The 144179-nt window shown below is 37.1% G+C and overlaps 8 protein-coding genes across 12 annotated transcripts in view; 3 read left to right on the top strand and 5 right to left on the bottom strand.

The window, feature by feature from the left end:
- The first annotated feature begins 8047 nt into the window (after positions 1-8047).
- LOC121323260 (polypeptide N-acetylgalactosaminyltransferase 5-like) lies at positions 8048-15683 on the top strand. Its single transcript, XM_041264215.1, has 11 exons — positions 8048-8454; positions 8641-10035; positions 10147-10313; positions 10776-10895; positions 11517-11652; positions 12129-12248; positions 12391-12508; positions 13443-13772; positions 14047-14127; positions 14809-14964; positions 15442-15683. Exons 2-11 carry the CDS (start codon positions 8786-8788, stop codon positions 15580-15582), a joined length of 2619 nt encoding a protein of 872 aa, XP_041120149.1. The 5' UTR covers positions 8048-8454; positions 8641-8785; the 3' UTR covers positions 15583-15683.
- Positions 15684-16667: 984 nt separating this feature from the next.
- LOC121323261 (ermin-like) lies at positions 16668-20152 on the bottom strand. Its single transcript, XM_041264216.1, has 3 exons — positions 19572-20152; positions 19307-19402; positions 16668-18250 (listed from the first exon to the last, which is right to left on the bottom strand). The coding sequence occupies exons 1-3, from the start codon at positions 19876-19878 to the stop codon at positions 17838-17840; spliced, it is 816 nt and encodes a 271-aa protein (XP_041120150.1). The 5' UTR covers positions 19879-20152; the 3' UTR covers positions 16668-17837.
- A 10282-nt stretch (positions 20153-30434) lies between these two features.
- On the bottom strand, positions 30435-35142 carry LOC121323573 (cytohesin-interacting protein-like). The gene is made up of 8 exons (XM_041264708.1): positions 34877-35142; positions 33952-34001; positions 33748-33802; positions 33435-33537; positions 33206-33299; positions 32600-32666; positions 32040-32106; positions 30435-31094 (listed from the first exon to the last, which is right to left on the bottom strand). The coding sequence occupies exons 1-8, from the start codon at positions 35042-35044 to the stop codon at positions 30622-30624; spliced, it is 1077 nt and encodes a 358-aa protein (XP_041120642.1). The 5' UTR covers positions 35045-35142; the 3' UTR covers positions 30435-30621.
- Positions 35143-39119: 3977 nt separating this feature from the next.
- On the bottom strand, positions 39120-77219 carry LOC121323389 (activin receptor type-1C-like). 2 transcript variants are annotated; one of them, XM_041264425.1, is made up of 10 exons: positions 76619-77219; positions 70420-70644; positions 58942-59187; positions 58457-58687; positions 57604-57771; positions 50602-50640; positions 41962-42118; positions 41165-41289; positions 40576-40706; positions 39120-39990 (listed from the first exon to the last, which is right to left on the bottom strand). In XM_041264425.1, exons 1-10 carry the CDS (start codon positions 76695-76697, stop codon positions 39865-39867), a joined length of 1527 nt encoding a protein of 508 aa, XP_041120359.1. In that variant the 5' UTR covers positions 76698-77219; the 3' UTR covers positions 39120-39864. The 2 variants fall into 2 exon arrangements, with proteins under 2 accessions (XP_041120359.1, XP_041120360.1); XM_041264426.1 differs by lacking the exon at positions 50602-50640 and having other exon boundaries at positions 76619-77218.
- A 4324-nt stretch (positions 77220-81543) lies between these two features.
- Positions 81544-121051, bottom strand: LOC121322884 (activin receptor type-1-like). Of its 2 annotated transcripts, none has more exons than XM_041263390.1 (10): positions 120545-121051; positions 102565-102638; positions 100844-101107; positions 98818-99035; positions 97998-98097; positions 95253-95399; positions 94538-94813; positions 91146-91343; positions 84020-84150; positions 81544-83639 (listed from the first exon to the last, which is right to left on the bottom strand). In XM_041263390.1, exons 2-10 carry the CDS (start codon positions 102632-102634, stop codon positions 83505-83507), a joined length of 1539 nt encoding a protein of 512 aa, XP_041119324.1. In that variant the 5' UTR covers positions 102635-102638; positions 120545-121051; the 3' UTR covers positions 81544-83504. The 2 variants fall into 2 exon arrangements, with proteins under 2 accessions (XP_041119324.1, XP_041119323.1); XM_041263389.1 differs by lacking the exon at positions 120545-121051 and adding an exon at positions 113497-114901.
- Positions 121052-125252: 4201 nt separating this feature from the next.
- LOC121323504 (uncharacterized protein C7orf57-like) lies at positions 125253-138742 on the top strand. Of its 2 annotated transcripts, XM_041264599.1 has the most exons (9): positions 125253-125450; positions 125757-125804; positions 126164-126328; positions 128066-128165; positions 128872-129028; positions 129208-129296; positions 134052-134161; positions 134467-134644; positions 135455-138742. In XM_041264599.1, exons 1-9 carry the CDS (start codon positions 125357-125359, stop codon positions 135513-135515), a joined length of 1002 nt encoding a protein of 333 aa, XP_041120533.1. In that variant the 5' UTR covers positions 125253-125356; the 3' UTR covers positions 135516-138742. The 2 variants fall into 2 exon arrangements, with proteins under 2 accessions (XP_041120533.1, XP_041120534.1); XM_041264600.1 differs by lacking the exon at positions 134467-134644 and having other exon boundaries at positions 125268-125450.
- On the top strand, positions 138657-141284 carry LOC121323503 (uridine phosphorylase 2-like). Of its 2 annotated transcripts, none has more exons than XM_041264597.1 (8): positions 138657-138698; positions 138841-138901; positions 139124-139241; positions 139327-139485; positions 139584-139698; positions 139862-140071; positions 140481-140627; positions 140931-141284. In XM_041264597.1, the coding sequence occupies exons 2-8, from the start codon at positions 138852-138854 to the stop codon at positions 141071-141073; spliced, it is 942 nt and encodes a 313-aa protein (XP_041120531.1). In that variant the 5' UTR covers positions 138657-138698; positions 138841-138851; the 3' UTR covers positions 141074-141284. The 2 variants fall into 2 exon arrangements, with proteins under 2 accessions (XP_041120531.1, XP_041120532.1); XM_041264598.1 differs by having other exon boundaries at positions 138667-138748.
- A 2503-nt stretch (positions 141285-143787) lies between these two features.
- The window catches only part of LOC121323505 (coiled-coil domain-containing protein 148-like), a 4629-nt gene continuing 4237 nt past the window's right edge, over positions 143788-144179 (bottom strand). Inside the window, exons 3-4 of the mRNA XM_041264601.1 lie at positions 144122-144179; positions 143788-143930 (exon numbers count right to left, since the gene is read on the bottom strand). The exon at positions 144122-144179 is cut by the window's right edge and continues 35 nt beyond it. Of these exons, the coding sequence (XP_041120535.1) occupies positions 143814-143930; positions 144122-144179 (175 nt within the window). The 3' untranslated portion in view covers positions 143788-143813. The remainder of the gene's footprint in view (positions 143931-144121) is intronic.

A 144179-nucleotide genomic window follows, 5' to 3' on the forward strand; every position in this document is an offset into this window, starting at 1 on the left:
AACTATGGGGGATGGGGGGGGGGGCAGTCCTGCAGACAAACCATTTTTAACGTTTGCTTAAAATGTTTTGGAGAGAATAATATGGATGTGCACATCCCTTACAACAATGAAGGCATGTTTTCTTTGATAGATCCGTATACAGTATAATTATAATTAAAACAGGGCATGAAAATGTTCTTAACACACACATTTTGTGCAAGCAATCAGCTGCCAACCGCATTAAGAAACAGTGAATAGATCTTTCAAGCTCACCCAAAAACTGAATTCCTTCAGAGTTGATGGTATGGCCAACAGCAGCCAAAACTTTAGCACAATACTTCTGGCAATTGTAATGAACAATATCAAAAGAGCGACAGCTTGTCTACTAGCAAGAAAAGCCTCCTAAAAAGTAAACCTATTCAGGTCTTTTCTGTGATAGTCACCAGCTGATAATTCAATTATTATGGAAAATTATTTTAAACAGTGTAAAATGTAGGAAGTTCATATTTTTTTCTTCTGTTTCTGCCACTATCACTCCAGCTATTGATAAGATGTCTAAATTTATTGCAGAATAATTCTGCAGGAAAAGAGATAAAAGGTTGCTGAATAAAATATGAGGCGAAGGCTGTAAATTGTAGCAATGCATATCATTTCATTCAAATGTAGGAGGCAATTACCATCTGCTATACTCATCAGTTCCATCCTTTATGACTTAATTATATGTTTAATGCTATCAGATCAAGGAAAGGGCACAATAGATGAATGAGAGAGAGAAACAGAAAAGATTCCGCAACAAGACAAAAGGCAGATGAAAAGTAACATAAAGAATAGAATTGGTTTCATTTGTTGAAAAAAAAAAGTTAATTTAAATACTATATTCATCCATCCCCTTTGCAATTGTGAGATAATAAAAACCATGTGCTTGCCAATGAGCTTCATACAATTCTCACAAAAGCAGCTAAGCTTCTGAAAAGTGGAAGTCTTTTTTCTCATATTTTTTTACTAGCTGTGTAACATTTCAAGAATGATCACTGATGGAAACTTCAGTTGGTCACCTTGTTTATATTAAAGAAGTTATGAATGCAAAAACTTGTAATCATAAAGGCTGTAAAAAATGTCAATAAAAGAGCCAGCTGACAGCAACTTACTGCCTACATTCTGCATTAAAATCAATCGCTGCTTTGTGCAAAGGAACATTTTATACCAAATAAGTAACATTTATAAGTATAATTGATCCAACTTGACTTCATGCAGGATCAATTTTAAAATGTGCTTTATCCTTTGGTAAATTGGTTAGTTATAGCATATTAGAAATACTGCATATATGTTATCCTTCAAGTGTTTGTATAATGAGTACATGGTATGTATTTAGCCAGGTATAAATCCTGTTGCGTCTTCTGGACCTCTGCCTGAAGTATGATAGTGCATGATTTAGAGCTGACAGACTCGCAACCCAAAATATCTTTTTGGTTCGAAAATTTGTGAGAAATCTAAATTACATTTCCCATCATCCTCCTGCTCACATATGTAGCTGAGATGGATTTACCAGTGAGAAGGATGGTGATGGGAAATGTAGTCCTGAGAGGTCCATGCAGGTACATGGTAAGCCATCTTGAGGCAGGGAATGCAGTTTAAAAGTTTAAAAAAGTGGTTAAAATGTAAAAATTAAAATTAAAACAATACACATACCTTAAGTAAACAGTTGTAGCAACACATGGGAACATGTAACACAATAAAATAAAAGGTCCTTATGTACCCTTTAAGTGCCATGTAATCATGTGATCATACTGTATCAACTATGTCATATTACTATGGAAACTACAAGATTGAAAAGAAGAACATGATTTGTGTTTTGTTTGGCTTTGAAGATCGAAAAGGTGGAAATCAGCTCTTATTAAGCTGGCACCAGCAGTGTCTTCTTTGAAGGGTTGTTTACTTGCAGGCAATAGCTATGTAGTACAATTTAAAACAAACCTCTGAAAATGATGGGAAAATAACCATGATGTTTGAAGTTTATATCATTCAGAGTGGTTATTCTAATAACGCAAACATTATGGGTTATTTTTTTTTCCACTAAGATGCTCTGATCTGAGTTCAGAAGCTGCTCTTCGGTTTTTCAGTAGTTGCCAGCCATAAATAAAGCAACACAAACAAGATGCTGAAGCGTCTTTATATTAGTAAGCACCATTGCAATCTAATGAACAGCTACTGTGGATCAGGTTACCTTTTATATAGCACTGGCTCTTACTGCAATACAGACATGTTGTGTGTGTTACTTATACATGTGACTGGAAGTTAAAAGAGAACAGCAGCTCCTGAACTCAAGTCGAAGCTCTTTAACACAGAATTTAAAAGAAAAACTGCATTTGAGTAAAATGAAAAGGATCTGGTACAGTAAAGTACACACACATTTCAGTTCTTTGCACAATTTGGTTTTGAGACTGTAGTGCATATAGGCTATAGTGTTCAATATGTCACTCCCACAGAACATAATCTGATGATATGCTACTTTAGCAGCACTTAGCACCGATAGACAGATAAGAAACGTGAAACTCTAAACAAAAACACTAGACTTGCCCTTTCTTATCTCAATGACCTGCTTTTAGTTTACATGCCCAACCATACCCTGCATTAACAAGCAGGCATGTTGTAGGTGGTTATGGGCCAGAAGTCTCTCACACACAGACATGCCTTTTGTTATTAACAATATCTTAATCATAAAAGTCAAGTAGACAAACGCATTTACAATAAAGTTCTGGATTTTCTTATAATTTGTGGAATTTAGAATATCTTTATAAATCCATCAGACATTCCAAGACTTCCACATCTTCACCGTTATTAAAACCCTCTGTATTTAGCTACCATTTCCTTCATTTGGTGGTCATTGCCAAACAAAAGCCCGTAGAGGGAAGTGTTTGCCTGGTTATACAGCGCCCCTGTCAGGCTGTATTCAGGTTTTATTGTTTTTAATGTATTATTTAATATTTAAAATTATTAATGTTGTTGTTGTCGACATTGGTCTTTCTTGACCGAAACAAATATAGATATTCTAATCAATCCATGTTTGTCTTCTAGAACTGACTGCAGCTAATCCCTGTTCACAACCTATATTTCATAATCCTATTTTATAAAAACAGGTAATATTTATGAAATAGTTTTTCAGCTACAAGGACATTAATTCTAAACTTTTAACACATACAGTAAATATTCACGTTGCCAAATCAAATTGTGTTTAAAGATCTACTTCAAACAAGTTCAAAAGCACCATCTTGTGGCTAAACCTGGGCATCTGTCTTATTACTTACACTCAGCGTACATTACTAGGAGATTCTGGTAATCCGGTTTTAAATATTACTGAATCGCCCCATTTTGTACCTTTATGTTCAATCACCAGTAGGTTTGGTGATTCAACATGGGATCCAAATCAAGATGTGCATTATACTGACAAATATGAAGGAATTAAAACCAGTCTAATAAATGATAGAAAACCATGTTAACCGTTATAAAACTTTATTAATTTTATGTTCAAGCTCAGTTGTATCATTCTCAACACAGGTGCCAAAACACAAAACAGTCTGAGAGACCAGAAACTATTTGGCTGATGCAGTTTTGCACAATGCACAATTACATAAGTGACAGACAGATGCTCGCAAATTAGCATTCTGGGTTTCTCCGAATTAATCTGTAATGATAAGAACTCAAAAGGGACCTTGCTGACTTCTCTCTGGGTTATATAGCAGGGGCCGTGTGCCCTTTCCATTTATTAATGGATATCATTACAAAGTGAAGACATTCTGTACCTCATGCCATTGTCATGCACTGAATTCTGACACACTGGACATTTATAATCATCTTAACTAGCTAGTGAGCTGGTAGTATTCATTACAAATGACTGAATTTCAAACCCATGATGTAGTTTACTTACTTTTTTTTATCTTCCTGACTGATTTCTCATAACTTATTTATTACATTTCATGGTCCATTTAATACATTTTTGCAATAGATAAATGGCAAACTGTTCATCCATATTTTGCTGACTAATCCCCAGAATGCTGTAACAAAAAAATAAACATAAATAAATGAATAGGCTTCTGATCTGTACTCTGACGTTAAAACTTGAAATGGCCTTATCTTTTTTTATTACTGTACTTACAATATTCCTGTGCTCAGACAGCAATTCATAAAGCCTACTGCTTATCAAGGTTGACTAGTTCCTAAATACATTTTGTTGTCCATTAGGCACTATAATTGTAGAGCAAATTGTGCATAATTCCTTTCTAGTAAAAGAGCAGACACAAATATTACAATTGTATTTAAAAAAAAATAATAAAAATCAGGTAATTGCTTTTAAATGACTTGTGCAAAGGTCTTGTTTCATTGATGAGTACCATCTGTCCAAGTAGCAGAAGCAGATTCACTGCCTTTACCACTTTAATAGTGATTAATTAAACTGCTAATAAGTTACATACATCACGGTTAACACACACAAAAAAAAAAAAATTACCGGGGGGAAATGTTATGTAACAAATTAGGTTTAACAATGATAGAAAATTACTTTGCATAACTAAATATTACACCCATTTCCGTTCGCCATATTTTTTAATGAATTCTCTAATTAATTTAATTCACACGTTGTGCATAATTTGGAATTTAAAATGTCACTGGGTCAGATTCTACCGTAGTCTTTTGCAGGCTGTCTGTTTCGACAAGAGACATATTAGCAAAACATGACCTCCATGCAAATTACACAGACCAACTGTTGTTTAATTCCAATCCCTGATTAGCATGCTCGTAAGATGTCTGTAATACAATTTTTTTATACAATGTTATGTGCACGCTGTGTCATTTCCTTCTAGAAAACGGTTTTCACTAAGATTGCCATGTATGTTTTGGTACAGTACTTACAATAAACATGATTAATAAACACATTATCTTGGCTACAGGGATACTTCAATAAGTAACAGTAAAATAAATAAAAGAAAACATGCTGAATTCTAATTATGTAGGCAATACTAACAAGCAAAAAGTTACTTTCTTGTATTAAGATATACTGACTTTGCAATTTTCAAAAACTGTTGGAAGGTGCTTATATGAATGGGTAGAAGAGAAACATTATGGTTAATGGTGGATTAAACTATGTCATTTTCCATTTGCAAACAATGACGTGGTTTGTATTTCACCAATTTCACAAGATAAATTAATTTCCATCTCAAATGATCAAGTCTTTCAGGTATAAGTTGTTAAAAAGTCATTTATGAACAGACAGTAAAAGAACCTCCAAACTCTTATTAGCAGCCCATCAAGGTAGCAATTTAGTTGGCACCCAGATGTAGCCCTGTCTCTAGGCTCCCACAGACACTGTATGTATACGCCTATCAGTATGCCCCCACCCCCTACACCAGATGATGTTTGTAAAAAGAGCAATCTAGCTGCCGGCAAATAAAAAAAAAAACACACACACATACTTTCAACTGGAGCTGGAGGGGGTTCCTGAGGGCAATCATTTAGCAAACATTATAATAAAGCTGGGGGTTCTTATTCCAATGCCAGCCACCAAGGGATGCAAATCCGTCCCAGGTTAATCTGAGTGTGATTTTTTTCTCCTAAAATTAATGACATTGAGGAGAAGTGGCAGATGCAGCAGAAGGTGCTCTAGGGATGCTGCTGTGTATGGTTACAAACTTGAACTGAGGCAATCCAAACTGAAGGCTTCTGAGGTCTCTACCCCCACCTAATGGCCATACTGAAACATTACCATTACAGTTTGACAATGTTCGCGACAGTGAATTGTGGACTAAAGGAAGAATTACAAAACTAGAGACTACAAAATAGAACTCCTGTTTCTGTATTTCTAGGAGCTTGGCCCACTGATGAACTCCACCAGAACAGACAGAACCACCCATTCTATTAATCTGTCCTCTCCAACAACATGAGTTCTGAATGTATGTAGTACTAAAATTTGCTGTGATCAAAAAAGGAATAGAGAAAGGCACTGGTTATACCAACTGTATTATTCTGCATCAGTGTCTGAAAACTTCATTACCACAGCCTTGGAAATAATTTGGTTTTGTACAGCAGGAATATACAACATATTGGTTAATCTAGCAAAGTCATATAGTGTTATTTCAGCAGTAACAAATGTTAGGTTACTTACAGTAACCCTGGTTCCCTGAAAGAGAAGATGACCACTGCTTCAAAAGGGGCTGTCCTAGGGTCCATATACTGTGACAGAAAAAGAGTTGGTCAGAATGACAAAGAGCTCTTGTCCTTTCCATGTAACACCTCATCGAGGTAGTTCAATACTCTGATCCCTTGAAACTGCAAGGGGCCAGGATAGTGTCTGCGCACTTTGAAAACATACGCAGAGCTAATGAGAGGCCGAATGGCAGCACAGCAAACTCGTAAACGCTTCCCTGAAAGGCGAAGCGGAGGTACTTCCTCTGCTCAGGATGAATAGCAAAGTGAAAGTACGCATCTCGTAAGTCCACATGGTAAACCAATCTCCCAGCTGGATCAGAGTGAGTCAGCAGTGGAACCTCGTCTCCTTCAAAAACTCACTGAGGAGTCTCAGGTCTAGGATGGGGCGGGAGCTGCTGTTCTTCTTAATTACCAGAAACTTCAGTAGAACCCCTCTCTGTAGGAGGTGAGGTCTACAAGACGAATGGCTCGCTTGTACAGCTGGCCCTAAAATATCGCCTCGTCTAATAACACAAAACAAAAAACAAAAGAAAGATTGAAAAAACAGAAAACACTGACTGAACAAACAAAACGGCTCATTGGCCCAAGTAAATAGACAGACAAACAAAGTGGACGAACCAAACAAGTATCGTGCGAGTCCTCTCACACGAGTAGCATTTGTTATCTTTTAACTTTTAAATCTCTCCTCTCCGCACCCGTTCTCCACTTACGAACACACAACCCCCAGTGAGTGAAAACATGCTGCTTTTATGCAGCTGTACCGAGACTTGATTGCTAATCAATCATTTAATTGGAGTCTCGGTACAACTGCACGTGAATTAATTAAGTGCAATTTCCCGTGCTCACATATTATTACACAGACCTGTTTATATCCTGTGTACCAATGACTATATATAAACACCAACAATAACACACTATATACAACATAAAACACTAATAAACACAAAGGGACGGGACATTCCACCATAGGGTAATGGTAACCTACTTATTAATGCATTTTGGCTATATCTTCAGAGCTAGTCACCTCAGTTTCATGCACATCTGGCATGTTTCAGCATACAGCATATGCAGGTCAAGGTACATGACAATAGCAGGCTTATATGTTTTACCAGTATCCTCAGCACTGCCCCTTGAACTGTGTTAAAAGTTGGTATCACAGTTATAACAAATTCTCAGAATCTAGCTCATGGTTAAGATGTATGCATAATTTAGGGATTGATAATTAGTTACATTAAGAAGGGGCAGTTTGTTTGAATTTGACCAATATTTACACAAACATTTTCTTATAAAAAGTCATACATCAATTTTAAAAAATTTTCCCCGACGACCCTTTCAACATTACGAGAAAATGATTTGATCGAACAGGTTTACTGTGTTTTTCGGGTTATGTTTTTGTAAGACCCACCCCAAGGTGTGGCTACCTTGTCAGAGTACCAGGCAGTAGGCCAACTAATTACGAAATAAAAACGTTAACGTACAGTACATTTATATGTATGTAATTAGATGATTCACCTGAAATGAAAATATGATGACATACATATGGAAATTGATTTAGTTGTCAAAATAAGTGTTGTGTTAATGAATTACCGTTTAAAAAATAGCTCAGTTTAAAAAATAATTATTAAAATCTATAGTTGCTATTTTTGGATGACTATGTTTACACGATGTGGTATCTCAGTTGTGGATCAAGAATATAGGTTTAAATTAATTTTAAAAGGTGTAAATTTACTTACCTGTTTAAGGACCCCACCTGATCGACATATCATAATAAGCCAGTGAAAGGTATAGGTGGGTGTCATGTTGCCTGCAACACGCGGTTGGTTTTTTGTTTTGTTTTGTTTTGTTTTTTGTGGCAAAATAAATGGGATCACCAAAAACATTACGTCTTTCGTAAGCATGTGATTCCTTTTTTGCCAATTACTAGTGTAAATTAAGTCAAACAGAAACCTATAGTGTGTAAGAAGTTCTCAGAAACAAAACAAAACAAAAAAAAGCATGCGCGTATTGTAAAATAACAAGGCTACAAGTGTTCCATTGATTGATAGGCAGCTACTATCTGCAAAACAAGCTTTCTTCTTACTGCAGGCATTAAAGCAAATGCAGCTCGGGGAGTGTCAGGTATTTTCATCAGAGGAGCACCGGTCAGGAAAAGAAGTGCTGGACTATTTCCTCTGGCTCTGTTGAGACACGAAAAGTAATAATATTAAAATGGAAACACCTGCTTTACACGAGATAACGTGGTTTGATGGGGGGAGATTCAATACGGTCCTTTGTCTGGTAAGACGTTTTTTTGTTCCAGTAAAAATGTGGGCATTTGTTTGGGTATTTTAAACGTGAAATAACTAATAATTATTCGTTATTATTAGTTATAATAATTTAATCATTACGTTACTGCTTCTTATAATACACGCTTTAAAAGCAGTTTTCTAAAGTTTTTTTTTTTGTTTGTTTTTTGCCACGCAGGCAGTCGTGTGTGTGTGTTGGCTTAACTCCACAGCACAAGGATAAGGATACTGTACGACTGGGAGCTGACGTTCTGGATTCACACCAGGTACAAGCGGATGCGTTACGTCCAGAGTACTTATAACGTTTATTTAATATTAAGGATATGAAAAAAATAAGCATGATGAGGATACGAAAATATTTTAGAGGCAGTGGAAGAGCACTTGCATTTATTTTCACAGCCTCTGTTATTTGGTTACTTTTTGACATGGCAGCACTCAGGATTTCATTCAGTGATGTAAACAGCAGGCTTCTAAAAAATGAGATTATACGAAAGGAAAGGGGGAAATATAAACCAAGAGAAGTCATGAGCAATGCCTCTAACCCGAACAAAAAAGAACATAGGTTCCCATTGAAACAAAATGAAAGAAACGGAATACACGAACCCAAAATGCAAAATGAAGTCAATAAGGAAACATTTTCTGAAACAAACAGAAATCGGGATAGGAAACGGAAATCTGACAAACATGTTTTGCAACCTGGACTAAAAGTTGATACACCGAAGGAAGGTGTTTTCGAAAAACAGTTTGAACAAAAACATACCACGTTTAAAGTAAAACGTAAAAGCAATGACGTAAATGCGTTCAACCTTACCACAGGCGTTCCAAAAAAGACGAGCATGTACCGCAGTGTAGACCAGCTGGGTTTGCACAACAAAGACACAAAAATCAAGTTAAAACAAGACGCACACAATGAGGAAAATGCTACTGTAAAAATAATTCGAGAAAACAATGCTGTTGGCAAAGTAGTCGTAGACCTTGTAAACGATTTAACAAAGGTTCCCCCTGTTGGACAGAAACAAGAATTGCATTTAAATCGACCTGACAAGAAACTTGTTCTTGTGGCCAGCAATGTTCAATCGAATAAAGCAGATGAAAAACGTGCCTTGGAAAAAGTTGGAATATCTTCAAAAAACAATACAGATGATAACAGTGTTGAGTTTGGACACGACCACGGGGGCAGTGATGTCATTCCTCCAAAAGAACAGGTTCCCCTTAATAACACGCGCATTAAGCCCAACGCCAAAAACATTTCAAAGGCAATGGGAAATGTAACTAACCTCAATGGCAAGCACTTTAAATCCACTTTTCTAAACGCAATGACGAAAGCGGAGACTCTGAATGTACATTTTACAATCCCAGTACATCATGATGTTGGAACTCACAAAGTGTTACAAATGGATGCAACACAAAGCCCCAGAAATCCGAATGCCCCGGGCCAGTTTGGTGAGCCTGGTGTTGTTCCAAAGGACAAAGAAATGGTGGCGAAAAATAAATGGAAAGAAGGATATTTTAATGTGTATCTCAGCGACATGATCCCATTTGACAGAGCTATTCCTGACACTAGGCCTTCTGGGTAAGTACTTTGTATTTTTGCATCCTTTTATTAACCTTAATATATAAAAAAGTCAATGTTTTGATTGACATAAAGTATAACCTTTTTTTTTTATCCTGTATACATTTGTAGGTGTGCTGAGAGAAGAGTACACAATGACCTCCCCACCACCAGTGTGATCATGTGTTTCGTGGATGAGGTGTGGTCCACCCTTCTAAGATCTGTTCACAGTGTTCTAAATCGTTCTCCGCCCCACCTCATCAAAGAGGTCATCCTAGTTGATGACTTCAGTACTAAAGGTAGGCAAAGACTGTTCAGCAGGTGTCATGTAAGATTCGTAGAGGTTTGCACAGCTGCACTCTAAATACATTATTACTGCCTAGTTATATATAAAATCAGATTTTGTAGCGATCTTGGTTAACGCAGGCAGGCGCATCACACAGACTGAGGACGGGCGCGAACCCAGGACCTCTTGCACCAAGGCATAGTGCCAATAACACAGTATATCAGACTAATGTCTTTGTGTGTGATTACGTCACCTACCAGCCCTGCTGCTGCCTTCCCCCATGCACGCTACAATTATATATATATATATATAATATGAAATGTACCAAGTTCAGCAGGATCAAGCTCCAGATTAGTTCCACACTACAAACCTCTGCAAAACCTGTACTTTAATATGTAGTGGTGGAAAAAATGTTTACCAATTAAAGTACGCACCTATCTGTTTTATCAATAATTTCAAGTTTTCTTTGTTCTAGAATTCCTGAAAGATCATTTAGACAAGTATATGTCCCAGTATCCAAAGGTCCGCATCCTTCGCCTAAAGGAGAGACAAGGTTTAATCAGAGCTAGGCTTGAAGGAGCAGCCATCGCTACAGGTAAGTCAATCTTTTGCCGCTACTGTGTTTACATATTTTTTCACTTAATGTTTTATTTTTGTGGCAATTGCTAGTGAGTAAATAATTTAGTTAACGCCTAGATGTTAGATAGAACATTCACTGATATTCACATATTTTATGCCTGATAACTTATGAATGAGAATTAAGACATTTTCTTAGCCTTCAGTTTGTGTTACCAACTTGCCCTCTTTATGATTGTGTTGTTTTTATTTGTTTGTTTCTCATACTTTTCACATGAAAAGTCTACAAGGACACAGAGCAGCGTGTTCCTCTTGCACAGTAAGTGACTGGTGAATGAAACAGCAATGAAGTACACTATTGTGTACCAACATGGAAGGAAAGGCTGATTTCATGTAGTGCTTTTATGGATGGTTCAATGTTAAGGAAACATTAGAAATGGAAAGTTGAATATATGAAAGGTTAAAGTGAAGGGGCAGTGACAAGGGTACAGTACTAAGATTTAAATAAGAGTATACAAATGAATTTTTCAAGATGCCATTTATTACTGTAGTTTTATTTAATAATGAAAGTAGGTTGGTGGATGTTAATGTTTCAGTTGGAGCATTTAACTAGTTTATTATACAACTGATTTTATTGCAGGTGAAGTTTTGACATTTCTGGACTCGCACATTGAATGTAACGTGGGCTGGTTAGAGCCACTTCTGGAAAGGGTGCACATGGACAGAAAAAAGGTTGCATGTCCAGTAATTGAAGTTATAAATGACAAGGATATGAGGTAATAACTATGAAGTTTAACTAAATCATTAAGTGTACATGTCGTCTGACCTGTATTATGTATTGTGAACAGTTGGAAAAATGATTTAGATATTCCTTGCAAATAGTATAATGGATGCTGACATTAAGTGCTCAGATTTGGTGGATATCCATTATGTTGGGGCTCATTGATAATTCTGAAGTGGTTTGAAGAACTCCAGAATTATCATTTCCGTTAAAATTCATTCAGTATGTTCTTTAAATCAGTTTTCGAATGTGAGTGTGCAGGCCACTGCCTTATCTGTTAATACAAGAATCTTAGTTGTCCTTGTATGCAAAAAAAGGTAGTCCTGAAAAAAAAAAAGCATATTCCATTGTTTTATTATAAAAAAAATAAATATCTGCTACCTAATAATAGCAGCAACTGTTCTAAAATAAGAATAATGTTTGTTGACTAGAAACTGTGGGATTCATATGTGTTATTTTCTTTTCTTGTAGTTACATGATAGTTGACAACTTTCAAAGAGGCATATTCAAATGGCCCTTGGTATTTGGATGGATGGGGATCCCTGATGAAGAAATTAAGAGAAACAACATAAAGGATTCAGACCCAATAAGGTAGGAAGTAAAGAGCTTTCTCATAAAATAAACCAGGGATTTGCTTACTTGAAGCTGTTTGCCATGCAAGTGATATGGAAGTACATGTGTTTTCAGTATGTTGCCGTCATCACCTGTACCTGTGCTTGTATTTGTTCTTCAGGTGTCCTGTTATGGCTGGAGGTCTGTTTTCTATAGATAAAACATATTTCTACGAACTCGGCACGTATGACCCTGGACTTGATGTGTGGGGTGGAGAAAACATGGAGATTTCTTTTAAGGTATTAAAGGTTTCCTTTTAAGCCACATTCTGTTAGTTTTAAACAAAACTAGACTTGAAACACGAACAGTGAAATTCTATTTTATAATGGATACTGCTTTGAGATGGTGTTCAATATGATATTTTAAATCAATAAATAACCTTATCAAGTGATTACAAAACTTTCACCCTCTGTTATTAAAGTATATACAGTATAGCTAACAAAATCAGTCTGATCTAGCACGTATTACCATTAGAGGTCCCATTTTCCTACTGTATTTGAAAGAGGCACACATTATGTTGAATGTGTATTTTATTTACTTATTTATTTATTGCACATATAAACAGTTAAACTGGTGAACATCTCTTATGCTCTTTTCCATGCTGTACTTCCCACTGAAGGAACGTTTCTGGCATGCAGGTTGCTTCTGGGAGTTTGAGTCCCTAGAAAAACAATTCTAAACTTATTGTGCTTTTTGTTTTTTTAGACAGTGACACTTCTTAAGCATTTTAATGTGTATTTCTCCAGAACTTTTTTTTAAAATAAAATTAAACATTCTAAATGTTTTCCGTGTAATTTTTCTTTTCAAAGAACTCAAGCTCTCGGAAGCTGGAGGCACTGTCTCGCATTTGAGTCCAATCGCTGGTTTTACAATGACTGATGTGTTTTCAATTGTGACTTCATTCGACTGTAGGAAGTTGACTGGAAGTACAGAAATGACAAACCTGCAAAGAGCATCTTCTCCCAACAGCTTCTAATAAATTACCATTGAAAAATTGAATTCACCTTTTATCATGATTTCATATAAGAAAAACGGATTTCAGTGAAATATATTAATCAAGATTTACTGGAATTATTTTGTTGGCACCATCTTTTCTGTAGCAGTCGCTTTCATATAGAAGACATCTGTCCAGTGATAAATCTATCAACAAGCCTGTTTTGTTTATTGCCCTAGATCTGGATGTGCGGAGGAGAAATAGAGATAATTCCATGCTCCAGGGTGGGCCATATTTTTAGGGGTGACAATCCCTATAAATTTCCTAAAGATAGAGTCAAAACAGTTGAGAGAAATCTGGCCCGAGTAGCTGAGGTGTGGCTGGATGATTACAAAGAGCTGTTCTATGGGCATGGCTACCACCATCTGCTCGATAAGAAACGTATGGATATTGGAGACCTGACGCAACAGAAAGAACTCCGGAAACATCTCAAGTGTAAAGACTTTAAATGGTACCTGGACAATGTCTACCCAGACTTGGATGCACCCTTAGTGAGATCTGATGATTTGGTAAGTTTACAGCTGCTTAATTGGTATGCTTTTAAGAATAATTTAATGACAGCAATGGATGGCTATGAAAAAAGGTTGATACATGGATTCATAGGTCCTTTTTTGTGTGTTATTTGGCTGATTTGATAAACCATGATCAATGGGAACAGGGACATTTTCAGATAAGAATAACATGTCCTGTTAGATCAGCTGTTGTATTTATTTATAGTCCTTTATATATGTTAATTATGCTTTATCATTTGTATCTATTATAAAATGTTTATTTTAATTCTAGCTTTTCAATCTTGGAGTAAGAAAATGTCTTTCAATTGAGAATAACACCCTGTCGTTCCAAGCATGTGATCTCAACGAGAAGGTAAAATATGAAAACCTTCACTTGCTGTTGTAAACTCCTTGTGTTTTTCCCTATCCTAACTTTAATATAATTCAGTATTCAGGTGAGGGTACATTGTGCAGAAAGACTGACAAATTTGATGTATTGCTGTATGTAGAATACTTTCCATATCTATCCATGCAGTCCAGTAACTAAGCTAATACTGTCTTGAATATATCCCAAGTGAGATCATCTCTATCAAAAAGAGCTGATCTTTTTTACACTCATAAGGAAGCCTTGATAACAAATATATAAAGTAGTTCAATACACTACACTGCAATGGATTAAACCACAGATAATAGAGTAGTAATCCATTTAATATTAAGGTTTGCATGAGGGAATACACTATGCAAAAATTAAAAAGCTGTAAAATAACTTGCTAGGGTTATATTTATAAAACATTTGACTACCAGTAACATGATGCACAGAATTAAAAGTTTGAATCTGTTTCTTTCTAAAAGACGTGTGACTATCTTAGCACAGCCCTATTATAGTTGTCAAAGTTTCTAAATTGTCATTTTATAAGTAGGGTATTGTGTAAGTTGATAGACTTTGCTGCATTTAATGTAATGTATGTTTGCCAGATTTGTAAAATGAAATACTGAACATGTTTTATCAACACACCAATGTTATGAAGCAGGGATGTTTGTGTTTCTCCCCCAGAACCAGCATTTTAACCACACCTGGTTGAGACTGATCCGTCAGCAAAACTCGTGTGTGACTGCAATAGATAAAGGCACAGTGAGCCTAGAGCAGTGTGACAATGCAAAACATCATCTAAGGTGGTTGCACAAATCACTTATATTGGACCCACCATTTGTAAGTAAAACACCTTTCTATATAAGCTTGTAGAAGAGCAAATCTGTTAGTTTATTATTGTTATTATTATTATTATTATTATTTTAGAAGACTCCTTTATCCAAAGTGACTAGCAACAATAGTTAAAACTTCACCCAAACTGTTGTCACAAGAAAAACTGAAAAGATTTTACTTGTTACAGTACTGATACAAGGTGCTTATAGAGCTCTGACTTAAAGATAAAAATAAATAAATACATACATACATAAATAATGTCTTCACTGAAGACTGAGAAATTATTGTAAAAGCCGTTTTAAAAACATTTATGTACAGGTATTGATGAATGTCATTTTGAGTTTGTTTCTTGCTAGCTGATGGTGTTGTATCCCTCATTTTAAAAAAAGTTGGTGCTAACTTTCCATTCAATTTTTGGTTAAAATTGTGATAAGGTAACACGTTGATTTTCCTTAATACTATTATATCCCCTCCCCCCTCTAGATGGACCACCTCATTTTAGAGCATCTGCAGCAGCCGTTCTGTCTTGAAGGCAGTCCCTCAGGCAATACCATTAAGATGGCAGTGTGTAATTCAAGCAGTCCATTTCAGAAGTGGAAATTCACAAACTACTATGCCCAATAAACAGAACCATCGGAACTCCGGAGACTGAAAAAAACACAAATGCCTTTTCAAGTCCTCATGGTTTACAATTAAATTTTTTTGTTTAAAAACAGCTTCTGAAATCCTTTGTCGAGTCACCTGCTGTGATGTGCTGTCTGTGATTTTTCTTTTCATGAGTGTTTTTTTTTTTTTTTTTTTTTTTTTTTTTTTTACACAAGATCCGTATTTTCTTGTTTCATGTTTGGAGCAATCATACAGTATAGCATGGTGTAGCCAGTTCTCCCCAGTCATACTAATTTCTCTAGTTTCAGTTGTTCAGTCTTGATCTGTTTAAGGTAAGGCATTTGGTTTTAAAAATATAAATACATGTGATCTTAAGTTATGAGAGGTAAAAGTTTGTAGATAAACATTTTCTATAAAATAAGACAGAACATCATTTCTTGAACAGAAATAATGCCAAAAAGTTTTATGTACTGAATTCTATTAAATTCATAATAATCTATGTTTTTTTTCTTCTATCACATAAAAATTAAAGCACATATTTACAGTGACGTAACTTGAGTTTTTGATATTTAACATAATGGTGCTATGTATTAAGCTTATTGGTTTTGCAGAGCTGTAATCATTTGACGTGATTTTATGTTATTAATTGTTCAGGGAAATTAGGTTCAATGAATCTGCTTCTGCATTTTTTCTCTCTCAGGCTGACGATGTTCTTATGGACTTGATTTACATCTGTATTTATGTATGTCTTCCGTTGACCACCAGAGGTCACTATTGACTTAAAATTCTTGTGTGTAATCACCATTGTAAGATCAAGTAAACAGATCAGTGACAAAACAGTATACTGTATTGTCCAAAGTTGTGTATATTTTATCATCTGTTTCTAGTGTTTATAAATTAATAAATCAGTGCCTTTTATTACAGCTTTATGTTAAAGTATTTTAATTAGTTCTTTGCTCTTTTGTTAATATTCATATTGAACTCAAATTTCCAGATATCTATCAAACTTAATTTAAGATCAAGGGAGCACTTCACGAATAATATGTTACTTTTAGTACATTTGTTAGAAGAGACATTATTTTAAACTCAATAACATGCACAGATGAAATAAAATGAGCTTTATTTCTCATAATCCCCTTGATAGGCATCTAAAAAAGTTTTTTTTCCATTGGTTAGCTTTAACAAAATTCACTTAAATTACAGTGTCAGATTTAAATGACTGCAGTAAAGCTTCAGTAACAGCATTCTGTAAAAAAATATACAGGAATACAAGATACAAGTCTAGACTAATATGATGTGTTTCAAACTTTGTTACATGTTCAAACTGAAAGCTGTCTATAATCATTATGTCATTAAAAAGGGCATCTTTGTTTCCTCCATGGCTTGTTCAGAGACAATAGCACTCTACGTGGGCTAGATAAGCCACAGCATGTGTTGGGATCCATATGAGATAATACTATTCTTGCGGTTCAAATGAAACTTCAAAAGCTTCTGACGACTACATTCTATTACATTACTAATTTTACTGTGCTGTAAACCAGACATAAAAGCTACCTCATAATGCAGTCATCATTTATTTTATTATATTATATAGCAGTGTTGTTAATCTACCTACAATCGCCACCTGTTGCATTCTCAGAATGAACCTTTCTAAGGTAAAAGTAGTCTGGATAGGAAGGCAATTGATCTAAGCTGCCCGTTTGTTAAATCAGGAATATTACTCAATGAGGCACAGGTGATATATGATATGATATACCAGTTTTACTGTTGTCAATGAATACAAATGGAAAACTTTATAGAATTAACGTTGCATAAATGTTTATTTTCACCTCTCTTTGCTAAACAAATAGAACTACTATACTACCACAAGGCAAGTGATGCCTCCCTTACCAGTTCATGTTCCTGGTTTCCACAACAAAGTCTCGTAGGTTTTTGTTACAATGGGTCCCATTCACAAATGTTAACATGATTTATCACTTGTGCTTTACAACATTCAAGAACAAGTTCATGAATGTCAAACTATAAAATGTTTTATTCATTAAAAAAAAAAACACGTGGAATGAAATAAGTTATCTTAAAAACTTTGTGAATAGGACTGACCTTGAATTTGAAGGCATGCAATCAAAAAGATGAGTAATTGTGAAAATAAAATACAATATACTAGCTTCTACTTGTAAACACAACATTATAGCATACAGCATGGGTGGTAGCATGCTTGATCAAGTTTGTATATCCCAGCTAGTGATAAGACCAGAACCAGATGATGTGTTAGTTTATGCATGCATCATTGACTCAAACTCATCAATTCTTTGCTTGGTGTTTCCTCTTCTGATTTTGCGATAGGACACAGTGTTGTACTTTGAAGAGCTGTGTTTGTTGATGTCTGGCTTCTTCCCTCCCCCTGATATTTCTCCGGAAGACTGGGAACCAGGGATCGAACTAGTAGACTGAGAATCCTGAGAGCCGTTTTCATGCTTTGTTCCATCCCAAGAGACCACCTCGTCATTGTCATCTTGACTCCCTTCCAAAAGTTCCTCTTGACAGAGGTCCTCTGTTTGCTCTCCCATGGCCTCCTCCCAGCCAGCGCTGTCGGCCTCTGGAGATTCCTCTGCAGCCATTGCCTCCTCATCCTTGTTAACCTGGCTCACCTCTTTCACTGGCTCGGGGATGGCTTGCTCCACATGCTCTGTATTTCAAAGGCCATGTTAGCTTGGGAATACATACAGACTGCAGAGTAAAGCTGGACAAACTGACCTTTTACTATAGAAGAGTTCTCAAATATTTTAATTCACTTAACGTTAACTGTTCAATATCTAAGTGATGTAATAGAGCACCTTTCATTTATAATTCTTGTTTACCGAAAAGTTAAATGGCATTTTGATAGTATAATAGAGAGCCTTTAAGGGGTGACAGCTATTGATATTCATGTACAGTGTTAGTCAGCAGTTACACACCATCCATCATTCCCTTTTGTATATCTTTAGGCAAACAAAAGCTGAATGTGTGACGATTATTCTCAACATCTTATGTAATACCCTTGTCCAAAGCAAATGGACATGTGCCAACAACAGAGCAGTGTTTGATTCAAACAGCTGCTGCATTGACATGGGATTCCTATGGAGCACAGCTTCTAACTCAGCTCTTATCGTAATCTACCTTTCAAACACCTCCATCTTTAATCTTGTGCTATTCAGTCTGTAGGAAAACATCCAAGACGGCCGATGTTTGGCACTATTCTAATGTCTGGAAAGCAAGCCCATGTACTGTAACACTGAGGTAACACCGAACGACATTTTCAAACCTTCCTGGTTTATTGAAAACATCCCAATTTGACAAAACCTGTTTAAACCATACACATGTTATCTGTATTACACTTGTAGGTATATAAAAAAATAGACATGTATATCAGTGTTGCAGCATATAAATTATACAAAGCACATGCTTCCAAACTTGCTCAGTTAGTAGAAAATGTGATGTAAATTAAATCTGATTTATTAATAAGCCTCTATATTTACAATTTGACAGTTTGGTAAATCTAATTAACGCGTGCAGATTAGAGAACCATTTTTCGGTTCAGCACCTCCTAATTTTTAGCACCAGAAGAAAACTATTCACTAAGACTTCTCATTGAATAAACATTTATAGTGCATTTTATTATTTCATTATTCTAAATAAAAAAATGAGGACAAATTCCCCCATGCTAAGAGATGATAGTCCCTCCTAAAGAAGGATAGTTTCTTACCTTCTTCCTGCTTCTTGTGTGTTTCTGAAGGCAAGGGCTCAGGAATAGAAGTGTCCTCTACTACTGCAGCTTTTTCGTCATGCTTTGAGAAAGGAGCTTGAAACACAGTGACAAAGCAAGCATGAAACTCTGAGAATAGTATGAAAATGCTCTATATAAGGGCCCTGAAATATGTGTACATGCTATTTAAATTAAATTGGTATGGAAAAATTGGTATGGTAAAATGTTTTTCTAAACAGTTAATGAAACTGTGGTGGTTCCTTACCTTGCTTTCTATTTTGCTCAACCACTGTCTGCGGTTGAGATTCAGAAGGAGCAGTTTCGGTCCTAGTGTTTTTCTCTTGTTCATCATCAACAGAAACATGTGCAATAACATCCTTATCAGTTGCAGGTGTACTTGTATCAGCATCAGATAGGGTTGTGTTGATGTCCACTTCTGCATTTTCAGGTTGAACAACCTTGATTGCATCCCCCATTCCACCGATAATTTCAGCCACTTGTGAGTGGAATTCTGTAATTGTATTCCCTTCCAGCTCAGTTGTGTTAGCTATGTCGGTTGCTTCTGCTGCCATTTCCTTTAGCAGATCCCAGATGGTTTTTGAAGAAGAAAAAAATGGTGGTCTTTTTATATTTTTATATTGAATGAATTTCAGATATGAAGTGCTTTTTCTTAGAGAGAAATTGATTTAATTCTTTAGTTGTATCCCATTCACTGGTAAGGACTGTTCAACATAAGGACTGATTGGTAGAAGGCTCAGTAAATGTTTCTCTACCCTGCTCGATCTATCTTTCATCCAGCTGTCCAATCAAAACCCATTTAATTGGTTACAATTATGCAGTTGGATAATAAGGGAAGGCACCATCTTGCATTTTAATAAACAAATAATGCGAGGCAGTCAGGCTTTTGTGCTGGTGCGCGATGTAATTCTTTAAGCATGTTTGGCCAATGATAAACAGTGGTTTTCTGTGTAGCAATAAATGGCCCTTTGTCCACTGGCCTCAACAAGAGAACCGATTGTCCTAATTTTTTAATCTTTTCTGAGTGACCACCTTCACTCTTAACCACTTTTTGTTGAAAGATTAGCATTCCCAAAGAGTTTAACTGGTCATGTTCGAGTAAAGTCGCATTAGCAGATCACCTCTGTCTGTGACGTGCCCACGATATTTCTGCACATGCCGTGCCACGTGTGTTGTATAGTGTGATTTCTCACACCTTTATACTCACTATTAACTTTTATTTTAGCCAGAATAAGAGAAACAACACTTTTTTAAAAAAATAAATAGATCACATTTTCACCTCTTATTTAAAAGAAACATGCTTGTGTGACTCAGAGACCAGAAAGCTGCAGTTTAAGCATTCTTGCATTTTAATAACAAAGCAAAACACCATACGAAATAACACAACACAACACAGCACATCATTAATCCTAACACCCACAATCACCCTTTTTATACACCTGTGGCTCATTTATTCATGAATCATTTCTTTACGGCTCCAGCCTCATTCCCACGTGTTTCTGCAGGGAGGAATTTAACCCCGTCCCTGCCACCCAATATCCCCCCACAGTCCTCTAATGTACAGTGCTGGTATGAAGTATCCACTGATGCTGCGTTTTCTCTAGCTGACGTAGAGTACAAGCACAGAATGTGGCTTCAGCCATATCACCAAGGATAGTTAATTAATCATGGCATATATTCATATTGCATCATTGTGTTCCCCATACATCAGCACTTTGCCTCAGCTATACATTCACCAGAGAACGCACAGTGTTATGGGTGATCAGATTTAGGCCTATGTAAGTTAGTATATCAGACATAATATCTGCTAATTATTATACAGTATACTGTATATTTTCTAAATTGTTATTTATTTTCTCCTCAAACAGTATTTATTGCTACTTTACATTTTACTGATATATCACAAAGAAAACAAAATACTGAAGGAACCTGTTAATACGTGAATTTAAACATATATGAAGACAAAACTACAATGACCACCTTAACCATTGATCTCTTATAATCCAAACTGATTAATCTGAACAATGTGTTATTGAACATATGAGATAAGTATGCCTCTGGTCTCTTTGATTAAAGAAATGTGTGACTAAATATAGATATGTTATGTACAGTACCTCACCCCTTGAAGCTCTTATTTCCTCATTTAACTTCCCCCATCATTTCTTTGCTGATGACATCCAGATTTTCTTTTCATTGCCCTCCTTTACCCTTGACAATGCCGCCAGTATATCAGCTTGTTTGGTGTCTTTTGGATGGCGCATCAATATCTCCTCATCAACCCATGAAAAACTGAAATCCTTTTCTTCCCTTCCCCCCTTCTCCCGCCAATCCTGCCCCACCATCTCATTCCCTCCCATGCCCCTCGTTCTATCCCTCTCTGCTCGTAACCTTGGCATCATCTTCAACTCTACCCTCTCCCTTTCTGACCATATCTCGGCCATAACACGCACCTGCTGTTTCCACCTAATCAACATCCGCAAAATACACCCCTCCGTTTCCTTTTCTGCTACTAAACTCCTGGTTTGGCTGCCCTGATCGTCTGCTATGTTCCCTCATGTCCCTTACACTCCCAATCCCTATTGTCCCTCTCTGTCCCACCCTTGCCCTGCGCCCAATCCTGTTTTCGTTCCTTTTCTCTTCTTGCTCCCCTTCATTGGAATAAACTCCCATTTGACATAAAACAGTCACCTAAACTACATAGTTTCTGTTCCTCCCTCAAAACTCATCTCTTCTCCCCAGCCCATTCCACTGATACTCCTGGTCCCTAACTTCCTGTTATGACCCTGCTTGCCCTGACCCTGACTTAGCCTTTGGCCCTCTGCTCTCCTATAACAACAAATGTGTATCTCACCACCCTAGCTCAATAAACTTACCCTCTTTTTTTACCCACTTTTCTTTATTGTACCATTTTGTTATAATTTTGTGAAGTGCCTTGGCCAAAGGCGCTGTGAAAAAGTTAATAAATGTAAAAGATTTCTCTCAGATTCTGTCAACATCACAAACAAAATGAATTAAACAGCACACCAAAGATGACCCGATAAGGAAGTATGTGTTGTATCCTGTGTTTATTTTAGCACCCTCTCTTACCAGCAGAAAATAAATCTTTATCAGAATGAGGGATCAGTATTGTTTTGTCATTACCATTTTAACCCCTTGAGGTAGACAAGAAATTTGAGCGGTTGCTCAAACTGTTTCTTCTTAAAATACATTTGAGTGATTCAAGTGTCTCAAAGAAACTGATAATTTGGATGACCAGATCCAACCTGTCAGTACATTTTAAACCATGTTTCATGCACCTCATTGTAAAAAAAAAAAAAAAAAAAAGGGTTATATAATTTTATTTGTGGAATATACCATGTAGGTTTAAGACAAAGATTTGACAACACTGGATACAAAGGACAAAGGACTTAAAAATGCTACTTAATTTTCTTCTCTTTTTTTTTTTGTAGAGAAACTGTTTCAGAAAAGTATTACAGTGCTAAACAAATGAAATAATGAAGGACCTTGTTGGAAGGTCCTTGCTTGGAATGGACTGAGAACCGTAGATACATACCGTAGATACATATCGTAGATACATAAGACCAGTTATAGTTACTTGTTACTGTCCAGAACTGTAACTATCTTTAAGTGTCATAGCTACAATGCAGCACAAAATTGTATGCCTTTCTATGTAGCTTGACATTAGCCTGAACTTCTAAATCCTCTAATTGCCTTTTTAAAAAAAAATCTATTATCCCAAGATATTTGATCTCTGTATTACTCTGACTTAAGGACTGTTAACAACACAATGTATTCTCTATTCTCCATATAAAATGTAAACCTAGATACATCTCAGTACCACTACTGGATAAATGTTGCTACACAGCTATAGATATATTACAATGTCATGTATAAATAGTTTATTAACTCGTTTTAGATGGTTGATTGAAGCAAGATAATTAATTCACTAAGCATTATGGAACATATTTTATAAATACATAAAAAATAATGCAAAATAATGTTCTAAATATTAGAAGTTTCCCACCACTATTCCGTGTTTACTTTAAATATTATTCGTGCTCTGCACTTAAGAGTGAACATCCTGTCGTGATGCTTGAAGAATGATTTATTTATGTAAACTGTGCTCGTATCTGGGCTTGTGGTTTCACACTGTAGTATTACACTGAAGGAAGTGCCTTGCAAACCTGTAGCAGATGAACAGTTCGGGAGAGTTGAAATGGGTAGAGACAGGAGCCTGTTTGTGAGAATTGTAAAAGGTGCTTTCTGCTATCCTCCAGACACACCTCTGGTGAAGGGAGCGACTAGGTGTTGTACATCTACAGTCCTGTAGTCACAGTGCTATGGGATACTGTTTTCATTCTAAGTTTCCCCTCTCTTTAACTCTGTTTGGGCTAATCCTCCTGCATCAAATATGAATCAGTGTTTGACAAATCTCAGCAAGTTTTTGTCATTTGTTCAGCAACATACATTTTAATTTAAAGTGGATTATTTTTCAGTGTGTCAAAGTGAATTCATTAGTCATAGAAGCACATTCTTTTGCATCAGTAAAAAAAAAAAAAAAAAATTCTATAGAGAAAATACATTATTTTAAACCTCTTAAACAACTGATGGACTGAACATTTTTATAATGTTGTTGCATTACAGCTCTCGCGGGTCACAGATCTTATCAGATGTGTATTCCTTTGTTTCCATTCATTTCAGCTTCTTGTTGTTTTTACATAATGAGACAGAGCTCTGTCTGTACCCTGTACGGTTTCACAGCCCATGACCCTCTGGAACAAACCACCGCGTACGTTCTCTAGCTTGCAAACTCAGGGAGTATACTGACACCAGTCTGGATTTACCATGACAGGAAAGGTTCCAGGTTTGATATTGTAAAATGTAGAAACTATAAAGCAGAATTCAATTACAGAACAGGAGTGAATTGCAGTTCAGACAAATATTAACTGTGTAGAGAGAAACGTTTTTTTTTTTTTCTCCATAGGGTTACCAACACCGTTTTGAATTTCCACATGAGATTAATATGCAAAAATTTGAGTACTGTATTTTAATGGTAAGATAACAATAAAATGCGACAGATTTATTTCCTTCTATAGCTACAGTACCATTAGCACTGTTTGAGTTAGAACATTTTTTTAAAACTCTTTCAACATTGCAAACCTATATACTGGCCTAGGAAAGACTGTAGACCACTTTAGATACACTTCATAATGGCAACAGATGACCTAACCAATATTAAATATGAATATGCATTAATAGTTTCTTTTAGTTTTACTATTGTTATTTATTTTTTAACATAAGAGACTGAAACTATTTCATTGGTTGTCCTATAATATATCCTTTTCGTAGTTATTTAGTGCTGAAAGACACATACAATTCTAATCAAATTCAACGTTCAGGGTGTTTTAAAATATTTTTGTTTTTTAGTGTACAAAAGTGGCAACAGTAATATCCTTTATAACTGCTACTAACAGGAACATTTAGAAAACTGATGTTACAATTTGGATGCCTAAAATGTTGGATGAAAATAGTGCTATAAAACCAAGTACCACATATATCATTAAAGTATACATACTGCAGCATCCTTAAAAGGCAAGGTGGGGTGATTATATTGCATTATTGTATTTACTGTAGTGAAACATTTTCTGATAAAAGTCTTAACAGGTGAAACATTAAAAAAAAAATGAAAAAGCTTTTAGTCTCAATAGTAAGAACATCAGGGCTATTTCTTTGTTTCTTAAAGTATACTTTATACAATTAAGTTTAACCATTTCAGAAGTTCAGGCATTACAGTCTATCAGTTGAAATACCCAAATGATTGTTTTTTCCAGTCTCCTGGCAGCAGTAGCTATGGCACTCTGAAAAGTTAATGAGATGATTAAATTCCATATTTGCCTGCAAAACAAGCACTTCCATTAAAGCTTTTTGTCTTACATGTTCTGCTCATAGAGCTCTTAAAGGGGTAAACAGCTTTACACCCATACATTCTGCTCTGTGTTCTGTTGTATAAAGCAATGGAAACTGTTGGTACTATTTCTGTGTAATTTAGAACGGTTGATACAATGATCTGGTTGGCTTAAAATGAGGTTGTATTTACAGTGATCTTGCAGGTATAGCAGAGAAGCTTGTTTTTATTGTTGAAGCTAGTTGCATTCATATTTTTGGTTTGCATTGTGTCATATATATATATATATATATATATATATATATATATATTATATATATATATATATATATATATAATACTGCGACTGGGGGAAGAAGAGGAAAACAAAGTAGTCCAGGTGGGGTTAGAAAAGACTACATTCCCCCAGAATGCCACAGGAGAGAGCCAGGATAAGAGGATCACCTGGCTCCAATGTGTAATAATTATCACCTGCCTGCAATTAGCCAGCAGGTGATAATCAAACCAGGAGAAGTGCTTGTTTGGGGCAGTCTCCAGTCTGTGTGAAGTGATGCTGTCATGAAGGAGAAACCTGTGTGAAAAGGTAAAGTGAAGACCTTTCTGTTGTGTGTGTAGTTTGGGAAAAGGGTGTGTTAAAGTGTTGTTTTGACTGGTAAATAGCTTCGCTGTCCAGTGGTTAGCAAGGAAAAAGAAAAAAAGTGTTTAGTAAGCGCTCCAAAACTCCCAAAATTTTGATTTTAAAATTCTGGGTCTGGTTCTGCATTAAAAGTACAGTACGAATCCAAGTGAAGTAACATCTTTAATATATATATATATATATATATATATATATATATATATATATATATATATATATATATATATATGCATAAACGTTTATTCAATGTTAGTCTTAATACTTGAATTGTTATTTATATTTTTACATCTCAGTCTATACATTTTTTATCATATGTTTTATCAATAATACAGTTACTTTTCTGTGATATCTGTAGTTAGTGCAATAGTACTGTACAGTAGTGACTTCACATCAAGCCATTACCACAGTTGCAGCCTAACAGTTAATGAGAGGCTTGACACTGGACAGACAGATATTCTTAATTACCTGCTTCACATCCTACAAAACAGACAATGGTCTCATTTGTAAGAGTTCTAGTCAAGTTTATTCATACTGAATACTTCCTCTATTTTATGGGACAATGCAATAACACTTAAAGGCACAGAAGGAGACCCCCTGAGCATACCACTACACAAGCAGAAGCATAAAAAAATGTGTGTTTACCTTCACTAATCACTTAATTAACCTAAAAGTTTAGACTGAATATTCTTCAGAGAACAGGGAAATAATACAGCTTCTGTATTGTTTGGTTTGAATCGCTCCAGTGTGATCAGGTTTAGCCCTGTATCCTTGTGAGTCCAAAGAAGAGTGACCAGACTTTATCCAGGACTTAAAATACTAAGATACTAAGAAAGTATGAAAGAATCAGGAGGAGCATGAGTAAAGTCTTGAAAATCTTAAAGAAGTTGACATGTTTATCCCAAACCATTACTTTAAGTGCAGCACAGAAACCAGGACCAGTGGTCAGGGTATGGGATGACATACCTTGTAATGTTTTTGAGGCAGAAACACTTGTGTCCTTCAAGACCCAACTTGATAAAGTTCTGAGATCAATCAGCTACTAGGAACCAGCCGAGCTTAAATGGGCCAAATGGCCTCCTCTCGTTCATAAACATTCTTATGAAGGTTGAGCCTAAGCCTTTGTATTAACATACACAGTGCTTGAGACGTGCTCACCAGTACCCAGTAAAGACACTCTTATATTCCAAAAGGTACTGCCACTTGTTATGAACAGAAAGGGCCTGTTTAAAAAAAATCCTAATGGTAAAAGCTGAAAAGTTTAATATAGATAAGTATTTGAAAAATCCCTCCAGCTACATTTTTCTTGGTACATGCCTATTCATTTCACCAGCAATGCAAAGTGATGTGCCGGTAAGTCTTGCAGAGAAAAACCACACAGATGTAAAAATTAACCGTTTCAGATTTCCTGAATGATTACAAGCATTTCAGGGTAGAGGACTGATTTTGTTTCACATCTGACTCATTTTCTAATTCACAGTTGATATCCTTTTACCAAAAACACTGCATTGCTGTTTCCATTCATAATACTCTGGCCTTGTCAGGAGCTATAACTTGACCTTGAAAACAAATGTCAATGCAGAAGAGATGACCTCAGAATAAACAAAACACATTTACACTATTTACATGTTGTAATACTACTATTAATTATCTGCAATTACTCCTCAATGTAATTAATTTCAGTTAGCATAAAGTGTTACCAAGTTTTTAATGCTGGCCCTGGCAACAGTTTACCATGTGCTTACAGTTTGCACCACCAGATTTTTTTTTTCTATAAAATTTACATAATTGTTTATATCATAATTATTTGTGGTAACTGAAATTAAATTAAAAAATGCATAGCACATTTACTGTTTTACAGATGAATACCTAGGACACAAGTATACGTGCTAGACGACAGTTTACATTATAAAATACACATTTAAAGACTGTTAAAGACACTATTTGGTTTCTGGAAAAAAAAAAATTATATGAAACTCTGTATGCAACTTAAACACCCACATCCTGTTTTTAATCAGCTCACATATGCATGCTTCAGGACCTTGATCATTTGTTTGTGGTTACACTCATTAAAGCAGTCAAGGTGATGTTTTCTATTCTAGTTGTTAAAGTATAAAACTGTATATTTTAATAAACCAGTAAATGCTGCCCTTTACAATGGGCATTTGAGGTAACTTTTTACATGACGTGTCTCTTTATTAAACTATAATATCATAGTATTTACACACTTGGCTATGTGGTTTACAGCATAACTACCTGTTTATTACAAAATATATGCAGATATTTGCAGGCAGATATTGTGTAATTACACTGTATTAACATATGTGGTTGTGCAATTACCAGATGTGCAATAACTGTTTAATTTCAATGCAATTAGACACATAATGCAAAATGTTACTGGATTTCAAAACCTATCCATAAAGAAAAACTTAATTAGCTTTTCATTTTTTTAACATACAAACTACAGAAATGTACTGCCTCCCTTAATTTAGAACCTTTAAATGCTTCTGTTTTTTTTTTTTTTAATTAGCAGCTGTTGGAAAAGCAGTAAGAAATACATTTTTCTGGCTTTTTTTTTTTTTTTTTCCAGAGAACATTCTAGGTGTAGTAATGTAATTGTCTGCAATGTTTAACAGCACAAGAAAACAGCATACAGTACAGAATACAAACATCAATAGCACACATTTTAAACTAAACGAAATCCTTGTGGAAATAAAAGCATGCTTTGCTTAAAAATATGCTGTTGCTGATGTGCTACAATGCTAGTCTATTAATGGAGATATGCTACATTTCCCTTCCTGTGTGAATTATATTATCTGATCACACTGGCTGACATCTGACTACATTATTCTCCAAGCGTGTGCCCTTCCATTCAACTTGTATTGTCCCAGACACCACAACATTGGAATCTTTTTACATAATCTTGATAATCTCTTTCACCTGTCAGATTAAACTACCTATAATTTGTATTGCAAGCTCCCAGACAATGACAATCTTCAGTCTTTAAACCCCATATATCAGAAGACAAATGATCAATGTGTCATGACTCAAATGTCATGTTAGGAATTACTATAACTTTCATTCAAAATGCTCCAAAAGTTGAAGTAATAAGTAGAAACAGAATTTAATGCATTAAAAAGTAATTTCCTGACTCTTTTACTCAGGTTAAATGCACAGTGAGGGACACCCTATCAGGCTCTATAACTGCAACATTGGTTAATTGAAGACATTTATTTTGTTTTTGCAAGCCAAGCCTTCAAAGCAGAAATATTTGCTTTCCTTTTCATTCCAAAGTATTTAAATCACATGCTTTGCATATTTTTGACACTGAATGTTATCAGATCTTCAACCAAACTCTAATATTAGATAAAAGTGACCCTGAGTGAACAAATAACACAACATTGTGATACTTATCATTTATTTATTAAAGAAAGTTATGCAATACCCAATGCCCCTGTGTGAAAAAGTAATCACCCCCTTAGACTAACTGGTTACGCCACCTTTAGCAGCAATAACTGTAACCAAACGCTTCCTGTAGTTATTGATCAGTCTCTCACAGAGCCGTGGAAGAATTTTGGCCCACTCCTTCATGCAGAACTGCTTCAACTAAGTGACATTTGTGGGGTTTTGAGCATGAACTGCTCGTTTCAGATCCTGCCACAACATCTCAATGATGGCAAATCATCCAGCTCCTGATGCAGCAAAGCATCCACAAATCATGACACTACCACCACCATGCTTGACCGTTGGTATGAGGTTCTTACTGTGGAATCCAGTATTTGGTTTTCGCCAGACATAACGGGGCCTATGTTGGCCAAAAAGTTCCACTTTTGACTCATCTGTCCATAGAACATTGTTCCAGAGCTCTTGAGGATCATCCAGGTGCTTTTTGGCAAACTTGAGACGAGCATTCATGTTCTTCTTAGTGAGCAGTGGTTTCCGCCTTGCTACTCTGCCATGAATCTCATTTTTGCCCAGTGTCTTTCTGATGGTGGAGTCATGAACACTGACCTTAGCCGTGGCGAGAGAGGTCTGCAGATCCCTAGATTTTGTTCTAGGGTTCTTTGTGACTTCCTGGATGATTTTACGCCTTGCTCTTGGAGAGATTTTGGCATTCACTATTGTACCAAACTTTCTCCATTTGGACAATATGGCTCTGACTGTGGTTTGGTGGAGCCGCAGAGCCTTAGAAATGGTTTTGTAACCCTTTCCAGAGTGATAGGCATCAACAACTTTTTTTCCGGAAGTCTTCAGGAATTTCTTTTGATTGTGGCATGATGTGCCTCTAGAACTTGTGTGCTGACAACTTCACTCTGATGGTAAGGGCCAAAGTTAGTCAGATTTATATTGGGCAGGGCTGGCCCAAATCAGGCCTGATTGTTATCCAAAGTATTCAGACAGCTGACCCTAATCATCCCTTTAACTGGGTTGAGTTAACTGGGGGGGGCAATAACTTTTTCACACCTGAAGATTGCATGTTTGATTGCCTTGCACACCAAACAAATGAAAGAAGCACCAAACTTTGGCGTCATTTTTTCTCTCATACTCCCTCTATATACTACTACAACCCACAAAAAGATCTGACCAAATTCACTGTGAAAAATGCAAAAAATCAGACAAGGGGCAAATACTTTTTCACGGTACTGCATTGTAATATAATAGGACATATACATATTAAACAAACGTTTCCTTTTAATGCTCTTGTCCCTAATGCTTCATGTGCTTCTACTGTTGCACTAAAAAAAACTTACTGTAACATTAATGGGTTTCTTCCTCCTCCACTGAGTGGTTCAAACCTGGGATGAACTTCAAAAGATGTTTCCTGACACTTCCTCGTTTCGTTTTCCTTGGAAGAGTCCCAAACAAACCTACATTACCCGGCATGTCCAATGAAGGAGACCCAGACCCGTTGTTACTACTTGCCAGGCTAACACTCCTGGTTCTGGCCACTGAAGCCTTCACCCCCATTGCATTACTGTCCCTGGGAAAGAAGCATTCATCATCCAAGCTTGCACGCCTACAGGGGCTTGCTGCCAAGTCCTCAAACACATGTTGCTGGTCATCACTGTCATCTGTCATGACACTCAGCTGGCTCTTACAGCTGCTGTCACTTGAAAACCTGTGCTTGAATCGCAGAGCCGGGGAGAATGTACCACTGCCAGCACCAATGCTCGGTGTGGGAGATGAAAGGGAATCCAGTGCATCTTGGGGATTGCATTCATTTAGGTTTCCTACAAAGTCGATAAAGAAAATTAGTTAGAGTCTTTCTTTGGATGTAAAAACAAGCAACGTGGGTTGATGTTTAACTGTTAAAATTCAATGTCCAAACAAAACCACAAGGATTAACCAGCTGGCATCCTAAGGCAGCAATAAGTTCTTTCTGGCCCAAGAACTTTAGCGTGTCACACTTGCTTTTGCTAATTAATACATTCCTAAGTTGTTCAAGACCAAAAATTTTTGTTAAACTTTGTGTAAAACTAGAGAGCAAAAATGTTTTTCCTACTTTTTCTCATAAACATCAAAATCTAACTTAGTCCATTCTGGATGTTAACATGTCTTATTCAGTTGAATTCTTGTCTGAAGTTCACCACGTCACCTAAGACCCAGATATAAAGTGTGGGATTCCTTATATCAGTTTTTACCCAAATCTTTTCAGGTCATTTAACTTTCAATCGTTTAAAATGGTTTCTTCTAAATATTCATATTCATTAGTCATCAGTTACATTTTGGACCACTAATTTGCACTGGAATAAGAATAAGAAAGCTGCAGTACGGAAGGCCTGCTCATTTAAGCCACACTACAGTATCTCTGAAGACTCTACTGTAATTAATACACACTTAATAAACAGTCAAGTAAGGCGCTTTTTATTTTATTTTAGGCAGACCTAAAAATAATTTCTGATTGTGTAATTGAATAATATTTGAGGTTACTCTTATAATAGTAAACAGAAGCGAGGGGAGCTGCAAAACGGGTTTGGTTAATAGTGCCAAGTTCAGAGTGAGAGGAGCTTCCAGTTAGCAAAACTCATGGAGTTCTGTCCTTCTCAGAATACGTTACCTATTTTCTTTGCATTACTTATATACATGCATTAGCACTTTTACTTCTTTTATCAGATACAAGTCATACTGACGAGTCAGGATGTGTTCTGTGGGTTCACAGAAGAAATACACCTTACCCTGAACAAGGCGTTGTTCTTGTAACAGCAATTTTCGGAACTCCATCCATTTCTCTCGTAAGGTTTGCTATGTGCAAAAGGTTAGCTGAGTTAATCATTTTGTCAATGTACTGGCCTCATGATAAACTTTTCTTTTCTTGTGCATTTCTTTAATGAATCAAAAGCTTTAGTTTATTAAAGAGTAAGCCTCACCTATGTTCTGTCTAAATCTAAGTAAAGTACATAGTTTGGGCTGGCAGAGTTGAAAGTTCATACTGTCACATGATTTTAATGAAATGAGGAGAAGTGATCAGTCAAGGCACAAAGGGTTTCCCAGACAACCTCAAAACCAGATAAAGGCAGATGATGAGACAAAGTTATACAGGTAAATATAAACAAAATACACAACTCTGAATAAGCTTCTTTTTTCAACTAAAGTTTATTGTTACAACATGAATAAACCATACTGTATCACTAAATAAAATGTATAGCATAATCTGTCTCCATTTTCTTTCTTGAGGGGTCATTTCAAGATTTAACAAAATCAAATGTTAAAATCAAGTTAAATAAAAGGCAGATACCTGTAAGAACTGCAGCTTGGCTTCAAGTGCAGTCCTTTTGAAAGTTGTTCCATTAATGGTCTCCAACCTGAAAACGGCACACAAGCATGCTGACTGTAATAGGGAACCACAGATGAGGAGACATGCATTGGTAATTATCATAGTGCACAGTGTTATCTTCTAATTTGCATGTTCATATGCGTCTAATCATAAATGGTGGTCATTTCTGTACCTATAGATCTTTTACAATGTTTCCAACATATGCACCCTGTGCATACAGTGAGTATGTGACCCAGTTCCTCAGCAGGAACCCACATCACATACATGTGGTCTCAAGGGGCTCTTTCTTAAAGCAGCTGAGAAATATGAGAAAATAAACATTGCATTGGTTATCCTTTGAAAGAGGGATAACCAATGCTTTAAAATATATATCCCTTACCTGTTATTAGCATACAGTAAGTGTGTTGAAGATACTTTTGTTTGCTGCCTTGTTTTTTTCTTTTTTAAAAATTAGAATATGGAGATTTTTATACAATTTAGAAAGCAGGCCATTCTGTATGGATGGAGCGAATGTTTCATATTTCATTGTTTTACCCACTGAGATGTTTTTTTTTAAGGGATACATACCTTAAACAGTTACTAGAGGCTTTTATCAGGTCCACAGTGTGCTGGTGAGAGAACCCTTCCGATCTGATGCCGTTGATGCTTACTATAATGTCACCTACCGAACAGAGTGGGGGAGAGTGAGCTGTGGCTACAGAGGCTGCTTTCTGAAACAGCTTGTGTGGGCAACAGAGTGCATGAGAAAAGCAACACAAGGCCAAGGTGAAAGAGGAAGTATAAATGGGTTAGTTACCAGTTATCAGCCCTGCAGCCTCAGCTGGGCTGTCTTCCTGTACTTTACAAATGAAGGTACACATTTCCAGAGAATTGCTGTTCTGATGCTGTAAACCATACGTCTGCAGAAAGAAACATATGACATTAGTAACAGAATCTCAATTCTGTGAAATTATTATTAACAGGTACTATTACGACTATGACTACTACTACTAGACTAATAATAATAATAATAATAATAAAACAAAATATAGACTATTGTACTGTCAGAAGCAGGCCTACAATAAGAAAAAATCAATATTATTTATCAGTTTGTTAGGAAATGTCCTTACCTGAATTTCAAATCCAAACGTTTCATTGTCTTGTTTTTCTAAAACAATGGTTGTCCTGTGAAACAAAAAGAAACACAAATGAGCTATAGGTGAAAGAAATGCTCCCCAACTCCTCTTATCCCACTTGTTTTCAGAGTTAACATTAGTTCAATACATGTCATAAACTGATTACTGCATCCATAGAAAGGAATAGTTTTTATTTACCTTGGAGAGTCAGTGTAATCCACCAGTGAGTTTGATTGACATCGAGTCAGCTGAAAGGAAACCAGTTTAATTAGGTGCTCAGTTTAACTGGAGTGGTGCAGGTTAACACAGGGCCTGCCTGTTAATGTGCTACTGTTAGCAGTAACAAGATACACATTAAATGTCCACATGTTTTATTTATACTTTGGAAACATTACAGAAATTATAAGAGAGCAAAACAAATTAAATCAATATATTTCTAATGCACGCTTTTAACAAGCTGAAGCGTTTTTATAAATTTTTCATGAAAAATAAGAAAATTAAATTAATAGAACTTAAACATAACTCTTGCACAGCAGATTTTAAAAACAGCTTAATAATAAATATTTTAAGGTGTAAAGTTTATTTTAGTATATCAAAATTAAACGTATATTATCAAACAATCAGTAAAAAAAAAAAAAAACTAGAGTATAATCTGTAGAATAAAACATTTGATTTTACAATGTAACAAGAAGATACTTGAATATTTATGCAGTTATCCCTACTTCTTCACTATAACCTACTACATGTTCACGAAGCACTAGTTAACTGGCAGCTGTATAATGTAAGCGTGTGCATGTTTGAAAAAACAATGTATTCAAAACAAATATAAACAATCACATCATAATTTAAACCTCTAACAAATTAGGTGAACTTGCTACTATCAAAGATGGGTAAAAAAAATCCCAATAGTTCTACATTCTGTTTAATTTTTGTTTTTAAAAATGTTATACAACATGTGTACAATTTAAAAAGCTAATCTTATATCCTATAATTGGATATTTTCTGGGTTTTTCTTTATTATTATTATTATTATTATTATTATTATTATTATTATTATTATTATTATAGCGCTGTAGATTAGTAATTACGCTAGTTCACTTTTTTGGAGGAGTAAAACTCTTACCTGTTTGAGCCCCCTTGGCAACGTCCCAAGTGTTGTTACAAGCGTCTGAGGTTGTTTATTGTCCGTTTCGCTATTGACTGATAATGCCGGATACCGACTACTTTTACGCCTGTCTTCCAAAATATAATTGTCGTTGCTGTTTTGTTTAATTAGCCTTCTGAAACTCATTTTTGGGGAAGTAGTGGATACCTAATCAGCATCACTGGTGAGCGTTATAGACTTGTAAAACCATACCTTGCTTTGCATGCAGACAAAATGTGTCAATACGGAAATCCAAGCCATGTGATTTTTGTGGGTTTCACTGTTACTGCGCTGTGCAGATCAGTAGGGTTTAAACTTTTAGTTAAGGTTTTCGTCTGATTTGTCAAGGAAAAGGAATCTGCGTATGTTTCTTTTTTTTTTTAGATGAGACATTCTCTTTGTACAGACTTTGCTTTATGGTCTGTCAGAAAGCAGAACACAAAGTAGATTTAAATTAGGTCATTTTTTAAATAATTTCATGAAATAATATCTTACACAGAAAAAGTCACAAAATACCCATTTACCGATCTGCAGTGTTGAAAGAGCTCGATTATGAACTATTATAAACTGTGTTTTTGGTATATAATGCGTCAGTATTTTTTGATGGGTACCCTATCACGTGCATTTCCTTTAAAAATTGTATCTGAATGTCACACAGTAAAAGCATAGGAGTGCAGTAAAACATAATAAAAGCACGGTGAACACACAAAGCACAGGAAGACATGATAAAACAGATGAGTAGAGTATAACAATGGTAATCTTGTATGAGGCTCAGCACAGCTTTGCTGGCAAGGTCATTTAACATCTACCCATATCATGACTGTAGTAGCAGTAGTCAGAGAGGGAAACTATATAAATGTCTTTTTATATATAAATTACTTGGACATCTGATTCAGAACTATAATGTCCTCTGCTCATATTGTATTTGGTACACACACTATTAGAAAAAAACTATGTGATGTGAATAATGCTATACACTAACAATCCAGACTTGCACAGGTTTTCTGTTTTGCTCTGCATTTGTTTATTTGTTTTGCTAGAACACATCTTCCCACAGCTTTAATCTTCAAAGATGAATTTGGAATATATCTTAATAATCCTGACAGTTTCCTGTTAACATTTAGGTGACCATAAAAAATATAAATGTCAAATATACTGGACTGAAAAGGTGCAACAAAAATCGAAACAAATAAATACTTCAAAAATACTTTATTTAAAATACAATGCGCACAAACATCTCATACAATAAACATTACAAGAAAAATCAAAAGAATGATATGTAACATAGCAAAATATATTGTAATATCTTTTTTCTTTTAGTGATAGATTTCATAGTATAATAACACACTGTTGACACAAACATGAAATAAGCTATAAAACTGAAGCACTTTGTTTAGCAGCAAATACAGATTCCACCCTTTAATATAATAAAAAATATATACTTTTATATATATCAGATAATTTAAACAATACATATTACATGGTATAACCCTTTTCTATCAAATATATTTATTAACTGCAGTATTTCAGGTCCACACTAGACAGAACCTGTGCTTAATATCCCATTTTTATATCTATTGTAACACTTCCCCCATTTCAAAAGTAAAATGAAAGAATATACAGCAATACAATTTCTTTACTTCATTAAAACACTTTTGACAAGTTTGTCATTTTTTGTTGTATCATCATATACCTGTGTTAAACAGAAATTAGCAATGGTGAAAGTCAATGCAAATAAAACATGGCAACCTTCTTATATATAATATATAATAATTAATTTGGTACTTGTTCATCTTCTCTTTGCTAACCCTAACCCTAACCCTAACCCTGTCAAGGTCTGATCTATATATACTGAGCATAAAAAGAAACGTATCACTTATATCTGAGCATCGAAAGAAACGTATCACTTATATTTGAGCATCAAAAGACACTTATTTATATTTGGATAAAATTCACTAGATGTGATCGAAAAAAACTCTGAGCAGATGCAGTGACTTTTTATTGTGCTGATTAACAATTGACATCACGAAGATGCTGCAAAATGATTTGTCGATCTTGGGCTGTTGTTGTGACTTTTGGTCTCCCAGTTAGTGCCTGTCATTGAAAGAGTGTGCCTGGTTATACCATCTAGTCAGGTTTGAGATTGCGGGCAGTGAGCACCCAAGACGGTGAGCCACAGTACACTGCTCTAGTCCAGCCTCCAACATGCCGATTGCATGAAGGCATTGCTCTCTTGACAGACATGGCATATTGTTATGTTTTTTTTCCTGTGGTTTTCTTTATTGCTTTTATTCAAGCTTGCAATTCAACAGCTGAAATACTCCATATCCAGTGTCCAATCAACTGTCTCACTAATTAGGTGATTAAGTGCACGTGCTTGAGTCATAGTCACTGCCGGGTGGCTGCATGGTGAATGGAGTGTAAAGAAGCGGGCGGCTGACGGCACACGCTTCGGAGGACAGCGTGTGTTCATCTTCGCCGCTCCCGAGTCAGTGCAGGGGTGGTAGTGGTGAGCTGAGCCTAAATAATAACTGGGCATTTCAAATTGGGAGAAAAATAACAAAAAATAATTGGCAATGACTGAATTTTAAAAAAAAGAAACCAAAAAATGATTCAGTTATAATAGTGATAAGTTTCTTTTGATGCTCGGTATATAACATTAACATTTATTTTAGAAGTGATACTATGTCTTTAATTTTTTTTTTTTTTTATAAAAAAATTCTCTTTAAGGGGCAATTCAAACTGGAATGCAAGGGTTAAATACAGGAGGGTGTACATTTTCTTGCACAATGGGGTAAACTTTACAGAAAACTGAAGCTAATCAAATACATCTGAAGGTCACTGATGTGATGCCATTATCCAATTCCATAACCGACATGACTTTTTGAGCTTTTCTGTTCACACTGGGGACGACACAGATGAACAATATTTCATTACAACTGCACATTACAGACATATTATACAATAAAGTACTGACAGGTAAAAACAACATGACAAGGAACTGAACATGACATAGAACTTTCTAAATCAGTAAATACTGCTTGGACAATCTCAAGCCATAGGTAGTTGGATTACAATCATTTAGTCACATCATTTTCATTCTTCATACTATCTTAAATAGTGCAAAAGCCTTTGGAATGAAATATCAATTACAGTTTCAAACAACAGAAACACGGTCAAGCGGCAAGCACTGCTCTTATCCTAAAGTCTAGGAAGGATGAATGCTTAGCAAAGCAAAGGCCTAGTTTTATCATCATATTTCCAGTCACAAGAATAGTTAATGTGATGGATCCAGTTAAAAACACCAGAATAAATCTTATTTTCTTACATGATGTATTTACATTGAAGATCATTTACACTTTTGCACATTGCAATGGCAGTTAAACAATAACAATAATATTTTAAAAAAATCTGTGAACTAGTGATCATTTTAACTTAGGATGTGTCAATCAAGGTTAGAAAGCCTTAACTTATTATACATAAAAATACAATCATCTTAGATGTTCTCAATGAATATCAGACTATTAAATTTCTCCAACAATCTGTGTCATTTGCGTAACATAGGGTTCTATATAAATATATATATATATATATATAATCTATATATATATATATTATTATATATATATGTATATATATAGATATACTGTATATTCTTCTAAGTAAAAATGTCACTTCAACATAGCGTACTGTAAACTCTTTTATATCCCCAGCTTATTTTTTTATACAAATGTAGATGGACAAACATAAAACTGCTGCATTGAATACAGTGCCTTGCATAATTACCAGACATTTATCACACAGCTATTAGCTGCATTAATAGCTATTAAACTATTAAATGGACATTCTAAAATTAGCTAAAATGAATGCAGCACAAATAAATGGGTGTACAGTATATTACAATAAACATGTTTGTAATCATACTGCAATGATTGTTTGACATAGGATGCTAATTTGGGGGGTTAAATAAACACACCTTTCTATTGTCCCCAACTATAATCAATTTCAACATTAACAAGTCAAACACACTAAACTAAATTACTGAGAGTTGTGAACGTGTTGTGCCTTATCATTTTCATTTCATTAAATTGTGCAGTTGAAGTGTTTTGATCTGTGTAACACAGAACAAGGAGCAAAACCATTAATGTTAAAACTCAAGTGTTGGGTTTGATTCCTGGTCTTGTCTTTGACTATGTAAATGAGATTCACTGAAAGCTCTGTGTTTATTATTATGGCTAGTGTTTTGTAAAGGTGAGATTAATTGGGTAAAAACTATTGCTGGACGAGGTACACTTTAGTGAGTTAGGAGGCAAACTGTTTGATTTAGGTCAACATGGTGGAAATGGCTTGGCCAGCAATTTGTTGTCCTTAATTACAATGCAAAACTGTTCTGAGTTCTTGATTTATCATGCTGTGTGAGTGCCGGGAGTGTGCAAATGACTCTTTTTTAAATCCCTGTAGACCTGTACATTTTTACATCAAAAAATATATCCAACTATGTTTAACAAGGGTAAATAAACCGTACTACTTGTCAATTTTAAAACTATTTAGTATGATGGCAAGGTGTTTTAAACCAGTCTGATATTGGTCCTTGAGGCCTCATTCTACCGGAATTTGATTTATTTCCTTTTTTTGTTTAAAGGAGATGCTTAAAGGAGTGCAGTTCTTCCAAACAACTAATGATAAAATTCTAAATTGCCACGATAACAAGTTTCTACACATCCTTACAAAAAGATGTTTAATCAGTATAAATGGCGATTTTTAATTCCTCCATTAGACACTGTTTCGATCTTTGTGAACAACCTAATCACGCCATCAGGCTTGCCAGTGAGTTACTTAGTAACATTGCAATCGAACTGCCACGTTGCCAAGTATTGAAGCAAAGGCAGTTTTTAAAAGTGTTCAGCTTTGGGCACTTAAATATACTTGAGGTAGCACAAATGTTGACTACACAGTCAGACGCATGTCTACACTTTGAAATCCCTAGTTACAGTAAGCTGAGAGAGGGTTTTCTTGATGCGCAGCGCTGTCAGGCGAGCGGCTCCATTGGCATACCAACACTCACGCATTATTTTACCCATCACACGGAGTGCCTATCAAGCAAAAAACAAAAAAAAGATTACGGATGAAAAAAGCATACATTGCAAGCACAAGTGAACAGACAGACATTTATAAGAAATCACATTACAAACAGAACAGGCAGTAAACAAACAACTTTACAATAACAGGCCTATTAAACCCTACTTATCATTTGTCAAAGTGTGATTTCCTGCACCCTATAATGTGATATGCATCGACTATGAGGCACTGGTTAGGCAATAATGATTAAACTTCTTACAGACTAAAATTAGCTAATTAGATTGCCAGGGGCATGCCTCAGTTTTCCTGAGAAAAGCAATCCTGGTTAGCATACTTTATTAGAGGTGATGGTGAAACACTTTTACCATCATCGATAAGGTTTACGATATTGCTTACGTTTGAAGTTTTTCATGCTAGTATCACACTATCAAGACTTTGTGAGACAGAATTGATCAATTCAATCATATTTAAGATACGGTATTATGTAAAAAAAATTTTTTTTAAAAATGGACATATTATTTCAGTTCTCCCTGACTAATATTATACAGCCAGGAACCTTGGGTTTTTATAGTTATTTCTAAATAAAATGATTGAATTACTTCACAGCTTTGCCACTGGTTGGGAATGTTGGGTCTCAGTTTCTGGTCACAGACAACCTTTCTCATGTCTTCTATAGAAGGGTCAGAAGGCACCATATCATAGTAAGGCAACTGATAATCATCATGGATTCCTTGAAAAAACACATATGATCATTATGTGAGTTATGCAAGATAACTGCATCACATTCAACTTCAAAAATGCTTTCGTCCAATGTTTATAAATCAGTCTGAAGTAATAATACATTATATATTCTGCTTGTCATTCAAAATACAAATGGATATCTCCGATATCTGACCTCTTGACCTCTGTTTCAGTGAAGATGGGCTGCGACACTTTGGATCATATATTAAAGATATTCTGCAGTTACTTAAAGCATCACTAATCTGCAAATGTTAATGTTATAGAAATGTGTTATACTTTCTGCAACACAGTCTCATTATTTACAAAGATTTAACGCTAAAATCTGTTGGAGGCTAAAACTAAAACTCCCCTCATGGGAATAACTAAAGAATCAAATCTCATTTAACCAGCCTGCAGAGGCTATTGCTTATCGTATTGAGTTCATTTGATGATGTCTTTCTGAATTACCTCTGATGGAGCATCGTCGCACCAATTCCCAGAACACAAGCCCCAGGGAGTAGATGTCGGCACGTTTAAATGATTCAAAGTTGTTCATATTAATTTTATCATCAAGTATTTCTGGAGCCATATACCTAAATAAATAAACTCATTATTCAATACAATCAGTACACTTGGCAAGATGGTAAACAATGACACATCCTTTTGGAAAGCCTTCTGCACTCAAGCACTTAAAGCATATATCATTTTGCAATCCAAAGTTCAGAAACTAAATAAAATGTAAAACTTGAATACAAAGGTTTAGCTTTATTACTGCCAACATTCCTTTGCTCTTTTCTATATTTATATTTTTAAAGTGCTGAGTGTGAATATCTACTGGATCTGCTCTTATCCAATTCTCAGTTCTTATCACTTGAGAAAGTTGAAGGAATGTCAACATTGACTCCAAAAGATAATTTACAGTATATGACATGCTAATTACTGCTATGGCCAACAGTTTTGCATCACCCTATAAATCCAACAATTTTTGCTTCATAAAGTCGAGAGAATATAATGCATGTTAAAGTCTGCTGGATTTGTGGGTTGATATGGTTCATAGGAATAAATTTGTAAATCACGTGGTATACTATTGAGTAAAGTAGACTTTTGTCTAAAGGAGAAACAATATCATAAAATGGTATTCTTCTGTTGCACAGGCTATGAAGATAAACCCACTCCTTAATACAAACATGAACATAGGTAAGACACATAAACAACTATTATGCTTTAAGGAACATACTGTTTCAGAATGTATTGATTACACTCACCTCTTTGTTCCTACTCTGTGATTTGAAGGTCTATCAATCATGTTTGTAACTGAGTCATGTTTCACAGCAAGGCCTAAATCAGCAATAGCACAAGTTCCATTCTTTTTCACCAAGATATTTTTCGACTTTAAGTCTCTGTGTGCAATAGCAGGTTTTCCTATTAAGTAAAGAAAGAGGGAATTATTTCTGTAAACATTTTAGTTTGTCTGTAACTTCATTCTCAGTAGAATGATATGAGTCGTTCAATCTGTTCATATCCAAATCTAAAATCTGAAAACCAAACTGTAAAGACTTAGCAGACTTGATCAGAGATGATAGAGATTTGGAGGAATGGAGAATTGTTCTAGTCTGCTCTCATTACACATGTGTAAAAGAGATTACACTGTACATACAGTCAGGGCCGGCGTAAGCATATAGGCAGAACGGGCGGCCGCCTAGGGCGGCAAATTGAAGGGGCCGCAAAAACGGTACATAATTACATTTTATACTTCACATTTCTTTAATTGTAAAATGTTCAATATCTTAGATCACAGTTTTTTGTTCTGCAAAACGTATTGCTGATGTTACAGAACCATATCATGAGCAGTGGTGTAGTCCTAAAAATGGAAGTACGGAAACGCTGGGGGGGCGGGGTGAACACGCCGGTGCGAAATCTGGTCTCCCCTGGGAACAGGCTTGTGGCTGCTGAGCCAGTTGCTAAGCAAAGCACGCATTAAAGTTCCTTGAGTATTCAAATGGGGCGGGGCATTATTGGATTTAATTTTATTACTCCAACAATTGTTCTTATAAAAGGATGTTGCTAATGCAGGATAATCGAAATGCTTTGTAGATTTGTAGCTATTTGCTTTTGACAACAAAGCCCTTAAAGTCACTAGATTTGGCGAGAAATTAGTTAATTGGCCACACTGTTTGAAGCCACAGGAAAAAAAAAATTGATTTACCCACAGCTTACTACAGATTATTGCCTTGACACAACAAGGAAAACCGGTTCACCGGTGCCCAGGCACTGAAATTAGAGCGGTTGTTGCCATTTAAGCATGTTCATAACACCTTGGTAAAGATTCTTTAATTCTTTAAAGTTAATTCTTAAGTCAAGGAGCTGCCTATAGAAAAAAGTACCGGAGGATTTGCTAAGCACGATTATATGATCACTAACCTACACGTTAGATACCAGTTTTATAGTAGTTAAGGAACGCAATACTGTACTGTACAAATAAGGTACAATGAAAATACAGTGTGTTTGAAGTAACCTGTGTATCCTGTATCAATTGTTATTTATAACTCTAAGTTACATGCATGGTGGTAGAATCCATTGATCATAAATATTTTCATTATAAAACTGACAGTGTATGTCACTTCCGCTTGTAAGCAGAGTGATGATTGTATATAGTTGTATATAGTTTTGTGACGAGGTAAAAAAAAAAAAAAGAAAACAAAATGTGATGAACAATAATTTGTTTATATGTTGATATAATGATTATTGTTTGATTTCCATTATATGAGAGTAGATGTTGAACTTCATGCTGATTTGAACTCCGCACTCGCCAAGATAAGCACCAACTAAGACGTAGCTTTGCAGTAAACTAATGTGATCCATCTCCATCCATTTGCGTTGTTTTCCATCTGATGATGTAGATATCCTTCTGTCTGGTGTTGATTGCTGAAGTCTAATGCTGGCTCCAGGAATCAGCTCATTTTGCCTCCCCAGTGCATCAGCACACACAACGGCTGCAAAGCTGGATCCGGGGATCAACCCAGTACGGTCTCCCCAGCGCACCAGCATGACAACCGTCTCGATTGAGCTAAGTAGGGAACATCTCTGGGGTCTTCAAGTGGGCACCTTCCATCCTCTGTGTTTCGTTGACTAGCCCACGACACCTCAAGAGGGCTTGACAGTGATTCTGGCATCCCAGCATCACCTCCCTCCATCCCCCACTCAGCTCAGCCCAGCTTACTTACCTGTACATCCGCGTTGCTTTCTATTGTGCTTGAGATCCCCATCCTGAATCTTTCCGTCTCAACCACAGCCAGTTGCTGCTCATTTCTGCCGCTTCAGATAAGTTCTTCACTGTGTGACGCAACTCTTGGCCACTGAACCCGACGTCTCTGAGAAACCGGGTTGTAGAGTGTGCCACAAATATATAAATGCCATAAATATATTAATGACGCTGGCGATGGCATCGTCTTGGGCCATTGTAATTGTCTTGTGTGTCTTGTTTGTTGTGTCTCGTTTAGTGTTCTGTGTATTGTAAGGGTACAGGGCATGGCATTAGTGTGTGTGTGTGTGTGTGTGTGTGCGCACATGCGTATGGAGCATGTGGTGGGCGGACCCTCCCTCCTCCGAGGCTATAAGTAGGGGGCAGGGGGGTGGGGGCCAAGCTGCGAGTGGAATGACACATGTAGACTCGACTGGAGTGAGGCTGTGAGGAATAGAGCTAAATGCTCAGAGTTATTTTTATTTATGGATTTGGTGTGAACCCTGGCCCAAATAGGGATTCCATGTTATTTTATTTTATTTAGTGCAGTAATTAAAAGCAGCAAGTATGGAATCCCATCTGGTCTCCTTTAGTCTTGTTTATATAAAAATGAGTGAAAAGGGAGTGTGTCAAAATTTTGTTTGCCTAGGGTGTTAAAAATCCTTGCGCTGGCCCTGCATACAGTAATACAACATACAATTGACACCAAAGAGCACTACTGGTGCAAAAAACATTTACTAGTATTTTACAGTTGGACTTTCAGAGGTTTACATGCCTAAGTTATACTTAGTTTAGGTTTTCAAAGTATTAACAAACATTGCTGCTTTGCTTTTAGTTGAAACCCTAACAAGATTACGTTTAAAATGCATGGTCTATGCATAGTAATGCAAAATGGTAATACTTCTCATCAGTGTTTGGTGAGTAAACAGCTATTTGTTACAGGCATACATAGCTTTGGGCTCCACCACTAGCTTTAAAGAGACTAGGCACAGGTTGCATTTCTTGTACAGGCCTTAATTAATTATTGCTGGTAGAAACACATAGCAAATATGTTAAACCATGCGTGAAGGTGTTGCATCCATCCCATGAGAACGGTGTGTTAAATAACTCGGGAAATAAATCTCAGCCTAAATGGACATGGACTGTGAAAAAACAAAAAACAAACCCAACGTCTATAAGAAAAAATGAATACCATTGTTGAAGCATGGACTGCATTATCTCACTCTGCAATGCTGCAGTGTACGTTATTTTATTTTATTATATTTTTTAACTGTTTGTTTAATCTTAAATGTGGGCTAATGCGATTTAATTTTCTAGCAAACTGACAGGTGCACATTTTTCTGTTTGTTATGTGATCGACATTAGCACACCAAAGATTTAAATAAATGTGTACTTGCACAGACTATTCTGCCTTTAGTTGCATTAGAGATTATTGCATGATATAAAAATTACATTAAATGTTTTGTTAGTAAAAACAAAATAAGGAAAAGAGTAAAGTACTTACCACTCGGCCTAATGTTGGATATCAACAGCGCCATTTTGTGGGCGGAGACTAATATAACCTCGTATCACCCCCAAAATGAGGTCATGAGAGCATGCAGTGAATACTTACCATATTGTTGCAAATAGCAGGAGCCGTGGGTGCATCCAACTATAGGAGGGGAATTATAAATTAAATACTCTAAACAAATTGTAATTCTAGTTATGATTTGGTGCCATAATGTTCATAGTCCTGGAAGTTTAATGTTTAGACTACTTTTTGATATTGATAATACAATATATTTTTGTAATAACTTATGAATAGGTTTAAGTCACCTGGGTTGAGTCCCAGGGGAGGAGTTATTCATGGGTGGCTCTATAAAAAGAGTGAGTCTGAGAATAGGAGGAGAGGTGGTAGTAGTTACAGCTTATCATGCTGGAGGTAACAATGGCGGTTTCAACCTGATCAAATGATTTTTTAATGTTTATTTTCTTTGTTTAAACTTTCTTTGTTTAAAGAAAACTAAGTTGTATATTTTTCCTTTGGGAAGATTTATTTTTGTTGGTTGGCTGATTTTGTCTGTGCTGCACTGGACTGCTGCCCAAAATAAATTCTTGAAAAAAAAAAAAAAAGAAAATTAAAATCCAGCTCAGTGTCTGTCTGCCTATCTGCCTACTGCACTACACCACAAAGATCACTCGGTACCCTTCAAATGGTGGCAAAGTGGGATATTCCAGTGATTAGCAGCAGGAAGCTTACAGCATTAAAAAGACAGAAGGCAAGCTGAAGTTGGAGAGCGACAGAGTCAACAGAATGCCAGCGAAACGGTGCCAACTAGAAGAGACAGCAAAGGAGTGTGAAGGGGCAGAAATGGCTGACAGCCCAATGACAGCCAAGCTGAGCACAGAGTCCGAAGACCCAATGATAGCTTGCTCTACTAGTAGACAGCCAGGGATGGCAGAGCTTGCTGGAATGTTTAAATCATACCTTCAGGCTCAAGAGAGGAATGACTCGAAAAAGGAGCAAGACAAAAACAAAGATAGAAGACCATGCAGCATTAGTTTGGGCAGCTGCAAGAGGAGGTGACAAGAGGCCTGCAAAGGGAGTATGATGAAACAGGAAGCAGAGCCAGTACTTCAAGAGATTCTGAGCAGAGAGCAGAGTCATGTGGAGGTCCAAAGCATGGCTGGAGAGAACCAAAATTACAGAAATTGGAAGATAAAGATGACCTTGAGCAGTTTCTGACCACTTTTTAAAGAGTAGCTACAGCTTGTTCGTGGGATAGAGGACACTGGGCTATACGTTTAGTTGCCCTGCTAACAGGAAAGGCTCATAGTACTTTTGTAGTCATGCATTCTGAAGACATCACTGACTATGATAAAGTGAAAGAGGCAATCTTAAAAAAATATGAGATTAACTCTGACACTTACCGACAGCGGTTCCGATCCACTGAAGTATTGAAAGGAGAAACACCAAAGGAGCTTTATGTGCGATTGGAAGAGCAGTATAAAAAGTGGACACAGCCGGAGAAACACACCAAGGAAGAAATAGGAGAGCCCATAAACTTGGGGCAGTTTTTACAAATGATCAATACAGAAGTGAGAATTTGGATCAAAGAATGTGATCCGGCAACAGCTCTGGAGGCAGCACGGTTAGCAGAGGTGTTTGTATCTGTTTGGAGGGGATATAAGATCTACTGCTACACCCAAGGGTCGAGCTCTGTAGGACTGGGTAAGTCTGAGGGGCTGGAAACTGGTGTTGGTCTATTTCATAAAAATAACACATATCCCATGCAATCTGGTAAAGTTGAAAAGAAAGTAATATGTTATAGTTGTGGAAAAGAAGGACATATTAAGCTGAGTTGTCCGTTAATCAAAGAAAAAGACTTCAAATGTTAGTTATGTGCCCAAACCTAGGAAAGAGGGAGCGAAAATAATGAAGAGTTGGGGGAGGGCAGTACTAGGCTACATAAGAGCAGACACAGCGTCAAACTGAAAAATTAAAATATACCCTGAACAGGCAGTCTGAGTTGCCTAATGAGTTTTAGGCCGTGGATAATTTTGAAGTACCAACTAATGTGGGAGAGTAGCAGAGAGCAGATAGTACATTACAGCATCTCTTTGATAGAGTGGAGAGCAGTGGGCAACAGGAAAGGTATTTGGCGGGGGAATGGGACATACCATTCCATGGGCAGGCCATTTGAGTACACAAAAACATTAGCTTGAATTGCACGTAGATTCTTTTGGCCAGGCTTTTACATTGATGTGGGAGAGTACATACACTCATGACCAGAATGTCAGGTAGCTTGCAGAGGGGCAAAAACAAGTAAAGCGCCACTGATATCCCTACCGGTAATTGAGGTTCCATTCAAAAGGGTGGCTATGGATGTTGTCGGGCCTTTAGAAAGGAGTCGATCTGGTAACAGGGTCATTATTGTGATATGTGATTATCTGACACGTTACCCAGAGGCTTTCCCTTTAAGGAATGTGAAGGCAAGACAGGTTGCATCTGTATTGTTACAGCTGTTTTCCAGGGTGGGCATACCACAAGAAATATTTATGGATCAGGGCACAAATTTCTAGATCTAATTTACTAAAACAAGTTTACCAGTTGCTGGGAATCAAGGCAATTAAGACCAACCCTTACAACCCCCAGACCGATGGCCTGGTGGAGTGGTTAAATCGAACCCTAAAGAGCATGTTGAGAAAATTTGTGAAAGATACTGAGTCCAATTGGGATCAATGGTTACCATACTCAGTATTTGCTTATAGTGAAGTCCCACAGGCATCTACGAGTTTCTCACTTTTTGAGTTGCTGTTTGGCAGGCAGGTGAGGGGTCCTCTGGACGTCTTGAGAGAGGAATGGAAGTCTCCCCAAGACAACTGTCTGAATATTGCCTCTTATGTTCTGAAGATGAGGGATTGTCTGGAAAAGATGTCCGCCCTGGCTGCAGAAAATTTAAAAGGAGGCACAGAGAAGATAAAAGACCTAGTATGTTAAAATTCCCCATTAAGATCTTTTGTTCCTGGACAACAGGTTTTGCTTTTGTTGCCAACAAAGGAGAGCAAACTGCTAGCTCAATGGCAGGGACCATTTACAATGCTGGAGAAGAGGGCCCAGTCAACTATCTAAAGAACTTACCAGATCGTCGGAAGAAGAAACAAGTGTTCCATCTAAACTTGTTAAAAGAGTGGTTTCCCAGGAATGAAGGGGGTTTGAACCTTTTCATTAGAGTGGTGGAGGATGAGGTAGAGGAGGAAGAGATGTATTTTCCCCACAGGCAAGCTGAACACGAGTTGGGATTTGAATCATTTGACCCCAAAGCAGCAAGAAGAGATCCAGTCTTGTCTAACCTCAGAGGTTTTCCGAATGAAACCGGACATCGCTGGTGCAACATCAGATCCAACTGAAGGAGGTGGAGCCAACTCGGCAGTGGCACTGTCGAGTACCAGAGAAGTTTCTGTCAGTACTGAAAAGTGAAATAAAGATCATGTTGTCCTTGGGAGTCATTGAGGAATCATCTAGTGAGTGGAGCAGCACCATTGTCTTGGTTCCAAAAAAGGATGGCAGTATGTATTGATTTCAGAAAGATCAATGCCAGTACCAAATTTGATCCTTATCCCATGCCAAGGATAGATGAAATGGTGGAGAAGACTGGTAAGGCAACATACACCAGCACACTAGATCTCTGTAAAGGCTATTGGCAGGTTCCCATGGCATCAGAATCAAAAGATTACTGCTTTTCGAAAAGTGATGCCATTTGGTTTATAGGGTGCTCCCGCCACAATACAGCGGCTTATGAATTTGGTACTAAAGGGAGATGACAGTTTTGCCACGGCTTATCTGGATATCATTATCTACAGCCAGTCATAGGAAGAACATCTACAACACCTCACCATTGTGATATAAAAACTCTATCAAGTGGGACTGACCGCCAACCCTCAAAAGTGAGTTTTGCCAGGCAGACCACCAAGTACCTGGATTACTATCTAGGAAATAGCAAGATTCGACCACAGGTGCAGAAGGTAGAGTCCATTCTACAGTGTTCTCCACCCAAAACCAAGAGGCAAGTGCGCTCTTTCTTGGGTTTCATCGGATGGTATCGACGGTTTATTCCTAACTTTTCATCGAAAGCTGCAGCTTTAACTGAGCTGATTAAGAAAACCAGTCCAAATAAAGTAAAGTGGACCAAAGACTGTGAAGAGGCTTTCCGGCACCAAAAAGAAGCTTTGTGCAAAGATCCTGTGCTGCAGAGCCCAGATTTTAAAGAGCCATTTCTTGTCCAAATGGATACATCTGGGTTGGGCCTGGGGACAGTTCTTTTACAGGGTGAGGGGGAAACATGAAAGCATGTTCTATATATTAGTAGCAAGCTGTTTCCCAGGGAAATTAACTACCCCACTGTAGAAAAGGAGTGTTTGGGAATTAAGTGGGCCTTAGATTCGCTGAGGTACTATTTGTTGGGACGCCATTCTCAAACAGAGATTGATCATCATGCATTACAGTGGCTTGGACGGACTCAAATGCCCGAATCACATTCTCGTCTGATGTGATTTACAAAGCTTGAAAACAGAGTGTCCCTGCTGATATCCTTTCTCTTTCCAGAGAAACCTGAGAAAGCTTACAGGGGGTGGATATGTGACGGGGCTGCATCCGTCCCATGAGAACGGTGTTAAATAATACCGGGACTCGGAAATAAATATCTCAGCCTAAACGGACATAAACGAAAAAAAAAACAAACACAACGTCAAAAAAATAAATGAATACCATTGTTGAAGCATGGACTGCGTTATCTCACTCTGCAATGCTGCACTGTGTGGTGTTGTTTTAAAAAAAAAAAAAAAAAGTTTGTTTAATCTTAAATGTGGGCTAATGTGATTTAATTTTCTAGCAAGCTATGAGGTGCACATTTTTCTGTTTGTTATGTGATCGACATTAGCGCACCAAAGATTTAAATAAATGTATACTGCACAGACTATTCTGCCTTTAGTTGCATTAGAGATTCTTGCATATCATAAAAATTACATTAAATGTTTTGTTAGTAAAAATAGAATAAGGAAAAGAGTACAGTACTTACCATTTGACCTAGTGTTGGATATCAACAGTGCCATTTTGTGGGCGGAGACTAATATAACTTCGGGTTACCCCGAAATGAGGCAATGCGAGGACTGAGTGAATACTTACCATATTGTTGCAAACAGCAGTACCCTTGGGTGCATCCAACTATAGGAGGGGGAAGTATAAATTAAATAAATCTAAAAAAATTGTAATTCTAGTTATGATTTGGTGCCATAAAGTTCATAGTCCTGGAAGTTTAATGTTTAGACTACTTTTTGATATTAATAATACAATATATTTTTGTAATAACTTATGAATGGGTTTAAGGAACCTTGTAACGATCACTCTGCACAACTGAAAAGCAGTTGTACTGTCCTCCCTAAGGAGATACTACTGGCCCAATATCTATAACTAACTAAGTCAGCAAGAGTGACAGACAGCAAAAGCAGGGATGTCAGAGGTGTCAATTTCACGAACAAACGGTTTATTGTTGTGAACTATAATGTAATAAATGAAATATAAGGGCAACAACTTATGGCAGAGAACATTTAGTTAGGTGGAAGGTACAGCTGAGTATGAAAGTAAAGTGAACTAAACAAACATCCAAACAAACTAACACTAAAGCGAAATGAATGTGTTGTCCGATTGGCCTCCAATAAACCCCCACACACACAAACACCACACCAACACAAAACCAACACAACGACAGGCAAAAAAGACAAAGGTGAATGAATAATTATATGGGAAACCAATTACAAAGGCAGTCTTGATGGCAATGGATGACAATGGTTACACTCTAATTAAGTAATATGCTGTTTGTAAAATGGATTCCTCAAGGGAAAAACTAGCCAGCCAGTTTTAATACCGATTTTGGCTTCCAAGGAGCTCTGAGATTGGAGGAGTGGATATCTGAATGAGCCAATGGGGGGAGAGGATGAACAGAGGGTGATAGCAAGGAACTATGGGAATTTGAGTTTTAACCTGGCCAGGCTACTGACCCTAATAAAAGGGACAGGTGGGTTACAGAAACTTACACCCACTTTATGGAGCAAGTGAATTGTTACATATCACCCCCCCCCCCACACACACACACACACTGGAGGTGCAAGGGACGAACGCCATAATAGCGTTTTAGATTAACAATATTGACTTTAATAGAATCAGGCTCCCCCACTTGACTTTGTAGTTGTTGGGTCCAAGTCTCTTGGTTACAAGAGGTGGCCCAAACCATTTAGGGGCAAGTTTAGCAGAAAACTTTCCAGAGGCATCAGATGAGGGGTGAGATATTATCCAGACTAACTCACTTTCTTCATACTGACAGTGTGCTCCGGGCTCCGGACGTTATAGGGTGAAGATTTCCTGCGTCAAAATGTTCACAATCTTGGTGGTCTTACTGTCCGGCAATGGAAACAGCTCAACCCACTTTGAAATAATCGACAATTACCAAGATGTAAGTGTTACCTTTTTTACTTCTCAGCAAAGGTGCCATTAGGTCCAGACCCAACATCTCTCCGGGCTCCTTCACAGTAGTGGACTGGAGTTGACCTGCGGGTTTGGTGTTGGAAGGTTTGTACCTCTGGCAGGTTTGACACACCTTTATGTGGCGCCACGTATCTTTATGAATGGACAGCCAACATGCAACCTCCAATATGCGCAACAAGGTCTTCATCCTGCCCAGGTGACCTCACAAAGGGTTGTCATGGTAATGTAGGAGGAAGGAATCCATCAGCTGTTCCGGAATAACCAGCTGGTATCGGAATCCTTGTTTAGGGATGGGCACCCAGCAATACACCAGTCCTCGCTGTTGGATGAAGTTGATGCGATTATTACTGTCGGTCTTTGAACCAATGTTACGGATGATATCAGAGATAGTTCGGTGTTTGGACTGAGCGGCTGCAATCTAGTCCATGGTGGTAGGAAGATCCATGTTACTCGCAGAGGCATTGCTGGCACACACTGCTGCAGAGGGAGTTGAAGGAGGTACAAGAGGAGCTCGGGAGAGTGCATCAGGTACCAGGTTAAGACTACCTTTCCTGTAAATAACGGTAAAAGTGAATTGTTGTAGGCGAAGAGACAAGCGGGTCAGTCTGGAAAAGGTTTTTGGGTTATTGAATGCCCAGGAGAGTGCAGCGTGGTCTGTGACTACCTCAAACTCCACCCCCTCCAGATAATGCCACCATTTCTCTACTGCCCTCACAACAGCGAGACACTCCTTTTCAGAAGTGGAATAGTTCTTTTTGGCAGAATTCAGTAATTTTGAGGCATAGGCTATTACATAAGAACATAAGAACATAAGAAAGTTTACAAACGAGAGGAGGCCATTCGGCCCATCTTGCTCGTTTGGTTGTTAATAGCTTATTGATCCCAAAATCTCATCAAGCAGCTTCTTGAAGGATCCCAGGGTGTCAGCTTCAACAACATTACTGGGGAGTTGATTCCAGACCCTCACAATTCTCTGTGTAAAAAAGTGTCTCCTATTTTCTGTTCTGAATGCCCCTTTTTCTAAACTCCATTTGTGACCCCTGGTCCTTGTTTCTTTTTTCAGGCTGAAAAAGTCCCTTGGGTCGACACTGTCAATACCTTTTAGAATTTTGAATGCTTGAATTAGGTCGCCACGTAGTCTTCTTTGTTCAAGACTGAACAGATTCAATTCTTTTAGCCTGTCTGCATATGACATGCCTTTTAAGCCCGGAATAATTCTGGTCGCTCTTCTTTGCACTCTTTCTAGAGCAGCAATATCTTTTTTATAGCGAGGTGACCAGAACTGCACACAATATTCAAGATGAGGTCTTACAAGTGCATTGTACAGTTTTAACATTACTTCCCTTGATTTAAATTCAACACTTTTCACAATGTATCCGAGCATCTTGTTAGCCTTTTTTATAGCTTCCCCCACATTGCCTAGATGAATTATTACTTTCTCATCCTCTCCTTCTAGCTGGGTCAGAACTGCTCCTAGTCCTATATCGCTGGCATTAGTGAAGTCTCGGAACATCTTGTTGATGTCTGGGTGAGCAAGGACTGGAGGACTGATCAAAGCTTTTTGTAGGAGTTTGGAACTTTTCTGGCACTCTCCTGTCCATTTCCAGGGGACATCCTTCTTTTTCAAGTTGTTTAGGGGTGCAGTCATATCCGCAAACCTGGGGATGTACTTGTGGTTCCACCCACCAAACCTAGGAACCGTTGAACCTCTTTCAAGTTAGTAGGTATGGGGTATTCCTGGATGGCTTGGAGCTTGTGGGGATCAGCAGCTACACCCTTACCTGAAACCACATGACCGAGGAAATTAACTGTGTGTTTGAAGAAGTGGCATTTTTTGAGACTGAGAGTCAGATGGGCAAGATGAAGTTTGTGGAAGACAGTTTCAAGGTCTTGAAGGTGCTGTGCTAGGACTGACAAATAGACAATTACGTCATCGATGTAGACAAAACAGATCTTCCCTCGAAGGTCTCCTAACACCCTCTCCATCAGCCATTGAAAAGTGGCTGCTGCATTTTTTAACCCAAATGGTATTACTTTAGACTGATAGAAACCAAAGGGTGTGGTAAATGTTGTCTTCGCTCTTCTTCCTTGGTCCGTCGCCACCTGCCAGTAACCTGATCATAGATCAAGGGAGCTTAATACTGTGGCACCACTCAGGGACTCCAGGATGTCATGAATGAGGGGCATGGGGTATGCGTCAAAGATGGTCTTGGCATTCAGTTTCCTGTAGTCCACACAGAACCTGTATCCTCCGTCTTTCTTCTATGTAAGCACCACCAGAGAGGACCATGGGGAGGTAGATGGTTCGATAACTCTGTCCAGAAGCATGTCTTGGACATGTTCCTTGATCAAAGCCTTTTTCAGTGGCGACACTCGATATGGTCGACCTCGGACAGGGACTTCGTCCTCCGTGGGGATGGAATAACGGGTGACTGTGGTCATTCCTAGATGATCACTGCAGACCAATGAGCACTTCTTCTGGAGCTTCTGGAGTTGTAGCTCGACAAGAGATGGTTCAGATGAAGTGATGGTCATGGTCACCTTCGGCGGTTGGGTTGGCTTAGGACGAGAGGTGGTAGGTGGCTGGCCAGCCGTATGGAAGTAGAGACAGACCCTCGGTGAAGATCTGTGCCACGAAGATTCCCACTCGTACTGTGGCAAAAAAGGATGGTAGGAGAAATCCTTCTGGTGTTTGACACCATACTGCCTATTGACAATGTCAATCTGGGTATGAGTTTTCCCCAGGCAATCCAGGCCTAGAAAAAGAGGGAATGTTAGATGACGATCCTCCAAGACATAGGTGCCTATAAACCATACCTCTCCTTGTAGAAGGTAAGTGAGACGAACTTGACCTTTGGCCTGGTCCTATGCATACTCCAGCTCTTCCCCTGGCTGAGCTATCTTCCTTCAGAGACTCTCAGAGTGAAAGTGCTCCCAGTGTCCAGGACTGCAGGTCCTTGGAGCTCTCGAATGCCTACCTCCACGATCAGCAGAGTCAGGCTTGCAGCAGGAGCTATATGCTTCTTCTCCTGGCTTCTCACCATGCTGACCTCGGCCAGCTTCTTGGTAGCTCCTTCATTGCATTTCTTATTCTGGACAGCTTTGTTTATGTTTGCCTTGACCCAGTACTCCCGCTGGGCAGCGATGTCTCTCTCCACCTTTGTCCCGATGCGCACCAGTTCTTTCACGGTCTTCACCATTCCCCTCAGACAGCTTGCCAGTTTGGGATTACAGCTGTTGAGAATCCATCAAACCACTTCAGCCTCCTCCAAGTCTGGCTTCCAGTGCAGACATAGGGCACGATAGTCATAGGCGAAGTCAAGGATTTGCTCGTCAGGCAGCTGGACTCTGGAGCGGAGTCGGTCTTCCACTTCGGTCTGGAAGTCGGACGGCAGAAAGGCTTGACAGAAGACGGTCTTGAAGTGTTCCTAGGACTGGATTGCCTTGCGTTCTGCTACCCATCAGCTCTTTGCTGAGCCTTTCAGCACACTGGACATGGTTGCCATGATCTCATTTGGTGTCATGGGCCGTAGCGCAAGGAATTCATCGCATTTGTCCAGGAAGTCAAGGACATTGCAGCTGGCCTTTCCGCCAAACTCCGGGAAGTTGATCTTAATTGGTAGCTTTGCTTGGTGAAGACTTCCTTCATTTCTGGAGTCACGGTAATCAGTCAACCCACCCTCAAAGGAGAATTGTTGCAGGGCAGACTGCCTTCCAGAGGAGAGGTATGGTTTAGCAAGTGGCAGATGAGGGGTGCTGGTCTTCTTGAAGAGTTTCTTCAGCTCTTCTTCCCACAGCACATCGCAGCGTTTAAGACACTTCACCACTTCCAGATCAATTTCATCTATGGCCTCTTGTCTTCGCCTCTCCATATCGGCAAAGCGTCCTTCGATGTAATCTCGCAGGACTTGTTCACGGTTAATGCTGCTCTCCTAGAACTCAGACAGTTCTGTTTCCAGTTGCTCAACCCGCTCGGCGAAATGGGAACAGTGCTCAGTCAATTGCCCTACTGCCTCACTGTCAGTAAGGTTACCTTCACCATCAAAGCCTCCAAAAAGCTCCGCCCCTTCTTGGGTAATGTACAGATCACTAAGGCGGGTAATTATCTCTGTGACAGGCTCTCTGATAGTCACATGGGGTCTATCTCCAATCTCAGAGAAGTTTAGTGAAGACAAGGTCTGATTTTCCATTTCTGACATCAGGTTTCCAACAATTTAAACCGATTAATTTGAATATGAATTTAATGAGACACAAAGGGTCCCCGTACGGGCCACCAATTCTGTAACGATCACTCTGCACAACTGAGAAGCAGTTGTACTGTCCTCCCTAAGGAGATACTACTGGCCCAATATCTATAACTAACTAAGTCAGCAAGAGTGACAGACAGCAAAAGCAGGGACGTCAGAGGTGTCAATTTCACGAACAAACGGTTTATTGTTGTGAACTATAATGTAATAAATGAAATATAAGGGCAACAACTTATGGCAGAGAACATTTAGTTAGGTGGAAGGTACAGCTGAGTATGAAAGTAAAGTGAACTAAACAAACATCCAAACAAACTAACACTAAAGCGAAATGAATGTGTTGTCCGATTGGCCTCCAATAAACCCCCACACACACAAACACCACACCAACACAAAACCAACACACCGACAGGCAAAAAAGACAAAGGTGAATGAATAATTATATGGGGAAACCAATTACAAAGACAGTTTTGATGGCAATGGATGACAAATGAAATTTAGGCCTAACAAGTCCAGTGAAGCAATGCACATGTAATCCAAAGTAACAAAAGAACAAAACCAAAATTACAGGAACCAAAGTATCAAAGTAAAGTAGAAAAAACCCCAGCAAACAGAAAAGGAATAATTTCACCAACAATAATGAAGTCCCAAATAGAGTCCTGTACTGATGATGATGGATGAAGGTTTGGTGAAAAAAAATAGCGATCGTAGAAAATGATGAGTCTGTCGAGTAGTACCGGGTGAACAGCCGTTTGGAAAATATCAGGAGGATCAGGAACAAAATGGAGACTGAACACACTAACAAGAACAACCTAGCCAGCCAGCTTTAATACCGGTTTTGGCTTCCAAGGAGCTCTGAGATTGGAGGAGTGGATATCTGAATGAGCCAATGGGGGCAGAGGATGAACAGAGGGTGATAGTAAGGAACTATGGGAATTTGAGTTTTAACGTGGTCAGGCTGCTGACCCTAATAAAAGGGACAGGTGGATGAAACTTACACCCACTTTATGGAGCAAGTGAATTGCTACAACCTTGATTGAGTCCCAGGGGAGGAGTTATTCATGGGTGGCTCTATAAAAAGAGTGAGTCTGAGAATAGGAGGAGAGGTGGTAGTAGTTACAGCTTATCATGCTGGAGGTAACAATGGCGGTTTCAACCTGATCAACTGTTTTTTTTTCTTGAAAAAAAAAGAAAATTAAAATCCAGCTCAGTATCTGTCTGCCTATCTGCCTACTGCACTACACCACAAAGATCACTCGGTACCCTTCACTATGATTCTCCACTGAAGGAAATACAATGCAGGCGTTAAAACATGTATGCCAAAGAAAGACAGACTTAAATATTTGACATATTACTTTAAAACAGTAGAAAGTATAATTGTACTAGAAGTACTGGAACTCACCTTGGGTACCAATTATCTCCATATGAAGATGCACAAGACCACTAGCAATGGAAAGCGCCAATATTATTACTCCGTCCACAGACACAGTGTGGCAGTTTAAATAATCAAACAATGAGCCATGTTCGTGGTATTCAGATACAAGCCACAGCTGGGTCCATGTTCCATTATCTAAAAGATAGAAGTTCACAATGGTTAGTGATTTTAACACCACTTGGCACAAAATTACTTCAGCTCTTATTTCAATTTGCAGAGTAACACATTGTCCACTAATTATATTGCAGTATCTATGTTTTATACCAATTCTGGCTTCTTTGTAGTCATATTTTCTTCATTGTATTGGTAAATTAATTAATATACATGTTTCAGAGTGGTTTAAGTTGTAACACTGTTGTGTGAGTAAGAGTTTTTGTGTAAAATTAAAAAATGCAGTAACAAAGTGTTAACAATACAAAAAGATGTGTAAAAACTACCCTTACTCCAAAATTGTATACAAATAGCTTAATCATAAACTGCATTAAAAAGACGAATATCTTATCAACCATACAGTAACTTTCAACGCTTCAAACTGTCTTTAGTAATTTTAAAATAAACATAGCTAAGTTAGACAACTTTCGAAAATGTATTTAGCGGTATTTTCTTTCATTCTTTCAATCGATTTTATGAAACAAAATGTATGTACAATGCATCACAGAGTGCTATACTGCACGGTGAAAAAAAACTTAGACACAAAACAGGACACATAACAAATAAAGTAACCAACTCATAAAGGGATACTTCTGTAAAAGACCTGTACCGGAAAGGTTTGTATCCGAACACAAACACACAACTTCAGGGAGTGCACTCCAGTTTGTACCTTTGTTATCAGCAGCAATAAACCCCAGGATATGTTCATGTCGTAGCATTATAGTTTGGTAGATTTCAGCCTCTCTGAACCAAGACCTTTCATCACGAGAGGAGAAGATTTTAACAGCCACATCCTCTCCGCTCCACTTCCCTCGCCAAACCTCCCCAAACCGTCCTTTTCCAATTATTTCATGGAGAACAATCGATCTCGCAATCGTCCGCTGAACAAGCAGAGGTAACCCTAAGAAAATGAAGTTGGGGGTCAATATAAAACACCAGTGTTAGAACGTTTAACATACAATTACAGATGGATAACATGTCAGAAATGTATGTAAATTTAAGTTTTGGCTAATGCCATCATCAGTGTATGGATGAAGGTGTATATATGTTAATATAACAGATTTCCTACAGGTTATCATTTGTGTACAATTGGTTTTACTAGCTTATTAGTAAAATGAAAATAATCTAAATAAGTGACACTTGTACTTTACGTACCAGATCCAGATCCTGATGTGGTCAAATCAAATATCAAATCTTTTATAGACTTCCCAGATGACAGTAAGCTGTGATCAGATAAAGGCTCCTCGACATCATGCCTTTTAGTCTTATTATAATGGCATTGCTGGCCACGGAGAGTGCAGACTGCCAGAATAGCAGCCAAACACAATAAACCAACCGGTATGACTATGACTACAGCCAGCTTCAAAGGTCCCCAGCTTGGTGTACTAGACACATTTCCAACTGAAAAGAAAAAAAAAAACATTAAATGTTCAAAGAATTTCTTCAGCAGCTGGTATCTGTCCAATCACAGCAAAACACATTTATTCGATCCATTACAGGGATGCCAATATCATTTACACTTCACTCATATTTAATATCCTAGTATGTGTGTTCTGGATGATCTTCTAGCATTGTTTCTGTTTAGATCATTAATAGGCAGGCATATTAATTATTCCAGCAAAAATGTCTAGGACAAATACGGAATGTAGGTGTCATTTGTTGACACCTAATATAGATGATGAGGAATAATAAAGAGTGATTTACCATGAATGATAGACCTGTAACCAATATTGACAGGCTGGTCAATAATACAGTTCACTGATCAATAAAATGATTAATTGAGTAGTTCAGTTGCATAGCCTCTAAATGCTGTATTAATTGCAACCTATCAATGTGCAGAGATTACAAGATTCTTCAACAAACACAAGTGCTGAACAATAAACAAACTGAAACTATAATGCTCACAAATGTCTAAAAATCTCTTAACAAGATATAGTAAATACTGTCTGCGGTATGTTATTTGTCATGAGAATGTTGTGCCATCTAGTGGTTGACTTTCTCTCATGTTTATATTATATCTGTGTATCAGTAAAATACAGTACCTTCCAAAGAAATCTGCAACACTGGGGGGGGGGGGGTTGTGGAGTAGTACTTGAACTAGGTTAAATAGCAAGCTGACTGAGAAAGCCCATATTCCTGCCCCCTAAACCACTCCCCTGTCACAACTGAACTCTATACACATCAAATGGTGCTATCCAGAACAGTTAACCAGTAGGGAAATAGAAACAAACTGTCAAAGTTCCAGACAACTTGTTTTGTAAAAGTTTCTCAACCTTGAACTATGGTCATTACTTTTTTCATTTTGATTTCATCAATATGAGTCTTGTGCCATCTAAAAAGAGAGTAGTTGGTATTAGATAAATATTTTACTGGGGGGTTTTTGTGTTTTTTTTTTTTTTTTTTAACACACAAAACCCTCTTGAATTTTACAAAAGGAAATTCTCTATTTTACTGTATATCCATGCTAATTTCATCGAAATCAGATCAAATTATTCACAACACTGAAAACCCTGAAAACATGCATCCATATAAAATAAATTACATACTTTATATCACTTTCCAGCTTCACTGTTATGATGTCCATTATTAATACCGTGTGCAATAATAATCTGGCCTATTTAAACCTGGTGGCTATTAGAGCAGAACACTGACCAAGTTTTCCTTCTGTTATAATTGTTTTAATGAGTTTGAAACAGACTTCTTGTACTTTGATATATTTACTCTAAGTAACATCTTGACTTCAATTTATTAGGCATGGAACACCATCTGCTGAGAACAGAAAATGTCAGGAATGTTGAAACAAACTGCTTCAGGTCTTTCGAAATGTTTTTTTGCTTTTGCACTTTTGCCTAAATGTGCATTAAAATGCCTTCAGCCAGCTGGAGAAGACAGGCTGCCTCAACAGAACAGTTTGTTGATCTGCATGCATTAGGTCACGAGTGCACTACCACCAGGACCTGGATTACAGACTGAATGTGCATGTCCTTTATAATTATGATTAATTATGATTGAGGTATACGAATGCTCACTATGAATAAAGGGAAGCCAGAGACATTTATGTATGTACTTCCCTTACACTTACTGAACCCGCCCAGGGAGATGATATTGACATGTACTGCTCACGATGGATTTGAACATACAGCCTTGTGATAGAGAGAGAAAGGATCGATTCTGTAAATCTCCCTCCCGATTAGAAAGGGCGCTGTGTAAGGGGGAAGGTAAACTGCCTCCTAGAGCTGCCACCTCTGTGGTAGGTGGAAACCGGAAGGTGACCACATTAGGAGGGGCGTGTAGCTGCAAGTACTCAGGACGATTCCATTGCAGTCAGCTGTGGGGCAGCCCTCTATTAGGGAAACCATGGCAACATGGAGACTGCGGGGAGGAGTTTGCTGGGTACAAAGGGGAGCAGCTACGTCACAACCTCCCCTTACGCTGATAATGAAAATAGACAGCCGGAGCCTGTATTGCTTTGTTTTTGGGATTACGTGTGTTTTGTGTTGCAGAGGAGGAGCGAGCCGCGGACCGGTAAAACACAGAGCACGTCCCTGTACTGCACAGCACAGCACAGCACAGCATCGCACCGCACCACTCAAGGTACAACGCTTGTCAGCACCAAGAGCACTGCGTGCACGGAGAACGTGGGGTCGGACAAAGTCCCGTTTTTGTTTACTTTTTATTTTCAACTAAGAAGAGCTACTGCGTACCCCCCAATACCATTGCTGGTACAGGGGTGGACTTATTTGTGTTGTTGTTTTGTTATTATTTTTGTTATCATTAAAACAAGCACTGTTTTGGGAGAAAGATTGTGTGGACCTGCTTCATTCACTGCACCTGACCACAAGCCTGAATGTTGCTTTTAGTTTTTTGTTTTACTGTGGTAGTATTTAATTAATTCAACATGTATAATACAACATGTATAATAGTCTCAGATTGAATCGGGATCCTGCATGCATTACACGGCTTCTTCACCACCCTGGAGAGCAGCCAGGAAGAATAGACTGAGCTCCAAATCTGGTGATGAATCTCATTTTCATAGTGTTTTAGGGATAGATACAGCACACCCTTCTAGGGTTGGTATGAGTTTCATGTAATTTATCTGAAGTTCATATTTTAAAAATTTAGGGGTGGTGGGAAGACAAATGACACACACTGGATTAAGACAAAAGTGGCACCAGTGCATTGAACAAGATCTATGTTCTATGTATTATGTCACGGTGTGGTATAGTATGATCATGTGACATTACCAAAGGTCAAAGAACACTCTCTTGCACAGTTCCAGAACCACTCACTGGTGGACGACTGAGTGGAATAGCAAATATATTTAAGACAAAACTGCCGGCTAGCTAAAAGAGGAGAGACTTAATAGGAAGCTTTTAAAAAGGTAACTGCCTCAATCCCACCAGCACATTGAAAGAGGTTAAACAGATTAGCTACAAGGACTGCTTAGCTGCATGCTCAAGGTCAGCTAACAGATTACTCTGAATAGCACAAAGGATTTATCATTCTCATTCATTTAATATCTAGATTTTACAGTAATTACAGTATTGCTATAAACAATACAGCCTTGAAATATATTAAACAGAAATAACACAAACACATGGTTTTCTTTTATTTTTATTGCACACTGAAAAATCAATACCAACAAAAAATTACTAGAAAGCTTCCATAAAAATAAACTCTCCAATTGTAGGTTTCACCTTTGACGCACATATATACACACACACACACACACACACACACACACACACACACACAACACACACACACTGAACAAAACTATAAAAGCAACATGTAACAATGTCAAAGATTTTACTGAGTTACAGTTCATACAAGGAAATCAGTCAATTGAAATAAATTCATTAGGCCCTAATCTATGGATTTCACATGACTGGGAATACAGATATACATCTGTTGGTCACAGATACCATAACAAAAAAGGTAGTGGCGTGGATCAGAAAACCAGTCAGTACTTGTGTGACCACCACTTGCCTCATGCAGCGCGACACATCTCCTTCACATAGAGTTGATCAGGCTGTTGATTGTGGCCTGTGGAATGTTGTCCCACTCCTCCTCAATGGCTGTGCGAAGTTGCTAGAAATTGAAAGGTACTGGAACACGCTGCCGTACACTTCCATCCAGAGCATCCCAAACACACTCAATAGGTGACATGTCTGGTGAGTATGCAGGCCATGGAAGAACTGGGACATTTTCAGCTTCCAGGAATTGTGTACAGATCCTTGCGACATGGGGCCATGCATTATCATGCTGAAACATGAGGTGATGGTGGCGGATGAATGGCACGACAATGGGCCTCAGTATCTCGTCACGGTATCTCTGTGCATTCAAATTACCACCGATAAAATGCAATTGTGTTTGTTGTCCGTAGCTTATGCCTGCCCATACCATAACCCCACCGCCACCACGGGACACTCTGTTCACAACGTTGATATCATTAAACCACTCGTCCACACAATGCCATACACGCTATCTGCCATCTGCCCGGTACAGTTAAAGCCGGGATTCATCCTTGAAGAGCACACTTCTCCAGCATGCCAGTGGCCATCGAAGGTGAGCATTTGCCCACTGAAGTCGGTTACGACACCAAACTGCAGTCAGGTCAAGACCCTAGTGAGGATGACGAGCACGCAGATGAGCTTCCCTGAGACGGTTTCTGACAGTTTCATCAGCTGTCCGGGTGGCTGGTCTCAGGTAATCCCCCAGGTGAAGAAGCCGGATGTGGAGGTCCTAGGCTGGCATGGTTACACGTGGTCTGCAGTTGTGAGGCCGGTTGGACGTACTGCCAAATTCTCTAAAACGGCGTTGGAGGCGGCTTATGGTAGAGAAATTAACATTCAATTCTCTGGCAACAGCTCTGGTGGACATTCCTGCAGTCAGCGTGCCAATTGCATGCTCCCTCAAAACTTGAGACATCTGTGGCATTGTGTTGTGTGACAAAACTGCACACTTTATTGTCCCCAGCACAAGGTGCACCTGTGTAATTATCATGCTGTTTAATCAGCTTCTTGATATGCCACACCTGCCAGGTGGATGGATTATCTTGGCAAAGGAGAAATGCTCACTAACAGGGATGTAAACACATTTGTGCACAAAATTTGAGAGAAATAAGCTTTATCTGCATATGGAAAATTTCTGGGATCTTTTATTTCAGCTCATGAAACATGGGACCAACACTTTACATGTTGCGTTTATATTTTTGTTCAGTGTATATACACAGTGAAACTTTGATACAACGTACTGCCATGGGACCGTAAAAACAGTATGTTATAACCAAGGTATGTAATAACCAGATACATGCACGTAGCTGCCAAATCAGCAAACAAATCTAACCCTAGTACAGTAGTATTTGATTTATTCTTGTCACATACCATTGGTACAGTCAGATATGTTAATATACCGTAGTACATAAAACTTAAAATATGTCCAAAACACTTTTTAAATTATCTTAGATCACATCGTATATTAGCAAGATAAAGGTCTTTATTTTGACTTTTAATTAAAGTAACAAATGTCTTATCCACCACAGATTTTCCCTTTGTGCAAATGCCCATCTAATTTATTTACTATAGCATTGGCATGGGCATGGGCATGGGCATGGGCAATCCCCTCCCCCCCATACGAATTGTTCCAGTTTTGATTACTTAGGCACTTTCTCGTAGCTCATCCGCTCTGCTACCATGTTCAATGAAAATAAACAACAACATTTACTGGGGGGGGAACGTGTCTACACTACAGAGGTTTCTGGGATACAGTCATCCAAAGCAATGTTTTTTCAACAACAGCTGGGTTAAACTAACCCGGTCTCATTACGGCAGTCAGGACGTTCAACACTGTTGGGCTAGGGTTCAGGTAAATCGGTTTTGAATTCGGTTGTCGATTTTTTTCTCTAATGTGGACACTTAGACAACTGCCTCGACAACTGCTGCTTTTTAAACTTGAGCTCTTTGACAACATAATTCTGACTGCTTTCGTCCCTTTAAGATTTCTCCAATAATGTACAGTTTGTCCTTAAGTGAAACTTATGATCGTTTAGCGCTGGCCATGATAAAACGGCACTAATTTGAGTAATCGAGAGCAAGGTCAAGTTCAAACAGCAAGAAGGCGGCCTATGAGTACGCAACATGCGCAGCACAGACCGCTGCGTGCCCTCGCGGTGCGTGCGTAATAACAGGTAGGTAGTAAAAGGAGAATTTAAACATGATTTAATACGATTTTATTTGGTTCCAAGATACTGGTTCTTTATATCAGTGTGTACGTTATATCCCAGGTACGTTGTAAATGGGTTTGACTGTATTACTAAGATTTGCTATAGTTTTTTTTTTTTAAAGTAATGTTTTTAACATATAATTTTTATTAGAGACACAGAACATAACGTACTTTAAATTTCAAACAAAAGTTTAATGACGTTGTTCGTTTTTGTGAGTGGCTATAATAATATGAATGCAAGCATTGTATAAATAACTGTGAGTAGGACATGTAATAAGTTATATAATCTAATCATATTGCAGCTGATATATGGTGATTCGGGAAGCATGATGAAATATGAGGTTATTTATCACCATTTTCATGATTGAGTTTGGTGGTTTTCACGATAAGATTTTTAGAGGTTACAAGCACAGTAAACTAACATGTAAATCAAATGGTTACAACCACGACACTGTAAAAGAGAGGCAGTTCATTTAAAATCTGTTACATATTTTAAGTATCTCTCCATGATTTGAGAACAAAAACTATCACACTTCAGCTACTGAAGTGCACTTGTATTAATTGAAGCAAAAAAAAAACAGAAACCACATTTTTATTAAAACTGCACAAATTCAAATTCTTCCTTCCAACTTAAAAAAACAACAACATAATTATCCTAGCCTAAAGTATCTCTTTCTTGAAGAATTGATGTTTGTCAATTAAAAAATATGTAATCATCAAATAAATGTAATCAAGTAATAATCCCTTATAGAAAACATACATTTGCTGTAGAGCAGAAGCACATTATTTCCAGTATTAAACCATATTACCTTGTTGCCCATCAAAAAAAAAAAATAAATAATAAGCCATCTGAGGATTATTGTGTCACTTAGCATGTTTAGTAATCAATAACAATTAAGCCAACAGCTAGAAAACAACTTTTGGTAGTTGGTACATTACCAGATGTCAATGTTAGTAACAGAAGCCAACCTATATATTATTAAATGCCTGCTCCTTGGCAACATCATTCCATTGCTGCATCAGATTTCAATGTTATGCCAAATATATCGCTCCTTTAGCTCACCCCAAACAGCTTCTGCTGCTCCTGGTGCTTACTAAGTCCCAGATGCGAAGCTAGCAGGTAAAAAAAAGGAAAGGAAATGCTTTGATTGTGTAAACACCTTCTTAACAATTCTACACAGACGTCATGTTGCCCACTGTTTGAAATCTTTGGTGTTATTTAGTTTTGACAAGTGAAACAAAACCGTTTTTACTCTACCACACCTTTCTTGTGTCCTGCTGGTGGACATGTCTACCGCTTAGGGAATTCTCTATTGTTTACTTTTCACAAGTGATTTATTTATAAGACATCAGTTAATAATTTAACAAGGGTGACACTTCTGCTAGCTCATGAGTTAATAAAACAAACAGTTAATAATGATGAGCTTAAGAAAACTCTGCAGCATTCCTAGTTCTTATGAGGCACACTGCACTTCTGTTTTAAAACACACCATTTAATATCAGGCAGATTAAAAAAAAAAAACAAAGAGGAAGAAAAAACATATCGCTACTTGCTTCTCCTGATTTATGAATTTGAAGGCGAACTAGGAAAAATAAAATACTTCACTCTAGTGCTGTCAACTATTTTAAGCCTTTGCACCACATTACGAGATTTTTTTTTTTTTTTAAATTATCATAAAAAAACACACTTATAATTAATACACTACTATTTAACTACATCCTGATCATTTTTCAGTTATAACAAATCCGCCTGAAGCACAAGTACACTGTGACCTAGTGAAGGGACCCTCCAGGGTACAGAATGAGTTGCACAACAGACTAACGAATATTGAGTAAAAAATAACATATGTCAGAACTGGACATTCTTTGGACATTTAGCATTCACAAGATGAAAAAATACATAAACAAAGTATAATATACCTGTTATCTACTATGTTTTCTAGCGTTACCATTGACCAATTATCAGAAATCCTTTGGTAATCTGTATCTATACGATGTAAAATGTGTTCTGAGAATTGCTTTTTCTCTTAGCAACATCATAAAATGTTATAACATGAGAATGAATAACCACTGGTAAAAAGAATCTAAGTCCTGTAATGTCTGAGTTAACTTGACGCTGCGTTTATTTTGTTTATAACCATAGAGACTAACTATTCACTATATATGCAAAGTGGAGGACTCTGACAGAGCCATGCTTTTTGAAAAATATAATCTTTTGTGGACCTTTCTAAAACACATACTTTTTGACTGTCGTTTTTTTTATTAAAATAAATGTGTCAGAATCATGATTGCAGGCTTTAAACAGCAGTTTTTTTTTTGTTGTTTTTTTTAAATTATTGAATGCCTTAGCTGTTTTAAAATCATTGGTGCTTTATGCATGACTAATTACAGTCAATTCAGTAACTAGGGAAACAATACATTTTGTTCTAGGGAGAGCTCACTGCTGAAACTTTAACTTGATCCCAGATGCACCCAAAAGTCTTTGGTGAGAACACATAACAAAGACCTTGTAATTAAAATAATTACAATCATTTTGCAAGATTAAGTATAGGTCAGGTTCAACTATTTTCACACTACTACCAAAAAAACAATCAGCGAATTGTGATTCAGTAAAACTGGATACGTTTGGAGGATTTAGTTAAAAAAATGAAAGTCTGACTATGTACATAACTAAATACTGGTCTCTCCCCTATATACTTGTCACTGACAACAAACTCATATCTTACAATAGCTACTAACAATAATACTGGAAATCACTTCTCACTCATCTATATGTTACACTATATTATCCAAATCGCATACCATGTATTGGCTGGCATTGATGCCATCAGCTCAGTCTCTGGTAGAACATGGTTTGCTGACTTTGCCATGACCATCTGAGACTTCAAGGTCTCTTTTTATATGGGTATCAGGTCACTGCTGCCAGTCCTCCATTCTCAGGTTTCCTCATGACCAATTAAAACTCTCTGCTCTACTAAATGTCTTCTGTCGGATATGGCATGTTAGACCACGATATTGTGGTGCTGCTCCTTTTTTATATTTTGCTGTTTTTGATTTCTAAATATTTTCCATTAATTCAGCTGTAAAGACAAAACAGCCATCTTGAGATGGTATAAAAAGTGGTTGTTTGGAATGCATTACAAGGTATACGGTACCTGCCAGCTATTTAAAATGCATTTGCCTCTCTTCTTGACTTATCTGTTGTATATGTGTAGTACTGTACACCATAAAGGTGGATTTCAAACAGTGTTTTGCTTGTGCTGTAGTGGGTGTCCTTTGAATAAAAATGTAAAAAAAAAAAAAAAAAAAAAAAAAGAAAAGTTAATCTGGACAGCAGTTAGGGAATCTGAGACTAATTATTAAAGCAATGAAAAGAAAGAAAATGTAGTTTTTAAAGGTTACCAAGAATATCTTCTACCAGTTTGATGCTGTGTAAATGAAGATGCAACCCATTTGTACGTGCACAGTGTTAGAACTGTACGCTTTAACTATATAATGGAATGTGCTCTAGCCCTATCAGATTCAGATAACCTCTGTAAATTCTTAGCTCTTCCTGTAATCCAAGGCTGTTAGTAAGACCAAGCAAACAACCAGCTAAACACACTATCAAAGTCAGGAATACTAAGATCTTTGGGTCAAGAGAACTGTGAAAATTGGAGGTTTCTTCAAACATTATGAGCAGTCTGAAAATGTAGATTAAAAGCAGAAAATTATTTGTGTTGATTTGACATTTCCTTTAAAACATGTCCATTTGGCACCATGTGCTCAGTACAATAAAAATAGGTGGATCCCGTAATGCATCCCATATCTGGATAGGTGCAAACAGCAGATCTCTGACATACTGATAACAAGTGATAACGATAAGAAGACCTTATGCTCACGCAATGTCAAAACTGGTCTGTTATTCTGCAGGACTAATTACAATTATTAAGATGAAGTATTGAAAATGAGTGTCATGCAAAATGTAATTATTAAAGCATTCTGTTCTGCCTGTTGTATAATTTCTTTCCTTTCAGGAAGGAGTTAATATCAGGACTCTACCCATCAGTGCAGAGACCCAAACAGAAACTTCAAACAGCTCCCACTGAGGTGAACTCTACTCACACACCTAATCATGGGGACCACAATATTTTGTCAAAGGAGTGTGCTACTGTGGTACAGGAGTTCTCAGCTCCAGTCTTCAGAGATCCCTAGCAGGATTTTGTTTCAACCATTGCTTTTATTTCCAGTGTGTATTGTACTCTGGTGAAATAAACTGAAACACAAATCTGGACTGTAGAGATCCCCAAGCACAGTTGAGAACCATATATTATTCAAGATGCACAGTGTTCCACTGGGGCATTATCTGTTTACCAAGTGAGAAGCCATATATAACAACAGGAAATGCTAGCCTAAATATAATGGAGTCTATGACGTAATTCCCTCGTCAGAGCTGGGAAGTGACTCACTAATACCTTGTTTTTTTGCTTTAACATTTATTAACTAAAGTATAAAAAAACATGTATGACTGTAGTTTGATGACTAAATAATCACAAAGAATAAAATGAATTTAAATTAATTACTGAGTACCACTGGTACGATAATGGCAAAAAACAGTAAACTGTTTAACAATAAAAGAAAGAAGGCTAGAAGACTTTTTAGACCTCAGAGTTTTTTTACATTTATCAACCCATTTTGGGTGGTATCATGATCCAGCATTAAATGTTTAAAAGTACAACTGTGGTACCTGGTACAGTAGTTCACACATCTTCATCTTCTTCACAAGACAATAAGTATATTAGTGCATAAAAACAAGTTTATCTTCAGCGTCCAGCCTAAAATAGCAGAATTTGCAGTGTTTGCATTATAGTCTATCCCTCAAATGCAAATGTGTCTGTTAATCATCTTATACTGTACATATCCATAGACGTCAAAGCCCTTACCAACAAAGCACCAAGAAACTTCTGCCTTTTTGCCTATTTAAATCTGAACAGCACTAAAACAGCCATGTTATACTATGTACCATTGACTTACACTGTTTATACTTTACTGGGTGTTGTAAAACACCTCCATGCAAAAACAGAGAAGCTTGGTACAAGGGGGCTCCAGCTGTCCTGTGGATGAACTGTATGAATGTATTTTTACATAGTTACTGACAGTACAACACCAATGCTGTGGGTGCATTAAACCAACATTATTACATAACTAAGCAGACATGAACAGTGCCAGCAGCATCAGTGGCAGAGGCTGCATATACTGCAGTCTACTGGAAAGAACAGCCTACTAAAGGAAGGGATTAGAGATTTAAAAAATAGAAGAAAATACTGTCTGAAACAATACAATGATTTAAAATGCAGTGACTAATGAATAAGAGGGCAGTACTAAGATTATTATTTTTTACAGTATTGAAAATTGAAGAAAAATTATTACCTTTGGGCAGGTGCAGTGTTACATTGTTACAGAAATCAGTAAAACAGCATTCTCTTCTTAAAATACTACTGGAACTGGGGCAGAAGATTTGCCCTTTCATTTGATGAGGAGATACACAAGACTTCAAAGCTTCTTCCTTTCCATTACGCAGCATCACTGAGTTCCAACAGGCCCCCTCAGTTTCACAAATATGATTGGTACACACCAGGCATATGCACTTCAGACCTGGAAAACAAGACAAGAAATTAGAAATATTACCTGACAGCTTGTTTCCTCAAAATGTAAAACATGCATTTCCACAAATGACTGCTCTTGAAGGAACAAAAAAGGGCATTTGTTTTAAATACATGTCCCTGAAGCAGAATGAATTAAATAAACAACATTTAAAAAAAGCTAATAAATAACATCTTGCAAGTACCTTATTTGATATTTTGAGACTTTACTGTCATTATAATATATTGAAGCCCTCTTATTCTCCAAACATACTGTAGATAAAAAAAAAAAATTGAAAAAATGTAGTTTGACTTACCAAGGAAACCTTTATAAATGTAACAAAACTAGACAGAGAAGCTCCGCTGATAGATTCATACTTACATCAGATGTCTTTGCAGATGTGTAAACTCTCACTGTATTAACTCTCTTCGCTATATCAATGCTGAATAGCCCTGTAGTCTTCTAATGCAAAGGTGTATACAATTACATAACTCAGCCCTGTTACTGTATTTGGTTAAGAGTAAAGCTGTATAATGCAGCTTAGGTTAACACATAGATCAACCTCCAACACATCTACACTTCTTCCCTGGTTTGTTAAAGCCATTGTGGCAGTTTTTGCGACTCTTCAAACAGTTCATAGTCAGACAAAACCCATGAGAAGTCAGATGCTTCAGATTACACACTGTGCAGACTATGATATGCAGATGACAGGTGCAGACTGAGTGACAGAGGCTAGGAATAGTGCTACTGTTGTAGACAACGCAGAAACAGTGCTAATCCATTCAAGTCAAACTAAAGAATTAAGTTTGAGATCAAGAGTTAAGCCCAGCATCACTGGTGCGCTTCAAGTTTGTGGATCCCGACCTAAAGTGTGCAGAGGTCCTTGCAGGAAGCTACTGGTACTCAAATTAAGTGCATGCAGGCCAACAATTTGTTTTTTACAAGCCATTACACTATGTAACACAATTTTTTTTCCTGGGTAGTAAGTGTTATTTCCTAATTGCTTATGCCTCAAAAGTATAGAAAATGGCTATTATTCCCCACAAACTTTGCTTTTGTGACCAGGACAGTGATATTTTGAAAAGTACCTATTCCCAATGAGAAAACGGTCTTCTCGTTCACATAAAGTCAGCAAAAAACAACATATGAATCCAAATTAACATGTATTTATACTAAAGTAATACAAAAATGACTACAAAAGATTTAGAAGTGAGTATTTTTTCGGTACTTATGATTATACTGTAAATCACTTTCACGAATCAGCCCCCAAATGTAGTTTCCCATCATGTTCTCATTATACTGTCCTTGGTAGCAGCGTTCAAAGTCCAGTATATCCTGGTGGAAGCGCTCGCCTTGATCCTCCAAGTACGCTCCCATGTTCTCCTTGAATTTATCAAGATGAGCATCAAGGATATGGACTTTGAGGGACATCCTACAGCCCATTGTGCCGTAGTTCTTCACCTCTCAACCAGCTCCACATAGTTTTCAGCCTTGTGATTGCCCAGGAAGCCCCGAACCACAGCGACAAAGCTGTTCCAAGCCGCTTTCTCCTTACTAGTGAGCTTCTTGGGGAATTCATTGCACTCCAACGATCTTTATCTGTGGTCTGACAAAGACACCGGCTTTGACCTTTGCCTCAGACAGCTTAGGGAAGAAGTCTTGAAGGTACTTGAAGGCTGCCGACTCCTTATCTAGAGCTCTGACAAATTATTTCATAAGGCCCAATTTGATGTGCAGTGGTGGCATCAGCACCTTCCGGGGGTCCACCAGTGGCTCCCACTTGACGTTGTTCCTCCCCACAGAGAACTCGGTCCGCTGTGGCCAGTCCCGCCTGTGGTAGTGCGCCTTGGTGTCCCTGCTGTCCCAAAGGCAAAGATAGCAGGGAAACTTGGTAAAACCGCCTTGGAGACCCATCAGAAATGCCACCATTGCAGCCTCTTGATGCCATCTCAGAAAAATGCAGATATGTATCCACTTAGGCAGCTGGAAATAAACTGAACTGGTGGGCTTAAGGCCCCTGTATTTATACTACTATTTATATTACTGGAAAGTTCTAGAAAGTTCTAGAAGTTACTCCAAGTTTACTCAGCACTGAATCTATCTGGAATGTTCTGGAAAATAGGTAAATTTAGGAGTGTAACATACTGTACAAGGGACACTGTGAATGGACTGCAGCACAGAAAGCAAGCAACCAAACATTTGTTTACATTTAAAATATATAGCGGGACAAAAGTATTACATAAACCCGCCTAACTTAGGCTATTTGTTTTATATAATTTATATTTCATACGAAAAGTTTAGAAATACAACATTGCATAATAATCAGTTCATGTAATTAAAAAATGAAGTCATATTTATTTTTGGAAATATTTGATTTCTACATTTTGATATTTACTGTTGCAAAATGATAATATAGTAAATTGTAGTTACTGTCTGCAAAACTATCTGTGAGTAGCTGAGGCTAAACTTTCGTTGCTCTATGACTTATTATTAAAGTGCCTTTAAAATAAACAATCAATAATATCATGCTGATATGATAACATTATAGTTTGAACACTGAGGCATTTGAGAATGAAAGATTCTGCAATACCCGTGGCAAGCAGTGCAGATGGACTGATTAGTGATCAATGCGTTTACAATGGAGCAAATCCAAGCATGTTTTTTTACCTACTGATAAAATACGACAGAGGAAAAGTTCCCTTAATCGTTACTAAAGTAATGATGAATCACTTCAAACTACAGTACCAATTGACAGAGTTAATGATGTTAAAGGTGCTGTGGCATGATCCTTCTCTTTGAATGTGTCACGTGGATCAGCATCATATTCTCCTACTCACCCTTTATACCTGTCACCTCTATTGTGATCTAAAGTACTTTTCAGCACCACCTATGGTTCAAAGTCAGTTTATGATACTCTCTGTTAAACTGTGTTTTCACTTTAATAATGCTAAATCAAACACACATATAGTATTCCCTATACACTGGCAGCTGAAAGAGCTTACATTATTCTTTAAACCCTAAACCACATGATTATTTAATTGCTTAGTAACAGGTTAAGAATTCAATACAATAAAAAAGAGCTTTTTACAATTGCGCAAATCAAGGTAGAAATGTAATATCAACTGCAGCAGCACTTGATACTCTGAAGGCAAATCACTGTTTGTATTAAATATTGTATTGCTTAAGAAAGAAGTTCATGAAATAAACTGAATCAGCATTTCATAAAGCTTGTCACATTCTTTACTGGCATGGTTTACAAATCATGGGAGAATCGTACAATCTTGCGTGACTAATTAGCTGTCATTTATGTATTTATTAAAAATTTTCTGTCCTTAAAAAATATATATTTTTATGTTATTATTTTTACAGAACTGCCTCTCTAGTCATAGTTGCGCCCTCGCTGACTCCCCCCCCCCCCCCCCCCCCCCCCCCCCCCCCCCCCCCCCCCCCGCCCCACACTTTGCACACCATTGATCTAGAAAACAAGTGTGGTATCCAATGTGGGAGCATGTGACAGGTTGGCTTGTGTGGTGACATCAGTCCAGGAAGAAACACACAGAGTGGTGAATGAATTGAATGCGCTGCTTGCACGCTTTAATAACTGACCAAATAAACAGGTTTGAACAAAACAAAACACTGCACACAAAACAAAAAGGCACATTGACCAAAAATAAAGAGACAGACAAAACAGGCAGTGGACAAACCCAAACACCTATCAATTGTTATATCTTGTACCTTTCTTCCTCTCCTCTCTCTCTCCCGTTCTCCACTGCGAACACCCAACCCCGAGTGAGTGATTCATGCATCTGTATCTACAGCCGTGCCGGGATTCAATTACTAATGAATCATTCACTTGAATTCCAGAACTAATTTGTGCACTTTCCCATTGCCCCCATACAAATACCCACTTTAATCTGCATGTGAAGTGATTGTGCAATCCCTGTGCCTAAATACAAACAGACATGTTACATCACCTGTGCAACATAACCCACACTCCACACACCACTACAATAATACATATAATAGACAACATAGAGTAATAAAATCAGACCATGTACAAATGCAACCAACTTATTAATTAGAACAACTCGGTACAACGCCCACTTCATGACACAGACAGCCTAACCTCAATAAGCTCAAATAAACAAACACTGTAGTACTACCGGTTCTACCAACTGGATATGTGGTACCATTCTCAAGCCTGGATAGAAATGTAAGTGTGACTTGATAAATATACATGCAAGTACAAGTACACCCCCACAGTATGTCAAATGAATAAACCATAACTGCAAAATCAACCAACCCCGGATTCTGTTTCAAATGTATGCCCAGCCTCAAATACCACTGGGCAAAAGCTGTGTGCAAGCTCGTACTGTCGAGTCAATCCCTCTTATTTGTCTGGTCTCACAGAAGTGATGTATAAGACATTACAATGTGTTAAGAACATCCTTGATAAAAGAACCTGAAACGACACATTTCAGAAGTGAATAACCAATTTTACTTTAATTGTCTTGAAATAATAAAGTGCCCTAATGGTCTGCTTTGCAGTGGCAGTAAAAACCACTATGTTAACAACTGTATTGCCATTCTAGACGTTTTTGAAGTCACTGTAAATTCTGTCATTGTAAAGTGACAGCAAGGTAAATCACACATATTGTAAAGCATGGATAAAGCTACCATGATTAAGTTGGAAAAGCATATTAAATTACACAGATGTTCAGGCAATCTTATATAAAGCAGCACCTTGCGGTGTTTCATTTGATAGAACTTGTGGGATATAAGACAAAGGATCAGCTATAGGATGACTGTCTTTTTGGAGTTGTAGAGTGCTACTAGTAATGGAAAATATCACAGAAGAAAAATGGTTGGAATCTGTTGTTGATGAACAGAGCAAGGTGACTGCTGCAGAGGCTTGTAACATAAAAAAAAAAAAGTTTTTAGTTTGATCTCCACTGTTAGAATAATGAGAAATAACAATGTAAATAAACATCCCTTCAAAACACATTCAGATATTCAGATACTTTTTTCTGTAAAAACTTTAACAAGAAAAAAATATATATATACCGTAGTGTATAAACTTTTAAACACTTTTATTTTATTTTCAGGTTAACCCCATGTTAATGCTGTACAGGTTTGCATTTATGTCTATTGCGTTTGGGGACCCTAAATGCACGGGTTCACAAATGTGACTGCGGTGAAACACCATGTTAATTAACTTTTATCCGCAACTACAAAGAAATGCAGATTCTGGGGGCAGTTCATATAGGAGTTTCCAATCAAAGCTGCATTTACGACATGTATTTTAACTCACAGTGATGTAATTGTATACACGTTCTTTGCAGAGTTTAAATTTAAGGAAAACATTACCGTTTATTAATGCAGTAAAGCTTGCATTTACAACAGCCTTATATGTGGCCACATGCTCTTAAAATCCTGTAAAACCCAGAACATTGTCTTTTTTTCTGTCTTTGGTAGAATTCGTACTGTAGTTAGATACTGTAGCAATTAATGTACACCAATGTGACTCGCACGTTAGGCTGTCTAATTAACAAGAGTGCACCGGTAAACACAAGTTTGTTTGCTGTATTTTATACAAAAAGTACATCGTCCGACGAATGCACGACTGATGTACTCCTAAACGTAATTTAAAGTTTTAAATTTATCTTAAAACCTGTCTACATGCCTGTCAGTTGTATGTACATCAAAATTGGAAATTCTAACTGCTTTTTATAGCACTGTAAGAAGATTAGCAGACAGGACGTCGCAGCTGGAAATTCACATTTATTTATTTTTTACAAGCAATACAAGATGTACATATGCAATCTGTCATTTTCAATTGTAACTTTTCAATTTGCCACTTTGCCAGTATTAAGTCACCATGTTTACCATCTGATATCGTATAGGCTGCTGCAGTATCTGAAGCTGCACTAGACAAAGAAAAAGCACCAGCAAACTTTCAATTTGAAATTGTAATAAAAAATAGTACCTGTGCTTAACTGAGTGACGTAGAGAAATATTAGCGCCGTACAAACAATACCGCTGAGGTGCCATGACAAGATACTCATCTGCTTGATTCAGTGAAATACCGGAGAACAGTTCCACTCAAATGTATTTGCTTGAAACTGCAGGTCTGACAACCATCACACGCTGTATTGCTTCAGTCCTAATAACTGGTCACAGAACACAACACGCAATAACAGAGCTACTCCGCCCCCTTGACTGACTTGAACTAGAGGATTAAACTGCTTTCCCTGTGACAAATATATAGTTAGTGACCGACTGGGGGAACAGGCAGAGTGAGCTGAGTGATTACTGTAGGACTGCTGGGGGTGACTTCCATCATATCCAGGGGTTACAGTTTTGTTCAATGTCTTTCAGCACCCCCACTTTAAAAAATGTTCCAGTGTCACTGTCCCAATGTCCCAATGTTTATATCAATATATTGTAAATAAATAGATAGATAAATACCATTCAGCTACATACTGCATACCTGGCCTTTAGAAGCTCTTTGCTAATTATTCTGCCTGAGATAAGGGTGAAAAAATTCAAGAAAATTCTTACTCCTCTAAAGACCATTTTAAGGTTGAACGCAGGCAGTTACAGAGACAGTAGAAATGACAATGAACAGGATGTGCAGTACTTAAAACTTTCAATATTCCCTTTTAAGAACATTGCAAAAACAAAAATCCCCCTCAGAACTTGGCTGACATGCCCTTGGAGTTTGAATTTCAGAAGTTTGCATACAGGCCAACTGGGACAGCCAACCTTAGTCTGTTCCAAAGGACTGCTGCTCATTTAGCACTTCCTTCAGAGGCAAAGATTGACTTCCAAACCAATCACGAAGACTCCTTCAACTCAGACAACAGCTCGCAGACTCATTCATCAAACTCAACGCAAGACACCCCTAGAAACCAATCTCTGACTACCTCCTTTGATCTCAGAAATGTCTCCTAAGCAACTAAGAAAAACAACAGCCCTCCTCTCTTATATTCAACTGCTAGCACCACTAGGTAAGGTGACAGGTGTACATTGTACAGCCCACTCTATTGTTATGATGGGCTATTTTAATGGACAACATGTTCAAACCGCAACGTGCTTCCGTGCACTGTGTTGTAAACATGGCAAGGTGATGTGACAACATTGATTTCCGCAATTGTCCTCTATAGCTACACACAAAGCTAAGTCGTTTCCACGCAAGAAGTGAAAAATTTCAACACAATACAATAATACCTGTGTGAGCCGTTATTGTTAGACCACAGTAGTCTAACCTCTTCACACAGCGAGAGTGATGATTCAGAGGCTACCAGTTTGTCTAAGAAGCAGTCAGTGGATAAACCAGTGATGGGTTGCAAATGTGAACGTTAACTGTTCAGTGGGACTGTCCCATCCAAAACGGGACGTCTGGTTACCTTACCACTAGGGCTTTTACAGTTATGCTTGAAACCAAGTGCACCGACCAAGACCTGGCTCCAGTAACAGCCATCTCGCAATCTGATTATTTGTAATGATCCCTGGTGCATGTACTAAGTGACTGAAAAGAATACCAGCTGTTTTTCTATGTACTACTCAAGCCCAACCGGTGGTGAAATAAGACAAATGTAAATGGCAGAAGAAATTCAAAAGGAAATGCTGATATTAAAATGCATTTTTTTGTAAACTTTTGGCCAAGGATACCACCCCCCTATGAGGCCCCAGTTTATTTTCCTCACAGGCCATCATATCCACGTTTAAGGTGAGTTAATCTGACATGCTTTCTGTTCATTGTCTTTTGATCCGATTCTGTTCAAGCCAATACGGTTGAGTTTTCAGCATAAATAAGCTTTATTTGTACAGAAATCATACTGAGCTTCTAGAGACCTAGACTGTGAGAATCTGCGTGGTTATGCTGGAAACAGGGTCACATTTAATTTGTAGGTAAATAAGAACTAATTTAAGCATGTTACACTGACTATAGAACACATTATTCTGGTCTTAACCAATCAGTTATGATCAGTAAAAATGTTGGTTTAGCATGAACTGATTATTATTTTAATCTTTTATTGATTATAGCTTCCTATTACTTTAATCACACCAAATGTGCTGTTAACATGAAAGCAATAAGCAATCTGTTAACTTAATGTACACAATGCATATCAGGCACCTTTTGAGGTTTAATATGTGTGACAGGGCAGAGGCCCTGCACATTAAAATGTGTGTTTTTGTGACTCACAGCCATATTGACTCAGGGGTGGGGGAACAAGATGGCCACCCATTGCACAGCCACATGGTAATTGAGTTAAATTGGTTTGGTGTGGTGTCTTTCTAGTGAGGATAATTGTCTGATTGATTATTTGACCACCTGGAGAAGACATCACACCATTTAAAAAGAGGACAAAGAAATATGTGTTTATGTTAGTTCAGCAAAGCCATTGTCAGGCTGGAACAGCAGTAAGAGAGCTGCTGAAGTGTTTTGTTTAAGTTATTTGTTTGTTTGTTCAGGTTGTTAAATAAAAGTGCACCAAAGAACAGAACTGCAGCTTTCATGTCTATTTCTGCCACTGACAAGTCGTGACCTTGATGCTACTACACCACATATGCTTGGTTATGTTTCATTCCTCCTTTGCCAAGACTTACCATAGATATTAAATGAAATCTAGCATTCCCAAGGTGAACTATAACTCCTTTTTGTAAAAATATTGGCTGGTATCTCCACAGTCCATATGAACAGATACATTTTTTTTACGTTGTACTCTCATACTCCATGGCCAGAACACAAACAGCTTTGTCCTAGTGTTATTATCTGCAGCTACGAGAAGAGGCACAGTATACTAAATTTATGCTTTCACTCCATCCCTCGGTCCATCCTTCACAAGTAGTACAACCATTGATAAAATTGGATACAATTTATGACAGCTTGTGGCAATGTTGCCCCGCCCCTGTGTATTTCTGTGTTGTATGTTGGTGTACAGTCGTTGGTACACGGGATGTAATACGGGTTATGTGCACAAGTTTTTAAAATGTATATTTGTATTGAGGCACGAGGATTGCATAGCACTTCACGTTCTGGTAAAATGCAATAATATGCAAGCATGGGGAATTGCACTTTATTAATTCACGTGCAGTTGTACCGCGACTCCAATTCAATGATTGATTAGCAATCGAGTCTTGGTACAGCTGCATAAAAGCTGCATGTTTTCACCCACTCTGGGTTGTGTGTTCGGTGACTGGAGAATGGGTGTGGAGAGGAGAAAGTGAAAACATTAAGTAAATCATAATTTCACTCACCGTGTTTGTCTGTTCGTCCGCTGGTTGTTAGTTTGTTACATTTAGTGTTAATTTGTTTGGTTTGTCTATTTATTTTGGCCTCAAGTGCCCTGTCCTGTCCTGTTTTGGTGTGCTGTTTTTTCTGTTTAAATGTTTTATTTTGTTTATTAAATGCTGTGCACAGTTCAGCTTCACCAAAAATCCACGTCTCTGTCTATCCTGTGTTATTGTTCGGGGTCTGACGTTACCCACTACAGTTGTCTTTGTGACCCAGCTTCAATTAGGTCCCTGTCATATTTATGACTGCAGCTGCCAGAATACATTATTCTAGTTCATGACAGAATACCTCTTTTTATCTCTTCAAAGCAGCATGCAGCTGGGCACCACTTACCCCTCCCTTTTGAGCCTGTGCAGTATTGTACTGTACTCATAACTGCGAGTTGGAATTGTAAGTGAGGAAACTGTCTTAAATGTAATAAAGCATCTGGGAAGTTTGAACCAAACGAGCATGAGCTGTCTGTATATAACAGGTTAGTAGCATTCAATCTCGCATTGCAATTACTACCTGGACAGAGAAAATGTAACCGTTTCTTTTGGATATGCATTATTATAAATTCCACCAAAAAACTGCTAGCCACTAGGCCATATTTATTCATCTTTTTCTGTAGTTCACAATCTTTTTTTTCCTTAAAGGGTTCTCAGCAATATAAAAGAGGAAAGCAAAATGTCTGGTCCAATTGTAAATCTATTAATGCTACCCTTAACTCCAGTCTTTAGATTTATACCCTGAGCGTTATATTCCTGCTTTTAATTTAAACATGAACATTTGTTCTATTCCTGCTGGTACAAATAAGTTTCAGAAAGAAACTAAACCAAAAAGACACCTTACTTTGCAGAATTTGTTGTGAAAAGCGATCAGTGGATCTGTAAATATGATCTGCTGGTTGTTGCAGTTAGCTGACTGTCACTATAGTGACTACTGCCTAGACAGGTGGAGCTCAATGCATATTTACTGTGTTATACATTATTGGTGATTTATAATCACTCTTGGCTGTACAATCAATAAAAGTGTACATTGTGTATGGATTGTTAAAGACATACTGGCACATGCAAACAGTTTTTTGAATATGTAGGTTTCCTCACAATAAGTGATTCAGTTACATTGATTCCTGTGGTGTCTGGCCCGGCACAATCTTGTTTCACAATGTTTTGTGGACAAGTATATTTTCATCATGCATCTTCATGAAACTAAAAGGAGAGTTTCCATATTAGCAACACCCTATTGGTATTTGGGGTCTAAATCACCAATCTTTACTCCATGTTGTGACTCTACCAGGCCTGTCTTCCACACTCCCCATCTCAGGGTCTCCAGCAGAATAGCTGCATCCAGAATTTCAAAGTCCAGGTTACTACAGCAACTACAGTATTTAATACTAAACTAATGTTAAAAACCGGTAAACACTTTTCCATTTCTGTGAAAAGTAATTTCCCCTCTGGTACAGAATATGCTATTTATACCATTAAAAAAAAATCATTAAGGACTTGAGGAAATTGAGGAGAGTGCAGGTTTCTGCGACATAAAACATTTTTGGTCAACCTATTAAAACATTTACTGTAGCTTATAAAACATGTTCCTTTTAAGAAAATATGAATAAAATCAAATGAGCTCAGAACAGACTTTAATGAAGTCGTTTGTACCTAGTTAGTACTGCCTTCAAGTAATTCTCTAAATCCATAATTTTAAACATTTTAAATGTAAAGCTTAGAAAGAATGTACCCAAACCAGAATAATAACATGAAAGCATTCACACATAACCAGTCTGTTATCATTCATTGTCCTGTAAAAATACAAAGTACATGTTTTTATAGAACAGTCCAGCATTTTCCCCACCTCTCAAGTTGCATGAAGACGCTGGTCGCATCTCTACATGACATCACAACTCCTTGGCAGCTCTGTGTTATTCTGGCTCAACAGTATAATACATTATACTATACTGATAATACTTTAAAAATGCAGGCATATTTTGCAGTGATTCTCAGAGTTGGGTCAGCCTAGTCAAAATCATCTGATCTGATTGAGATCAGTCGATTAAATGGGACATTATCATCAAATATCATCCCATAGGAATGGGCCAATAGGTACCTACTAGCCTACTAACAGGTAGATTAGGTCTGGATCAAGCGCTTTAATGGAAGTCGGATGTAGTAGCCACTAGTGGGCGCTAAAAAGCAGTATTAAAAATATTAGTAAAAATTACTTTAATAAATACAGTTAGGTTTAAGGGTAGAAATTAGGTTAGTTGTAGACATTAGATTTAGGGGTAGAGGGTAGATTTAGGGGTTAGTAGTAGGGTATGATTTTTCCTTGATAACGTGCCATTCAAATCGTCTATCTCAATCAGATCGGGTGTCTAAATATAGAGAGGGCTTCATGTAAATGTGTTTTTTTGTGAAATCCTTTTCTCATTGTTTAGTGTGCTTTAAATCAGTTTTGCTTATATCATTTGTAACTTAATAGATTGCTAATAAAATTAAACAACTACACGTTTAACATTAACATAATGTTATATTAGATCTGAGACACACATCACAAACAACCCTTTCATATAGTCGGTTGCAAACATTCTATTTAATTTATACAAATGACTACTAAATATCAAATGTTGAGTAAAACCAAACAAATTTTAAATTCTGGCCGAGTTTACAATGCACAAAGATTTTAAGATAAAGCACCTCCACAGGCTTGACAACTTTGAACCTTATTTTAATGCATCTCTTTTCAACATGTATAAATTACGAATTGAGTGTTTTTATTTACTTTTTTAGCATCTGAACTCAGTAAAGCTTATAAAACACTAAAACAAATCATAAAACATTAGATACATAATGCATGGACTGTAATGTGATATACGAAACAGATTACATTGAAGACTGCATACGTCATTTTTTGAAGCAAGAAAGAAAGTAGCTTAAACTGCTGCACTATTTTACAATTAATCAGTGCATTAGCAATAAATATTTTTTATAAAGAATACCAAGAAAACCTAATTTTCCAACAACAATGTAAACACCAGTGCAAAAAATGATGCTAAAATAAAATAACTCAATATTGTTTTTCTTTTCAGTTTCTCAGTTCTTGATATTTCTAAGATATGGTGTTAGTGGGATAAACAACCAATCCATTTTTGGCAAGTAATTTTCTTTTACAATGCACCAGTAAGTGCAAGTAAGGAATGCAGACTGCTAGGTCAATAAAGTAGAGAAGCACAGACCATACTGCTCATTGAAATAGCAGTTCGGTTATTAGTTTTATCCAAGTAGTGTCTAAGACAACCAGCGCCATTATTCCATGCCCAGGTGACAGTTTCTTCCTTGAAGAATGCCACTATTACAAGTTCCTATGGATGCAAACTGACAGTAGCCAGCAAATTATCACCAAATCTTTACAGCCTTTTAAAATGCCCACAAAGCCATATTTGGATGCCAAACTTTTCTCCCATCAGGTTGTTAAAATAAATAATCTGTGCCACTATTGAGCACTGTGCCAGGACCGACCCCACGTCTTCTTTCCAGGCGAAACACTTGTGTGCTTCATGAAGCCCTTACAGTGCCACTTGGTGCTAGAGAGTTCAGCAGTCAGCTTTGATTTTATCCAAGGAGTTGTCGATTTTTGTCAGTGTCTTTTTGATGCGCAGTGCAGTTAACCTTGCAGAGGGATTCTGGTACCAACATTCCTTCATAAGCTTAGCAACAGATGTTAAAGTCTGAAAATAAAAATAAAAATTAATACAAATATATTTAACACAAGAGGGTACATTTTACCTACAGGTAATTCAGAAATTGATGAGCCAAGGTATGTGTGCAATAAAAGACTGTTTAAAAGATTTATATTTTCAAACCTCTTCTGTGAAACAAAATAATAATGTTTACTGCTTTTAAACTTCAGCAGGAGCTTACATTGATGTCAGACTCACAAATTCACTAAGTGCACACACTTTACTTTGAGCTTTCTTAATTTTTTTTAAATGGGATGCAATTTGTATAACTAGATAAAGGCAAACACTGGTGTCACATAATGAACGTAGCTTTAAAAGAGAACATAATTTCCTCTACTCATTCTTTCAATTTAAACAAAATTACTCACCGGATCTGAAAACCACCTATTAGGAATGTTTGGCCTTTGCTGGTCAATGCAAACAACTTTTTTCATATCTTCAAAACTGGGGTCGTTGGGGACAACATCATGAAAGGGTGGCTTGTAGTCTTCTACAATACCTATGCAAGAGGACGTGAAAGTATTGTGCAATCAGATAAATTGCTGTGTAAATCAGATTGAGAGAGAAACACTTAGGGTGCACTTTTAAAACATCTGTAATCAATGTAACTTATCAAAATAAGATCTCAGTAAAGCTAAAATTCATTCTCCACACACCACACACCAAACAGAGACCGACATCGCACTCATCTTCTCCATCCAAGGGGGAAAAATAAAAAGCAGTCGATTCGGATCCAATCTCCATTGTCAAGAGGTGCATGTCTCAGACTCATCAGCATTTCGAGCATATATTATCCCGTACTGAAAACATGGGTCTCTAGACTGCTTCATAAGAACATAAGAAAGTTTACAATTCGGCCCATCTTGCTCGTTTGGCTGTTAGTAGCTTATTTATCCCAGAATCTCATCAAGCAGCTTCTTTAAGGATCCCAGGGTGTCAGCTTCAACAACATTACTGGGGAGTTGATTCCAGACCCTCACGATTCTCTGTGTAAAAAAGTGCATCCTATTTTCTGTTCTGAATGCCCCTTTGTCTAATCTCCATTTGTGACTCCTGGTCCTCGTTTCTTTTTTCAGGTTGAAAAAGTCCCTTGGGTCGACACTGTCAATACCTTTTAGAATTTTGAATGCTTGAATTAGGTTGCGCATAGTCGTCTTTGTTCAAGACTGAATAGATTCAATTCTTTTAGCCTGTCTGCATATGACATGCCTTTTAAACCCGGAATAATTCTGGTCGCTCTTCTTTGCACTCTTTCTAAAGCAGCAATATCTTTTTTATAGCGAGGTGACCAGAACTGCACACAATATTCAAGATGAGGTCTTACTAATGCATTGTACAGTTTTAACATTACTTCCCTTGATTTAAATTCAACACTTCTCACAACGTATCAATCTAACCCATTCATTTTCTATCTAAAACTCTCCCACTATGGTTCCCGACCTTGGCTGGTAAGCCCAATCAAGATGAGTAGTCACCATATATATTCCGACCAGTCCAAATCAAGGGACAGGCCTCACACTCTTATTTTCGAACTGCTGACTTACTCAGATCATCAAGCAGTGTTGCAGGCAGCCAGAAAGAATACCTCTCAGTCTATGGCTGGCAAGATTAGGGTTTACCCAGACTACAGTAACATCATGGCTCAGCGCTGCAGGGCCTTCTCCCACCCCATCGCCTTTGCTCGTTCCAGAGGCCTACAGGTGTTCCTCCTTTATCCAGTGACTCTTAAGATTCATCACAGCTCTACGGATCATCTCATCCAGTCTCCTGATGATGCCCAAGCCTTTCTGGACTCCCTCAGCCTTGCTGGCTCACTCCAAGATCGGTCCTTCTCCCATGTCCCTGATGATGAGACTCGTACGGATGAAGACAAGTGTCTCTACTGTGCATCGCCTAGATCTCAGCTGATCGCTACACCAGTATGGGGGGTTCTCTTCGGCCGCTCCCTGCTTGCGACAACGTGGACCATCTGCAGTGACTGTGCGACTTTTTTGTTAATTTAATTTTTCTTATTTTTTACCTGATATTTGTTGCATTTTTTCCTGAATGTTATATCGACATAACTGAGGTGACACTCATTTCCTGTAAAACTTGTCATATTCGTGTTGATTTGTAATTTTCTCTGATCTGTATATTTATTTTTTACTTTCTTGCATATCGATCTCCGATTTCTGAATTTGTTTTTGATACTCATGACTGATATAAAAGTGTTGTCTGACTTGTGCGGGGGCTTACCTCTCCCAGCAAATGGGTTTGCTGTCTTGATCTTTTGCGTAGAAAAAAAAAAAAATAGATGTTGCCAAGGTACAGGAGTCTCACCTTAAAACAGCAAGACGTTCCTAGATTAGCCAAGATACTTTTACATGGCTGCTTCCTCTTCTGCAGATAATAAAACAAAGGGATCGCTGCTTTTATTGCACCATAATTTTCAGATCTCTATCTTTGGTACAGGGGGAGACCGGGAGGGATGAATAACTTATTTAAAAACCCTCATTTGGGGTAAAAAAAAAATTGCTTTAGTTTCAGTCTACGCCACAACCACGTTTGATCCAGACTTTAATTCACTGACTAAATTACTATTAGAGCTGTCTGACTTTTAGTTTAATGATTGGTGCTGGTATGAATGCTGCGATGAACTCTGCTCTTGATGGATCGAGTATGCACCAGGGAAGCACACAGACTTTGGCATCCTCTACGCTGCAGAGTTTTACATATAATTTCAGTCTGGCTGATGCTTGGCGGGTTTTCAATCCATCAGTTAAGGAATTCCCTTTTCTTTTGGCGAGACAAATTCTTCTCTAAGATCGATATCATTTCTGTATTGATCTCTTTTCCAAAGTGCATAAGACTGATATTCTACCGATGACTGTCAGATCACAGCGCTATGTACAGTAGGCTAGTACTCAATTACATACCGAATCAAGCCACACGATGGTGCTTCAATACTACTTTATTACAGAACAAATCATTTCGTATTTCATTCCAATCTAAACTGGATGAGTTTCTTGATTTTAATAGGGATTCAATGAATGATCCTCGCATCTTATGGGATGCAATAAAAGGGTTTTATTAGAGACTCTGCTTCATTGTCTGCCTGTAATCTCAATAAATACAGTTTGAGCAAAATTAAAGAGCTGGAAGCCAAACTAGCTCTTTTAGAACATACTCTACAGAGCTGTTTTTCTGAAAGCATTGCACTCGAATTACATATTACTGGGAAAGATCTCAATCCGTTACTCAGATGGCATGCTGAGTTTCTAATTCAGAGGGCTAGGCAGAGTTATTATTATCATGGTAGCACAGCAAGTCACCTCCTAGCTTTAAGACTTCATAATAGCGAACGTTTCGCAGACATTTCAGTTATCAAGACCATGCAATGTAATATAGGGCCTGATTCACTCTTGATAAATATTGAGTTCCGTTCCTTTTATTTTAAATTATGTAGTTCTGATATTCCATATGACAGTGACAAATGTGATCTCTTCAACTGACGCGCCACTCGGATGACGAATCAGATGCATTGGGAGCTCCAGTATCTCGGGAGGAGATGAGAAAGATAGTGCAAGATATGAAAAGGGGCAAATCCCCAGGGTTCGATGGCATACCCCCTGAATTTTTTCTTACTTTCTGGAACCAATTGGGACCCTTGCTGCTGCAGATGGTGCACGCGGATATAGAGAGGTTCTTTTCAAAGAGATGTTAATACTGCTATTATATGTGTTTTGCTGAAGAAAGAGAAGGACCCCTCTCTGAGCTAGATATCGCCCTCTATCATTGATAAACGTGGACGGTAAACTACACGCCAAGGTGCTCTCTTGTAGACTTGAAACATACATGACTAAATGAATCCATCATGATCAAACTGGGTTTATTAAGACTTGACTGGCGACAGATAATGCTTGCCGCCTCCTTCATGTTATATATACGGCTATGGACATTGAAGCCCCGTGCGCAGCCCTTTCACTAAACACTGAAAAAGTTTTTGACCGTATCAGTATCAAGAATACACAGCATCGCATATCGCTATTATTTATTAAAAACACCTCTCAAATGCTCCCTCACTTGTTCCATTTAATGATTTCAGTTCTATCTCAGGACATAAAATCAATTGGTCAAAGTCTGCCCTGTTGCTGCCGAATACTGCAATGACTGATATAGTTTTGCCTGCAAACATACAGCTAGTTAAGCATTTTAAATATCTTAGTATGGAAATTCACCCATCTTTATACTCGACTGAAAATCGTACTAAAGTTAGCGAGTACAGTCAGGTCAAGGCAGACTTAAATGGATGCAGCTGCCTAACTCGATCCAAGCCCGTAAATCCATAATAAAACTGAATGTACTCCCAAGTATCAATTTTATCAGTTCGATGCTTCCACTCCCTCCTCCTGTCGGATACTGGGATAAATCTCTAAGTTCGTATGGAGAGGAAAGCGGACACGTCTCAAATTTTATACATTGCATCATGAGAAATCCTCAGGAGGACTGTCCCGTACCAAATTTCAAATTTTATTTTTGGTCATTTGTGTTGCAACTGATCACAGCCTGGTTTGATGCTGGCGCTCCTATTTCACGGCGACAACTAGAAGAAAATTGATTTGATCACAATATGGCGATTGGTAGAAAAACACACTAAACTTCGAAACTAAATGCTATTATCACTTGCTTATTTTTTACAACACTGCACTCGTCAGGCAGCCGCCCTTTTGTTTTCCCTCAGTGGAGTGACAGAAGTGTTCACACTTTGGCAGGTGTTACTAAAAATAACTACCTTCGCACATTCCGAAGACCTGCAATTGCAATATAATTTACCAGGTACTCTTTATTTACGTCTTCACTCTGCAATGCATGCCTACGGTATTCCCTTTACATGATATGCTGAACACAGGCGGTAAAACAAAGGGCTTGGTCTCCGCACTTTATACTCATCTATTAAGAGCCTCTTACAAACCATTGGCGATTGCTGCTATTTTGAATAGGGACATAACTTCTGCAAACGTAGACATTTGCTGGGATACTGTTTGGGATAATCTATGCTGTGTTTCCACAAACCCTAAATCACCAGCTGATTCATTTCAATTTTATTTCACAGAATATATCTAACCCCTTGGAGACGATTCCTAATGAAATTCACCGATACCCTGTTGTGTGCGTTTTTTCCTTAAGGCACTTTTTTGTTTTCATATAATTTGGGAATGTCCGGATGTGGCTACATTCTGGGATAAAGTTTGTTCAACTTTATCCACAATACTCAGGGAAATCTATTGCTTGTTCCCCTTTAGTCCTTTTGTTGAACAAAGATTCATCACTGGATCTGTGTCTGTGTGTCAAAAATGGATTTGGCTTGCTGGCCTTACTGCTGCTAAGAAAAGGATAGCCCTGCACTGGCAGTCTCCGCATTCCCGGCCCTCAGATTTTAGAAATTGGTGTTGAAAGTTATGTATGAATTGTTAGCCTAGACAAAAATCACACAGAACATTCAATCTAGCAAGAATTACGTGCTATTGTGCAAGATAAACTCCATTAAATTAGAATTGTTTTCTTAGACATATTAGATTTTCCTGTGTCAACTTGGGAGCTGTAACACTGTTCACACAATGTTACACGATTAAAGGGTAAAGTATCTGCACAGAATATGGTTGCTTGCCTAGCACTGACTATTAATAGCCCTAAATCTATTTAACCCTGAAATGGAGAAATTAGTATCAATTTCAGATTACACATCTGGTAGTAGCCTACTTCTTAAAAGAGGAATCACAGATTGTAACCTGGATAGGGGCTTCTGACCAACAGTACGGTACTGTAACTATCAAATTTGCCATTTAACACATTAAACCACAACACATACTAAGCTCTTAAAAGAACCACTTTAGCCATTAAAAAGGCAGTATCATTATGTATTTATGCAAAAGATATTAAAAAAACTAAATCCAGCAATAAATGACTCTTACCTTAATCTTTTGGAGCTTGTTTTTATTTATGTATTTATTTATTTAAATATAGGCTGCTTTCCAGTGTTTGTTTTTCAAGCTGACACACAATCTTTGTTAAGCTTGTTTTCCTTCTGTGTTGCCATGGTGTTCTTCCAAAACAGCAGTGGTTGCTCAAATATCTTTCAGTCAGTATGTATATATACTTGTAAACAAATCAATATCTATTCTTACGTAATTGTCTTGTCCACTTTCTATACAATACGGTTTAAAAGCAACATTTTATAACAAATTCACATTTAGAAATATACCGTGAAGGTCAACCATATTAGAGAAGGATTTCAAATGCAACAATGTGATTTATTGGGATAAAATTTTCCTAAAAAATGTAAATCTAACCCACCACATTTCTAAAAAAAAAGGAACAAACAAAATTGGCAGTGCACTCATAGTAAATGCCACACACACTTCTAGGAATCCAGGTAACCACATTAGTATTTTGCAAGCATGTTCTGGTTCTTAACTGGCTGAATATACTGTTATTTGCATACAAAATATCTATGTTAATTGATTTCACTTCCAACTAGGTGTGGGAATTTCAAATAAGATATTTGAATATATCAAGAATAAAAAAGTTTCAAATACCTGAAGACTCAATCTCTAATTACTCATAACAGTCCTTGGAACATATCAGCAGCAACCACACATAGGGACGCATAGATATATATTAACAGTAACAGAGAAGAAACATCTAAGGCATCTAATCTATTAAAAAGTTTTAAAAAATATATTTAAAACTACAAGTAAGAAATAAATAAATACACAAGAGGGATTTTAACTATAAAACTCTGACAACTCATATAAAACACAACTGCTTACTAACAAAACACAACAAAATATGTTGGCTCAAAAACATCTATCCTATAAAATAGAGCATAAAAACGAGATGTACTGTACCCAGACTTGCTGATTCCATAACATAATAATCTTTTTTTTAAAATGATGACATTCCGGAATCAATCCGATATCAATAGGAGACAGATAACAGCAAAACACAAACAAAGGCTTAACATCACCCGGGTAGTTTGCAGTCAAAATATACATTAAAAAAAGTTAACTTAACAAAAAAAAAAAAAAAAAAAAAAAAACACACAAAAACAAACAAAAAAACATCTTGTTTTTTACCCCCCCAAGCCAGAGAGTAAGAGATTCAATGCTTGTTTGTTTTTTGCCACATTCTGTGTATTCTTCCAAAGTATCAGATGGGTGCTTGCATTTTAGATGACCGAGCATTGAACTCGTAGATTTACAATACGAAATACATGTGCTGCAGAGATTACATTGCACGTGGTTTTAATACTGTATTTAGAAACCTTGTAAATTCAATGCCAAAATGTTCTGATTGAAAGTCTTCAATGTTGAAATTAGCTTTGCTTCACATTCTAAATAACCGATTTCAACACTGAAGACATTGAGAAAGACCTTTAGGTCGAAATATGTGGCATTTCATTTATACATTTTTTTAGTATTTACAGTCTAAAATCTTAAGTATAACTATACTCACCATTGCTAACTGTCCTCCTGGCCACCTCCCACAAGACAAGTCCAAACGCCCAGATGTCGACTCTCTTATAAGACTCAAAGCAGTCAACCTGGATGGTTTCATCTAGAACCTCTGGTGCCATATACCTCTTAGTCCCCACCTTGGGGTTATTTCCCACATCTAACTCATCAGTATCTTGGAAATGCATCACAGCAAGTCCTGAAATAAAAAATAAATAGGATTAATGATTACACCATGTAACACAATTTTTGTTCCTGGGTAGTAAGTAAAATATAAGTAAGTAAGTAAAATATCACTGTCCTGGTCACAAAAGCAAAGTTTGTGGGGAATAATAGCCATTTTCTATACTTTTGAGGCATAAGCAATTAGGAAATAACACTTACTACCCAGGAACCAAAAAAAAATAAAAATTTGTTACACAGTGTTATAAATACAAGACGTTCATTTAACATCACATTCCATGATCTGCAGTTATGTCAATATCATTGAATACACTTGCATATATTTTTTATTATTATTATTAGTATTTATTTAGTTGTCGCCAATGGTTTTTACCCCGGTTTTCTCCCCAGTTTGGAATGCCCAATTATTATTTTTATCCCGGTTCACCGCTGCAACTCCTGCGCCGACTCTGGAAACGGCGGCAGACACACGTTTCCTCCAAAACGCCAAGCCGCCTTTTTATTTTTTTAGCGCTGCAGGTCTACAATGAACCAGGCCCATAGTGCGGGAGGACAACATGGATCTGAGTGGCTTCTACAGCAGATCTGCAGGCGTCCCATCAGCCACTGGAGTCGCTGGCAGCGGTGAACCAAGGATTACCCTGCCGAACTGAACCCTCCCCACCCAGCGGCGCTAGGCCAATTGTGCACCGCCCCCTGGGAACTCCCGGCCACGATCAATGATGGCTTAACTTGGGCTCGAGCCAGCAATCTCCAGGCTATGGAGCGCCTTTACTGGACGCGACACTTGCAATGCCTACTAAAGTAAAACATGGACATGGAAATAGTACTTTTTATATAAAACACTGCCGATAAAACAAAGATGCTGCACTTTTTTTCTACAAAAACAAAACGTTTCAAAACTTAAAAAAAAAAAAAAAAAAAAAAAAACACACACACACACACACACAATAGGATGTGTAGGACCCTTAAATTGACACTGTTATGAACCAAACGTGATGCATGCAGTCTTATTGCTTAAGTAGCTTTTGTAGTTAAAAAGTGAAGCCTGAACTAGGAATCAGAATACCTTTTCAGCTATAGCATAGTTCAGTCTGAATTGTTAAAATTAATCCAAACTACTTTTCCCCAGTGCAGAATTACAGCTTGACCTACAAAACACACAACATTATAAAAATAAAAAAAAACAACCCTCTTAAAATGCAGGTGGGTCATCTGCTTAGGGTGATGAAATATTAAAAGGGTTGGTAATTTAATAGACATTGACCAACTCACAGGCATAGTGTAAGGGTAATGGCACATTGGATAAAATGGTTGGTAAACATTGATAAGTGGGAAATTGAGCAGTGTTTATATAATTGGAAGAATTTACAATAATGCTTTGTTTATAAGGCAAAATAGACATTTGAAGCATTAGTCATCAGGCATCAGGCAGGTATCAGTCCTTAGAGTTTTTTTTTTTTTCCCCAATGTATTTTGTAATAATTTAATTTTGTTATGTAAAGCGCTTTGAGATGTCTTACGTGAAAATCGCTGTACAAAAATGTATTGATTGATTGATCCTGTCATTCATTATTTTTGGAATTAATAAAGTGTATTGTGACTCGAAGGGGTGAGGTCCGATGTCTGATGACTGACTTGTGGAGGGGCAATAAAGGAACTTATTAATGCGTGAGACTTGAGTGGGGGGTGCCTGAAACGTGATTCCAGTAAGGATGATGTCTGAGGATGTCCTAAAATGGACACCGTACACCCGAGCCAATATAAGCAAACTACAGTTTTGTCAGGAAAATCAGGAGTACCAAACTCAGTTAACCATAGAATCTGGAATAGATTGTACACCCCGCTTTCAGCTAGAAGTGCAACCAGATAGGCACACCTATAAGCAGCATGCTGGTCGTGAAGGCAAAATTACTGGACCAACAAATGTATCCATACAAAAGGCGAGGCAGATTTCAAAGCATGTACGGGCAATTTTACTAAGAAGATTTTTGTTTTAAACAAAAGAACAGGTTGTCACCCCCACCCCACCCCCCTTCCCCAACCAAAGGAGGCTGAATGACTGAACAAGCTACGTGAATAATCATTTTTATTATTATTTATTTTTTTATTTTTTTATTTTTTAAACACGCATTACTTCAAAAAATCTGTCTGTATGCATTTAGACTCCTGATAATATGAATTACCTTTTTTTTTGCTGGTCCCTTGAAATTCCTATTCATGAGAATTGACTGTATAGAATTTACAGTACATTATAGGTGGAGAAAATACACATTTACTGCCCTCTGGTGAATAAACATATCATTACATTACAGGTCCAGAGCCATCTGATTAAACATATTTTATTTATTTAAAAAATACACAAGTATTTAAATGAACCACCTAAATTCATATTAACCATTTTCCTTTTTTGCTTTAAATTTTCAGAGAAAATTAGTTATTAAATAAGTAAATAAATAAATAAATAAATAAATAAAATATTCTGCAAATAAGAATCAGGCCAAATGAACCTAAAAGTTCAGAAGCAGCTTGTTCAGATTGAAAGAGCTCCTCAATGCATTTGTATTTCCATCCTTGGTAAACATTTAGACATAAGGGCTTTTTCTGAGAGCTTTTACTCCTAATGAATCGCTGAAAAACAACTACTGAAAGGGTATCCACTATAAACCTCTACAGATGAACTCTTCAAGTAATGCAAAATAAAACTTTTAAAAAATCAGGACTTCATTATTACCTAAATATTAATAATAAGATGTGAACTGATAATTTGGGTTGCCATGGTGCTCAATCAATTTATAGGTTACCAAGAGGAGCTGTGAATGCAAGTTCTTTATTAACAGCATTATTTTGTTTTGCTGCAACTATATGACCAGAGACTTTATACCAGATTAATCAAGCATTTACCCAACATAAAAATCTGTAATAAATCACTTCGGTATACTGGAGCCCGTATAATTCTTTGATTCACTAAACAAAAAAACAAAACAAAAAAATGTAAAAGAAGACTTTGCACTGTAGCAAAACAAAGGCTTGGTACACCCGGCTCTAAACTTTTTGCAATTGAGTACCAGTCCAATAAAACAGAAATTACCATAACACAAACATCTACTGAATACCGAACAGAGAGAGGGAGGATTTTACCAATTATTGGTTTGCCATTTTGTGGTTCTCAATATTATCATTTAGGAAGATGGAACAGAAAATTCTCACCTAAGTCTGCTATACAGCACTGCCCAGTCTTGTTAACCAGGATGTTTTTGCTTTTTAAGTCCCGGTGTGCAATGGCAGGCTTTCCTTGGGTTCCAAAGATCTCTACATGCAGATGTGCCAAACCACTGGATATGGACAGAGCTATGCGCAGACAGCCCACCGTGTCCAGGGTGGTCTGCTGCAGGTAATCATACAGGGAGCCCATTTCATGGTAGTGTGTTATGAGCCACAGCTGTGTACTGGAGTTTCTTGAAGTCATATCCGAAGCAATAAAACCTGGAATCCCATGTAAAAACAGAAGTTTAGTAAATTCTGTAGAACAAGCCACTGCCAGAGTATCAAAAATATTTATTATAATTCCAGCTGCATTATGAGTGGCCCATGCAAAAAAAGTGGAATAAAATTTTATTCAGAATATGCGTGTAGCTCTGGATAATTTCATATGCATTTAATAGGAAACTTGTATACAATTTGAAAGTATTTTCTTCATGGATCTGTATCATATTTTGGTAAAATTACTTCTGTTGGCATTTGTTCCTCAAGTACAAAGTATTAATATAAGTTGTTGAATCCTCAAACTGAGTAAATTAGACATCAGAAGATACAGTATACTAGCTAAAGTAATATATCATACACCAAGTACTGAAAATTAGTGGGTTTAGGCAGGGTTAGAACCTCACTGCTCTACAATGAACTGCCCAAACAGTATACTTACCCAATATGTTTTCATGCCTCAGCAGCACAGTGTTGTAGATTTCAGTCTCTCGAAACCAGGATTTTTCATCTCTGGAGGAGAAAATCTTCACTGCCACACTTTCTCCTTGCCACTGTCCTCTCCAGACTTCTCCATAGCGGCCTTTTCCTATAAATCAAAAAAAATAATAATAATTTAAAAAATCTGATTGAATAAATAGGTTAAACTTCTCTGAATTTACCTGGCAGACTTATTTTGATAATTGAGCAAGCTGTCTGGAGAGCTATTGGTCGTGTTTTAAATCTTCCCAACACCACCTAGCCAAGTTAGCACTGCACACAAGAGGGTTATTTGATTCCAAGAAACAGCAGCTGGAGGTTTCCTTAAAATTGAATTACCGGATTCAAAAAATAAATTAGGACAATAAATTCAACTGGACGTGGCTGTAAATTTCATATTAAGCAACCTGTTTTTCAATCGGTTGCTTCAGAAAATTAGAAAATGTAGCAATTGTACAAGGATTGTCTGGGACCAATAACAGGCAACACAGGCGAGGAGGAACAATTGGCATGGTACTTACTCTTCTGTATCCTTGAACTCAAAAAGGCTATACAATAAAAAATAAATAAATAAACAGCACAGTTCATCAGTGGGGATTAAACCGGAACCAAAAGCATGTTTTGCTTGCTATCCAGTAAGTTTACCCTATAACTATCCTGGACCTGTGGAACAATTTTGAATAAAAAAAATCAGCAAGCAAAACATTAGTTGGGAAACATCTACTAAAGTACAGAAAACAAAACAAACTTTGGCACACCCAGATTGTTTACACTCTGTTGCAACCTTCTCCCATAGTCTCCTAGCACTGATCTGGAAAGCAGAGTGTGATTTATTACTTAATAATGTGTTTTCTTATGGGCGGTGGGCTTCACAGAGTGCACTTACCACCCCAGAGAAAAGCCCTTTTACCCTCCTTTTGCTTTGAACGAACCCAACCGATATTCAATATACAGGGTGAGTAGAAAGTAAGTTCACCACACGCACCATATCATTAATGTGGTAAACCCTGTATAAATCAGATTACATCTGTGGCATTTCATTTTCTTGGAGCTACAGGGACCATCTGAGATTTGATGAATTGTGGGTCAGAGATTCTAGTATGTTGCAATATTTCCTTATAATATCTAGCCTTGTAGATGTGAGTTTTTAATCCAATTTGTGCATGTTTTTGTAATCCCTATAATAAAAAAAAATTGTTTATTTTGATGTTAGTACAAGAGCAAAACAAATTCATTTAATCCCTATACAACAGTGAAGTATAGGTTTCCTCAACAGAAAAATATAGTAGGAAAACAGTGCATATATATAAAATTGACTGAAAAACTTGTGATGTTTAAGCACATATCTGAAAGGACTGTGTTTTAATATAAGTAGGCTTCCATTTAGATGTACTGTATTGGTTTTGTTGGTACAGTACTACATTTTTAATAGAAGTAGTATTTTAATTCAGAACGATATGATTCTGAAAATATCACTTACTAAAACTTGTAGCGGTATGTGAAATTCCCATTAATGACCCAATGAGCAACATGAAATGAAAATGTTACCCATGCAGAGAACTGCATAAAATGTAAAAGGCAATACAATTCAGCAAAAACAAATTTAAAAAATAAATAAAGTTTCCACAATTTAAACAGTCTGTATTCAAAATTGCAGAATATAGTGCTCGATAAGCCCTAATGTCACAGTTCACTTGTAAATGAAAATGCACAACACCAACAAAAGATCACAGATTTAAAAAAAAAAAAAAAAGCATCACAGTATCTCGTTATATCGTCTCTCACTATACTGCAGATTCAACTATATCGCGGTCCCCATTTTGACAGTCTAACTCTGCATGCCTTAGCTGCACTACACATACACAATTTCACTTAGAATTACTGTTAGCAAAAGTCACAGGGCAGGGATGTCAGCTCCCTAGCAACAAGCCTCCTATGTTGGGAATGGATTCTTTCAATATAGCGGGTTTCTGGCATTTGAAAAAGGAGAAGATTCAAGAAATTAGTTGGGGACTTAAGTTGATGAGCAGCAAACAGTGTGCTGCTTTTTATACGGGAAGAGAAAAAGCGTGTTGCATAGAAGATTTATACTGGACCCTGACACCCACGATAAAACAAGGGAGTGGTTGTACAGTATTTGTTAAATTATTAGCTTATTTTAAATTAGATTAACAATTTTTTAAATGTATTTATTTTTTAAACACAGGCTGTGACGGATATTCAGATAAATTGTAACATTGAAGAGATGGGCTTTGTATCTGAAAACTGGTGACGAAGTCAGTAATCGCGTGTGACAGTTAAGTGCACTAATTTGTTACAGATTTTATATATATAATACAAAATGGGGATTGATTTTATTCTTAATATAAGGGCAGTAAAATGCAACTGACATGTATCTGGGTATCCAGATATATGGATATCCAGAGTGCCGACTGTGTGTGTGTGTGTAATATATATATATATATATATATATATATATATATATATATATATATATATATATATATATATATATACACACACACACACACACACACACACACACACACACACACACACACACGAAACATTAGATCAGTTAAAGCAATTACCATCTTTATAACCTAATGCATTATTTACTGTTGAAACAAATGGAGTCACTGCAAGTTTGACAAGATTACAACTTAATAAACTAACAGCACTGTAGCAATCGTCCCAGAATACTGACCCACACACTCATTCAGTGTAATCTGCCGAGCTACTGTCCTTTGAACCAGGAAAGGCAGACCAGATCCACTGCCTGATGTACAGGAATGGTCCAACAAATCCTATGTAAAGAATAAGAAACATAAATCAGTGGCACTATATATAAAACCCACGTATATCTAACCCACGTATATCTTCAACATAAATGACATGTGCTGGGCTGATAAGATAAAGCATATTTCTAAACTATCAATTATGTTCCTTTCCAATGTACTGCACTGAAGGAAACTGAATTTTACAGCCTAATTATTCACAGCAAATCCTTCAGGAATCCACAAGAGGGTGCTGGTTATCTTCTGATTTTAAAATAACAAATTTACAGAGACATTTTTAGATAAACATTTGTTTGCCACATGACAGCAAAACAAATGTATAGAACAGCAATAATAACTTCAAAACCCATAAAAGACCATAAAAAAATTTTCTGGTGCAATTATCAAATTCCAAAGTTTGAGATAATCACGAACCCAAGCCTGCCTTAAGGCAAAACAGAGCCTGTTAAAGCTGATCTAGAAATGTTTGCTTTATTTCCGTGGTGAAAGTGTGCTTTGATAAAAACTGCAAATACTTTCCTTTTAGAAGTTTTATTACAGGGACTGCTACCAACAATGCTTTTAAAACCAGTACCAAGTTCTCTTCAGTTTTATGTGGTACAGACATACTGAAATACCAGATTGAAATGGCAAGCATTCTAGGAACCGAAACGCCTTCTGTTTTGTAATATATAACAATTTATGTCATTTAAAATTAGAATCTCAGTTTACAAAGCTAGCTTCACTTACTGCCAAAGTGCTCTCCCCAACGTTTGAGGCTATCAATCCATCTATCGTCCCATACTCTGCATCACGTGCATTTAGCCTCTCCATCTGATTGTGGTGGATTGATCTGACGATCAGGACAGCAATCACAGACAGGACTATCAGCACTATGACAGGGGCCACAATAACGATGGCCAACGTTGTCACACTGTAACGCTGAGCTTCACCTTGTCGATGTTTCCCTTTAAAAATGTAAAAAAAAAAATTTTAAAAAATGAAATGGATGAATTTCAAAAACAGTTGTGTGTATATATAACTAACACAGTTGATAAATTAAGTACATTTATAGTGGATTGCTGTACAGATGTAACTAAATATTAAAACCTGGTTGTATCTACACCACCACCAGCAACCACAAGGCTAGCAACATTCCATATATGTGTAAAAATATTCCAGGGTTGTGCGTTTGTACTGGATGATTGTAATGTATTATGCAGTTTCATTTCTTACTGTGGGGGTGGACGGGGGACGGGACGGATTTATCATTAGTATCAGTATATTTGGACAAAGAACTTAATTTTTGTTCACACCATGAATCACAACAATAAAACTGCCAACTCCTTCCCAGTAAAAGCTATTCTGGCTGTTTTCCTTATAGCCCCTTTCACACTGGCATGCTTTACTCGGGTTGGAACCTATCCGGGTCAGGACCCGGTGTTATGTGGGTCGGCTACATGATTTCACACTGCTTCTGATAAAGCAGGGTTGACCTGGTTGACAGATGCAAGTAAACAATGCGTTTATCAATGCCCTGGAAGCAGCTTGTTACGGACGCTTCCATCCAAGCTTCTCTGGATTGAACCATCGGCCTCAGTGTTGATTAGAGCAAATGTTTCCACATCCCTGCTGCAGTCTGGCTCATGGCGTCTCAAATCAACAAAAATATATCTAAACAGGAAGTGTAACCTTCATGCAGGCTTGGCTGTTTGTTTTTTCATTGGCTTACAAAGGGCCGTCATGCATTTTGTCTCGCTCAACCCGGGTCAAAGTGTGTTGACCCACATCTTGAGGTGGGTCGCTGCGACCCGGGTCAACCAGAGTGCGACCCAAGTACGCAATTTCAGACTATGCAGGACTGTAACCTGGGTAGCCAGAACCTGGGTCAGGACCCGGGTAGGAGTGCCAGGGTGAAAGGATCTTTACAGAGCTTTCCACCCTGTCCATGAATGAACTCTCTGAGAAACTAGGAAATTAGTCACAGCGCTAATCCAATTCACAATAAAATCACTCTTGCCTCAAGTGAAGGAAATTGTTCTTTTCAAAACAAATATCAAGATATATCCCGAAACAAAAATAAAAAGCCTGGCCAGCATTTCTTTCATCATTTGTAAATGCTCAAAGTTGGATGTGACTATTCTGATCTTGTGAGATGTCTCTTTACAAAAGTTAAGGGTCTGTGTAGTAGTAGCTATAAGTGACGACTCTGATGGGCAATAGCTGTTGATGAGGATGAGCCAAATCTGGGCCTCACATCAGGAGAAGCTGCCACTAAATTAAAATGTGTTTGTCTTGAATATTCCCATCCCTATCCCCACCACACAAGTTGTTCTTTGTCACAATGTCACTAAATGAGTAGTCTGTTATTGATATGACCAGTGATTTAAATCAAAGTTGTGCAATGTGTTTATTTTGTTCTGAATGACAGCCACAATTCAATTGCGCCAAGCATTTGGTCTTTATCCCGTGGAAACAAAAACCTGTTAACCTGCTTACCTGTTGCTGCAGTGCAGTCTTGAAAAAGCAGTGTACATATTATTCCAATAAATGAATATCAAAGTAAACATTTCTTTCTCATTTTAATTTGTTATAACATTCATATCTAAACATGATTTATATCTTGTGCAGTACAATGGCATGCTACAATCTATTTAAACTATTGTGATAAAAAAAAATAATTGTGTGACGAGTCAGGACAAACAACACACACGCTACCAATAACAGCGATCAACAATAAAAAATAAAGTTATTTCCATTTGGAGAAGTGTCTTACCTTTTAGGGGCAGTTGTGCTGTGATGTTCAGGTTACATAAAGTCCCTTGACAACATTCCACTGCCTGTTCTGTGGAGTGAGGGGTTTTGCAGGTCATCTTTCCCTGTTCATAAACCTGAAAGCAGCCTTTCTGGTAAACCCAAGTGCCATCATTTATACTGAGTGAGGAAAAACACTGCTGGCCAAAGCAGCGATCCCTGCTCCCACAGGACATTCCCTCACAAACACACTCATAGGTTTTTGTGTTTACCTTCAATTCTTCTTCTGTGGAAAAACAAAACAAAAAAAGTTTCTAAGGAAACCTCAAACTATTCTTTAAATGACGTACACAAATTAAATTAATGGAAGGCATATTCTCGGACCAGCATTCCTGGTCTTCAAAAAAAATTAAATAGAACATTGTTTATCTGGCTAAACTGTATTTCAGTTCAATGATGCACAAAGTCTCTAAAAAAACTGTACTGTACGAACTATTGTTTGGACTAGAAAGCAGTGCAGATTTAAAATTACTGGCTCTACTTTTGACAGAGGCCCAATTCTTGTATTAGCCCTCACCAAACTGGACCATGATCCAAATTAGGCAACGGGGACAAGAGATGATCTGGGAAATATCCAAATTCTTGTTAGAAACAAAATACCCGGATTTGCAGTTATGAACCACAGCTCTAAGGCACTGAAGAAAAACGAATAAAATGTGATCCGAATCAAAATGGAAGGTTAAGTGCCAAACAAAAACTTGCCAACCAGAGTTGGTATTTAAAGGAATGCGGGTGCTAAAAAGGAAGATGCTACACTGTGAAAGAACTAAACAAATAAAGATGCAACGCTGAGGCCGCAAGACACAAAGTAAGCACTGGGGAGAGTGACTGATTACACAGGTTCCCACAGTTGCCACAGATTCGGTGAGAAAGCTAGAAAGTATGCACTTATGAAGATGGCACACAGTCAAACTCTGAGGACTCCAAGTCACTCAGATTCCTCCTAAAACAAATACAGCAAGGACACCAAAGTGAGAAAACGACAGACCCAGTAGCACAGTAAAATCATGTTAACAGAGCACAGCTCTAATAGAGGGGGCCCTTCACACAGTCTTCAAATTCAGAGTCTGGAAGCAAGCTTTAGGGATGGCAGTTTAGATCATTAGAAATAGGCCCAGTCCTGTTTTCTAAATACATTGTTGAATTGCTGTATTAAAATGATGACACTGCACATATTCTGTTGGAGGTCAAGTTAAGTTGAACTTTAAAAGAAAGATGTTTTGATTTAAATTTTAAAAGACAGGAAGGATTATAATTTTTTTAGTGAAAAAAAAGAGCAAAACAGAAATTAAGAGTACCATTATGGATCCCCTGATTTACCCCATCACTATTTATCCCTGATGTGACACGCAGAGGAATAAATACAAAAATATACTGGTTCAGTGTGATAGGGGTCTTAATAGCGGAGGTATAAACAGTACATGCTGCAGAAAGGCTCCCTCAGTTAAGCAGTATTTGAAATACAACAGAACCCCCCCCCCCCTTGAGATAAATGCAGACAAAGGGATGAGTTCTGAATGAGAAAAATACACAAATGACTAAAGCTCACATTAATATTCAATTACTCCTTCATTTAAAAAAAACAAACAAAAAAAAAAAAACAGTCCTTGTTTGGTACTTTTCACAGCCAATATAATTCCCACAGAACACAGGTAGTTAGGATAAACTATACTTTTTCCTTACCTTCCATACTGGAAGAGGGCAAGACCAACATCACCAAGACAGACAGAATCATGACTCCATCTACCATCATAGAACTGCAAGACAGAAAACAGAACAGCGTTTAATGGATAAATTAACACAGCTTTTCCTGACATTTCCTAGTTACTGTAGCTGTCCCATTTCATAAGCGTTTAAATGGAGGAATACTTATTGCTTGTGGTGATAGGTGGAGTAATCGGCTGTACTCAAACAGTCCTTCCACAGCCTACAGGATTGTCAGTGTATGGCTGACCACATTTAGGGTGCCATTTTTTTCAGGGCTGGTATGTTCCCATCACTTTAGCCTTCCCCACACTTTTTCAGGATGACCTGGATTAGGTTATTTTCTGGGTCTCAGGCCGACCAAGTGATTTTTGTATAACCTTGCAACACAGGAATTACCTCACTGTCATTAACTTTGGACTTTGTATCAGGACTCAGCCACTTCATTTGTTTATTATTATCATCATCTTGTCCACACAAAGGGGAGTGGAGTGGAAGAAATTACTATTAGGATATTGAATTTTACTTTAAAGAAGATAACAATTTAAAGTTACTATTTTTAAACTATGACAACGTTTCTTAGACCCTTCAACAGTTAAATGATCATTTAGCTTAACCATTATCCCTGCTGCTTTTTGCCCTGCTTTGTGCTGTGCATGGCATTGTACAGTACACAAAAATTATACTGCTGTAGGTCTGAAATTCACATTTAATGTACCAGGGGGGGGGGGGGGGGGGGGGCCTTTTTTCTGTTGCCATGGTAACCAGTAACTAGCTGAGTGGTTAACAGCAGGAAGACCCCATTATCCTATTGGCTGGTACAGTGTCTGTGAGAGACAGCCAGGGCAGACAGGAAGGGGAACAGACAGACACAGGAGGAGGAGGAGAGGCTCAGCATGATAAAGAGAAGTAGAGCAGGAGGAGGAGAAGGCTGCCAGAAATAAGGAAATATAAAGAGTGGGGGAGGACAGATTGAGACAGAAGGGCAAAACCCACACCAATATAGGCCTTTAACATTTATTTTCAATTTGCGAAGGCAGGCGTTCTTGCAAAAAGGGCCATAGTTATCAAGCAAAAAAGGCTGCTGGGTCAAGTGCAAATGTTTATCAATGTAGCACTAAATTAGACAAATAGTCCAATGCTCAATGTCCACACAGCCAACAGATTTGCACTTTAAATATTACTGTCAGATTATTATTAATCTAATAATGATTGATCATGATCTAATTATTTTTTAATCAAATGAACAGGTTATAATCTGGGTTGAGTATGTGGGCAGAAAAAAAATGGTATTAGGTATAGCTGGCTTTGCATTTATGGCCATTATAACAAAGCTTTAGCTCAGGAGTTATTTAAAAAAAAAATAATACATATTTGAGGGATTAAAAATGTTAAGTATGCATGAAATCTGTTCTGAAACCAAAAGCAGTCTAGGACCGTTTCATGACAATCAAGTTTTATATATAGCTAACGCTGAATATTGATGATCAATTACTAATTACAGCCAGGTGTGCAAATTTGGAGCTATATCACTCTAGCACCAGGGTACCTCATATAGAGCCAGCAATATTAAATTCTGGTGCCAGTAGACATGTTTAATATATATATATATATATATATATATATATATATATATATATATATATATATATATATATATATATATGCAGTCACTTAAGAGTCCTTGATAAGGGCTAAACTTTCAAAACAGTGCATGATTTGCACCCCTTATAACAGTATTTACTAACTGTGGTGCTGCACATGGTGCTTCTTTAAACAGGGTAGATTACTCTAAAGTAATGACAAGCCATGGGGCGTGACATGGCTTGATTGGGGTAATACTGAAACATTTAGCTACAACAGCCTATCTACAATTCTAATTCTGTACTCCAGCGACATGTAGGTTCAAATGCATGGAGAGAACTCAATATGGTTAAAAGGGTAAAAGGAAAAGAATAGCCTTATCACTTATTTATTTTTTTAATATATACAAAGGTGACCATTATGAACATAATTTAAAAAAAATGAATTCTAGTGCTGTATAGCAAGTAGTTCAATGAATACTTTTTTTTAAAATTGGGAGATATAGATGTATACAGGCACACACACACGAGAATATTAGAATACTGAGAATGTTCATTCTTTCAATAAATAAAAACCACAGAAACGAATCTGGGGAAGCTTGCATTAATTCATATTCTGCAGAACATGTAGAGTACTGGAACAACGCTGCAGCTATCTGCAAGCAAGCAGATCTGTTTCCTCATATTATATTATCTAACTCAAGCCAACATTCTGTTTAGGAGTGCTGAAATGCAGCCAAAACATTTTGAAGGGGGTGTCAGGCAGCTCTTTCTGGTTGCCATTTTGTTTAAAGTACTATTCCACATATTAGCCTAAAGCACTCTGCTAAAGCCAAGACTTTATAAAAAAATAAATAAAAAGAGCACCCCTCCGCCCCCACCCCCCCTCCCTTAAAGGTATAGTACATTGGGAGAACTTTTTGTTGAGCAACTAATTGAAGTTGAAACTGTCCAGAGAAATGAACAGTGCTCCACTGCCACAGCTGGAAGAAAAAAGAAAGGAAAAAAAACAAGTGGCAGTGTTCCAGGAATCTGGTCTGTGAGAGCCGAGACAAGCAGCTCTTTTCCATTTAAATTTTATATCACATGAGACTTGCACCCCAATAAGCACTTCAGCCCCCACAACCTAGTAATGAACAACTCCACTGCTGGCCTCACACAAGTCTTCGATTTCATTTTAAAAAGTCCATCTCAAATGCTAAAACAAAGGGTTTTTAAAGTTACTGATTACAGACTAAAGTTCTTTCTTGAAAAACGATTGGCACGGTTTTATTTTACCGATCAAAAGCTAATTTGCAAATCTATCCCAAGGCAGATTTCACCCTTTTATCAGTATGCATTCCAGGCTCCCATGGCTGTGCTCCTGCTAAAGAGTTGTACATGAGGCAGGCCCTCTATTGTCTTGGTGTCTGTAGTGTTATCAGAGGACCACAAACATGAGCAGGCAAAAACCCATTTAGGCATGTCTGGCTTAAGATGAAAGAAAATGCTATACCATATTTTATCAAATATATAGTGATGAGTGGTTAATCAAAAATACGGTTAATTTCTGATTAGTAAACACCAAAACCAACTTCAAAACGATTAATAAACTGCACAATTTCGATCGATGATTATACTACAAAAACTTAAATATTTTTTTATGGTCACTCATCATAAAAGTTACTTCCGCATCTCAGCCACTCTCAGTTCCAGCGGTTTGCTTCAGGCAACCACTGAAGCTGCTGTCACTCTGGGATCTGTAGTCAAGGCAACCTCAAGACCCGCCCTCCTGTAAAGCTCCCATAATGCATACAAAACGGCGTCACGAACCAAAACATACAGGGAGCGTAGAGTATCAGAATTCTTCGTTCTAAATACTTGGCAGAGAAAGAAGGTGGCGGAGTGTATAAATACTGCAAGTTCATATGTACAAACTATTCACAGATTCTTTACACGTTTATCAATCACCTTATTAATGACATTTCGTTCCGCAAGAGAAAAGCGACAGATTAAAATATATAAATATAGGATCTATCCATGTCAGATAAGTAAGCGAAGGTTCATGGATGTAAATATAAATATGCATTTATAAGTGAGCTCCCCAAAGTTATTGTATTGTTTTACTGGGACTGTCACTTGTATGCATCTCTATACTGTTGCCTCGTCTCATTTTTCTTTAGTCAGTGAGACAGGTTAATAAATTACATTTAAATAAAACAAATGCTTCAAATTACTATTTCTTGTATCACGGTTCATTTAATATTATTATATGAAACATAAAGAATGGCAACCTGAAAGAAAAGATAATAAGTAATTAGAATGATTAATTACTGACAGTTATTTTTATAATATTTTGTTTCAGGTTGCCATTCTTGTATTACATTATATTTAATGAGTTAAACTTCCAGCCATGTATTATTATTATTATTATTATTATTATTATTATTATTTGTTCTGAAGCATTATCAACCCTAGAGAGTTAGGGATTCAAAAGAGCTTATGAGAAGATTTCAGGCAGTTGAGAGCAAGGGAGTGCTTTGTCAGATTGTGTGTGATTTTCTTTACTTAAATGGTTTCTGTAGTGGTATTGTTTACATATTGGTTATGCTGCTTTAGTAGTGACTTCAATATATGCATACTGTATGTTTTGTAGGTTTAAAAGTCCCATTAGAAGTTTTATTGTAGTTTTTAATTAGAAATAAAGAAAACATTTTAATCAATGACTTTTTTCCCCGCTAACAATGATGTTATTAGAATAATTGATAACCGTAAAATCAGGATTATTTTCAAATATCGTATCAGTCATTGAATCGACTTGTAAAAGTGATAATCGCTCATCACTACTAATACAGGCTCACTCTCAAAAAGACTCATACTGTAGGTCATGGTTCAGTTTTCAAAATTACTGTAAAATTCTTTAAATATAAAAAATTAATAAAGTTTTAATTCAGTTTAATGGAATATCGTATAAGGAAAATGTTACCAGTGTTTAACAACTAGCCACAAGACACTCTGTATGTCCTCATAAAAAAGGCCCAAACCAAATTTCACCACAAATGTATGAGCTTCAAGATGTATGAAAACTCTAAAGTGTGATATATACGGACGCCACCACTACAATATATCCCAGCAGGGATAATAACACTAATAATCCTAATTATTATTATTAATAATAATAATAATAATAATAATAATAATAATAATAATAATAGCTCTACCAATAAGCAATTTTTAGTAGGAGTAATATTCACATTTTTCAGCATCAACCTTTGAGAAGCATTGGTTAAACAACTTTAAAAATACACAATGGTTTGAAACAAAAGCTCAACAGTGATTTCCTTTCAGATGCTAAAAATAATGGAGAGCTGCATAAATCCTTGAACAAAGCAGGAACTGTTTCCAACTTGGCAGCACTTTTAAAGAGTGACGAGTTACTTTCACAAAACCTTTCATGTAAACATTTTATATCCTGCAATGTTACATTTAAGCACATAGAATCAAACTTTTCAGACAACTATTGTACTATATGGGCAACAATGCAAAAGCATCGGTCATTTAAAAAATTTAAATAAGAGTTTTAGTGTTATCCATAAAGCTAAATTTACATTTCTCACCTAGTCATTTGGCCAATAGGCTGTACAGTGATGTACGTTTATTTTCAAAACAAAATTCAATATCTAAATCATTACTATACATAACTGTCTATAATCATTAACTTTACCATTTGTTGTAGCCAAACAATGCCGACTGGATTTGTTAATTGTAAAATAATGTTTATTTGTCATCTCCTTCCTTACAAAGGGGTTAGTAAAAGCTGTGGTGTTGCTACCTAGAATAATTTACAAGATAAAGTGAAGATTTTGCAAGACCATTGATAATCACTGTTCATAACAGTCTTACAATACAGCTACTGGTGCCCTGCTGTTGAGGTTATCACCTGGGCCATGTTCAAGAGAGCACAGACTCAGAAATGTAAGGTATGCAATCACATGCAACCACTCTACATCAATACACTGCTGACTAACACAGGTATACCTAGTGGATCAGTTTCAAAAAAACAGAACCATCTTCCCGATAATCTTAAACTTCCACCTCTTAATGTGTAGCTTGAGAAAATGCAGCATAAAGAGTATTACAACCGCATGGATGTTTTAAAAAGAACAGGAAAAAAAGCAAGAGATAGATACACAACATAATAGCTTGTTCTCATTCTGTTATCTTCAGAACATGGGTTACAGAGGATATAAAAGATATTGAAGCTGTAGTGTTTTATCTGAGACGACCACAATAAATCCTATCACAATTACGAGAGACCCCCTGCTGGCACCAGATTCAATTAGAGGCAGTGAGATCGAGGGTCATCGTGTGTCAATTAGCTTTGCTGTCAGTAGAATGAAGATGTCATGCCTTTCTGGCCAGATCAATGGTCTTAACCCATCTAGCAATCTGAGATTCCCTACCTTTTGTATCACACTTTCAATAATTAGAGAACTAACAAGGACAAAGATGGAATTAACATTTAAAAGAATTTTAAGTGGTTATTTGCCACCAGACATTCACTGTAACAGTACAGTAGTTTAAAATCTGAAAAAATACTTAACGATTTGTTAATATCAGCAACTCCTCAATCTATTGAACTGAACAATTGTAGTACTGAAGCAGACAAAAGGAGGCAGTTTTATTTTTTTTGGGGGGGGGGGGGGGGGGGGGGGGGGGAATAACACTAATTAACAGTTTCTACAGGTAAGGCCAATAGCATCACTAGTTGATCCAGGAACCCTGTCCACAACAACCCTCAGGTGGTTATGTTATTTTCAGTTTAGTCTAATGAAATCAGACTTTTAAACACCATCCTAATCAGTTTCAGACAACACTTGATTCCAGCAATAAACCAAACAAAACAACAAAACTATTTGTGAATATCCCATTTTAAATGACACTCCTTTCCCAACTTCCTGACAGGGCTATATTGGTCGGTCCTTCCAGTTTCCATATCCTATGCTCCTATTCCCTGATGTGCGTCGGCTGTTAAGGATATCAAGGCTTCATCATGCATACACACAAAACACTGTGTCACGTGCCATCACTCTCGGGTGTCTATTATCAAGAACACACAACGTTTTCCATTCTGCAAACACTTAGTGTGAAACCCACACAAAAAGTCTGGCAGAAATGCATACGCTACACTTCTGCCTTATGATTCCTCGTGCTTTAGATACAAAGGGATGGAATAAATTGTAAGTTGTCAATGTTCATCCTTATCGCTTTGTTTGTGATTCAAAACACACCAGCATATTTAAGAAATTATATTGCAAACGGAAAGGATGTTTTTTCATAACACATAAAAACCATAACTGTACTCAGCAGTTTCTGCATAATGGAAAGCTTTCATGAGTTAAAAAAAAAAAGCAGCACAAACCACCCCTTTCCTTTAAGGCTCTCTCTATGTGGGTATTTCTGTTTTCTGAGGCCTCTATTCCGGCACTGATGTAAATTATGGTGGACAAAATCCAGAGCACTGGTCTGATCAAAGTCTTGAAATACCAACACACAAGTACTCTGCCACAATCTAACAACCAACTAGCCACCTGAAGCTAATAGAGAATGGCATCATTCAAAGAGCAGGGCAGAAAAGTAAAGCACACATACAGACACAATTATCAGGCATACAACAGACTAATCAGTGGGCAGTGTAAGCCTTCACGTATTGTAGACCATCTGCATCATCCAACTACTGGAACCAATCAATCTTTTGGAAACATTTGTGGAATGATCTGCGTGGTTATGGGGGCTGTCTTTGGCAATGCTGAAACTGATAAGTTTGATGACCTTGCAACATCTTAAATGCCTAGTGTAATTATTTAATTAGTACTTAGCCATCTATATATTACTTTGACAACCAACGTATGCCAGCGTACTATGTACGTTGCATACCTGGTGCGTTAGTCAGCTAAATAATTATGAATATTGTGATGTTTCAATGGATTTTATCTGCTTCTTTCTACAGTAGGTTGCAGATGTGGCTCCCGGTCTCTTCTCTTGTGGGGAAACATCAATGGAGGTTGTTTTCACTCATAACAGTAACAATGTGTTTCATAACATCCATAATGATATACATTATCTGAAAAAAAGGGAAACAATTATATTACAATTCCTTGCCCAAGAAACGGGAACATAATTTCACAGGTGGTGGTGAAACTGTATCCAAGCTCTTGGTAGAAATTATATAAAGCAAAGACACCATACACACATTAAAATACTCCCATGTGTTAGCGTCTTCTGAGCTTTGATTTTATTTCAATACAACAGGCATTTAAGTGACTGAAGCCATTTAACAAGACATGGAGAGTCAATGCAGGCGTACGAAATGTTGCTGGTTTTCGCCATGTTAAAAAAATGCATAAAACTTTTTAAGTAGATTTCACGTTTGATTGCCTTTTGAAGAAAATGGCAACATTAGCAAATTATGACAATACGTAGTTATTATGATAAATGCTATTTTCAGAGCTCTGGCCCGTTCGTTGGCGCATGCGCAGAAGCATTGCTCTAACGAAGCGTATTGATTAAATAATTTAACAGTCCGGTAACACTGTTTACTTTAGAATTACATAACACTACAACATAAAATATTATCAAGACACAGCAATATAGTATAGTAAACAAACTACTGGCATTTTTTTTTTTTTTTAACATGGCAAAAACTGTTGAAAATAACAGAAATTTGCTGCCACTATAATGATTTGCAGTACTAATTTTATTTACACAACAAAGCTGCCTGTCATTCCAAACAGACGTCTCACCTGTTTCACACATGTTTGTTTCATAAACTAACTGCTATATGTAAAAAATGTAGAGAAATCAGTAAGAAAAGAAATAGGGGTGCAGTTCTACACTCCAGCAATAAACTGTGACCAGTAGTACTTCCACCATAGCAAAACCAATTGTAATGGAATAGAAAGTATGTAAGCCCTTCATACATACAAAAACCTTTTGATTAAAAAATAATAATAATTACAGACCTACCGCTAATGTGCAGCCACATCGAGACATAGAATGTGGGAGTCATACTGTCCCTGCACACACATCATCTGAAATTATTATATATGTTTTTTTTTTAATTTGTTTTTTTTTCTAGAATTTGGGTTTTAGAGATTGCAAGTGTGCCTCTTCCTATTGAATTAATACACATAGCTTAACAATTCTATACCTGGGAGCTCATTAAAACAAAACATTACATTGGACAAGCTTAGAAAATAACATCGTACCTTCCCACTTAAAGAAGCATTACTCCAGAGCTGTACAATAATTGACAGTCTGCACCAAAGTGTAGAGCACCAGCAGGAATTGGGTTTTCATATTGCCTTTTCACAGAGCAGTGAAATCCTTCTCATCCCATCTCCTAGGCTCGCCCCCAGTTAATTGCAGCACAGCTAGTTTAAACATTATTTTTTTTCAACCTTAAACATAATGTTTGCATAAAGTGGAAAGAGCAAACATTGTCCTGCAAAATGGGTCTCTCACCGATAACAGACTGCGCCTGCATTCACAACCAGACCCAAGGCAACCCAGTCATGACAACACATTATTTAAAACCATTGTTTAAAATCAGAATTTCTGCAACATGTACAGTTCTTTCAGTAAACAAATGTGCATTACCAATAAACTGAAGTGCTCAGCCTCTTACTAGTTTTATCAAGTTCAAATATTGCCTTCCTTGCACCAAGAGCGTGCCTGAGAAGTGAACTAGCGAAGAAGCCTGGAATCCCAGTCAGGAACAGTACCAGGTGTTTAAAGGGTGTATTCCAGAGGGAGGAGGAAAAATATTGATAATGCAGATGGAGGTCTTGATCACCCTCCTCCTCTCCTTGCAGGTCAGGATTGTCCTGGCTGTAAGGGAGAGTCTGCAGCTACACCTGCCACCCCTCTCTCCCAGTTAGATCCCCATTGTTAGAGGAAAAAAATCAAAGGCTCCCCTAGGAGGAACGAAACAATACATGAGTACATTTCAGCAGAAGAAAACTAAAGTTTATGCCAGACTGCGTGTTTTTAAATCAATAGTTCTAACATTGCAGCAACTGCCCTTCACAGTTGGCAGCGAGTGGAGCCTATCTGCAGTTGCCCGTTTCACTGGCTCCATTGCCAGTCAGCGTGTCGTATTGACAGAGGCTTTATCTCCTTGTTTTCCTGCTGCACAGATCGAGCCAGTCTGACTATAATATTATCATTAAGTAAGCATTCCTTTTTCCATGCATATCTTTTTGCAAAACAACATCTGGAACACCAGAGTCAGTCAAGAGCAAGACAGACAGATTTAAATTAACTTTTTAGGACCTGGGCCCCAAAAGGCATTGCAGTCATCTGAGTCTACTTAGACATGCAAACGTTTATATTGCTTTAACATCATGTATATCACTGGTGCGGGTGTACGATCAACTGCTTCAATCATCCTGCACATCTGCTTTAAGCATAAAGTAAATTCCTCTTCTGTCTCATCCAGATTTTATCTCTTGCTCTTATTTTGGAAATAGAAAAAAAATAAAATAACCGTGATGCTGTATGTACAGACAAAGTACAGTGCAGGAATCAATTCCTGAAAAATACATATAAATATACATTTTTGAAAATACTATAAAATGTTATCATAGCATTTAAACTTTTAGTAAATTTAAGTAAATATGCACATTATCTAGAAGTGTGTCGTTTTATTACAACACATTTTTCTTTTCCATTACATCTCTAAACATTCTGAAGCTAAATGATAAAAAAAAAAAAAAAAAGCTACAGCAGATAAAAACCTCAAATGATATTTAAGACTGTCTCGGATGCAGACAGTGGTAATGGTATTGTGTGGAGCTAGGAAATACTGCAGATCTGTGTTTCTGCTCAGACAGCTGACTACAGTGTCATTTAAGTATTCCTTTTACTGAGCTCACACTATGAATCATGGGAATCAATAGCAGGAACAACATAAAAATACTGTTGAGCAGACAAACACAAAAGTAAATCTCTAACCTATATATATAAAAAAATATATTATATATATATATATATATATATATATTTTTTTTTTTTTAAAGAATATATACTGCATATAATTACAAAGAAGCAAGTGCCCACCTACCTCTGAGGTTCCCTATATGATTAGTCTGAACAAGGCTTTTGATTAATAAAGGCTCACAGATTGTTTTTACTAAGAATAACACACTGGCAAAGAACCAGAAAAAAACAGCAGAACAATACAATCAAACAGACAGAGCAAACACTATTACCATCCTTATTCCTTCGCCAATAACGACAGGATTGCCAGGTCAACTAATCCACACTGAAAACTAAAAGCAGAACTTACTCTCGACTGAGCTCACATATCAGCACACGGTAAACGCCAGCCCCAGAAACGATGTATCCTTGAAGAGACGTCTCCCTTTCTGGAACTGCTGCCAAGACTTGCCCAATGACTTTTCCCCCCTTTGTGTAATTGAAACACCTACCCGTCTGAGCCACAGACTCCTGCTCAGACTTGAAGCCCAGAGTCTCAGTACATGGCGCAGTCTGTTGTTAATGACAGAGTCTGTAACCTGATCCTCCCGGAGGGTGCTTTGAATAAGCACACCCCTCCCTCTGCTTCCCCATTGTTCCGCCCTATAGTGCCAGCTGTTTCAGACAGCCAAATTGCTGTGCACTGAGAAATGATTGCTGTCACAGGAGGGTTTCTTACATTTTTTTTTTTTTTTTTTTTTTGCTTTTTAGAATGCTTAGGACTTCATGGCCAAATTATACATTTTATGGTCCTACTGTATAAAAGAAGGAACAGCTGCTCAATTAAAAAAAACATGTAAAATGTCCAGTTTTCAGATTACATAGTACAGTAAAAATATTTGTTCTGAAACTACAGTAAGTCACATGTTTTGGTGGCTGTGATGAATGTGCAATTTATTTCCCCAAGCTGTGCAAACCCCAAATCTAAGTGTTGTGAAAGGTGTTCAAATAAACTCTGGCCAGCCTTGCAACAGCTTTTCTTTCCAGCGCTGCATTCACCTAACCAGTGTACGTCCCAGTTCTTAGAGCCAAGAAGGTTGAACAGTAGGACAAATACGTTTATTAACCTATGTTATGCCTAGTTTCTACAATATTCATGGTTGCATCTTCCAAATGATATTCAACGGTAGCTGTCCTATTAAATGTACTGAAATTCCATCAGTAACAGTATTTGGCAACTACACTAATAAAAATGTCTAACCTAATCCACCATACTGTGATCGGTAACTTCATATTTACCACTTTTTTTTGTGCTTTTATAAAACTCATTTGTTTCTTCTTTTTCTGCCCCAGGACATACAGAAACACAGTAGCTTTCACTAAGACGGAGATGCAAGCAAATATAGAGATGCAAAATATTTAGTTTCAACTTCAGAATTCCTTTTTGGGGGATTCGAAAACAAATAAATTGATATTTCTACGTTATGAAAAATATTATAACAAACCAATTCAAAAAGACTCATCCATTTTAAAATATATCTTTTTTTACTCTAATTCTTCACCCTTACAGTAGCAGTTCTGATAGATTATCACTTTGCACCACATCCCTCCCTTTAAAATGAGACAGAGCTAGATTAGTCACAGTCATCTCCACACTTATTCTTTCTAGTGATTCTCCTCAATAGAAGACAGATTTTGAATATCCACAGCAATAACCCATAAACACAGAAGACCACTAAACGCACTGCTAAATTAAACAGCTTCTTTGAGATATCGCTGATAAATTCCCACCCCTTTAAGTATTTATTTATTTATTTTTAATTTAGTAGTTGCCAATTATTTTATTTATTACTTTCTCCCAATTTAGGATTATTATTATTTAAGCTCGGCTCACCGCTACCACTCCTGTGCTGACCCGGGAGGGGTGGTGACAAACAAGCTGTCCTCCGAAGCGCGTGCTGTCAGCCGACCGCTTCTTTACACACTGCGACTTCACCATGCAGCAGCCTCGGCCAATTGCGCGCCACCCCCCTAGGAACTCCCATCCATGGTCGGCAAAGGAATAGCCTGGACTCGAACCGGCGACGTCCAGGCTATGGGGCACATCCTCCACTCCACGCAGAGCGCCTTTACTGAATGCGCCTCTCAGGAGCCCCCTCTAAGTACTGCTGATCATTATGTAATGCTGTTTTTCTCAAATATCAAGGCAAATTGAGGCAATAAATAAGGTGGGTTTTTAAAATTCCAAATCAGACATTATGTGAAAGTCTTAATATTTTTCCTCCACTGGCTGAGCTGGTAGATAATGACAAAGACTTAAGACAATTGATTCACTGTGATACATAAATACACTGATCGACATTCTTGTGAATCATGCTCCTGCAACATTTGCACACAGAACGAGTCTTTGAAATAGGTATCAGAGTTAACTGGAAAGAAAACAACTAATATCCAAGCCTTCTGTTCGTTATAGAGGGGTTTGTTATGCGAAAGGACAATCAAAATGAATGCTAATAACAGTAGAATTACATGTATCTTCTCATGTATGCCATAGTCTGCCTTTGCTTTCACTAAAGAATTAAAACACAGTACAAAAACCAAACCTTAATCCCACAAGCAAGAATGCCAAACTGAGTTTTTATTCCAAATCAATCCGACATGAAAAGTTAATCATATCCTCATTTTTTTTTTTTTTTTTTTTGTTAATCAATTTTGCTTTGCCGCATGGCTGCTGAACAAGCTAAAATACAGAGTGCTTTTTGACAACCTATATTCATGACAGAGACATGCCTGAGTTACTGCTTTTTTCAAATGATCAATATAGTTTCCAGCTTTGCTGCAACATGAAATGTTTTGTTTCAGAGGCAGTTACACAGCACACGTAGTGACGGTGTACAGTATTGTGGCAGATTAGACTGAGGCGAGGTAATGGTTACACTACATTCCCCAGAATGCCACAGGAGTGAGCCAGGAGGTGGTAGACCTGGCTCTAACTTTAATGAGGGACACCTGCCTGTGATTAGCAGGCAGGTATATCAAGGAGAAAAATGTTTTTCATGGCAGTCTGCAGTCTGTGTTAAGGCAAGCGGCTGCCATTGTGAAGAGACCTGTGTGGTGTGTGTTTTATAAGTTTTTTTTTTCTATATCTGCCCGATTTTAGTTAGACCTGGGAAAGTCTTTTTTAAACAACACAAAATCAGAATATCCTGATGAACAAAAGGTCAGGTTTATCACATGCTCCCTTGGCAGAATGTAGGCTACTATTTTTGTGAATACTGTAATAAGGCTTTTGATTCTAACTCCATGGAGCTAAAATATATGGAATAATCCAAGTAAAAAATAGTTCTGCTTTATGCCCATACCTTGTTTCATATGATGTCAAACTAACTTGTATATGCGTGACTGAATCTTAAATCGTATTTATAATAGACTTAAATCACAGTAATGTTTCTGCAGAGCAGTGCAAATATAATCTAAGATGCTTGCTAAAATGGGAACACATTAACACTTCAACACCACTGACTGATTAACATTACACAAACCTAATTAAGTGATGGGGGGATATTACAGGGAGGAGGAGGTCAGGAGCTGCATTGTTTTAAAGTGAATGATATACAGTATGCTAAACTGATTTGCACAACCTGTAAAAAAAATAGTACAGTATAGCAACACTGGTGTGTTTTTTATGATTATTTATTTAAAATAGGCATGAACAGGAGATTACTCACATAAACGTCACATTTAAAATAAGGTCCTGGGGCTACAGGTTGCAGGTTACAAAAATATGCAGAGGCTTTGTTACAAACTTTGGATTACAGTAGTTGGACAAAATGATAAAACACCAGTCATAACCCAATCAGAAGCACTCTACCAGTCAGATCTGGACAGACTGACTACCCATCATGACTAAGGCCTTGTCCACACTACGTAATCGATCTCGAGAACCGTACTCGAAACCGTTCTAATTAATCCAGCTCAACACATCCACACTGAAGTACCATTTCGTGTTTAGTCTGACTTAATGAGCCACACACTATTAGAATAGTTTGGTTACAGTTCCTAGCAGCGCAATGAACAGTGGAAATTAATATGATAGTATCACACCATGCACTGTATTTTATTTTAAAATGTGTTATGCTTCATATCAATAGAGGAGATATTTATAGGCTAAAAATAAGTAAAAACAAGTATTTTGGAAAAAGTAAATGCGAACACACGCAAGTTGGGTTTTCAGGTTTTATTTTTAATCAGATGATAACTTTAATCAAATTGAGCTGATTCTGTTTTCATCACAAACTAAAAAAAAAAAAAAAAACTTTGTTTTTAACTTCATATCTTGCCTGCGTCTAAATGTGGGCCCCTTAATTTTATTTCAAACAGAGCTGAACAAATTTACGTGAATTGTTCATCTCGATCCTACTTTTAACTGGCATTTAATTTTTTTTAATGTTGTGCTTTTGTTAATAAAAAGAGGTGTATTTAACACAGCTGTTTTTTTTTTTTTTTTTAAAGCAAAAAAATGAATACCTAGTGTGGTGTGTACACTGATAGCAAGTCCTTCAGGCTGCAGTATTTCACCAAACATACCACAAAGCATTTTGGGATATTGGAAGATACACAAAAAATGTAGTTTGGTATTACAGTGTCCACACTTCTGACAAACCGCACTACCTGATGCGATCTAATTAGAACCGGACTCGAGACTACCTCCTGAGGTGGTCTCGAGTCTGGTTTTTGAGTACGGTATTAAACGCTGAGTAGTGTGGATGCAAACTGTAATTAGCACTTTTCTTTTTTTTTTTAATTTTAGCAGTCGCCAATTATTTTTTGTATTTTTCTAGCGCTGACTCAGGTGCGGCGAAGACGAACACACACTGTCCTCCGAAGAGTGTGCCATCAGCCGACCGCTTCTTTTCACACTGTAGACCATGCAGCCACCTCTGAGCTACAGCGTTGGAGGACAACACAGCTCTGGGCCAATTGTGCGCCTCCCCCGTGATCTCCTGTCCACATTCGGCAATGGAATAGCCTGGACTTGAACCAGGCAACATCCAGGCTATAGGGGGAATCATGCACTCCACGCAGAGCGCCTTTACTGGATGAGCCACTTGGGGGGGCCTTTTTAAAAGGCATAGTGTGGACAGGGCCAAAATGATTTGCCACCAGTGATGCAACTTGCATAACAAATTAATCAGTCATGCGAGGGCCTACCCATTTACACAAAAGTGTGCGCTACATTCCCCATAGGTGTTTTATGGTTAATTAGTCCAAACAGTGTACATATAACTTTAGAATTTTGAGAACATGAGGAAGACATGTTATTAACATACTAAAGCACATGTACACTGTTTAGCGTGCAGTCGTTCCTTACTTCAGACAGAAAATAAATAGTTGTACTTGTACAAGGATTAAAGCCTACCTACCAGTATTTACAGGGCTACTGTTACACGGCAAGGACATTACATTCACACCACAGAATTTAAGTTTAAACAGTGATATCACTCATAGATCTGTAGAATAATTCAGGAATGCATTCCTCAGCCCCAATTGCCTAATATAGCAAACCAGTGTCTACTCTATTTTAATTCCTGCTGTTGGAGTCAATCAAAAAAATGCAACTTGCATTATTGTTTGTGGCGATAACATTATTAAAGTTAAAGGATTACAGAATGGGTTAGGTCTACTTACACCCTGCCTGTCATGAAATCTTTAAGCCTTAAATATACAGTCTCTTTTTGTAGTGATGAACCTCACATTCATGTTCAAACTAGAAACGAAAACCCATGTTGACAGAGCCTCCTTAAACAATTCCCAAATATAATAAAGAAACGTATGTTGAGGCATAAGGATTCCAGACTGAGCTTTCTAATAGAATAGCTAGTCTGTTCTAGTGCATGTACTGTATTCATTTCACAGTGTCTTGACAATGTTATCAGAAAATGTTATCTACAGACATGATTTACTTCTTATTGTAGACACCCCATATCGCTGTGTTATAGATGCATTTGAAATGTAAGCAATATACCTTAAAAACAAGGACAGTAATTGTAGACTACACCTCTACTTGACCAATCCAACAGTTACATAAAAAAATGAGGCCATCCTGGAGTTTTCTTTAGTATACCCATAGTAAAGGTTGGGGCAGCTTCCTTTAGCATGCCCTGGAGGGGACACCCTCCTAGGATGAAGGAGTCAGTGAGTCTGGCTACTCATCCCATTGAGATCTTTCTTTATTAACCTGCTTAAACTCTCAGTGCCAGATTGTTAGTTGATTGTGGAATGCAGACCACGGTCTACTGGAAGGCTATTGTGGCTAAATTCAGACAAGCAAAAACTGTTCCTCCTAACTCTAATCAAATTCTGCCACACAACGATTTCCAGAAAATATATAGCTTAAGATCCCCAAATCATTTACACAAATTAAAAGTTCTAAAATTAAGTCAATGTATGCATGACCCTAAATTAATTTTCCAGTTCCAAAAAACGGTTTGCGTACTTTATTGCAACCACATGTTTGAAAAACGTCTGCGGTGTGTTAATATTTAAACTCAAACATCATAAAGCAATGTATTTGTAATGCTTTCTCTAAATGTGTTTTATTTTAATTTTTTTACCGTATGGTATTCATCTAGCAATGTAACCTGACGCCTAAATTAAGCTAAACTGGGGGGGGGGGGCTGTCTCTTGTGTTCGTCAAAGGACTCCATTAGCAGGTTTTGTCTGTGCCTTTTGTAATTCTTAGTTCCCAGTATGGAATAACTGGAACCAACAGTAAAGTGAGAGACGCATTCTCAACTAGGTCTGCATTACAAAAGCCACTTTAAGTGTAAATTTGCTGCATCTGGTGCACCAAGGGAAGGTAGAATGTGGCACGTACAAAAACACGACTTAGTAGTATTGCCAGACACCGTATCGCTTCGCTTTTCGCACAAAGAAAATGAAAACAAAACCGTCCAACACCAGCCTTTAGTAAACAGCACCGGAATGAATTCCAATTAGAGTTGTTACCAAGAGATAAAACTACTGCACTTAGAGTAGAACTGTACATGTTTACCAGCTGTAAGCACATTTGCCACGGGTCATCAAAAGAAACCTCCACATTCATAACTTTGGGGCGTCTATAAATAAACCTGGGGATTCTGTTTTTAAACGGTCTTCGAACAAACCAAAACTGCAACCGAATATAATTTCCAAAACCGGCCCCAAACCGACACACAATTCAAAACAGCAGCCTATTGATTGGTTATTTATAGGCCACAAAAAGTTTACAAATCCATAAAAGAAACGACAAGCCAGTCTGAGAATATACTTAATTCTGTTTAGCGTTACCTTTTAAAAAGCGTTTATATAGCTAGTAAGTTTAGGATGATCAAAACAAAGGCCCGTCTATATAACATGTAAAAGAATAACCAGCTTACCTCAACAGAGAATATTAATTAAGTGCTTACGACAGAGATCCAAGATAGTACTTTCCAGCAGTAAAACTATTTAGCTTGTCATCAGAGGAGTGGATACCGTGGGTCTACCAGAAATGAAGAGCTCCTTCGCCCAAAATTATATCAACATCGCCTGTTACAGAAGTTCTTCCATCAGGTTTTAGAACCTTCCACGACCTTCATATTCCAAAGATCCAAAGATAAGCACGGTGGCACAACTTCTTGAAGACAGGAAAAAATATAACTAGGTCAACTTTTTGTTCTGCCAACGCCGAGAAGCATAAACCCTGTAGGAGGAAGTGGCCCTGCAACTCTGCGTCTGGCGAGTGTAATTAAAAGACCATTACCACATCATTTCCTCCCAGCTCATTCGCACAGCAGCCACCTGGGGAGACAGACAAGCCTATTCTTGAAAGCTAGATGTAAACAACACAGGAGTATGGATTGATTATTTTAGTCAAGCTTAGATTAAACAAATAGGGAGATAATACATATTTACACAAGGCGATTTTTTCCGTAACCAGAGTTGTCTACTGTAATTGCAATCTTGCTCCACCTGCTGTACGCCGTGTAGCCTTACTGCACAATATTGCCAAATTCAACAAAACAATAACTATATAAATCAGGTACAGGCAATGTAAATTTATGAGCGTGGGATTTAGATGCATTTATCACTGTAAACACCAGTTACAAATAAGTAATGAAATGTAAATATCTTACAAATACTGTATAAATCAGCTTGAATGTTGGAGAGCTATCACGCTGAATGGCGCAGTGGATAGTGTGACGTGTCTCCAACAACATCCGGCACCCTTTTCCAGATTGACACAATCGGGTTTGTAAAAAACAGGATCCGGTATACATTTCAACTTTAAATAAAATCGATAAAACAAAGCCTGTATTTAACAAAAAAAAAGACCATGTGCTTATAATGGGATTTGTTTTTGCTTTTGAATTGTTTAGTTTATCCAAACAAACAATACAAAGAAACAAGTACGCACCCCATGTATTTGGCTTTTGCAAGTCTGAAAATCTGAATGTATACAAATCACGACTAACCATGATGCTATATTTAAGCAAAAATTTTTTTTTTTTTTTTTTAAATACAGGAGAAAATAAACTGTAGATCATATCAGTAGAGCTACCCACAAATACTAAATGGGAAGAGCATTCAGTCACCCAAAAAGATGCAACCGTTATATGTATTATTGCTATTATTTGTAGTAAACTTCATTGACAAAATGGCATCGCTAAAGACTTATCGTCCAACTGTTTTGTACAACTTTTTAACGTTGTCTAACTACCACATACCACAATCTAAAAAAGTTGTATAATAACCCAACACAAATGTTGCCTTATAAATTGTGCAAGTGTAGTTACTAAAGACAAACTCAAAATTTTCGAGATTGATAGTACTGGAATAAAAAATATTCAGGACGAAAACAAGCAAACCAATGCTGTATTCCATTATCATTACAGAATGAAAGTGAAGCCATGAAAGGCAATTACAGTGGAGCTCCTTCAAAGTGAGTTTTCTAACAGAATTTACCATAACATTCACCGTCATAATCTTAATCAAAGCAGTGTATGTCTATTACATGTAGCCATGTCACATTCATTGTTCATTTTTATTTCAGAATTAGACTTAATATTGGCTTTAAAATATTCTAAATATTAATTTAGAAAATATTTACGCATGTGATCAGATTTCAACACAACATTAACTATAATTATATAAAGCTACAATTGCCTTCATGCACCCAATCTACAAAAGGCATTGGGCATTCAGCTGCATGTCTTTGATCTATGGTGACATGCTACTATGTACAGTGTTTTAAGTCATGGGTTTATCAAACATTTATACAAACATCTGCAATTTTACTAAAGCAGCACTGTGTTTTTGGAGTGCCACTGTATGTATGGGAGTTAGGTTGAATTGTACAAAACACAGACGTTTCACTGAGCCCAGCGTTAGTCCAGTCATTGAACATGATTCCTTTCATTATCAATAGAAAAAAACATTTTTCTTCCAAATACTGAGCTTGCTAATCCCTAACCCTATTATTATTTATGTTATGTGTGAGATGTTGACAGATGGTCTGTCAGTTGATACTAAAAATATAGAAGTTATACTCAGGCTTTGCTTGCCCCTGCGTTGAACCTACGATGGCACTGTGGAATGGCTGACAGACTTTATTGACAACATTAGATTCAATTTTATATTACAAATAAGGTCGGCCACTGTGTCCCCTGTAGTCTGGCCGGGTGCCTGCAGGCTTGCCTGTAAGCTGCCCAGAGCTGCATTGTCCTTCAACGCTGTAGCTCTGAGGTGGCTGCATGGTGAGTCTGCAGTGTGAAAAGAAACGGTCGGCTGATGGCACACACTTTGGAGGACAGCGTGTGTTCGTCTTCGCCGCTCCCGAGTCAGCACGGGGGTGGTAAAGGTGAGCTGAGCCTAAAAATAATTGGATATTTTAAATTGGGAGAAAATACAAAAAATAATTGTCAACTACTAAATTTAAAAAACAAAACAAAATAAAAAAAACACTGAAAACATGGGGCTTACACAGAACTGGATGGTGGGTTTTACAATACAGAAGGGGATTAGGGTCTTATATTTCAGCTTTTGTTCTAGTACAACCGGTTTTGTGAAATAAGTAATATGAATCAGGCTTTGTGAAGTTGGGGTTTAAAGGTGTCGTTCTCTGAATATGTTCTAGAAGATTGTTAACTTAGCCAGTGTGGAAAATATGAACTCTATAGGCATTTTCTTTTATCAGTTTGGGGGGGGGGATTTACTTTCTTTAATAGAACTTACAGATCATAACTTTTTACTGCTATGAACGCATGTCTGTCTGGTTAATAGTGTGTCATGAAGGCTTCAAAGAAGTCTCCGATAGTGTGCAGTACAGTAGAGTGAGGAACTGTAGCTACTGATCTACTTTGGAATTTGTATATCATGGTGAGGTACTAGGGTTAGGGTTAACAGATTTTCAAAGTGAAAAACTGGGCCTTAGTTTCTACAAAAAAAGAACAACATAAATAAAAACTAAAAGAAAAACAATGGCAAGAGGCTCTAAGCAATTCCCAAATATACGATCTTTACAGCCAGAAAAGGGCAGATTGTCAAATTCCATCTTCATACTATAAAATAGGTCCACATTTTTGGGAGCTGATAGGTGGAACATAGTTCTCCCAAATGTGTGTGATCCATTGGGACTCACAAACTAACAGAATTCTGAGAGCGTAGACTATAGCCAGTGAATCCTTTCCACCAGAACATTCAGATAAGGAGGTACCAAACCTTCAAGAACCTTAAAAACAAAACAGTACCCATGAAAAAGCCTATGATTTGTTAATGTGAGCCATATATATATATATATATATATATATATATATATATATATATATATATATATATATATATATACACACACACACACACACACACACACACACACACACACAAACAAGTTGTGTACGGCAAGTTACCCGAGGAAATGCATCAGGACTATACTTTGTAAAGACAACATAGAGCATCCACTTAAAGCTCAATTTACATAGATCATATTAGACAAACTACTCTCAGACAATAGAAAGAAACAAATTAAGTAATGAGGTAGTCAAGTATATATATATATATATATATATATATATATATATATATATATATATATATATATATATGCATCCTGAGCCATTCGTAAAGAAAGACATAATACCACAGTAGTGACGTCAAAAAATGATAATTCATCTAGAGGAAAAAATACTTGAACTTAACTTGAACTCGACAAAACCTGCTTACAGAAATGTTCATTAATGATCAACAAAATGAGAATACGTTAAAAAAATATATGTAAAGCTGCTACATTCATATCTCAGAGAAACGGGAGATGAACGGGAAATTAAAACTAAAGGCAATCATACAAATAAAGCTGAAGCGCTAACGGATAACGACATAGAACGTCTGTACAGCACTGAAACACGACGTTTAAAAAACCCAACTGTATTGCTGAACCTCGACTTTAACAGCATCACAAGGGTATCGGTATCCATGCATTATAAAAATAAAAATAAAATAAATAAATGAATAGATGGGCCTCTTCAGTGTTAGAAGTACAATGTCCTCCATCTCAGGTAGACAGTTACATCACATTGTCCAGTTGTCTGTGTCAGTAATTTATAAAATGTCACAGAAACCCTAGATGGAATTATTTTCCTGTAACTCACTGAAGTCCATCTTCCATTATATATTATATCTATATAATATTTTCCTATGTAACTCACTGAAGTCCATCTATATACTATATATATATATATATATTATGTACACAAATGTGAATAAAATTGCAAATTATTAAATTACACTGTTTATGACCGGGACACAAAAATTAAGGCAGAAAACTGTGACAATCCTAGGTTTTCCCTGGACGTGGCAAACCTACGGATGAATGACATTTACTTTGTAAATGAAAAGCACTAGTTAAAGCATTATATATATATATATATATATATATATATATATATATATATATATATATATATATATATATATACACAGAGAGAGAGAGAGAGAGAGAGAGAGAGAGAGAGAAAGAGAGAGAAAGAGAAAGATAGATTTTTTTTTTTAAATAAACGGTATTAGGTGTCACATCAACATTAGGTGTCTTAACAGAAATACCCCACGTTCTCTACGTTCTTGGCTCGTCATCTCCATAGAGATGCAGCACGCAGTGAGTAAGCAGATCTAGATGTAATGGTGGCAGTTAAGAGGCGGTCCAAGATGTCATTTCCATGGTTACGTATTTTCCCAACTCTCATCTGAAAAGTAGGACGCAGGCAGTAGTTGGAGCCGTTTGTTTTCTGTCTCAACGCAAGATTATCGTGGGTAAGTGGGATGTATGTCTTGTTTTGAATTATAAACCATGAAAGCACAAATACATGTTAAAAACAAATCAATAGTCTAAATAGTCTTTGCATTGCTTAATATAACGTGTATTTTATGAATACTGTAAATCGTGGCTCGCCTAGTGTACCACGTCCTAAATCACAAAAAACAAAAAAAAATTCTGTGTGATAAAATAACTAGTTTAGTCTCACAACATAGATGTTTTTTTTTTGTTGTTGTTTTTTTAAACGTGTGTATTTAAATGTTAGATAAATCATTAAAGTGTAATTTATTTGTATTATAAAGCAACAGAAGCAGACAAAATGGACAGTGGTGCACAAGTGGAAAAAAATGGTACGTGTTTTATTTTTTTTTTATTAAATTCATTATTAGGTACTGGTAGGCGATGATAATTATTTTAATGCATTTGGACGCTGTGTGTGTGTGTGTGTGTGTGTGTGTGTGTGTGTGTGTGTGTGTGTTTATTTCGGTGTTTATTTTACGCAAAGTTTCAAATAGTTAAATATATATATATATATATATATATATATATATATATATATATATATATATATATATCCTGACACGATGGTTACAGCATTGGCTTTTGTACTGTACTTCAGTTTTTTTTTTTTAAAGGTTACTATTTTGGCTGTGGTTAAATAATAAATCAATTAAATGTGAAATCACTTAAATCCCTACTTTCATATTAGGTATCAAAGCTGTGGATGACAGCAGTGTGCGTCCCAGTTCACAGATTCCTGGACTGGGGAATTGTCCTGATGCAGGGGATGAGAAAAGGACACATGGACGTCGAACAGGAGTGGTTGAGACTGATTCAGATTACGTGAAACTGGCAAAACAAGGAGGGCAACAAGGTCTAGATGATTCTTTGTATTTTAGTTTTCAATTTCTTTTAATAATACATGACTTTCCACAATTGTATATCATTCTTTAGTATTGTGCATTAAGTTGTATTCTAGCTGAAGTTGCCAGTAATTCATGGTATTTCTTGGGCTCCAGTTATTATCCATACATTTCAACAACAACCCTTGTGGATGATTTTGTCCAGTCAAATTATTGCAGTTTATTGAGAATGTCAACTCTTTTGAAATCCCCTGCCAATCCTGTCTGTCTGTCTGTCCATCCCTATGTCACATACATTTTTGCATATATCTAGAGAACTGCTGATTCAAATGTCATGGAAATTGCTTTCAACACTATTTAGCATAAATTAACAAAATTAATCAGATTCTGAAGAGATACAGGGGTGTCTGTCTATTCAGCCCTGCTTCTTTACAATATGGCTTAAACGTTTGCATAGAATTTTGTCAAATTCTAATTAAACACGTAATTGCTAATTCTTATTCTGTACTATTCTGTAATGCTTTTGATGTATATCATGGTCATCAGCTTTTTCATCATACCAATATCTCTAATTTTGAATTTACAGCTTTGAAGGGGGATTGATGTTACTGACATACAGTGCTACCCCGTTATAACGCGGTTGTCGGGGTCCATAATTAAAGGCTGCATTATTCGTGTTTCACCTTATAACGAATATTGACGTTTGTGTTCCCAAAATGATTTACAATGGCCAAATTAGTATTGTAGCGTATCGTGGAAGATGAAGGAAGGAGATATACACAATTTGCATGGTCCTCGAGGCCACGGTTTATTGGGCCAATTATTCCTGGCCCCTGTCAGCCTGTGTCACACCAAAAACAACAAACAGTCTTGTACATTCAAACAGCAGCATGTCTGATTCAGCTGTCAGCTCTGCCCGCGTTGCTGTGGGTTTTCATGTCCCTGCCTACCCGGACGTCAGTCAATCCCGGCTGAGGTCCCGTTTCCCTGCATACACACACACACACACACACACACAGGGTCCGTGGACCAGTCATTTACAGTATAAATCCCGGGTCGTTACACTATATAGTATAATATAACTGCTATTCCACCAGTATAAAGTTTACACCACTCTTATTTAAGTTGTATATTTTTTATAAGAAATGTTGTAAATTGTAAATAAATAACACCGAATCCAAGGACATTAATACACACTTGTATTGTTTCGTACTCGTTTTATAGTATTAACGGACAGTTTGTTTTTACTTTTAGAAAAAATAGTGCAGTGCAAGCATGGGAGCTTTGTAAGTACTATGGGTCCCAGTTTCAACTTAAATGGGTTTAAATACGGTAATGTAAAACAACAATAAAACCCAACGTCTGTGAGTCAAATTGCATTATGGGGGAAATGGGAGCCACAACCTTACCGTATTATAACCAGTTCTATAACGGGTTGCGTTATGGTGGGGGTAGCACTGTACATGTTATGTCCAATTTATATAATAGATTTTATTGAAATATGCATTTTGGTGTCCCAAACACATTTCAGAAATAGAAAATCCCCTGAATTTTGAAATGAAATTTCCCCGGAATAGTGTCAATAATAATAATCATGCCCAGCTTATCCTTCTCTTGGTGATCTACTTTTTCATGATACTGATAGCTTTAACTCTGTTTGAAGCTGTGGTGTGGCATTCTGTTACACTTATGTTACACATACTTGATAATAATTATTGTCTGCATGTATGCATTTTATTCTGCAACAGGTTTACTGCGGCACGAGGCAAATTTACAATCAAAACCAAATTTGGATTACACAGCTCCCAACTGGTTTTCATTTGAGCCTAATTCTCCAGAACATCAAAGGTAGGTCTACTCACAGTAAACAGATAGTCTTAAGATGTAATGTTAATGCATTGAGGCACCACCAGGTAACTTAAAAATAAGTTAATTGTACACCCCAATTCTCAGTCCCTATTATTATTATTATTATTATTATTATTATTATTATTATTATTATTAATCCACAAAGTACAAGGTTATATTTAGGCCTGTGTCAGAATCTCCGTTAATGTCTAAGTTGGTGTAAATAGTCTTGCTTTATCTTTTGTGCTGACAGATAATTATGGGAATTTAGTTTTTGAACACTGAAATGACCTACCTATTCAGGGAGAGATAGACCAGGATATTTGGAGGTGGCATGAGTTTGTCTTAGGGAGTTGTGCTGTAGACTGATGGGTGTATACGTCTATGGCTTTGAAATTGTACTCCTTTATGGAATGAAGACCTGTAATATACTTCAGAGTACATGTTTGTTATATGGTTCAAGTTTTAGACATTTCTTGTGCAGAGGTGTTTTGCTTCTGAACAAAAGTTGTTTTGCCAAAGATAATAAAGTTAAATGCATGGGTAAGAAAGTTATTTCCAGCTACTTCCAGCTAAGAATTTACAGATTCAGTATACCCTATATGCTCAAACAGGCTTTGGATTTATGCTTCTCTGGTTAGTCTGAAAATTCAGTTTCTGTCAGAGTCAGTTGTAGGAAACAATTACAATGATTTTGTACTTCCAGTACTCAAAAAAGAACAATTCCTGATTTTATGACTTCTGAAGAATTCCAGAGAAGTCCAACCAAAGGATCCTTCCAACCCCTGAATGCTCCCTTTGGGACTGATAATAAAACCAAATGGGAGCGGGAAGGTGACAACTTTACACCTGGTAAAGATAAGGTAAATTGAATAATAAAAAATAGTGTGTACAACACTGCCTTTCAAATTTTTGTGCAGCAACAATATTCTTTTTATGCACTTATGATGTTTATTTAAAAAAAAAATAGGCAATTGCAGCTAAACAATATGAATATTGGCATTATGGTGATTGTCATATATATATATATGCTTATTTATAGAACACCACAATGGTCCAGCCTGTAAGCCAGATGGAGAACCTGTCCTTAACTTCTGAAAACCATCACCAAGCAAGCAAGTTTAAGAAAACGTAAGTACAGTGGAAGGTCACATCCACTGTCGCATAACTGCCCTGATCAATTAACCGCCTCGCTAAATAAATAAATACATAAGTAAAAATATTAAAATTAGGTAACGAGAGTAATGGCATTGGCAGCAAGTGCAGCGTCCGCATTGGAAACTGAAAGAAAGCGTTTAGCAATCAGCCTTTTGGTGCGTTCCCCTTTAAAGAACGGCTGTATGCGTATGTCAGCAGTGACATTTCAATACACCAGTTGAGAAAGCTTTGTGTTTTACTCTTTTTTTTTTACTCTTATTTTGTGCAATGTGTTTATATGATGGAGCGCACGGTTGCAGGTATTGGCAGCGTGTTGTTGTAGCTTTTAAATGCATTTGAATTAAGCAAAGCAAGCTTCATAAACGCAATGCTTACTGGCTGTTTGTTTAAAATAGCCAAAGTGATATTTAAACCAAGCTTCTTATTGGCTGTTGGCAATGTCAAGAAAGAGTGCAAAGTACCCTGACAGAGATATTAAGAAAGCAGAACCAGGGGAGGCAGGGACTTCTAGAGTTAAGAAAGGAGCCATCAGTTGCAGTTTACTGTACATTTACAGTTTTTTTTTTGTATCTATATACCCCAGTCCACAGGTGGTCGGATATGCAGCGTTGTACTGTACAGCATTTGTAGAGCAAAATGATTTTGTCTTGTGTCCACTAGAGGGCAAGCTTAATTCATCAAAGCTCCAAATGTATTTAGCTTTAAACAAGTACTCCAAACAAGTATGTCAGTAGCATACATCCTCACCACGGCTGGAAATTCAAAATTAGATCTATCCGCATGACAGAAAAGTTGATGACCATGACGTATATCAACAAAATAGTATAGTATACAAAATGCTTGTGCTCTCAAGATAACTTTAAAAATGTGAAATATAAAGGAGGAAAGACAGACAACCTCCATATATCACCAGAATCAATTACTTATGCAAGATAATTGGAATAACAAGATTTATTGTAATTGGATAAGTGTTTTTTCAGATATGTAGAACACTGTAATAGGGATGTTCAGGTTGACAAATCTATGGACAGACGTATATCTCGAGAATGTATTACATTCAGTAAATTATTCTAAATAATGTTAAAACCAAGTTTCACCACAACTGGGTAAGTGCAGGATAATAAATGCCATCACTTTTTAGAGTAAAATAGATGACAGGGTCTCTTGTAATGCTTAATGACTCTATCAGGGTTATCTGATTTTTTTTACACACACACACACACACAATTGTGCTAGGATTTACTGGGCCCTGGTGCAAGAGTGTGAAGTCTACCCCCCCCCCCCCCCCCCCCCCCCCCAAACAAAAAGCAAAACCTCAACCTGAAATAAATCTAACTGAAGTTTGGCTCTAAAAATCAGTACAAATCATGTGTACATTTACAAAATCTGATGTCTCTGATTCAGCTGTGAAAGAAATTCAAACCCTGCTGACACTGACCTATTATAAAGTTTCATGCTGAGCCTGGCTTACGTAGCTCTGATTTGCTTGTTTTTTCTGATTTGCTAGTTTTGACTGACAGTACAACTTTGCCACGGTTTATATTTTAACCACCGGGAGAACAGTTTTTTTGTTTTTGTTTTTGATAATGGACTTCGAAAAAAAAAAAAGATTGGTAGGGGCAAAGATATTATAGACTATCTTTGGTATGGGCCCCAGCAGAGGCTGGGCCCTGGTGCAGTCTCATCCCTCGCGCGCCCCCTGACGCCCGCTATACTGCGGATTCGGATAGATCGTGGTCCTGGAGTTGGCTCCCCATTTTTACAGTCTAACTGCACGTGCCTTAGCTGCACTATACATGGACAATTTTACTTAGAATTACTGTTTGTTTTATTTTGTACTGCACATCACAAACTAAAATATACAGACCAATTAAAAACAAAGTATTAATATCGTACTGTTATCATATACAGACGCATTTTATAATAACACAAAGCAAATTAAATATCTACTTGCTGAAGCATTTTTTAAGCAATGCACTAGCAAAAGTCACAGGGCAGTGACGTCAGCTCCCAAGCAACAAGCCTCGTATGCTGGGAATGGACTCTTAATGCAGCGGTTTGGGCATTTGAGAAAGGAGAGGAAGATTCATGAAATTAATTAGAGTCTTAAGTTGATAAGAATCAATTACGCTCCACAGTACGAATTAAAACGATGTGCTGCTTTTTATACGGAAAGTGAGAGAAAACGGGTTGCGTAGATTTACATTGGACCCTGACACCCCACGATAAAACGAGGGAGTGGTTGTACAGTATTTGTTATTAGCCTGTTTGTTTTTCTATGGGTCTCTCGCTATATCGTGGCCCTCAATATGTAGCGGATTTGTATTGGACCCCGACACCCATGATATATCTAGTGTGTGTGTGTGTGTATATACATATACACAGTAGATAGCTAGATTTCTCATAGTAGCGTGAAACACTTATCAGGAAGTCACAAAGAACCCTAGAACAACATCCAGGGATCTGCAGGCCTCTCTCACCTCGGCTAAGGTAAGTGCTCATGACTCCACCATCCGAATGACACTGGGCAAAAATGGAATTCATGGCAGAGTAGCAAGGAGGAAACCACAGCTCTCTAACAAGAACATGAATGCTCGTCTCAAGTTTTCCAAAAAGCACCTGGATGATCCTCAAGAGTTCTGGAACAATGGTCTATAGACAGATGAGTCAAAAGTGGAACCTTTTGGCCAACATGGGCCCCATTATGTCTGGCGAAAACCAAAACTGCATTCCACAGTAAGAACCTCATACCAACGGTCAAGCATGATGATGGTACTGTCATGATTTGGGGATGCTTTGCTGCATCAGGACCTGGACGACTTGCCATCATTGAAGGAACCGTGAATTCTGCCCTGTATCAGAGAATGTCAGGCCATCTGTCCGTGAGCTGAAGCGCAGCTGGGTCATGCAGCAAGACAATGATCCGAAACACAAGCAAGTCTACATCAGAATGGAAATTTAAAGTTTTGGAATGGCCTAGTCAAAGTCCAGACCTAAACCCCATTGAGATGTTGTGGTAGGACCTGAAACAAGCAGTTTATGCTCAAAAATCCACAAATGTCACTTGAGTTGAAGCAGTTCTGCATGAAGAAGTGGGCCAAGATTCCTCCACAGCACTGTGAGAGACTGATCAATAACTACAGGAAGCGTTTGGTTGCAGTTCCTGCTGTTAAAGGTGGCGATTACTTTTTCACACAGGGGCATTGGGTGTTGCATAACTTTCTTTAATAAATAAATTAAATAAGTATATCAATATTTTGTGTTATTTGTTCACTCAGGGTCCATTTTATCTAATATTAGATTTCTGTTGAAGATCTGATAACGTTCAGTGTCAAAAATATGCAAAAATGCAGAAAATCAGACTGGGCAAATACTTTTTCACGATACTGTATAAATAGCCTGGCTAAACAGCACTTTGAAGCGACAGACAGAAGCGGCTCATCTTCCGCAGAAAGCTGTAGCTCCTCTTGCAACAAAAAATTAAATATATTAGGAAAGATAACCACGGAATAGCCCTAATATTTATTTAGTTATAAAACGAATGCTGAATAAGATGTCTGTGTTATAAAGTGCCAGCAAAGCTTTTCTTCGTTTCATATACTGTATCAAAAGGGAAATACAGAAACAGAAGTTAGACTGAGAAGTTATTTACAGTTTGAACAGCACCATTACAGTATTTACTGTAGAAATATTGCATGAATCACTGTTATAGGAAATTGGCGGACATGCTGTAGGAGCATTATGTCCAAGGCCCGTTATAATCGAGAGCCTTATAGCGCTATATATTGTACTTAGAATTAAGCATTTTACTTACAAATGCAGAATAAGGAGATGTCACAAAGACGGCCGGAGTGGGGGACGTCAGAACATAAACAGGAACGAGGAAATAAACAGAGAGAGAGGTGCATTTAATAAATGAACAGTCAGAAAATAAACGGTTGTAAGACAAACAAAAACACAGGACACGGCACTGGTAGCCAAAATAAACAGACAAACAAAACGGACTAACACTAAACAAACACGGTGAGCTTCTATGTTTTTAACTACTATTTCTTCTTACCTCTGTCTCCAATCCCGTTCTCCACTCACAGAACACACAACCCTGAGTGGGTGAAAACATGCAGCTTTTATGCAGCTGTACCGAGGTTCGATTGCTAATCAATCATTCAATTGGAGTTACGGAACAACTGCACGTGAATTAATAAAGTGCAGTTCCCCATGCTCACATATTATTACGTTTTACTTGCACGTGAAGTGCTGTGCAATCCTCGTGCCTAAATACAGATATACATTTTAAACACTCTTGTTACACAGACCCGTTTATATCCTGTGTACCAATGACTATACACCAACATTAACAAACAACATATAACACAAAATACAAACGGGCAGGCACTTTGCCACAGGAGACTATTCTAGGGGGTGTATCCATACTTGCAGTTACACTGTAGCTGTTTCTGGGCCCCATTCACAGACTTTTAACGTCTGTTTTAAGGAATGTTTTCACTGACATTCCCCCAGAGAATGGTTTTGTTAAAGTATTTGATTTCCAATACAGCTGTGGCAGGGGATGTATGTCACTGACATACATGTTTGGCAAATTATTAATACAAATGTATTATTTTATAGATTAGCAAGTTTACCAGAACTAAATAATAAATATATTTAACTGGGATTAACCCAACCCCCCCCCCCCCCCCCCCCCTTTTTTTTTTTTTTTAAAACTAGGTCTTCACAAAAAAGTGATAAACCTGTTAGCATGCAGAAGTTGCTGAGTTTTGGCTATGCAGATGATTGGCATGTAGAGCATGATAAGACAATCCCCAAAGAAACTCCAAGTAAGTGGCTCCCAGAAAATGTATAGGAATTTGTTATGCAGCAATGTTAATTTTATTAAATTATTGTGTACATGAAACAAATAAATTAGGGTAACACTTTACATTTGGTAAATTTTGTTAGTAGTGTACTTGTTTCATACAGCAAATATATTGTGTGGGACGATTATGCCTATATATTGATCTAAAGCATTTGGTTACATGTACTGTTTAAAAATATGTATATATTTGTTTATTTTTCTTATTATTTGACAAACTTGTATTACTTTTACTCCAATTAAGAACACTTTGAAATATTTCTTTTATAGATACTTTATTGTCAATTAAAGACAGTACACTTACTGGTAGTAAACTGGAAATGAACCATGCAAACAAGGTGTCATTGCATAGAGGAAGCACCAGACAAACAGGGCTTAGAGGACTCATGTCAAATAAAGTGGCTGTAGAAAACAGTGATACACACTTCAACATCTTTGGATATCACAGGTAATCTGTATGTTAAAGTGGGGATCTGGTCTTTAAAACTAGAGAAAAAACAGGGAAAAAAATCATAATTATACAAGTCGGGTATGTCGTCCGATTGAAGTATTGGAAGATGTCCACATCAGTCATTGCCACCTTTTTCTGTAAAAAAAAAAAAAAAAAAAACAATTTTGTTTATGTGGAAAATACCCAATGGCACATATTAGTTCATCCACAAAAGCATGACTTTAAAAAAACAGCTTTAGTAACTGTCATAGATACTGAATGGTAGTAACATAGCTCACACGGCTTGTACTACCATCCCTCGTTTTGCATTTGCCAGATCCTATTGGTCCTAGGTGGTACCTGTAACTGAAAAACAGGCTCAGTTAGTACTACTGTAAAATCTTATTTTTTGCTAATATATTGTACACTATAAACCAGGGACTTAAATCAACAAAGTTGTAGATCCCTATTTTAAATCCAGTTCTACCATACCAAATGAATAGGCATATACCTTTTTTTTTTTAAATGCCTTTTGTATTGCCTATTTTCAAACTTGATGTACATCAGGTTGTAAAGGCTACTGTTTGAACACAAACATGTAAGGTAGTTAAACAAATACAAAACAAAAATGGGATAAACAACTGAGAGTATTGAATTGTTGAAATAAACCTGTTTTGAGTGCCTTTATGCACAAGAACACAATAGTAAAGTGTATTGGATAAACAATAATGCTTCTACCTGCATTTGTATGTAAACTATAGCATTGATATGATTGATATAGCATTACTGAAAAATAAAGGCGTTAATAACATGTTTTTTTTCTTACAGGTATAGAGGTAGAGTAACAGAGCTAGAACAATACATCTTACCAGAAACTGCTTTAGTCTGACATGGAGACTGATTGCAGACTGCTTTGCCTTTCCTCAGCAATAACTTAATGATCTTTTTATTTTAGATTTGAATTTATTACATTTTTATTATTTTTGTTGCTTCATTTTATTTGCCTATCTGTTTGTAACAGTTTTATATTATTCCATAGTTACACTGGCCATGCTCTATTGTAGTTTTTAACACACTGATATTTTGATGGTAGGCTTTCTGCCTAAATTATTTTCCTCAGAATATGGGACACAAGCTGTGCAAAGCATGTACAAAGTTTATGGCGATACACCCTACCAAGGGGACTGGCCTTATTTGTTAATGAATTAATCACAGTGTGTTAGGAATACAATTGCATCTTTTTCATTTTAATTTAAAGATGAAGTCCCTCATACATGACATAAAAAAAACATGTCTTTGTGTTCCTGTTGAAATATCACATGCTAACTGCCCATGTGTAATTCCTATTGTATTGTTTACACAAGAGCAGTTAACAGGAACTGATGGCTATCAGCCACCACTTTGATATTTGCTTATAACTCATTAAAACTAAATACTTAACAACTATAAGAGATGTAAAGAATAAGAAGAGGACAAATTTAAAAGCAATTACCTATGGGTATGTATTCATTCCATAACCATCTGTAAGGAATTGCCTAAAAACAAGGTGTCAGCACTCTGTATAATTAGAATAATAAAATAATAAATAAGACCATGATTAAATCTGACCCGGAGGCATTGATTAGATCTGGTATTTCTAATCAGTAATGTATTATGTTGTGTTAGTTGACCTAACATTGATTTTAACATACAATAAATACATTATAAAGAAGCAAGTCTGCACACTAGACAGTTAATTCATTAAATAATTCCGTGGCCCTTTTCTGGATGTCCACTTTACTAATTCCTCCTGGAACATACATTTTGGCTAAAATTGTCAAGGGAACTAGGATAGTAATGTGAGTTTATTTTAATAAATGTCTGAAAATATGGCTTTCACAAGAGCTTATGTATTTTAATAGCATGTCAGTCTCATCATCACTGTAAGTAAAAAGTAAATTGCAATTTTAAGTAGAATATCTTAGCTCTCAAATACTTTCTACAGGGATTCAAACAATATGTATTCTTGACATAAAGCCACTATCTTTCTCAAGAATGGAGTTTCTTGTTAGTTTTGTTTGTTCTCCCCCCAGAATAGTACATCTTTATAGATGTATCCATTTAAGCCCCTTTTCAGACTAGTCATGATCTGATTAAAATAAACAAACATATTTTCATGTAAGTTTGATATGGAAAACTGAACCTCTTTATACTGTATTAATCTCCATATACACTCCCAACTACAAATGTCCAATATTACCATGTTTTTGTTTTACTTCATAATTTCCAGATTTAGTTTAGGATTAAGAAATGGTTGAATTTTCTACCAGAAATAATCAGCTTGAAAGGGCATGTTATCTTGTTGAAGAATGCATTTGAATTGTTGTAAAGGGCTTACACATACTGTTGGACCTGGGTTATGCAGTGGGAATGTCTTTCACCTTTGGTATTCAGTTCCCAAATGGGCAGCGGGATGTGAGTGGGCATCAAGAAAACCAGTGTTATACCTGGCTCAACAACTGTATCTGGTCCCAGCATTATGTCGGCTTATGCTGCATTACTTTTTACATTATTCTGTTGGTTACAATTTTTGTAAAGAGTGCATGAAAAATACATGTTTAATTTTGTTCTGTTCTATATCTGCCCTAGCAATCCATGTAAATATTTTTGTAATTTTACACAAATGTTAAGATCATTCATATTACTGGGGAAAAAAAAGAAAGGAATTGCTTGGAACAATTAATCTCCAGGTTGAAATGTTCATTTAGTTAAAAACATGTTTTGCTGTTATATGGATGTTATCTATTTAACTATATCTTCCACAAATTTTATTTTATCCTGCTACCAAGTTTGCATTTACTGTTTGTAGCAATTTATTGAACAAAATGTGACAATAAAGCAAGCATGCTCAAAAAATAAAATATCTATTTTATCTAGTGTCCATAGTTACCCAATTTTGTCAGATTAAGTTTACATTTAAGCAATATGCAATGTATAATGTTGTAAATTTGTTTTGAATCAAACAGCCTGTGTAGGAAGTTGGACTGAATTATTAAATGCCTTTATGTATAATAATAAAAATAATAATAATAACAGTAATAATAATAATAATAATAATTTCTTTAGGAAAATCAAATTGAATTACAAGGTTTATTTAATAACAATCATTCCATCATGGCATGATTATATTGACAATAGACAAAAAATAATAGTTTGACTAGTTTAAACGATACCAGCGTTAGACTAGATCTATCTGGATACCAGGATCATTCTTCCACTGTGATAAATCTATCACTGTTATCCTATTGCCATGTTATCTAACAGGTTTCCTCTAGGTTAGTGGTTTGGTTTGGCTATGTCCCAAAGTATATAACTGTGTTCTGTTCTACAGTACATGAACTTTTGACTCTTCCTTCCATATTTCTGCATAAAATATTTTGAAACCTACAGCTGGAAAAGAAAACTTATACAAAATTGTTACTTAAGTTATTGGATACAGCTGGATCTGTACAGGTTTGACATTTTTGGAATGTCTCTGTACTTCAATGCTGTTTTGAATGAGCTCTTGCTCCCTAAACAGTTATAAAATTGCAGATACGTAAATATCGTACTGCATACGATACAGCAGATCAGTGTTATTTTTGTTGTTACATCCTTTATTACATAACCTGTTTGTTTTACCAAAGGGCTCTAGTTTTCTAAGCACAGGTTCAATTAAATAGAGTGGTGAAACATCTCAAAACGTTTGGCTGCTGGCTCGTTGAGGAAAACAATACATATATTTTAAATATAGTGGCCAAAATACCAAAATAATAACCCTGACCTTGTTAGCACTAGCAGGTCGTATTTTAAAACTGAAATTACATTAGTCACGTGACAACATAGTTTCCAGACAACTGCTCACTTACACTAAACATTGACTGTTTTGGATCAACGACCTTGTGGGAAGGCGAGAGGAGTGTATTCACCTCATTGTATAACCAATAGTTTCACAGATAGGCAGGAGCAGTTCGAAAGTATAAAGCGAACCGACCGATCTAACTGATGTTACATTTCATTCCTTGCAATCGAAGAGCGAAACAAACGTGTCAGGTAAACAGACCTAATCAGTTTACTTCATAGTACGAAGACATCTCAGAAAGGTAGGCTACTATTATTATTTAGCTAAGACTATAATGTTAAGTGAACGAAGCATGTGTCTTAGGTTTTTCTCACTGGTACTTTTATCGATTTTTAGCTGAAAATTATGGCACCAATTTTACTCAACGTTGGCAATGAAAGTACTGATTGTCTTGAGTAAGTATATATTTTTTCTTCACTATTGTTGGATTGAACAGAAATGCACACATTCTTACTATTTTGGTAATGATCTTCTGAAACTCCTGTTGGCAACTTAGCTACAAACTTTCTTCTAGATCTTAAAATAGTAATTGACTTAAACTCTTCTTACCCTGGGCCGTCTAGGTCATCAAATGATTTGATTTCACACCTGATTTGTTTTTGTGTGTTTCTATTTAGACATGGACTGGTACATGTTAAAAACCCTCACTTAGATTTCATGGAGGAGGACATTCTTTATCATTTTAACCTGGGAACTAAAACTCACAATTTGCCTGCAATGTTTGGAGATATAAAGGTGGGTATGTTGCTATTAAATGTTCCCTTTTTTTTTTTTTTTGCCAGCCTAAATGTGTCTAATTATTTATATTATTATTTTGAAGTTCGTCTGTGTTGGTGGAAGTGCCAATAGAATGAAAGCTTTTGCCCAGTTCATATACAAGGAGCTGGAGTTAAAGGGAGACTGCAATGATATCGATGACATCTGTGCTGGGACAGACAGGTACTCCATGTACAAAGCTGGGCCTGTGCTTTCCATAAGTGTAAGTAAAATGTCTCTGTGAACAACTTCCCTCTTCTCTTGTGCAATCTAAACATGATGCCTTTTAGATAAAGTAAAACATTTTGTTTTGGTTTACAGCATGGAATGGGGGTTCCTTCCATCTCTATAATGATGCATGAACTTATAAAACTTTTGCACCATGCCAGATGTCGGGATGTGACGCTCATTCGAATTGGTACTTCAGGTGGTGTTGGTATGTTATCTTTAACCATTTTTTCATACATAAAATCATCAAGCGCTATACTTTTTGCAAAAACTGGGACAAAACGTATCTGTCTTTAAATGGAAATGTGTGATGTTTGTTTTCTGCTATATACTGTATGTGTGTTGATCATTTTCTGCACTGCTCTTTGTAGGTCTTGATCCTGGGACTGTTGTAATTACAGACACAGCAGTGGATTCTTTCTTCCAGCCTCAGTTTGAACAGGTGGTGCTGGGCAAAGTAATTGTCAGAAGCACTCAGCTAGATGAGAACTTGGCTCAGGAGTTACTACAGTGTGGTAAAGAGATCCCTAACCTGCCTATTGTTCTTGGAAACACTATGTGCACCCATGATTTTTACGAAGGTACATTTTCAACTAGTAATTACACAACAACCTTGTTTTTGTAGTAAAGTTGTAGTTTTGTAAATGTGCGCATATATATATATATATATATATAGAGATATAGTATTATAGATATATTATATTATATAATATATATATAATATTATATTATTAACCTTTTAGAATGAACGACATATGACAACTTCCCAAAAACTACCCCTTGCCTGAATGCTTTGGTTAAGTTTATCCAACAGTCTCAGTTACCAGTTTCTTACCTCTGGCTCAATGAGCATGGACTTTGTCTGGTTTGTAGCAGTCCATTAACATTGCTTGCAGTTTTACAAGTTAACTCATATATTGCTATTTGAGGCATCTACTGGATTCTGAACAGTTGTAAAATAATTATAACTATCCTATTTATTATTTAAAGGTCAGGGGCGTTTAGATGGAGCATTGTGCTCATTCTCTACTGAAGATAAACTGGAATACCTGAGAAAAGCACACGAGGCTGGTGTAAGAAACATTGAAATGGAATCCACTGTATTTGCAGCGATGTGTCGTGTCTGTGGACTGAAAGGTATTTCATCTTTTGCTTATTCATATAGTCAATGACCTACTTGGTTCTATCAATAACTGCCTTGTAGTAAAAAGCAATCTGCACAAAGTATCTTGTGGTTTCTTTCCCCCTCCCCTTTGCTGATCATTGTGGATGAATGTAGTGGGATTCTGTTGGCTTATTTGCTACGCCTACAAATGAGGCACCAGGCAGAGAGCAGTTTAGCTGAATTCCTGAGGGCATTATCAGAATATACAACAACAGTGAAAATAACTATTACTGTGAATGTTATAATCTGATTTCATCTTTTGTTTAATGTTTCAGCCGCCGTTATTTGTGTGACCTTGCTGGATCGATTTAAAGGTGACCAGATTTCAACGCCACATGAACTTCTACTTGAATATCAACAGCGTCCTCAGTATCTGGTGTCACATTTTATCAAGAAACATCTTGGGCTTCATAATTAATATATATTTTGCTGCATAAGTGATTGTTTACAATGATATGTACATAATTGAGTTTTCTGTAAATAATATATGTGGATGTTTAATATATATTCTATATTAACTGTAATATGTTTCTATCTGATGATGATTTTACTGTATGTATACTTCTGTTTCAATAATAAATATTCCTGCAGAATGTGGGGTTTAATAAACAAAAATGTTTACAACCAAATTAAGCATAAGGAAAAATTCTACCCACTTAAATTATATGAAGTTGGTCAAGATTGATATTAAAAGCAAGTTGCGGGGTTATGTAGATTTTATGATTCAAATCCTTTTGTCCTAGAAGTTTATACTGAAGAAAGTCCTGTATTGTTTGAGGTTTCTCATAATTATTGATGAACACCCTTTGTGCAATCCAGCTATGGACATATTTATTTTTCATTCTACAATGTATAAAATAATAGATCTGGTCAGGAATCTAATTATTCTAAAACTATAAAGTCATTCCACAAGCACTTCAATGTGTCTGCCAGGGTGCATATGTGAGAACTAGTAAACAACTTCTAGATTTTTTACTCCAGAGAATGTGTTGGTTTGTTCAATATGGCATGAATATCTTTAATAACTAATTAAAAAGCCTTACCTCTATAAATGAAAAAAGCCAGCTAATTAGCAAATGCCTGGGAGAGTTGTATCAGCTTCCATGGTTCTCTATTTATTACTTTAAAGTTTAATGATTATCATACATTGAAGCCCAATTTCTTAAACCATATGACATGAAATACAATAAAAGGCTCATAGTTTTACACACAAAACGTTTGGCTGCTGGCTCATTGAGGAAAACAATACATATATTTTAAATATAGAGTGGCCAAAATATTAACCCTGACCTTGTTAGCACTAGCAGGTCGTATTTTAAAACTGTGTAGTCACGTGACAACATAGTTTCCAGACAACTGCTCATTTACACTAAACATTGACTGTTTTGGATCAACGACCTTGTGGGAAGGTGAGAGGAGTGTATTCACCTCATTGTATAACCAATAGTTTCACAGATAGGTGGGAGCAGGTCAAAAGTATAACAGCACAGTTATTTCTAAGTTTAGTTTAGAAAAGTAAAATAAAATAGTTTATTTAAACTGATCTCAAACTTAAGTTGTCATACTCAATTATTTAGTTTAGTATTAGTTGTTAGACTAAATTATATCCTATCAGCTCATTAGGTAGGACTGCCCTCTCATTTACTTAACCACACACAAAACACTACTTTGGAGTAGTCAGTTCTAGTCAGGTGCATTTTGTACGTGTAAAACAAACATCTTGCGAAAACCAACACAAGATACTCTTGCATTGTCTGTTAGGGCAAAATCAGATTATATAAAAGGACAAGCATCTACTAAATTTAAAAAAATAATGATAATAAAATCAGTAACATTCAAGACTTGGCAGCCCAACCTCTGATAGCAATGGATTGAAGAACACCAGGAATGTGTTTGGATAAAATATGTTGTGTAATACGCTTTCAAACTAAAACTTTTGTTGCAAACTTAGTTCTATCTTTTGAAATTAATACACAAATAACACATGTGCAAATGTTTGGTATTACAAATAACACATTATTACAAGGTGTTATTTGTAATACCAAACATTTGCACAGTTATCAGAATTTGAGAACATGTTGCAGAAAGGTGCATATTGTTCTGTAATCATGTCTGGAGTACAGTGGATTCCACGTCTCTCCTTGGAGGTCTTGGGCAGATGTTTGATAAAACTTCATTGGCTTAAAAAGTATTATGAAGTCCTGCTTCTCTGAGTGCTTGTTCAATTCGAACTCGAGGATCAGAGACTACCTGGTATATATAAATAAATAAATAATTGTAACGGTAGAATATAATGTACAATTTCAAATACAGAGAGGTCAGTAACAAAAGTAGATGACTGCCACTTAGTCAGACCCTTTGCTCACTGAATAGTGGATAACCATGTAAGTGAGGAATTGTTCAAACTAGGTTTGAGGGGTACAGGGTACAGCAGACAAGACAGGCTTGCCTGACAAACCACTATCACTGCAACAGTGGACACAAAAAGAGCCTATGACATCGTATACTTGAGATTCCAAAAAGCCTTACAAAAATCAGAGGACAGCTGGAAATGAAGCATAGATAGACAGGACAGGGGGAAGGAAACACTTCTCACATAGTGGTGAGTGTATGAAATGGGCTACCTAGTCCATGTTCTTGAGGCAAAAACACACAGCTTGACAGATCGGAGACCAATCAGCGTCTAGAAAATGGCTGAATAGCCTCCTCTCGTATGTTCCTATGTTCTTATGAATAGGTAACATTTTGAAATATTTGCTAAAGATTTTACTGAGCAATATTGTGGTTTCCACAAATATTGTGTACTTAATACAAAAATGTACCACGTAAATCACCAGTGTAAGTGGGCTGACTATTTGTGAAAAATATTGTAAGCTACAGGCCACTAACGTGGAATGACCCTGTACAAAATGTTCATGAAATTTGTTTTGACTGTTATGAAATCTGGTCACGCTAGTTTGCCTTTTGGCCTTGAAAAAAAATTCTAAACATGTTTTTGTACAGGTAGTTAATGTTCAACTAAAGCAAACAGTTACAATTGCATTTTTTATTTTTATTTTATTAACATAACTTTATTTATGAGATACTCTATTTAGCTAGAATATAAATATACAAAAACATATTGATACATACCTGATTTTCACTGTATGTGTGCAAATTTAAAAAAGTGGCCTTTGAAGAACAAACGCTTCATCTGCGCTGGTCCCAAGTATTGCCTTTGATGCTTCTGTGTCATTCATTATTCTCACAGGGTCAAATTCTGCCACAACTGCAACCTGTAGAATACAAAAACAGATATACTGATAACTAAGAAATACAGTAAGAATGGACATTTTAACCAGAAGGGGTAGTGAAGTTAAATGCATTGTTCATGAATAACCACTAGGATTTGGCCTACTACGATGTGTGATTTTACGAAATGAATACAGTATGTTTTAAATATAGAATTGTAAATTATATTCAGTACCTGGTTTCTAAGGATGTTTAGGAGGCCTTCCTCCTCCTGTTTCTGCTGAAGAGCTTGT

Source organism: Polyodon spathula, chromosome 11, assembly GCF_017654505.1.
Source record: "Polyodon spathula isolate WHYD16114869_AA chromosome 11, ASM1765450v1, whole genome shotgun sequence".
Lineage (NCBI taxonomy): Eukaryota > Metazoa > Chordata > Actinopteri > Acipenseriformes > Polyodontidae > Polyodon > Polyodon spathula.

What these genes read in the sequence shown, in the direction of transcription:
- LOC121323260 (XM_041264215.1), top strand. Translation starts at nt 8,786, where the DNA reads ATGAAAAAAATAAGCATGATGAGGATACGAAAATATTTTAGAGGCAGT. An exon ending in ATAAATGACAAGGATATGAG is followed by an intron (nt 11,653 to 12,128) that starts GTAATAACTATG and finishes CTTTTCTTGTAG; the next exon opens with TTACATGATAGTTGACAACT. An exon ending in CATGTGATCTCAACGAGAAG is followed by an intron (nt 14,128 to 14,808) that starts GTAAAATATGAA and finishes TTTCTCCCCCAG; the next exon opens with AACCAGCATTTTAACCACAC.
- LOC121323261 (XM_041264216.1), bottom strand. Translation starts at nt 19,878, where the DNA reads ATGGCAGCAGAAGCAACCGACATAGCTAACACAACTGAGCTGGAAGGG. An exon ending in TGAGCAAAATAGAAAGCAAG is followed by an intron (nt 19,403 to 19,571) that starts GTAAGGAACCAC and finishes CTGTGTTTCAAG; the next exon opens with CTCCTTTCTCAAAGCATGAC. An exon ending in ACACAAGAAGCAGGAAGAAG is followed by an intron (nt 18,251 to 19,306) that starts GTAAGAAACTAT and finishes TTTGAAATACAG; the next exon opens with AGCATGTGGAGCAAGCCATC.
- LOC121323573 (XM_041264708.1), bottom strand. Translation starts at nt 35,044, where the DNA reads ATGAGTTTCAGAAGGCTAATTAAACAAAACAGCAACGACAATTATATT. An exon ending in TGCCAAGGGGGCTCAAACAG is followed by an intron (nt 34,002 to 34,876) that starts GTAAGAGTTTTA and finishes GTTTCCTTTCAG; the next exon opens with CTGACTCGATGTCAATCAAA. An exon ending in AGAACAACGCCTTGTTCAGG is followed by an intron (nt 31,095 to 32,039) that starts GTAAGGTGTATT and finishes TCGACTTTGTAG; the next exon opens with GAAACCTAAATGAATGCAAT.
- LOC121323389 (XM_041264425.1), bottom strand. Translation starts at nt 76,697, where the DNA reads ATGAGTATCTTGTCATGGCACCTCAGCGGTATTGTTTGTACGGCGCTA. An exon ending in GCGACGATGCTCCATCAGAG is followed by an intron (nt 40,707 to 41,164) that starts GTAATTCAGAAA and finishes TGTTTTTTCAAG; the next exon opens with GAATCCATGATGATTATCAG. An exon ending in ACCAGTGGCAAAGCTGTGAA is followed by an intron (nt 39,991 to 40,575) that starts GTAATTCAATCA and finishes TTTGCTTGATAG; the next exon opens with GCACTCCGTGTGATGGGTAA.
- LOC121322884 (XM_041263390.1), bottom strand. Translation starts at nt 102,634, where the DNA reads ATGATGGTAGATGGAGTCATGATTCTGTCTGTCTTGGTGATGTTGGTC. An exon ending in AGCACAACTGCCCCTAAAAG is followed by an intron (nt 99,036 to 100,843) that starts GTAAGACACTTC and finishes ACATTTTTAAAG; the next exon opens with GGAAACATCGACAAGGTGAA. An exon ending in GAGGCATGAAAACATATTGG is followed by an intron (nt 94,814 to 95,252) that starts GTAAGTATACTG and finishes ATGGGATTCCAG; the next exon opens with GTTTTATTGCTTCGGATATG.
- LOC121323504 (XM_041264599.1), top strand. Translation starts at nt 125,357, where the DNA reads ATGGTTACGTATTTTCCCAACTCTCATCTGAAAAGTAGGACGCAGGCA. An exon ending in TCAACGCAAGATTATCGTGG is followed by an intron (nt 125,451 to 125,756) that starts GTAAGTGGGATG and finishes TGTATTATAAAG; the next exon opens with CAACAGAAGCAGACAAAATG. An exon ending in AATTCTCCAGAACATCAAAG is followed by an intron (nt 128,166 to 128,871) that starts GTAGGTCTACTC and finishes TTGTACTTCCAG; the next exon opens with TACTCAAAAAAGAACAATTC.
- LOC121323503 (XM_041264597.1), top strand. Translation starts at nt 138,852, where the DNA reads ATGGCACCAATTTTACTCAACGTTGGCAATGAAAGTACTGATTGTCTT. An exon ending in GAAAGTACTGATTGTCTTGA is followed by an intron (nt 138,902 to 139,123) that starts GTAAGTATATAT and finishes GTTTCTATTTAG; the next exon opens with ACATGGACTGGTACATGTTA. An exon ending in TGGTACTTCAGGTGGTGTTG is followed by an intron (nt 139,699 to 139,861) that starts GTATGTTATCTT and finishes TGCTCTTTGTAG; the next exon opens with GTCTTGATCCTGGGACTGTT.